Consider the following 144,179-nt stretch of genomic DNA (forward strand, 5'->3'; position numbering starts at 1 on the left):
GAAACCGGGACGAGAGTTTAAACTGCGTCTGTGAGCGAACGCCTTCGGTTATAAGAGGAAACGGCTACAGAGTGGGCGTCCCACCGGGACGTCATCGCTCATATGTGCTTTTATTTTATTTTATTTTTTAGAAACGTAGCGGTGCTTTTATATATATATATATATATATATATATATATATATATATATATAGTTCATCTGGAGACCCTCCCACCGCCGAACCCGTCGAACACAACATGATCATGGTTTGTCAAAAAATATCTTTAACACGGAAAAATGATAATTTACAAAATAAACGTGTTACATGCTTATGAATCCTCTTCTTCAAGTATAAAAATACAAAAAAAAGCTTGATTATATAAAACATAGATGATGCTTTTCTTATTATTTTTTTTACATGTTAATTAAGTCGATTTCTTCGAAAAACAAAAACTAGATGGTTTTATAATATACATACAATATCTATCTGTGAAGTGTTTCTTTTAAACCGTTTTAATGGCATTTCTGAGACGACTAACACATTCCAGAAAAGTATTAATTACACAGCGAAGCGTCTGCTCATGGTATTAATACACACTCGCAGCGTGAGTTGAACCATTCTACGCGTCTGCAAGCAAACATCGTGTTGCAGGATGACTGGAGTTAAAACATCGTCTGTGTCCCAAATCCACACTCGTGTTCGTTATTCAGTAACCCTCAAACAACTCGTTAGGCAGTGGAGTAAACTTCCTGGAAGTACGACACCAAATCTTCTGACTCCTTCGAGTATTACTTTGTGTTTTCGTGTGGAACTGGGACACAGATATTGTTAGAAGTGAACTGATTCACGTGAAAGTCGATGTATTTACCTCCACATGTACAAATCTGCATCTAGTGTGAATCCCGTGGGAGAAACGTGATCCTCTGAACTAATTATGGTTTGTTTAAATGACAAAATCTCACACTGTTCAAGGTCTAAACCGGGACCGAGTCCAGAATGCTCCGAGTACTCGCTCCTCACGTTACTAGTCCGGCTGAGACCTGAGAGGCAGACAGAGAATGAGGAAGCGAAGCGACAGAGAGACAGAGACAGACAGAGAGAGAGCGAGAGAGAGAGAATCTGGCTACAGACTAAAGATGTGTGGAAAAGCAGCGAAGGGAAACATCAGCGAAGTCTGATGGTGATTGGCCCGAAGCATGAGCAGCGTTTCTGCTGCAGCACAAGAAGAAGAAAAAGAAGAAGAAGAAGAAGAAGAAGAAGAAGAAGAAGAAGAAGAAAGCTTTTCAGCACTGCCCCAAAAAAGCAAGCAGAGGGAAGATTTAGGAGCAAAAAAAGGTCAAAAACAAGAAAAAAATTGGAAATGAAACAAGAAGCGGTGAAAGGGGAAAGAAAAAAAGACAAAAATCAAAATTTACAAACAGACAAATGTATTTCAAGTTTCTGTTAAATCTCTGTTAAATCTGATGAGTCCCCCCCTCCCCCCTTCACGCTGCACTACCACGACTCCAGCTCCAGTCTCCTGATTGGCCACCGGGGACGGCGGGTTTTTGGTGCATCGGCATGACGAGAGGAGACTAAGACAGAAACGATGCTGTGATCACAAACCATCCGGGATTTAAAACCTTCTTCTTCTTCTGTGGGACGCAGGGAGGACGAAACGAGGGGAGGAGGTATGTTATCCATGGAGAGGAGGAGAGGAAACGAGGGGAGGAGGTAAGTTATCAATGGAGAGGAGGAGAGGAAACGAGGGGAGGAGGTAAGTTATCCATGGAGAGGAGGAGAGGAAACGAGGGGAGGAGGTATGTTATCCATGGAGAGGAGGAGAGGAAACGAGGGGAGGAGGTATGTTATCCATGGAGAGGAGGAGAGGAAACGAGGGGAGGAGGTATGTTATCCATGGAGAGGAGGAGAGGAAACGAGGGGAGGAGGTAAGTTATCCATGGAGAGGAGGAGAGGAAACGAGGGGAGGAGGTATGTTATCCATGAGGATGAGGATGGGAAACAAGTGGGTGAGAGAAAAGGAGAGGAAACAAGGAGACAAGGAACAGAAAGAGGAAGAACAGATATGAGGAGGAAACAAGGAGATAAGGAGAGGAATGGGGAGAACAGGGGAGGAGACAAGGAGATGAGTAAAGGAAAAGTCAGCAGAAGAAATGAGATGAGGAAGAGTGAGACGAGGAGAGGAAACCAGCACAGGAAAGGTAGGATGAGATGAGCAAATTAAATTAGGAGAGAAGAGGGGAGGAAATAAGGAGATTAGGAAACAAGGAGAGGAGATGAAGAAAAGGGAGCGGGGAGGAAACAACCCAGTACGGCTGTTATGGAAACTGTGATGGGAGTTTACAGTTTTGGTAATACCATTTTTCTCTTTCTCCTCTAAATAATTTTTTTACATCTGTCTGATGGTTTGGCGGCTTATAATCTAAATATCCTTTAAAGCTGCTGTTGACAACATTAAAAGCATCCAGCCACTAGATGTCGCTCTCGCACTCCCCCTTCCGTTGCATTCACGTCACACACAGCTGTTGCTCGAATCCCATGCGCCCTCAACGGGTTGCCAGTTCTTTGCACAACCTGCGTTTTCATAGTCGAGTGGAGTGACTCTCAGACAGACTCAGTCATGTCAAGAGATGAATCTTTCGTGTATGAATTCATTTTACAACATGTAACAAACTCCTTTTGTCACTTTGCACTGTACCAAAATGAAACTCCTGTTTTCTCCACACTAACTGGCAACCCCAAAGACTCTTGACCCCTGACTACGCAGAGATACCACGTGATACCAACGTTGTTATTCTATTGGCTCACAAGCCTCACTAGAAGCCACAGCCAAACGTCAAACTTCTACACAGAGGTAAACAGAACATTCACTTTGGACCCGTCAACATCTTTTAAAATGATAAATTCACAATCAAAAACATTTTTTCACGAGAAGTGATACTTTGATGCTGCACCTTTCTAAAAGCTCTGTGGATGTATTATTTTTTTAAATGATTCGTTTAAATAAAAATGTTATCAATATGACCTTTACAGTAAAGTAACGCCTCTGTGAAAGCGACCAAAGAAGAATCACAGTGTGGGATGAAGATGAAGATGGATTCCTTGTGGCCTGCGGAGGATGAAGGCAGACTGTGACGCCGGGAATGAAAAAGCCTTTTCAGCTGAAAGCTTGTTTTGTCGGTAAGCGTGTTGGACCGGTGTAGAAGTGTGGAGGGAGGATGAAGCCTGACATCGGCTCCGGTTCAACAATGAGAGGAAGCAGTCGGCACGACGAGGTGCTGCTCGGAGCCTCGGGGGAGGGGGGACAAAAGGTCTAGCAGACAGGTTCCCAGACCTGGAAGTGGATTATAAAGTGTACGCCTCTTTTTGCTGCAGCAGAGATCCAACTTTTCCAGTAAACTTTTAATTAGACAGACCGGCATCTGGCCGCATGGCCGTGGACGCTCCTGCAGACGGATGCTGCAGCCAACAGCCTCAACAACGCTTTACCGTCCAAACACGCTGGTTAGCCCGCGGCGAGCGCTGCACCGCCTCCTGCTGGTCTTGAAACTGCGTCGCAGAGTTAAAGTGACTGAGACGGCAGAGAAGAATGAGTGAACCACATCGTTCTATTGATTCACTATAAATATGAGAAAACACGTACACTTTATAATAACCATTGCTAATAAATGGCGGATAATTAAACTTAAGTTGATGAATTCAATGAATTAGCATACTAATTATAAGTACTCCTATAATTTGTGTTATTTTTACTTGGTAGTTGTTACACACAGCATTGTTTATACTACATTAAGTATTTGGTAATGATATGCAAATGATTTGTAACTTTCAGAAATGACAAAACATCTATAAACATTAAATAGATTTTGTGAAATTGTTAAATACTTTGAAAAACATTTATAAACATTAATAAATACTTTGTCAAGCATGTATAATACTTATATACGTATATATAATGTCAATGACTGATACTTTCTGGTCCATCTATGTGATGTTTATAAACTTTTTAGAAATCATTCGGTTATCATTAACAAATATTTAAAGGTGCATAATACAAGATTGGGAGCATTTCAATTGCTTCTCACGGCTCTCAACATGGCGACGCCCGAGTTAGTGGCTAGCGGCGGCAACAGTACAAACTTCGCAAACATGCTGACGGAACTAGCGGTGTTAACCTGACGGGGAACAGGAGGGTGAGCGAAACGCGTCCACGACGACGCTGTCGGTCAGGAAGTCTTTATCGGCTTGAACCTCCGCTAGCTAGTGCAAAGCGGCGGCCGTGAGCTAACAAGTGCTAACATTCACTAAAAACACAAGCGGCCAGCTGGCTCTGTAAACAAAGAGAGGAGAAGCTCTGATAACAACACACACAGAGGGAGAGTGACTTCATTCTCAGCTCAGGTTGACGTTACTCCACTTTAACGTTTCATTAACTTTGTTTACTAAAATATTAATGATCTGAATGTCGTATATTTCTCCTTTAATATGGTAGATAAAAGTGTGTGCAACAATTAACTAATTGTTATCTCTTATCTGCTATGACAATATATATTTTATAAAATAATTATTTGGAATTACCGAAGTAATAAGAAAATAAAAAATACAATAAAAAAATAAATAAAATGATAGATGTAACCATCATACTTAATTATGATGGTTGTTTCTGTTCAATATTAACACCGTGTCAGCTCAGATCATGTAAACGTCAACTTTCAGCCTCTTTGGGTGATACATTTCTAAAAAACAGCTGAATGAGTCTAAAAGAAAAGGGGGTTGATATTCAGACCAGCACAGGGACCCACCCGGCCCCTAAACCATGACGGTCTCTGTGTGGAGGGAAGCTAGTCAAGTCAAAGACCACGTCCTGTCTGAGAAGTCCCGACCCGACACACGAGCCTCTAAATAAACTCAGAAATGATCCACTGCATGTTTAATGTGGTAAAGTCGTGAATTAATCAGATTCCTGAAAACTGCCCCGCATGCAGAGATGACGAAGACCGGCGTGAAGCCGTTCCCCCGGCTGTGAGCCACTGGCGGTTATCTATTTTCTTAAAGCCCCTTCTTTCTTTTTAAGGAGGACCGTGGAGGATGGGTCACGGCGGCTCCACTCAGCAGGTCGGGGGCAGCTTGGAGCGTCTGCAGGGGCAGATAAGACGAGTGGAGCTTCACATTTTAAAAAAAAGGGCCAAGTAGAGTTTAACCTCCAGGTCACGCATTCACACATTCACACTCGGGACACGTCGCTCGGCTGCTGGGGAGCCCGGAGCACGTGGACGTGTCGGGCATTAAGCCCATGACATTACACTTTATTTCTCCCGTCGTCTCGTATCGACGTTCTAGCAGTTTCTTCAGATCTCCAGAATACTGAATGAAGGAGCTGCTTCAGTTCATGATTTAATCGTTTTAGTGTTTGAGTCTGTGTGTGGACAGGAGGTCAGAAGCAAATTCAAATCACTAAAACGTCATGAGAACGAAGTACCTAAATGTGAAATGTATTTAGTTGTATTCATGTAAAGGCCTTTACACACCGTCAACATGAATGTTTTTACTTTTGCTCAGAAAGTGAAGTTTACGCGGCAAAGAAGTTGCATCATTTTTTTCTGAAGGGATGTTGATTTTTCTGAGCTTTCGCACTGCGAGTGAAGGCATCAACCAATCACTACTATAACATACAACTCATAGCTACGCAGGCAGCACACTTTATTACTCCAGATCCTTCTGTTCTTGCCTTTCACAATAAAAGCCCTAGACAAGTAACCAGAGGGACCATTTTTTCTGCTGAAAGGAAACTGAATAAAATATGGTCCGGCAGCTCCGACAGCAGTCAGATGCTGCTCCAAGTCAACAGGATCCTGGTTGTTGCTCTTCTGCCTGCACAAATCTATTTGAACCTTTATGTCGAACAAGTGTTGCAACTGTTGCAAAGTCCGGTCGCTGCCGGTGTGAATAGTTCGATGTGAAACGTGTGTGTAAAGGCCTCCAGTGTTAGCGTCCTAGTACATTCATGAGGTGAAATATTTTACTTTGACGACTAAATTCTCTGAATTTTTGAGCCGTGTTGAATTACACTCTTTGTGATTCCCAGAAGGTCGTAACAGAAGGTAACCTGATTCAGTCTCGACTGCTTGGCAGCTGCCGTCAAACACTCGAGGTGTTCAAGGTTTCATTTGGAATTTGAGCTACTTCATTTTTTGGACTGGAATTTTTAGATGTGAAACACCTCGAGTAAAAAACAAAATAAGGTTTCAAAGAGGGATATTCAAACATATTTTCAATGTCATTCATTCTGGGCTTTTCATTTCATAATTAGGTTTTACAGTTGCTTGCTTCGTAAATCTCCACTTCGTTTAACACACACATTCAACGCCACAAAAAGAACACCTTTCCTGGCAACCTCCCAGCTTGTGCTTCACTCTCATCATCTTGCATAATAAAGTCGTAGCATTAGAGCTGTTTAAAAAGGCAATTCTGAGCGAGCAAGCGCCATGGATCGGAGACGTACTGAAACGCCGTGCGGCTGCTAACCGCTAACCGCTAACCTGGAGCTCCACAGGGCGGGCGATCAAAGAGAGCAGCATGTGGTCGTAAACCTGGCGGGCGCAGTGAGAGACGACGTGGCTGAGATGAAACATTGTCACGTTGAGATGAATTCATTCCGTGGCATTACGATGGAGGGAGAAGCATGTGTGTGGAGAGCTCACTGTTGTTATAATAAAGCTAGTTCAGTCAGTCACAAGCACCACCAAGACCTTCCTCGGGAAAGCAAAACATCGACATACTCGTACGACAACAAAAACTTGATCTCTAAGCAGGCTAGGTTGGATCCGGTGACTCCAAACACACATGGAGAACCGGAGAAACTCCAGTCGATCGTCCCCCGTCTGGAGTTCCTCCGAAGCGGCGGCAGCGAGGAGAGTCAGGAGGCGGGCGAAGCGTCAGAGCTTTTAGAAGTGGAATACCTGCTGCTGGCCCTGGACTTTGGGGAAATCCTCTTTCTGCTTGCGGGTCTTGGGTCTCTCCAGGCTGCCTTGCTGGAGGTGTTTGAGCCGGGCGGCGACGGTGGGGCCCTTCATCGGCCCCGGAGAGTTACTGCTGTTCTGTGGGAGCCCAGAGAGGAGAATGTCTATCAGACGTGCCGGACCAGGTTTTACACATCATTAAGGATTATTTCAGGATGTTTAGACCCAAACACAACTACCAACAAGGATCAGTCAGCTAATTCATTTTCTTAAACTTATATGCAGCTCTTTTTTAGAAAATGGGTAAGAAATATTTTCTGGTCCTTTGTAAACATCGACAACATTTTGAAAATAAATCTTTAACCGTTAAAAGATATTTTAGGTTATAACATTCTTAAACACTCAAAGAGATTTTTTTTAAACTGATAACAGTTTAACAGTTTAATTTGGTTCTCTGTAAATTCTAGAGGTGAGAGATAGAAGTGATGGGAAATTTAAGGAGGAAACGCTCGTAACGTGCTTCCTGTCTTTTCAAAATAAACTTCCGTCTTCACAGGAAGTCAGGTTTAGGCAAAAAACTGCCATCACACTATCTTGACTACCCACTGATGTGACAAAATGTCAACTTTTAGTTTCACACGGGATGAACAGCGGTCTCCTTGGTTAAAGTCCTGTGTTTGTTTGACCCGTCCCTCCCTGTGTGGACCATCTCCATCTGCATCAGCTTCTGATGGTGGTCACATGCAAACGCTTGTACACTAAATGAGCATTTGACGCCTCGGCAGTGAGACGCCTCAGCAGTGAGACGCCTCAGCAGTGAGACGCCTCGGCAGTGAGACGCCTCAGCAGTGAGACGCCTCAGCAGTGAGACGCCTCAGCAGTGAGACGGGATGTTGTAACAGAGTTACAGAAACAGGTTTGCATGGATTGTTTGTAGAAATTCTATTTGTGAAAAGTGATGATTTCAGCTGAAAGGAAGCTAAACAGTTGCCTCTGAGTGATTATTGTCTTTTACGTCAATTTAATTTTTAAAAAAATAACAGAAAATATTGTTTTGATGACCAATATTGAAATCGACCGATATCTGCTAATGTTAATCACTGTCGGCAACAACTTTAAACATGACACAGTATCACAGCAAACAAAACATCACACTGTGCAGAGCAGAGGGAACTGTTAACAAGGTGAGGAAGAGAAGTTCAGCACAGCCTCTACTAGTGACATCACACTGTATTCATTTCATTATATAAAACTATCATGAAAATGTTCCTCGAACACTTCTGATCCCACGTCGATGACCAGATGGAACGGAGAAAGGAGTGATATCACTATCGAAAATCAAGTTAAAAAAATAAATACATTTTACCAAAATATTTCCTGTACTGCAGTAGATTGTATTTCGTAGTAGAATAGTTCTTTCTTTGACTAAGATGAAGAACTAAGATGAGAATGAAATGCCTAAACATTTAGTCAACTAAACCTAAAAGAAAAGAGTAACCGATTGACTCTTTCATACTGTGAGGTAAAATTACGTTTTTTGTCAATGGTTTTAGGGGTCTAAAATACGACCACAGCAGTACCTCGCTTTGCTCCTGTGAACGTTAAAAAAGAATATTTGTTTCTCTTCATCTTTGTGCTTTGTGTGTTTCTTTCCTACTGTAAAAGCAAGAAGTGTTCACTCTGACTTCTACTAACAGAGGTGTGACACGTGTTAGTAGTTAGAAAAGCTGGAGTCGAGAATAAAAAGGGGAAGAGGACAGTAGAGGAAGTAGAAGCAGTCCACGTGCAGCCGGAGGGATGTTTTTACCTTTCTGCCCAAGGACCCAAAGATGCATGGAGGCGTGGCCTGTGGTCGTTTATTACAATCTTTTACCGGCGTTTTCTGAAATATCTTTGGTCCGTGGTCGTCGTGTGAGAGATTGCGGCAGAGACACGTTATCACACCGAAACCACCAGCAGCACAGATCAGCAATATGAACCTAGAAATAATCAATAAATCTGCATCTTTACCTCCAGCTCAGCAATGATCTTCTCCTCGTCGTTGTCGTCTTGAATGGCCGACGCCGCGATGACAGGCGGGGTGGAGGCGGGCCGCGGGGTGTCACAGGGGGTCCGCCTCAGCTTCACCAGGGTTTTAGGGAGGTCGCCATCCTCTTCCATCTCGAAGGAAGAACAAAGACGTTAAAACGCCTTTGTTTTTTGTGGGTATCGGCTGCATCCTTATTGGCCGTCAAACAACCCCTCATTACTTCCAAACTGTTATTTTGACATAACTGATGTGTCTAGTTATTTATTATTGATTATAATCTGTATTATTAGATGATGAATTTGTTCTATAAAATGACTGAATCTTCAAGCATCTCCCACTTCAAAACCAAAACTATCCCTTTAAGTGGCTACACATTGGTTAGTAGTGTTATTTTTACTGTCTTTGTTTTTTTGCCTTTTTATTCAATATAGAGAGAACAGGGAGACCAAACAGTGCAAATGAATAAAACACATGCAAATACACTAAACACAAGCACATAGGACATAACACATGAAAACAGGCTCACAACCGAAACCAGGTAAGAAGTGACGCACACACCACATGACATCTGTTTGTGGTTTATAAAGGTACTGGTATGGTAGGTTTACTGGTTTCATGCGATACCAGTGGTTTCTAGCTTTCAGACTGACAGAGCTCATCACAGCTTCTTAAAGACAGGATGTCGGCCGGGGTTTCGGCGCGTCTCATATATCCAGACTTCAACTGATGATCGGCGAGAATTAACTGCCCAAACAAAACCTAATGTAACAAATGAACCACTTGACACTGTTCAACCAGAACCTCGCTGGAGAGGAATACCTTGATTCACACTGTTCTGAAAACAGACGAGAAATTCACTCAGCAAGTTTTCCCACAGAGAGTGAGATCAGGGAGATCAGGGAGATCGGGGAGATCAGGGAGGCTTTAGAGCAGCTGCAGCAGCATGTTTCTCACCTGAAAACTAAAACTGCCTCCAGCCAACAGGATTCTCAGCCCCTTGTACATGAGAGAGCATGTTTTTCTTAGCATGCTGGTCAGGATCCACCAGGAGTGTCTGAGTCCCTACATATGAGAGCACCGGCTTCTCTTATACAATATTTTGGCTTGGCTACGTGACACCTAGACAGATACACAGCTTTCAACCAGCAGCAGCAGGTTTCACTGCAAAATCTCACTAAAGTTAGACACAAAACAGCTATTTACAAAACCCCAAAAAAGGTCTGTCTGATTGCGGGTACAAACTGACAGCAATAGGAAGTGCATTGACCACAACAGAAAGAGGATGGTGCTGTTGTTGCCAAAGAGTCTCAGTGTAAGTTCTTCTCCCCAGTAGAGAGCATGTTCTGTCCAGAGCATCGTTGTTGACAAATCTTTTCCCAGGAAAGCAACCAGCGCTCTCTCCAAGAGTGGCTAAAACATCATACGTGCATTTGCATATTGGTGAGTTCATCACACATTCATCTGCATAAAGCTTGTGTCGGTTGCAGTGATGGAGAAACTGTGTACCTTTGGCAGAAGAGCTTTAGACTGAGTAACATTGGGAATTAATTCCAGTGTTATGTATTTTAATGTTTCTGTTTTTCCCCTGATGGTCTAAGTTGCTAAATGTGTCTCTCGTTGCCCTCTGACGCTTTTCCTTTTAATAGCGTTTTAATAATCTTAATGTTAAGTGATAAAGTCGAGGTTTGGACTAAACAAACAGTGTGAAGGTGTCAGGATGCCATTTATCACTAGTTTCATTAGTTTTACAAACCAAACAACCAGTCGATTAATGGAGTAAATAATCAGCAGATTAATCCATAAAGAAAATAATAGCTAATAGTAAAAAATGAGCTGCAGCTCAATCAACAACACCCGTAATATCCTGCTTTTATAGGAACGCTGAGTCATAATAATCCAATGATAGAATATATAATAGCAGAACGGTCACAGTTTTAATCATTTAACTACATTTGACTGATTATACTGACAAACCTTTACTGAAGGAACATTTTAAATTACTGGCAGCAGAGTATTTGTACTGCGTGGTATTAGTACTTCCCAGGAACCTAAAAACGCTCCTCTCACCTTCATGTTCTTGCTGGTGAGGATGACGTCGCCGGTGCGGTTGGTGGTGATGCCGTGTGCCGACGGGAAGCTCCGGCGAGGCGGAGGTGGAGGCGGAGACTTGGAGGGCTTCTCTGTGCGATACCGGGCCACGTTGAGATCCACTGCAAGCAGACGACAACCCTCCAGGAGTTAAAAACGTTATTATTACAAGATAAACGAGCTGCAGTGGAGACAGCTAAACCAGAGAACACCCACCCGACCCTCGATGTGAACCGGCCCCCTCCATGCTGTTCAGCTTCTGGGCAGCCAGCTGCACTTTGCCGGGCTGCTGGTCCCCGCTGGGTGTGGTGGTCCCGGCGGTGCCTGGGGCTGCAGGAGGAGTCGCCGTGGTGGAGGTTGTTGGGAGGGTCATCTGGGGCTTGGGGGGCACTGCAGGCTTGTTGATGTGCCTGGCAGCGAAGTCAAGGTCCGGGATGGCCTTCATCAGCTCGGCCTGGGTCTCCTCCAGCAGGCGATTGATGTCCTGGGCACTGAACTGGGTCAAGCTGGCACGCTTCTCCTCCCAGTCCCGCTCTGCCGCCTGAACACAGATGAAGACAAATGATGAGCTGCAGCGGCAAACTGGAAAAACCTCATTAAGACGCATTCATTCGTGTGGCGTGTTTTCTAAATATCACACGGAATAATAAAGCGACTGCTGCACGGAAATTAAGCTCCTTTAGATGTGAGTTCTAATGGAAAATGACATTTTCAATTATAAACAGAAGTCAGGTATGAAAATCAACATCCAATTACCAGTCTGACTTCAGCCGACACGGACTTGTCAGCCGGACGCCGACTCGGCAACTCGTCTAGGACCCGGTTCCTGAAGGTCATGGGAGGTTGGATGTCCTGCTCGGGGCCCGAGGTGTCGGCGTCGCCGACGGAGACGGGCATCCAGTTGGCGAGGCCGGCGCTGGTGCTCAGGTCAGCGAGGCTGAGAGGAGGACTGTTCAGGATGTCCAGGTCAGAACTGCGACTCACGTCCTCCGACCTCTTCTGTGATTTGCTGGAGACGTCGTCGGAGCCCTTCCAGCCTCCGTCCGTCACTTGTCTGTACATATAAGAGGGACACGAGAGACTACAATACACACAGGACAGCATGAAGGTCCTGGACTTTGTTAGAGGAGCAAAGTACAGGAAGTAAAAGACAAAATACACGCAGAAATTATGCTCTGTTAAAGTAATGGTTGCTATTCATGGTTGGATGAATCTCCTTAAAATGGATTCTGTTCAAAATGTCACAAAACCTCACAGCAAACAGTGCATTTAAGTTGGAATTACAATAATATTTATAATAATATTTAAGATTTTGCTTGATAGATGAACGGTTGTCAATTATATTTGTCAATTATCTTAGCTTTTAATAAAAGTTCTACAGCATCGGAGCTGCAACATAAATGTGGATCTTTATTTAAATGAAAAAGTTAAATGACAGAAGTGTTATTTTTATTTCGCCTTGAGGTTTTATGCTTTTATGCTTCTTCTCCTTCATATAAATCCATCATATTTATCTGAGAATATGGAGGTAAAAGTGTGGTTTTATATTACATTTCTTTGAGTGCATGGCATATGTTCTTTTATTAAAATTGCATATTTTATGGTGCAAGTAAACAAAAACATGTTTATGTTTCTCAAAGTCAGGAATCAGTTAAAATACACCAACATAAGTGAGTGTGAGGTCTGAATCTCCGGAGGGTGGAGCTGGTTTGGTGAGACAGGAAGGCATTATGGGAGCAAACGGAGGAGCGTTTGATATGCATACCTGCGCAGCGTGCTGAGCGCGTCAGTCATGGTGTTGCAGCGCTTTAGCAAGGCGTCCAGGCGGTGAGGCTCCTCTTTCAGGAACTTAACGGCCTCCACCTCCACCCTCAGCACCACCCTCATCTTACTCTGCAGGCTGGGGAATTGGTCTGGACGGGAGGGAGAGTCAGACAGGACGTGTTGGGTTAGAGCGAGCGAGGTGAGACAGGATGGCGTTTCCTGTCTGTTGGCGTTTGTGTGAACACTCCTCGGTCAGTTTCTAAAATGTTGAACTTGTAAAACTGCCACTCAAACAATAAACCAAAGCACGGCGTCTGGACGCTAACTCGGAGTGTTCATGGCACGTTAATATGAAGAGGAAGTACTCGTTAATATTCAAGACGGAGGGTGGAAGTACAAAGGTCAGAGGACAAGAGGCTAAACCAGAGACTTCATGAATATAAAGTCTTAGAAGATTCATAAATATTCATTGGCGACTTTGTATGACACTAATTTGACATACTGAACACGTAGTATTTCAGCAATGTGAGTACTTGAACTATGACCCAAAACTACAACTGCACTTAAGTAGATTTAAGAGTACAAGCTTTTTAATTTGGTAGTATTTAAACCAAAATACAGTAGATGTACGGGCCATAAAGCTGCTATGAGGAACTTTAAGTTTGTGTTGATTTTGGCGGTCCCTGTGGACAAAAGTCCCACCAGAGTCCCTTCAGAAAAACTTTTTAGTGCAGGAGGGTCTGACAGTCCCGTCCTGCTCAGTCCTGGTTCTGGTTCTCCCTTGCCTCCTTTTCCTCCAGGGGGCCCAGTAAGGGACCAGCAGAGCAGCAAGGTGAAGCTCTGCTCCACTTCTACCGGGTCTCCATCTCTCCATCTCCAGTCGGAGCTCCGACGGCAGGTTGGAGGTGGCAGAGGAGCCGGACCTGGGTCTGTCTGTCTGGACTGGTTTCTGCCGGAGGTCTAGCTGGATTCTGAGCTGAAGAAGTTTCTGGTGTAAAACTGCATGATTTGTCTAATTTCGCCAGAATCTGACCCGGTGGCACCAATGAGAAGTATTAATAAGGATAATAATAATAGTAATAACTCCATAGAAACAGCCAATCTGCTCGCTGATGGTCTTGTTTACGGATGAAGGTCATTTTCCTTAAAACATCTGCTTGCTGTAGATTTTTAATCAAACAAACAGGAGGCAATACTGCATTTGTTGGGGACTATTTTCAGCGGCGGATTAATTCACATTTAACGCTCTAGTGAGTATTTATGCCATCAGGTCGTTGTGCGTGTGGAATTAAATCAAAATAAACTACTGTGTGTTCATGGTGATGAAGGAAGATGTCAGCCAGTACAGTAGCAGCGAGGCTCGTTGGTGTGTTGTTAATGGAGGTCTATGGTTCAGGGGAATCATGGACATTAGTAGATTAACTGCTGGTCTGAGTGTTAATGGGATGTTGACAAAGCAAAGAAAGGAAACAAGCTTATGTGCAATGAGGCTGCATAGAAAGCTTACAGCCGAGAGCGACGCACACTGACTGGTGAGCAAAGCCACAGCCGCCGCAGCGATCTCCAAACACACGGGTCGTCATGACAACACTTACTTTTGAGCTCCGTGAGGGTCTCTCCCAGCATCCTCAGCTCTTTGCTCTTCTGCTCCACGTCCTGCTCCGTCACCAGGCCGTGATTCACCGACGAGTTCCTCTGGAGCTCCTCCACAGACTTCTCCAGGTCGCTGAGGAGATTCACATCACTCAGCGGCGTCCACAACAGGGGCGACTAAGACTGCTTCACCTGTTATGAGCGGCGCTCTGAACTCACTGCAGCTGCTGGATGAGCAGCTCCTCCTGGTTCAGGTACTTGAGTCGCTCCTCCTCCACCAGGAGGCGCTGTCTCTGGAGCGGGTCCTCCTGCGTGCGCATGGCGTCCAGCATCATGAGGCTCAGCTCCGACTCCGTCTGCCGCAGCAGGGACAAGACCGAGTCCTGGTTCTCCAGCTGGGACACCGAGACACGTGGATTATTTCAGGTGCTTAGAAACACACATCTGGAGTTGTAATTTTATTATGCAACAAACATAATTTCTTCTGTTATGCAGGTTGTAATGTTCTGAGAGGTGTTGATTAACCATAATAATAAAACTGTATTTGTGCAGCACTTTTCAGACAGAAGATGCAGCTCTAAAGGTCACTAATAAACTTCTTCAGATATAACAAAAGAGAGTGGAATGAAAGGCGACCGCCCCACAGTTCTGCCTCTCTAAGCTTCTGGGTACATTTGATGCCGCGGTGTTCAATGACCTGAGGCAGCAGCAGCGAGTAGTGAGAATAGAGACACGCTAAACCACTCAGAGTCTGGTAAACTATTGATAGAATTCACAACTAGAAGTGATCTCAGGTGTTTCTTCCTCGACCTTCCCAAACAAAGACGAGCTGAAACTCTCACAGCCGAGGCGGCAGCAGAAAGACAACAAACAACAACCTTTTCTATGGATGTCAGAATTTGATCCACAACAAAACAGACAAGGTGGTTTGTGTTTAGTCGAGCGGCAACCTCCGGGTCTGAAAAGTGAAGTCAACCCCGGAGTGCCTTAAACCTGTGTTCTCTCTACAGTCACAAACGCACAATTAAACTGCTGCTTTAGACCTCCTCATGCACACACACACACACACACACACACACACACCTGCATGTTGCGTAGCTGCGACAGCTGTTTGCGCAGGGCGTTGGTGTTCTGCTGCAGCCCTTGTAGGTGGAGCTGCATCTGCAGACGGGACACCGTCACGGGCTGGTTGCCCCCCGAGGGTGGAGGTGGCATCAGAGCCAAGGGAGCAGACGGTGTCAAAGCTGCCCGACAAAAAAAATAAATGAAAAGCCAGAATTTAAATTCATTGGATGTTCTCTTGGCTTGGATTCGGGTTCCTTTGGGGCGCAGCGGAACTAATAGAAGTTGTCCCGAAACACTGTTAGCAAATCAAAAAGGTTTAAAATGAATGTTTTGAAGAACTGCAGAGCATGAGAGAAACCTTCAGTCTTTAGTAGGCAAATCCCCAAAAGGTTGGTCTCTCATGACCTCAAATGTCCATCCAGTAGAAAAACTATTTGTCTGACTGGACGTGATGGTTGTTGCAGCAATTCAGGACAAGTTCTATCCGTGCTGCAGGTCAGGGGTGGAGATTACAGTCTGATGTGGACTTAACAATGATGAACAGCATGGGGAGGCTTCGGGGACACACAGGATCAGTGGTGAAAAGTTTCTCATTATGAGAGAAAGCCCACGTGTACGAGCGTCTCCAACTCAGATAATCCGTTGACATGACGATGAATGCTTTAATTAGGAGGGTTGAGTCACACGCATCATGCAGAACGGGACAAGGGAGAGAGTTGCATTTTAGGGCGGCTTTGTCGATGACGATAGCAATAATATCTCCCAACATGTCTGCACACGAGGTGAGTCCCAGAAACTGACCGGGAGATTTTAGTATGTTTGAACATAATTCCAGTTTTAGAGGAGAGTCTAACGGGCACCGTCATCGTCACCGAAGCTACATTCCGCTGCCTCGCCAGTTTAGTTTATGAATAAGAGGAATGTCCTGATTTTAAGTGCGAGACCACACAGATAACAGTCTGAGTGTATCTGAGGGAGAAAAAGCACTGAAAAACATCCACGTTTCATATTCTGGCAGACAGATAAGTATCATGTTCACAGGAGAACAGATAGAAACATAAAGTCAAAGGAGAAAGCTATAAAGCTTCACTGAATTCTAAAATATGTTCGACAAATAAAGATATTCCAAAGAAAGGTCCACTCTTAGTCGCAGCAGATTTAAAAAAAAACAACAAAAAAAACACCCAGGCTTATCTATAATTTAACATGAGTTCAAATATTTCCCATGCTAATGCACAACGAGATAACATTAATTTAATTCCCCTGGGATACTTCACAACTGATCGGTGGAACCGAACGCTTCATTTAAAATAACTAAAATTTCCCCCTGCTCAGCTTTCAAAACGTGCAGCTTTGCTCCAAAATTACTCACCGACAACAGAAAATAATCTGTTTTTATTTCAGAATGAATGCAACTCATATGGTTTCTTACTGGAGGAGACAGGGAAGGAGGGGAAGGTGAAGGACACCAGCTGAGAGGGAGGTAAACCCTTCAGGACGACGCACAGACAGGAAGCCAACAAGGATCAAAATAAAGAATAAAGGGTGGGGGGAAGAGGAGGAGGAGGAGGACCAGACACTTCAGGAATCCATAGCTACCTTTCTTTTTTTTAGTTCGTCCAGCTAAAACAGGAAGCATGAGCACCGGTTACACAGCAGCAAAACAAAAGCCGGGGAACACAATAGTATGAAGAAGCTTGCAGAGTCAGCCATTATGATCACATGTGAGGCACTTTTAAGAATTATGCAGAGAAAATGAAACAGTGGCAGCTCTGCGAGAGGAAGCAGAGGCAATTTATGTGGCTATCAAAACGGCGGCGAGGAGCAGTGACAGGCAGCAACAGGAAACAGTTTGTCTTGGTAGTGAGCACTTACTGTCAGTTCCTGAGCAGTCGCTGGCTGACTCCATCTTCTCCCTGCAAGAAGCAAGTGTTAAAAGGACTCACAGCCACAGAACACCATCGACGGATACTGAGGAGCTCCTGATAAACGGAGGGGAATGTGTGCAGCTTCATCTGGTGTGTTTGTGAGTCTGAAATCAGCCGTTAACTACGTGATTGTGGGAGAATGGAAAGTAAATTCAGATTTCTGACAGGAATCTTAATCATTTTGGGCAGCGGCTGTCTTGCTTAGCAGGAATTTATATGTGCAGCAAGTATTTTATGTGTTTTTTAAAGATGATTGATATATATATACATATATGCATATGTGCATGTGTGTGTGTGTGTCTTACGGGCTTTCTGGTTCAGGTGCTCTGCTCAGTACTCTCTGCAGCAGCCCGGTCAGGCTGGCTATCTGCTTCTCCATGGCCTCCATACGCTCCCTGGATTCACACACCAGAGATACACTGAATACACTAACATGATCAATACATAAAAACTCTCTCAGGTTCCTCCTTCGGCCCCCTTTTAAGTCCTATTTCCACTGTTGAATAATCACTGACAGTACAGAAAATCTGACATTTATGAATTTTCAGACGGATCAGTTTTAATGGATTTGCCACAATCAGTGACGGTAAATTCATACGTGCTTTCGCATCAGTGAACTTTGACCTTCAAGTTTGTATCTTTGACTGACAGCAAACTGCCTTGACAGTGTAGAGCTCTTAGAGAGCTGAAGAGGTTTGAGTTGAGTAAGCCTGAAAAATATATTTAAATATTTATAAATATATGAATAACCCTTAAAATCTTTGGAAAATATATGAAACATGTATGAAAAATATCAGAAAAATACGTGAAAATGTCCACAAAATGACAAAAAAATATGTGGAAAAATATGGGAAAATGTGTGTGTTAAGAAATATGTCCTACCTGGTCTCTGTTTCATTTCCCAGCAGAGGTGAGCCGAAGCCCCCGGCGCCGCCCCCCTCCCCTCCAGGACCGGCCATCAAGCAGAGCTGCTCCGAGGTGAGACCTAACCCTGATCCCTGGCCCCGGGCTTTGGGACTGTCCCCGAACACGGAGGAGCTCACAGAGTCCCTTCGCAAACTCTGCCTCCCCGGGGAGCCCCGACTGGGCATGGTGCCTGCGTAGGACTCCCTCATGTCGGGTATCTTCTGTGGGGAGGAAGGTGGGGGCACCCGCAGCCCCATGGCCAACATGGACGCAGCGTAGGCATCGTTATAAAGCGGCCCTCCTGGTCTGTAGAGAGCACCGCTTTCCATCAGCTCTCCTTGTAAAGCGGCCGCTGTGTAAGAGGTGAGCGACCGCATCGATCCGGCACCTCCTCCGCCTCCTCCTCCCCCACGCCGGTATAAGGAGCCGTAGGGGTCTGCCCTGGCTGGTAGAGGGGAGTGAGGACCTCCTGCCAGACTCAGCCGACTTGAGTCTGGGCCCATTGAGTAGGGGTCCGCGTAGATCCCCCCTCCCCCGCGCTCGTCGCCCCGCAGCAGCACCATGCTCCTGGACCCCCCCACTTCGTCGTCGGGCTTCACGTCCCTGCGCTCCAGGATGGCGCTGGAGGAGGCACAGAAGGCCTGCTGGGTGTGGTGGGGCTGGTGGAGCTGCTGCTGCTGCTGGTGGGGAGAGGAGTGGTGGGACTGGGAGTGCGGGTGCGGCAGGGAGTGGGTGTGGTGCGGCGGCCCGGCGTAGGAGGAGGGCCTGCCGCCGCTGTAGAGGAGGCGGGCGCGGGATGGCGACCCCTGAGGGGAGGCAGAGGAAGACGAATGCTGGGAAGACATGGGCGGGTTGCTGAGGCGGCGGTTGGGTGGAGAGTCCTGCGGTGCATACACCATCTCCCTCTAGGAATAAACAGATCAGACATCATCATTTCAAACTGAATGATTCCCTCTTTTGAATTCAGTGGGACAAGCAATATTTATTGTCGACAATGAGCTCATTTAAAGCTATTTCTAAACAGGGAGAATGGAGCTTTGCAACAGTGATGATCTAATACAGCGAAGAAGCTGCAGCCAGAATGGCCCACAAGGCTCCAATTTATCTTGATAACAGCTAGCTGTGAGGACACATAACTTAACAGGAAGATTAATTAATGAATTAACTGGGAAGGTTTTCGGTGGACTGAGTGTCCACAGCCACCTCTGCCTGCAAATAAGTTCACAATACGAGCAGGATGTGGTGCTAATATAGAAGTTGGCACTACAGACTACACATGGCTGTAATCTGGAGAAGTGGGGGATAAAAACTGTAATAAAGTCTGTTTGTCATCTTTTTCAGCTAGTCCGGAGATGACCACTTGTATGTTACGTGGATAAATGTATAATTACCTCTGCCATGTAATCTGATTTATCCTTGTAAACAAAAAGTTTCTTATTTTTATTAACAATTGGACAGGTAAGTCCTCAGGAGGCTTCCATGTTGTTCCACCATTTTGAAGACTATAACCACAGAGGAGGGACATGAACGCCTGAACGCGATTTCATTGAGATCCAGCGTGAATGAAAAGAGATCACATCAGCGAGAGACACTTCCCGCTGTCCCCCCTGGAGCTCCCGGAGAGCGACTTTCATGGAGTTTTTCATCCACCCGTGATGCATTAATCACACTTTAGTCACATTCGCTTATGTCTGTTGTGTGTCTAGATGTTAGCTGATGCTATAGGCTACGACATAGTAATGGAAGGCTACCAAAAACAAACCAGTATAAACATGGCAACATAAATCACTACCTTTTTGGAGCAGTAATTACACGTTTGTTTGAAATATCAACCTCATCACCTGAAAGAACTGGTGAAGTGGTGTTGGATGAAATGTTGTCAAAGCTTATTGGTACATAACGGCTACCGGAGTTGCAACAAAGCGATAGAGCACTATTCGTTTGAATGCAAAATACAATTTCACCACTAGATGGGAGTAATTCCTACACACTATCTCTTTAAAGCCTGATGTAAATACACTATTGGTAAATGTTTAATCTATTCATTCATTTGGACGTCGTCTTCTTTTGACCATAAAGACTTTGTCAGATTTATTATTTACATGTACATATGTCAAGTCAAGGTAATTTTATTTCTATAGCTAAATATCACAGATGTGCCTCAGGGGGCTTCGGAGTCTGTCGAGAGAACGCCATCCTCCGACCTTTTCAGTTCTCGGCTTGTAAAAGAGAAATTCCCCAAACAAAACCTGAAACGGGGAAGAAATGGAAGAAACCTCAGGAAGGGCAGCAGAGGAGTTATTCCTCTCCCAGAGCTGAATAGATGGCATGTGTACAGAATAAACAAACATAATCGTTTCCAGTATGGACAAATATCATAAAATTATATGTAGAGGCACATATGTGTCGCCATTTGGCTGCATTTTTAAAGTCAACGTTTTCTAATACTTGGCATCTGTCAGAAAATACTACTACTACAACCACCACTACTACTACCACTTTGGAGCAGGTGGTAAGACAACGACCTCATGTTCGATCCTTCTTCCTCCCTCAGAAGTGTATGAAGCTTCATAAAGAACTCTGATGACACTGTTCAATGTTCATATTCAGGTTCATACTTGCATTTTGGGTTTCACCCTCTGTCTGAAGTGTTTTTGGCGACTGTCTCTTTAAGACTACGGTTCACCTTTGCAAAGGTGTAAGTGGAGATACTCCGATATATTCTAATGAGCCTCGTGTGACATAGTGACAGGAGCCAAATCTGATTGGCTTGTTGAGTCACATGTTGGTAGTTGCTCCAGATGTAAGTGCACCAACATCGTTCATTACATATGTCCCCTTTAAAAAGAAATGGCCAAGCGACTAGTCTGTTCAAAACATTTTTTGATGCCGCAATAAACCGCCGCAGTTACACGTTACAGCTATTCATAAGATGCGGTTTCAAGATTGACGGGAAAGTCAACGGCAAATTGCACCCTTAAGTGCATTTTAAGTTGCACTTGATGGCATGCTGAAGGACTGAGCACGGAGGGATTATCTTTTGGCATCAATCCCAAAATGCCAGAGTGAAAAAGCAAAAACAACGTGGAGCGGAACGGAGGGTGTAAGTGTCGGAGGGCGCCGGCCAAGAGCGATGGCTACAGCAAGGAAGACAAGACTATAGTTTCTTGTGACGCACGGAGACGATGCAAATTGAAAAAACAATATTTCCACATAATAACCCTCAGGCCTCTCACAGCAACACCCTGTGGACAGCCTTGCAGCACACTAATGACTCCAGTGCCATCAGTTACTATCCTGTATCTTAGCAACAGCCTCGCATCCACACCATCCTTGAACCACTTGATTCCACCTCCGAGACCCCCTGAAGTCACAGGTCTATCTCAGGCTCGCCCCCCGTTAGGCTCGTCTCCCCACGTCGTACTACCGATCAATCTCATCATTGACCACAGTCTGTCCTCCAGACCCGGGACTGGGGATCGGACTCCCGTAATCCTGGTCATGCTTTTGTGGGCTGCAATCAGAGAATAATCTTGACTCTGCTGGCTGGTGTTCAATAAGCTCTCATACACACACACACACACACACACACACAGTCACTCACCTTGGTAATGCCACAGGCTGCAACATACCACACACACACACACAGACACACACACGTCGAGGTAAGCCTGCTGGTTTGATGAGGCTGTAAAATGCCAGGAAGGTCTCAGAGCTGAAGAGGACGACCGAGCTCATGGGAGAGACCAACAGTTGACCTCCAGAGCTTTAGTGGGCAGCTGCGAATCATGCAAATCACTATGCGGAAAAAGCAATCACACACACACACACACACACACACACACACACACACACACACACACACACACACACACACACACACACACACACACACACACACACACACACACACACACACACACACACACACACACACACAGGAGCATGTAAACAAAAGGCCCAAAGGGGTGTTTGATTGACGGCGGTCAGAAACACCCCACTCTCATCTCAGCTGCGCAGGAGTGAGAATTAATTTACTTCTCTGTAAAGTAACTGACTTTCTGTTTGAATTAAAGTGTTCTCATCTCCATAATCGCACTGTAATTAGACGGGAACTTAACACGAGGTCTCACACAGACTGAGTGACATCAGAGCGCCGCTTTATTTGCTTCAGCTGGAACCGAGTGCACACAGCATTAGTGATGATGCTTGTCGTTTGCCAGCAGCTGACTGATGAACTCAATTTAGGTCCTATTGTGGCTAATTAGAGCTCAGCAACTGAACAAGAAGGAAGGGTCATTCCATGTGAAAACAGCCAATATCGGGGTACCATGTATTTGACACCTTTGCTGAAAAGCTGTGAAAATATGCCTTATGTTACCAAACAAAGGATCAGGTCAATATCTCAAATGGTTTGCCCGTGGCGTCCATTTGAATTTCAAGTGCCACACCCCTTTTTGACTCATTGGAAGGCCCATAACTTCTGTTCTAATAGTGATAGAAGGCAGAAAATTGTTGAGTTAGTTCATTGTAGGCAGAATCAACATTCCTTACTGTTTAGGTGAGAGGTGGGTCACCAAAGTCCTAAAAAATGTTGACGGCATGTGTGATTTTTCACTTTTTGGGTGCCCCTAGCACCACGATTAATGATCATATTTATTCTAAACAGGATTATTTGTTATATTTGGGACCTTTGCTCTTGCCAAAATGAATTTGAAGGGTATGGTACCACTGGTGGGGGTTTTATGGGGGTCCAAAAACCCTTTCGGGCAGAGGTGACTCTTTTGGAACCCCATATTTGGACCCCAAATGACCACGTGGGCACTTGATGATCCTAATGGGATTCATACCAGATAAAGATACATATTTGTTCTTTCTTTTAATGAAATAAAACCTTTGACTATGAAGCTCCATCATATTAATTTTATTCTTCATAATGCACCATTTTGGACATTTTTTCCAGAAGTCTGGAATGTAGATCAGGGAGAATTTAGTGATGAGAATTGCAGAATTGTGTAGTACAAACCACAATGAACTAACACACCAATTTTCAGCATTCTATCACTAACAGAAATTATGGGCCTCCAAAAATGCCAACAAATGAAATGTGAAATTCAAAGTGTGTCAAAAAAGGGGCGTGGCACTTGAAATTCAAATGGACGCCACGGGCAAACCGTTTGAGATATTGACCTGAAACTTCAGATTCAGGTCTGAGAGGTGTCATGTACATGGGTGGCTGAGTTGGCATGGAATGACCCGGAAGTTACAGGTATAAAAAAGCATTGGTTTCCTGTGTGCGCTCCTCTCGTTTTTTAGACGCACGTAAAAGTTTAAATACTTTTATATTAAAGTCTTATATATTTCCTTCCTGCTTAGATCAGCTATTACCAACCAATAATGTGACATCCATCCATCAATCATTCAGAGCTGGAGAAGGTGGTGACCTCATCTTTTCAACCATCAAATCAACTTCCCATCTCCTGTTTCTCTCAGATACACGTCGGCGTACAGAAGACGGAGACTCTTGAAATGCCGTTTCAGCTCGACGTCATCCGAACGAGCTACACGTGAAACAATGAATAATGTTGTTTAACAGCTCTCACATTTCAAATCAGTGAAAAACACTAGCGCTGATCACACGTAGCACTAAAAAGCAGGAAGTGCACTCCATTTCCCATTCAGCAATAAATTCCACTACAACAATTACACCGAGTCCTCAGATGAACCGGACCGCAGTCCATCATCTCCGAACGCACTTCGTGTTATTTCACAGTCGGCCGGCAGCCAAGCCGATTCAGCGCCGGCGATGTGAAGGACTGGCGCTGGTCCAGGAACAGCAGCGCCGTAGTGAGTAAGGTCACGTGACTCAGACACAAACTAATGTCTGTAAAGACGCACAGGCGTAATATGGGCGTTACGGTGGGAGCAGATAGCGGCGTCGGGGTGAATAAATGGCGAAGCATATTATTATTATTCTGCAATGATTCGGTCAGATGCTGCTGGCCAGAAAGAGACGAATGTTTGCCTTGCTTCATAATCCATGAGTCATAAGTCAGTTGCACAGGGAATCAATAGGTAATGAAGGAAAAGGTGACACAGCATAATTTTCTCTTCATCAGTTTTGGCACAATAATCCAAATCTAACGCGGAAGAAAAGTCCCAAATTCGTCTCGTCTTGGGAGCTGATGGACTTTTCTACCTCGGAGATGGAAAAAGAAAAAACACATTTGCACCCACACAAAGATGGAGGACTAGAAGGACACCAGAACACTCACCCGCAGGTCTCCGTTAGCCAGGTGTGGGTGTTGTTGGTGTCCGGGGTAGGTGCCATAGATGGGCTCTTTGCAGTAGATCTTAATCACGCAGCGGTCCTGAACGTCCCGCGGGTCTTCAAGCTCATAGAAGACATTACGGGTCTCATCTTTTATCAGCAGAGCCGTGTTGGGAGACCTAGGAGGAACGAATTACACACTCAAAAGACACAAATAGTCCATGCCAAGATGATTTAATCAGCTATTACCTGCTAATAAATCAGTGAAGGACGGGAAAACTGCATGATACAGTCTCATGTTGGTAAATTTATGTGTCGCCAAGCAGCTTCAGAGCAGAAAACGTGATCTGAAATTATATTTATTAGCTCGGAACTGGATTCCAGTAAACATGAAACTGAATGTAATATTGTGAAATTGAAACTATATTTAACGCTGAAAACGCATTTTATTCTGCATTCAGTTCTAAAAAGTCAACTTCAGTTTACTGAGACGCACATTTGCAGGAGTATTCAGATTTAGCTGCTTCTATTCTCCGTCTGTTTACCAAACGTATGATTTCCATAAGTGTGTCTGCCGATGAGAGCGGCTCCACCTTGTGATTGAATTGATAAATCGTGACGTTTAAAAACCGAAGATCTCCCTGAGATGCAGGCGTACCTGAGCATGGCCATGGTGAGCCTCTGGGGGAACATGTGCACAATGAGGGCCCTCAGAGTATCCAGGCTGGTGAGCTCGTGGGTCAGGTGCACCCTGCGGGTCTCCTCCCCAAGCTGGAGGAACAAGATCCCTGCATTTATGGATGGGGAGGAGCAATGAGGGATATCCAGGAGGGGAGGAGGGGGGGTGATGAGGTTTAGAGTCAGGGATGGAAGTAGAGAGCGGAGGGACAGTTTTCACCCTAAATATACTGAGAACAAGCAGAACCCTGGTTTATTTTTAAGGTCCACACCTGCTGCTGATTGGCCAGCCTTTCACTCTCCACGTAACTACCCACAACAGCAGCTTGCAACAAACACCGTACGATAGATAAGTTAGCGTTGACCCAGAAAATTCATCAACATCAATATTTTAAATGTTGTTAGCCTGATTCCATCACATGAAATAATGACTTTTTAGTAACTTCTGCTACATTATTCCTCAAGTAGCTCTGAACATTTATTTATTTTGCATATTATACTGTATTTTATTATTTAACACGTGTCTTACATGTTATTTTTACTAATATATATATATATATATATAAAATATATATATATTCTTCTATTTGTTGTTGTTCTCGATCCAGATTTATATTTTCGGAATGAGAGAACACTTAGTTATTTGACCTTTTACACAGCTCATCTTTTATCAACGATCAGGTTTTTATCAGTTAACATTTTCATGTGAATTTAAGAACTGAAACTGGTTTCAACACCTCTCGAGTGTGGTGGCTCCACCTAGGGGTCAAACAACAATTTATCTTTTCTTTGCTGAACTGCAGCCTGATTAAATTAACCAGATTATTTATCGTTATCGTTGGTTAATAGTTATTCCTTATAAACTAGTTTTCTCTATTCTCTGGTTCTTGTTTCCAACAAATAGACCTGCAGTAGCGTTCCTCTACAACTGTCGTTCAAGAGATGTAGTTTATTTATTCAAAAACACAAGTTCAAATCAACACATAATTATCATGCTCGTATTAGCGGGACGCTGCATCAGCGATGTGCAGCTCCTCACCAGCGTGTCAAGTTACATTAAGAGTAGAAGGAGAAGATTAACTCGGTGTTAGATGCTGTTTCGGTGCTACATGGTACTTACAACATGTTCCATTAAAAGAAGAAGAAGAAGATATTTTTAGCTGTAAATTGCCTTAAACTGACATCAAAGGGAATTTTTTATCACCAGAGCGTCGACATCCCACTGGTAGTTTGAGAACTGTTTTGGAATAATGTGAAACTCTCAACTTGTGCTCCGTCAGCTGAGCTCTGTCAGTTGCATTTTACACACAAGAGAGATGGAAACTTCATCAAGAAGCAGATTTTGCTTCTTGCCAAATATTGTTAATCAACGACGGCCTGATGGCAATCTGATGGCATGCGGCTGTGTGAACCGTTTCATTTTAAACCAACGGCGGCCCGATGGTGGAGCTTGATAAGTCAGAGGATCAGAAGGATTCGAGGATGGCCATCCTTGTCTGGTGGACCAGTTTAAACCGCCTTCAATAGAACCACACCTGTAGCATCTACAAAAACTAGACGATATTTGTAGATAAGAAGAACAAGTTAAGACTGGCGTGTAACAGAATGAATATCAGGGTTTCCACCAGTACAATGTCAGCCTGACAGGTCTAAGCATCGGGGGATTTATTTAAACTTATTTTATAAGATGTTCTTCAGTTTAGGGACGGCTTATGATTTCTGAAAAGCCATTGAATTATAAAAAAATAAAAAAATAAATGGATTATGTGACTACTTCCTGAAGATTGGAAGAAACAAGCGATGTCTGTTGGTTAAAACGTGAACTCACAGATCGGTCTTCTTTACCCTCCTGCTTCCAACTATCACAAGTTACCTAGCAACCATAGCTAGCTAGCAAACTGTAAGTAACTGATATACCCGATCTGTTTTGTAGCTTTTTAAATACTCGATTTCACGACTCACGTAGGAATAAAGGAAGATATGAAACCTGCAGTGATGTTATAAGATAAATACGATGCTCACTAACTCCTTCCTCTGTTTGCTCATCTATTGAACAGAATATGACTGACTTCTAATGTAGCCGGTGTAACACATGGAGCTGTACATCACTGAGTGTGGGGGTTTTCTTAAGATGGTGGTCTGACCTGGCGCCCGCAGCTTTGCCTGGCTGGATGAGCGAGCCAGTGGCAGGCTCTGGCGAAGCCGGTTCATCCGGTTAAAGCCGATGGGCATATCAGGCTCCGACATGGTCTCCAGATTTTCCGCTGATGCAAAGGAAACCCTGCTGGCCTGGTCGGCGAGAGCCGGCTGTGTCGGGCTGAGTCGTGTCACGCGGGGCGTTCGAGTCTGCAAGACATGAGATAAGGAGTTAGGGGACGGGGGGAGAAACGGGTGAAGACAATGACGGATGATGCCATGATGACGATACAGTAATGGATGAGTTGAACACGCACTGAGACGAAGGAGCCTCTGGGAGTTAATGCAAAGGAACAAAACAATGGCCGTAAAAATGAACAGTTAACCTGAAGTAAAGCAGCCGTTACATCTTCATCCGCAGCAACAACATTCCACCCAGACTGCACTGCGTTTATGAGGACGGACAAAAACTATTCAACAATGCTTCAATTACATCTTGAATCGAGGACAGTGGAGGACGCAGGAACGAGGATTATAAACTGGGCAGGCAGCGGGATGTTTCTGAAGAACGTTTCTGCTCCGACCCCGAGCAGACGGACGCAAACAGACGTTTTCAAACAGAACCGAGCACTGAAGCAACAAAGCCGTAATCCAGATTACCGCCGATCTTTCACCTGTCCAATCTCAACCGGGAGCCCAAAAATAGTGAAGGACTTCTGATTACGGCACAGACCCGGAGCCGCTGCAGCAGGTTGGCTTTTAATGAATCCTCACTGACAGACATTTTCCAGCCCAAAGAATACAGTAATGAGCTCCCACAGTGCGCCGCCACGACGCCTCCGATCGCCTCATGCATCTGTGGTCTCTGCTAAACCCTCGCAATCGCCGGCACGGGCGCCCGTTTGATTTCTCGAGGCGAAAAAAACAAACAAGCCGAGAGCGTGCGGGCGTGTCGCTCGGCCACGCATGTGTGCGCAAACATGCGGGAGACGCTAACACGTCGCGTCAAAAGACATGAAGGATAAAACCCACATGCATGCACACAATCTGTGTCACCAAATTATCTCTGGGGGCTTTTTTCTCTTTTTTCCCTCCTTCTACACTTTTAAGAACCATATGCGAGCGCACACACACACACACACACACACACACACACACACACACACACACACACACACACACACACACACACACACACACACACACACACACACACACACACACACACACACACACACACACACACACACACACACAGCCTGACATAGATTTGGGTGTTTGGAGTTTGCTGCACACCTTTCTGGCTGCAAAACACACAAGAACGGAGCTGCTGAGGAGGAAGCAGCATGGGGGAATTATACGAGTTTGTGTATAAATAAAAGTATGAATAAAAAGAGAGCAGATAGAGGTGAAACATGGAGGAAAAAGGAAAATAAACACAGGGGAGAGTAAGAGGAGAGAAAGTCAAGCGGTACATTCTACAACTAGTTTTCTCTTAGATTTGCCGCAGAGGAACTTTTCTTCAGGTGGAAAGAAGGTAAGAAAGTGAGCACGGGTGTGTTATTTCCTCTGTTGGCAGTCAAAGTTTCCCACAGGACGTCTCAGTGGATTTCCTCCCCCTCTTCTTCCATCCTTGCCTCCCTCTCCCGGCAATCATCCATAACACTGTTGTCTTTTTTAAGAGATGAGTCCTCTAAAAGGAAAGGTTGATAAGAGTCACCGGAATCACACTTGTTCTACGATGTAATCCAGAAACAGAAAGAATGCTTGATTTTGTGAATCAAGTGTAAATGAATGAGCAAACGGAGTTGATGATGCTAAATCAGATATGGAAATAAAGTTCAAAGGGTTCTCAATGCTGAAGTATTATTCATGTAAAGGAATGAATAAATAGTATAATCTTGGCTCCTCTCCATTTGTATTACTATGTTTTATTTAAGTTATAAAAAGTGATTTATGCTTCGTTAATTCAGCGAGATTTTCTGGTTAAGGTAATTTACAACATTAAATATTCCGCGTTATAATCTGCATCATTTAAAAGTGTTCCTGACATACTGTTTTAAAGAGGCCGAACTAACGCCTTCAAAAATGGATAACTTTATCACCTTACTGATGCAGAGGCAACATAAACTCTCAAAGGTCCTAAATACCGAATTCCATTGCCTTCACACAGCTCTCATCATGTTGACGGCTGAGCCGGCGGCTTGCAGCTGAAGATGCTAACAGTGCAAACAACAGCAACGCTGACAGAGCTAACAGTGTTGGCTGCAAGCTAGCTAGAATCTAGGAAAAGCATACTTGATCGGCCCGGCTACGGCAACAAAGCACGGTGAGCTCAGATAACAACGCACACAGAGGGAGTGACATTCTCCACTTCGCTACATATTTACATAAACAATAGTTGCTTGTTGCTATATTAATGTGTTTGACGTGAACATCTGCAGGTGCTTAAAGTTGACTCATCAGTCGTCAGGTCACTTAGCAGACAGCAAAAAGGTCTCCGATGTTGAACCAGCGGCGACAAAACGTCTCCTCTGTAATCAACGCAGTCGGAGAAACGTCTGTTCATATTTTTCTTGCTCAAGGGATTTCTGTTTTTTTGTTTCCACGGCTTGAAATTCAACTAAGCGCTGAAGGAAGACAATGAAAAGAGGTTCATGATTTAACTGGTTCCACCTTCCTGTCTGACTGCGACGCATTCAAGAACCGAGCTGTCAAGTTTGCATTAATGAGCTTTTATGTGGGAGACGTTCGAGTCGATTCGTCACATTTCTTATATTGCTCTGCCAAATATTTTTTTTCTGTTTTACAGCCATATCATTATCATCTAAAATAAAACAACCTGAAAGACATATTACGTTTTAAAGATTTAATCTACTTACTTCATGCTTGTAATTTGAAATTATAACTTAAACTAACATCAGCTCGTCTGACATCATGATGTTTGCCTTAACGAGTCATTTAGCTTTTTTTCTTTTTGTCCTCCATAACAATTAACCAACAGCTGGCTGCACACCAGCCACGTCCCTCCACAACGGCAGCGAGCGCTGTATAATCCCGTCTGGCGAAGCTGCTGCTGCGGCGCCGCTGATAATCACAACAGCAACAACCTTGAGCCGACAAAGCTGCTCACGATCATTCTTAACGACGGTGAGAAACATCGGTGATGAGGGAGGCCACTTTACTGCATCAGGTGAGCTTTGTTATCATTGCAAACATCCGGCCGGGCTTCACGGACGCGTTATGTTGGAGAGTCTGATGAGGTGAGGAAATTAGAATGCAGAATTGTGGACCAATAAATCCATTAATAAAAAAGGTATCTGCAGCAGGTTTGATCATCGATGAGTCGTTTGCGTCTCTCATGAAGCAGAAACAACAGCTAATGCTTCTCGACTTTGAGGATTCGCTGCTTCTCTTTGGGTTTTTGTCTGAACAAAAAAAAGTCACTTAGCGCCACGAAAAATAGCACAAATTTCTGTAAAGTGCGGCCAGCGTCGTTTTGGTTTCCTTATAAACCAATTAGATTGTTCAGGCTTGGTGAAGAGGAGCGAATGTTTCGGCATCTGGTCAATTCTCTGGCAGGACACGCTGGTAATCTACCACAAGCGATATAAATGACAAATATGAGATAACCGGCCTCATTCTGATGAATAAATATGCATCCTCCCCTCTCTCCCTACTCTTTTCCCTGGAGCTTCAATCCCCCCTCCCCATCCCGATTCCCACAGGATCAAATTTAAAAATCACCACTTCATCTATTAGAAATAGCTGGCTGTCCGTTGCTGTTTGCGGTTGTGTCTCAACAGAGAGCGACAACAAGACACCAAGCAGACAGAGATCAGCACAGAAATCCTCACAGGAGATGAGGCGACGCTTGTAAACGTCACCTAAACACATTATTGGAGCAATCAAGATGATAAACTGACGTGACAATCAATAATAGTCGCATTTCTAACCACGTGCGATGCCACATGCTGCCAACTGTAAAGTCCAACAGATATATGATGTATTATAAACACTGTTATGTAAGTTAAACAGAACATCCACAGGATCTGAATTATTCCCAGCTGAGCCTCACCTCCACGATGAAACCAGCTCCGTCATTAATTAGCTCCTCTCCTCCTAATGGTCCACAGCTCTGTCTACTGGTCCAGCCGAAACCTGGAGATCCTTGACTCCACATTCAAGCACCGACCGGTGGGTCTGACCCAGATCTCCCACCAGCTCTCACACGGGGTCTTGATTGACGATGCACAGCTGTAATGCAGCTGCCAATCCCCCAGATTTCATGGGTGTTACTGCGGCGTAGCGTGGCATTTCTTTCCAGGGAGACAAGTCACTGACGGAGCATGTGAACAGTCAACAGACACGCAGGAATGGTAGGAGTCAGAGTCCCCCGGGAGGATTACTATACACCGGGTCCCACCAACGGGTCCCACCAACGGGTCCCACCATCGGGTCCCACCATCGGGTCTCATTTTGTGTCTCTTTGGATTGTTTTTTGTCTCTTTGTTTTTATTGTCTTTTTACTTTTTTTTGTAGTTCATTTTTGTCTTTTTTGGTCCTCTTGTGTCCTTTTGAAGTCCTTGTGTGATTTCTTTGATCATTTTGTGTCACATTGTAGTCTTTTATTTTTTCATTGTTATGTCTTTTTTTTTTTTCAACTTTTTGTATTTATTTTGTGTATTTTGGTCCTTCTGTGTCTCTTTGTGGTCATCTTCTCTCATTGTAGGTTGTTTTCCATGTCCTTACAGTCTTAGACTATACTATTTGTCTTGGTTGTATTTTCTCTCTGTAATTGTGTCTTTTTGGGCTGTTTGTGTGTCTGAATTTGTGTCTGTATTTTTTGGAGTATATTTTGCCATTTTGCATCCCCCTCATCTCTTTTTTGCAGGGACATTTTGCAGGTGAAGGCAAGGGGGGCACGGGACACTTTGGGCCCTGGGGCCTGTGTTCGCTAGGCCTGTTCAGTAATCCATCCGCGGTGATGTTGTATGAATTATTATTTACATTATTGACTGTCGACAGCACACGCGTCTTGACAACATCAGCCTGAGGGAGGAGCAGCAGGCGGAGCAGCACACGTTCACCGTTTCCACAGGCTTGATCTATTTGCCAAAGAGCAGCTGGAGGTTAATTGCCTTGCTCAAGGGCACTTGTTTCAAGCCAACCTCTTGTTCACTTCCCTGCCAGGTATTCCCCACTGAACTCAGCTCTGATCGGAGGATTTATAGACTCTGTGACATGATTAGAGGCTGGTTTGACCTTGACATTTCCAGACAGGATTTTTTACTGCATTAAGAAAGTCAACAGCCCTGCACAGAGGTGGTGTGTGGTAGTGTTCAGATAGTTTACTTAAGTCAAAAGTAGCAATACTACAGTGTTCAAATACTCTGCTACGAGTAAAGGTTATGCATTCAAAATCTTACTTAAGCAGAAAAGTGTTAGCATCAATAAAATCATATAACTGCATTATATTAAATGATGCATGGAAGTTTTCATCACTTTAACCTCCTAAACTCCACCGGGATGCCAGCTTCCTGAGACAACATTACGGTCTTTCACATAAACACAAACTGAACCAACCAGGGCAGCGGTAAACCAGCAACTCCTGTGTTCTGAGAGGTAAAATGACTGTTTCTGTTAATGGAGTCTGGTGGCCATGAAGAGAGCAGAGGTAATGGCTCTATTTCTCCATCTGAGAGGGCCGTCTGCCAGCAAGGTAAAGGGAAATACTAAATATAGCATACAGTATAGTAATGGCTCTGCTGCCCCCCCACCAAACATCCAAACCATCCCTCCACGTTAACAAGCCTTGCTACTTTCTCTCCCGCGTCCAGGTCCACAGTGTAAATATGGTTTCGCCTCCATATCACTTCAGATATTTGGCCTCCACTGAAAGATAATTGTCTTTCACATAAACTCTGGTGGGAACTTTTCATCCCCTTATTGCTTTCCAACAGCCGTATTAATGTGCAGCCTGCTAAGCAAACGTTGCAGCCTTGGCAGATGGCAGCGAAGTGTCAATAAGTGATTCTGGCCACGTGCCGGAAGCGCGCTGCCAGTCGGGGGAACGCCGCGGCGGTTGGACTCCAAAGCCTTTTAGCGGTGGAGAACACTCCCGCTATTCTCCGAGACAGATTGGGGAATAGCGATTTTCCACCGAGCATCATATCGACAGCGAGGCAGCACGAGGGCAACAAAAGAGGGTCATCTGAATGAGCTGGATTTGAGCTGGCTCACTGGGACATATATGGCGGGGAAGGCCGGGGCCACCTCTCTGTATAGAAATGGCTTGGGTCACATTTTGTATACGAGACGGGAGACACACAGACGAGCAGCTTGCAAAGCTCCCAGCCTCCCTGAAGTGACACAAATCCTTTAAAATGTTTTTTCCAAGGGTGTTTGCAGACGACTCGGTTTCTTATCGAACCGTTCTGTTTCAGCCTTGCGAGTAAAGGATCACATTGGAGATAAAATAGCTTTTTTTACAGTGCAGTTTGGAAGGTCACTGAAAAGCTAAGATGCTGATACATTAAAAAGTGATTTGAAGGACAGGAAATTCCCCAACAAGTCCAAAACCAGTATGTAGTCTGTCTCTGTCTACTGTGTCACTGGTCTTGACTGGAAACATCCATCATCACCTGCTTATCGTGTATCCCGGGCTGACATACAGACAGACAGGTAACAGGATTTTGTGAGACCGTGGTGAGGACCCAGGAAGTGGTGAGATCTGTAAAGCCACCTTCACCTTTGTGCTATTCCAAAACCGACCTTGAGCCAGTCATGGTATGGTATCATTAAAGTTTTTTTTTCCGATATCGAAAAACTTTGAAGAAAACGGCACTGTGTTTTACGTAAGTCGTGTTGTTGCCTTAGAAGCCGTGGCGAGCCTATCGAGAATGTGGCGGCTAATTCATGGGAAACACAGAACGACGGCTTCAAATGCCAAAAAAGATAGAAACTATGTGGACAAGTTCAATAAGACAAAAAAAAACACCACTTTGTATAAACGATTACGATACTTGATATTCACTCGTCAGCACCACGGAAGATGATAACAGGTCTCCTAGCAACACCGTTGCAATAGGAAACGCCCACTAAATGGGGTCTCGGGGTAAACACACTTCAGACAAATATGTCCCGAAACTTGTGAAAGCTAATAAAATATGTAGTACAGCCATTATTTACATTCTGCCAACACAAGAGCGGAGGTGTGTTGGTAATATGTATGCTAATGAGGCGTATAGTGTGTGTGCGGCATTACAGGACGCTGTGAGGACAAAGCAATCGTATTTCTTTAAATGAACTAGTTCCTCTTCTTTGTGGCAACTCGGCTGGTGAATAACACTGAACACTGTTTCCCCGTTACGTTAGCGAGGCCGATATTACTTCGGTCCGGACAGACAGAGCACGAGAGACGTTTTGCACAAGTGATGCTGCGAGCAGTGAAAAGGAGAGGAATTACTGCAGCATGCTGCTCCATTGTGTTGTCCTCGGTGACGGTGGCAGCAGCAGCAGACTGGCGTTTGAATCCGTGTTCACGGACACGCTGACGCCCCCCCTCCTGTGACAGCCAATGTGTAACATACTCACAGTTCACATGACCATTGCATGAGTGTTAACACAACTGCTAGTGTACGACGTGTTCATGCAGTGGGAGTGTCTCCCTCGGTGAGCAGGCAAACCAGTGAGACATCAAAGGGGGACCAGTGGGGGACTATTAAACACACACACAGGCCCAGCAGGGCGCTGCTGCAGGGGTTTCTATTGCATCAGAGGAGACGAGACACCCCCACTCCCCGAGAGGAAGGGGAGCAATAACACCAAACCTGTGTGAGCGACAAATAGGGGGAGACTGGGGGAGGAAAGCCAGCATGTGTGTTTGTCACGAGCTGAACAGACGAGTGAGCTGCTGCTGTACAGGAACACGGCAAACAAACAATATGTAAAATTATGCTAATTACAGACAATGTGATCCGATCATGATACACATTATAATACAAAATAAATAAATAAACAACACTGCTGGCATCAGTAGACATTTATCAAATCATCAAGCAAATCCCATCATCTTTTCTTGCTGTAAAACAAAATATGATGCGTGCTAACGATAGCTATTACCAACCAATTTCACATCCTTCCATCAATCTGCAACAATTAGCAATGAGGTAAGAAGTCATCGTGATGTCACCCACTGGTTCGTAGACGACACGCTTCATGATTCTAAGTCAACTTTACAAGACAAAGTCATCTTAGTAGCGAACTGCATTGGTAGCCACCTGTCAATCAAGTAGCCCCGCCCTAAAGCAGGGGTCTTCAAATAATATCTTAAGAGGAGCATAAATGAACCCTCTTCTGGGGTCCAGATCATTAAGAATGTACAAATAAAAGCTACTTTTGTAACGATACAAAATCACTAACACAAACTTGCAATGCTGGACAAGCATGAAACAAACATTTTGTCTTGGAATTAGCATTGTCCTTCATTCCTTCTGTGAGTCTTTTGGGTTGAACTTCTCTTGGGAACAACTTAAAGAGACGTCGGACCGCTGCGGGTTAAGTGTCTATGTTTTGTTTCATAATGGCATTTTTTAAATCGCCACTTTTGACGACGGCTAAGGGACCAGAGCAAATGAGACGCATCCGTCTCGTTGAGCTCGTTGCAGGAAGAATAAACACAATACTTTTCTGTCATATATCAACCATCCATCTGCTGGGCTGCAGTCATTCTGCCTGATTAAAAGTGTCTTATATGTTAAACTAGGCTGCTGATTTTATTTTATTTTCTGAGTGAGGACGCGCCAAACGCAGAGTCCCAGCTATAAAAGGGTTCGATGCACCCACACAATGCTTCGTTGTTACTTTGGTGTTTTCATGAGATGTGCTGACAGTAAGAAAACAGAACCATCAGCGAGTAAACGCAGTAAAATGGCTACAAAACATTCTATTTCATGCGATTCTAAAGCAGCAGCTTTTTTTTATTGTTCCATTTCAGGAAAATCCTTCAGCAGTGTTTATATATTTGCTGGATCAGCGATACGTAGGCAAAGAGCTTTTCAGAATATCAAGTAGTTTTATGGTTTAGACGCTGTAAGCTGCAGTAAGTGCTCAGTTTAGCATATTCATAACGGTACAATCTCCCGCAGGCTCCATCCGACTGAGGGGTCAAAAGGCTCAACGAGCATAATGTATTCAGGTACGTCTGAGGTGGAACCCAAAGTGCATTATAGCCTTTTGTTGGGCTTTACAGAGTCTTGTGTTAGTTTGTCAAGACGAGAGGGAAACGCTGACATTGGAATTATATGTTGTTTCGTTTTCTTTTCCAAACCAGTTAAAATGTTTCCTTTGGTCTCTCCCAAATTACAGAAACTCACATTTTCTAAATTACCTCCAAGGCTTCATCGCAGTGTAGATGGTTTCTCTCTACCTCAAAACAATCTGTCCAGAAACAATAGTCTCGTTCCCATGCAAGTATTTTATGCACATTTATGAAGAATAGCATTAGAAAAGCTGAACAGAAGCGATAATGTGTTCTCTATAGTGGTCGACTGATTAATCCGTTGGCCGATTAATGGCATTTTGAGATGATCGGCATCGGCCAATGCCTGCACTCACAAGGCTGATAAACAAAAGAAATGTCTGCATCCACCAGCTGCAAGCCCCGCTTAAGTGAGTCTGAAGTAAGGTCCTGCCCCAGCGGAGCGCACGGCTCGGCTCGCGGGGCCGGAGGCGAGCGCAGGGGCAGCAAGCGAAGGGGCAGCAAACACAGGGGGAGCAAACGCAGGGGGAGCAAACGCAGGGGCAGCAAACGCAGGGGCAGCAAACGCAGGGGCAGCAAACGCAGGGGGAGCAAACGCAGGGGCAGCAAACGCAGGGGCCGGCAGCATGATCAGCGGAGCGGATGCCATTTTTGTTATAAAAAGGACCGGTCCAGTTCCACGCACACCCCGTCTGAAGTGATGTCCTACCACTCATCTGTAATAGGTCTGTAGCGTCAGTTGGTCCCGCCCCATAGCCATTTTTTTTCTCATTTGTTATTATCAATTAATTATTTTTTCAAGGTTCTTTACAACGTGCACAGATGAGATGTAACGTAAAACATGATAACAAAAACATCACATCGGCACTATAGATCGGCCATCAGCCGCCCTGCTCTCTAAATATCAGCATCAGCCATTGAACAACCCATATCGGTCGACCACTAGTCCCCGATTGTCCAAAATGTATCTCACGCTCGGTTGAGATGGTTTGTGTCGACCTTCAACCACCAACGGCTCCACTTTCAGATCAACTTGTGCGTTTCTCGTATCACACTATTTACAGCGCTGCCTTGCCAGCGTTTGGTAAAAGTGTCTTGTTTTCACGGTGTGGGCACGCTCTCAGAGGCAAACCAGAGGTTCAAATTCTCCTGGAGGCAAAAGTGTATGTTTGTAACAGCGTGGGCTTTTTTAGCTTATGAAGACGACTAATCCAATCTCTTACATTTCCTTCCACTAGGTAAACGCTGTAATACAGTACAGATTACATTAATATTACCTGAAGAAATAAGGGAGCATGAATAATCTCTCACCACACAGCACTTCCACAGAGTCTCTACACTTGGGGCTGCTCACCAGCTAATCAAATAATAGCCTCATGTGACTGCCCCCCCCAAGGCCTGGAAGCAGCTCAAGTTACAAGCAGGCACATTAAGGACAATTTCACACATACAGTACGCTGCACTTCAAAAGTGCACAATACTTCACAGTGAACGCCAGTGTTAGGGAAGTTACTTCAAAAACATAATGCATTACGTAATACTTGTTACTGTCATTTCATAAAAATGTGTTACATTATAATATTACTGCATTTGAAATGTAAGGCATTACACTACTATTGCATTACTTTTTAAGTTACTCTCACCAAAATAACTAGAAATATGGATTTGGCATTCTAAATGTAGCCTATTACGCTCAATAAGCTCATTACACATCCAGTGGGAGGCGATGTGGTATCTGATTGAGCTAGGCTTCAGGCTAAAAACAGGAGAATAGAATAGCTGCATCGATGGCTCCCGAGAACACGGCTGGAAAGGAGGAAAAACTCGGACATGATTTCGGAGAGAAGGCTCCAAAGAGCCACAGTCCTTCTCCCGGTTCTGCTCCCGGTCAGGTTCCAGTCTCCCCCCTCCTCTACCACCACCCGGTTGACAAGCACCGTTATTGGTGAATAACGGTGCATTGTAACGGGCGTACTGTCATTTGTAGCAAGTAAAATATTACCCTTTTTTTTGGATGCCTTACATTCACATTACAGCAAACAGCAATGCATTAAAGCAATTACATTACTTTTGTAACGCGTTACTTCCAACAGTGGTGAACGCATCCAGGCACGACTCGATGACGAGGCAACTTGAAAAAGTCAGAGCGTCATCCGAGTTATCACGCACCACGTTTTATAGGGATCCAGCCAAAACCACAAACCAGGACCAGTCATTACAATTCATCCTCTGGGGTCTGTGAATGTCCGTACAAAATATCATGCTGATCAATCAAGGACATTTTGGGATATTTCACAGGACAAGTGAAAACGTGACACGCTGTTGGAGCTAAAAGAAAAGTCAGGGGAGTCATTAGAGTGCATACAACGTGGTGGTAATCTATCCGGAGGGTGCCTGTCCCTACAACCTTTTTCACAGCACACATTTGGACATGTCATTGCAGGGTAAACACACGGTAATTATTAACATTTATTATGGCCCTGTTCCATTTAGGCTGGCTGGCAGTGGTTGACACATAAAACAGAACATAAAACAACAATACATTAAGTATTGACCCCAAAGCAGTAACATGAATGTACTTTTTATTAAAAATGACCAACAGTCTGTCAGGCTATTATATCTTATTCATATCTGTACGGAAGTCAAGTAAGAAGTAAGAAAGAAAGTAAGTTCTGTAACTGCAACAGGGAACAGTAAAAGGACATGACACGATCTGAACTGAGCAGCACCCTGGGATAGAGAGACAACAACCTTCAATAGGTTAACAAATCCCATATGTTTGGCCATGTTTTAGTTCACTATAATAACTAGTCTCTCACAAGGACAGATCTCGTTGGGTGAAGAACCAAAGGCTGGCAAGACTTCACGCATCCATGAGAAAAGGCATATTTAAAAGATCGATCCTGGGATTTTATTCATCGATATCAGAACATTCAAATGAAGATAGATTTTAATCAGAAAACCGATTATTTAAACCCAGCCTAACTATCATTAATTTGATCAATCAATTACAGCTGTGTTTACCCTGCTATGCCGTGCACATTTTAAAAATGGATGCTGTGAAAATGTTTGATTTTTTAAATTTGCAATATCAATCGTAGTTTACAGGAAAAGAGGGATGCGTAACATACACGATACTATTCTGTACCCCCCCCCCCCCCCCCCCCCCCTTATATCTATCCTGTTGTAATCTCTAGAAGGAGTTCACTTCATAGTTAATCAAAGAAACCTGCTGATTAAAATGTTGGTGTTGTCTGGTCCTCCTGGCACACGCTCTCACTCTCCATCCACAACGCTCCGATAGGCTTAGTGTTTTTACAACAGCAGTGAAAAGAAAAACAACACCAGACCCATTTGAATGAGCGCAACCATCCCAGGAGTGGAAATGGGCCATGATGGGCTCCGTACTGCCTTTATAGACAGATCATTGTAGGAATCAGCAGCAGAAATCAGAGCTCTAACCAGCTGCTTCTCCCGATAAACAGGAACACACATTCACAGGGAAGGACAGACATATAACGTGCAACGTTCGGCTCAAGCACGCCAGTTAAGAGCCGCCAATCCATCTCCATCTGAAGACAAGAATTCAGTTTACTCGCCGAGACAGCAACGTCCCAGCATGCAGCACAAGAGTAGAGTAAAGCACAAAACGTGTGCACCGACATGTGACCAACGAATGAATGCAAACGGAGGAAAGGCAAGCGGGCATGCAGAGACACAATGAACAGTTATCCTATTAAAGAGACAAATCCACACAGAGGGACAGATTTACACTAAAACACAAACACAATGTTGGCACTGACCTTGAAGCTCCAGTAGTTTGGCTGTTGCTAGGGGGGGAGGGGGGGGGGGAGGGGGGATCACAAAGAGCCAAGGAGACAGAAAAAGGGACGGGGAGGGTGGAAGGAGGAAGAAAAAGAATACGAGTGTGAGACATTTTTTTCATGTGTTAAGCTGCAAAACACCGACACTAGAAAACATGGACGGCTGGGTAGATGACACAGCGGAGAGCAAACGCTCGGCTCCCGTGTGAGGACACGGAAGCGTGACTCACAACGTTGAAATGCTACATTACTTCTACGCGGTGGAATGCCCCAAAATGTCTCAAACTATTTGCCACTTAAATTGTAGAGTAGCAGAGAGAAAAAATGAACAAAAATTGCCTAATTTTCTTTTTTATACATTGGGCTTGGTGAGAAAATGACAGGCTAATTATTGTGATGATAGCCAGATTAACTTGCGTTGTCCTTCACTGCCATCATAATAGGACTTTAATTGCTTGTAATTGCTTCTCAGCAATTAATCAAATGTTTACAGGGACTTCACAGGCGCTAATGATGTGGCTCCTTGTTTCTACCCGGCGCTCTCCCGAGATGCAGAGTTGTCTGGCGCTGACCCAGCAACGGGATTAAAGCAATGCACGGACTGGATTAAGAAGCTGCCATTTTCACTTTATCAGGGAAGAGGCCGACATTCGGGTCAACGTCCCACTGACTGTTCGAGACGCGGCGGCTGAGGACGCATGTGTGCTCATCCATGACATTCAGTTGGCACATAATAATTAACATGTTCATCCACTAATGGTGACTTTAAGGTTTTATGTGTACTTCTGTTCTGGGACTCTTTCATGATTGGATTGGCACCATTGACTCACCAATCGCAGGAAAACTTTCAGACAATCTCGTACATCTGCTCTAGTTCCTAAATTAAAGGATGAGATAATGTTCTTTATTTCTGTTATTATATCTGTTATTTTTGTAAACAAATCCCATGAAAAAAAGGGAAATCCAGTTTGGTGTTACTCCATTAATCTCTCAATATGTTTGGACTTCTTCATCCTGTCTGCAGCTCTCAGCCCAACGTGCATTTATTCCATCTGAAGACAAACATAAATACTTTAAAAACTGGTCACAAATGTAAAGTTGTTTTTAAAAAAGGAGGCTCAGTAAGTTCCTAAAACAGCACTGATGGAGTCACTAACATCCTGAGATTGGGCGCATGTTTATGCTGCGGCCGGCAGCTGTTTACTTGTTGTGTTTTGTGTTTATTTATATGATTACAGTCATCAAACCGGAGAAAGAAGCATGGAGGTTGGATGAAGTGCAGCGGACCTTGAGATGATCACCGCCCACAGCCGATCACCAGATCACCGGCCACCGAAAGCAGAGTGGAGCGCCCCGGGAGGAGAGGCAGGAAGCTAAGCTAACCCAGCGAGGGCCTAAGGCTGATCCACTACCCAGCATGCTCTTGTCTGGTGCAGGAAAACGAGATGGATGAAATAAAACTGCGGGCTAACCCGGCAACGGGAGGTCACTGACTGTGAGTTAGTCCCACATCTTTACAGAGACCATGGTGGACTCTGTTCACATCACTTATGCTTGGTGCTCAGACATAAAACTGGGTCCTAATCCAGCTTCCGTCTTCTGAAGACCCAATGTTTCCCGGCTGCTGAGACGTGGCCGACCCGTCTCAAAGACTGCTTCACATGCAGCAGCCCAAAAAAGTGGCCTCTTTTTCCTGATTCACAGGATCCAACTGATGGATCCTTTATGGCCCAAATTGTCCCAAGATTCAGTGCGTGCTGGTGACGAATAGATATTAATCAATGCGGCGTTTACGAGCGGATCAGCAGCAGGAGATCCTGAAATATATCATGAAGCATATCCTCCATCAGATAAAACTAATATATGTATATTGTATATGTATGTAGTTAGATCTATTTTAATCAGATAAATACATCTTTGCCTTTTATGGTCAGGTTTCCCTGATGATGATGTTATGATGTCAGCCATATTATCTGACCAGAGAATTGTTTTTGTTGTTGCTGGTTACCTTCCTCCTGACGTCTACAAAATGTTTTTACATGCCGATGATGGTTACATTTACTTGCTTACATTTATTCACCACGCTGGCGATTTTAGTACTGAATATAATTGATATTAACTGTTTCCACGCCGGTCGGCTTCCATTACAGCCGTGATATCGCCGGGTTAATGTCTCAACCACAAACATCATCCCGACACCGTCTAATCTGTGGCGTTTCATTAACGGCCGTCATTCAGCATTTGGAGAATGTTTCTTCTACCTTTATGTCTTTCCACCATGTTCTCGTCTGCTAAACAAACTCTTAAAAAAGCTCACTACTGCAAACAGTTTTTCACCTTCGGAGCTTCATGAATAACCTTTATCGCTGCCAGGATCTCATCTTAGCTTTAAGAAGAAATTCCTCTCTTATTTGCTGGGGACCCACTTTTTTAAAATGACAAACCATCGCCACCCAGTTCACAACAGGCCATTTCGAAGAGTTAGTGGTCACACGTGTGTGTTATGGATACATTCATTGTGGTCTTTTAATGGGATTTGTTGAGAATAAAAAAACAGAATATCATCAGACTAATTTTCCTGATGATTTTGCATCCATTAGTTATGCTTAGTTATCTGCATTAATCATCAATCATCTGCTCATAACCTCTTGTGTTTTGAAGGGACCCTTCAGCGGCGCCCTGAAGCCGTTGAGACATCCATTTCCAGAAACTCTCAATCATCATCAGCAGGAACTGGACAAGCTTAGTGCTGCAGGATACATTACGATTATATTACATTCTTTGAGTTTCAACTGAATGAAAAATCCCATTCCTAGCTTGAGCAATTGATGTGATGAATCAGATCCAAACACAAAGTCTTTCTCATTGCAGACTCATTCTGAAGCCATGACATGAAAGAAAAAGGTAGAAAAGGCAGAACAGATGGTTGCGCTCTTAAGAAAAATGACCTTGTGTGGCGTGTTTTTTTCTGTACAATAACTAATATCAGATACATGGCTTTTTTCCAATGTTTGTTATTCAGTAAAACATAAAAAAAAAAAAAAAGTTTGTCATTGCAATACATTTCCTGGTTTATTTCTGACCATCTTCACTGTCAACTTTGATGCAGATGCCTCATAACAAGTATAATGTTTACCATGTTAATCATCTCAGCTTAGCTGGTTAGCATGTTAACATTATCATATAAGCACTAAACTAATTACACCAGAGGCTGATGGGAATGAGAATTTCCACTGGTTTGCTTGCTAATTCCACCATGATTTGATGCTACGCTGGTTACAGAAAATAAGTTCAACAGCTGACCATCTCCTCATCTCTCTCATAGTTTAGCCTATTAGCCACGTTTCTTTGCCTGCTGCAGCGGCCATGATAGTCGAGGAGGTTAGCAGAAGGATAACATTTTAGGATCATTTTCTCTCCAGCTTCTGATCACAGAGTATCATCTCAAATTTATGCAATATATTTCTGGCATCCAGACTAGATGTCGACTCAAGTTCAGTGTGTGACTTCCTATCACTACTCTGAGGTATCCATGTTCGCCTCCAGTCTTTCCTTTGTTTTGCCTCCAGCTAACACTGTGACCTCATCATGACATCGGCTGTAAAAGGGTCTATTATAACTTCATGATCTAGTTCAAGAGGTTTTCTATCAAAAGGTCTGTATTCATTCAAGTTTTCTGCCAGAAGAGAAGCGGCAACAGTTATCCTAAAACCTCCCAATGAATCACAAAAACACTCCTGGGAGAGGATGGCATGTTTGGATCTGGCTGCTCTTATTTGTGCCACGATGTCCACTTCTACACGTATTATTGTCGTCCTCAGGTTTTTAAATGGAGGCAAGGACAAATCTTGCAAACTGTTGATTGCAGAGTGGAGTTGCTAAACATGAGGTGTCTCTCTACAGTGCTCGGATGAATGCAGGCATCTGTGAGGAGTTTGAGTGAGTCAGCAGTAATCAAATGATTTATAGAGCTCCTCGTCTGATGCTTTCGTTTGGCGAGTTCATGTCGAACACTGCGCTTTAGGTTGGCGCCGATGTTGGTGCTGCTGGTAGTAATGAAATACCATAATAATGCAATCCGTTCATTCATTTTCTCTAGCCATTTAAACTGAAGAGGCGACCCGCCGAATTGACAACACGCCCACGTCACATGCACGCCGTCTATAAACCAGTCAATAAGTACAGGAGACGCAGCCCACGTAGGTGATAACGACGGGTCATAAAACGCTCTTTAGTGCGCCTGCAAACGTGCAATATGAAACCAAAGCTTAACGGATCAAACGTATAACAATCTATACTAAATCTAAAATATATATAATAAATTGCATCACATATGCTGTGAGAGCTCTTGAAATGAACGTATTCCCTGAATAATTAAACTACGATGTAGGTGGAGCTTGAATCCTGTTTGAGCAGCTGCTCTGGGAGCTGCCTGGATCCCTGATCACATTCTCTCCTGAACTCTCGGTTGCAACTTTTGAAATCCATCTCGCTTCATTTTGAAAATTGAGTTGAAGGAAAAGAGGGTTTGAGAAAAGAGGACCAAACAGGCCTGTGGGCTGCTGTGACCCAGATTTCAGAGCTCCGTGTGGTTTGTCGGCCGCAGTCCAAGCCCACTGACCAAAACGGCACGATCATACCTGATTGGATGCCTGTTTAACCAAACACTTACTGTCTAATTGGCCACAATATGCTTCCTAAACGGCGTTTAAGCCTCTCTGTCCTTAAATTCCTGTCGTTTTCCCCTCCCCCCATATCCTGCAGAATAAAGTGCTCGACTCTAGCTACTTAAAAATACATTGGAAACTTGCATTTAAAGAATCTACTTGACGGCGGTGACCACATGTCACGTAGCACAGAGAGTATACCAGACATTAAAAGTCAAACTGAAATTAAAGATGCCTTTTCAGCCCTTTTAGATCACATCCCTGTTGGTATTGTGCACCTATTTAACAAAACATGTTGAAAAAATTACCTCCCAAAAGAATCTGTTTCGTGTTTGTATATCAAAATCCGATATTGTTTTCTTCCTGGAAAAGAAAATATGAGCTGTGCTTACAACAGCTGGTACCAATCAATTTCAACCAATAGTAAGACATCCATCCATCAACCAATCAGAGCAAGAGAAGGTTGTGAGCTAATCTTTTCAAAGATCAAATCAATGTTTTGCCCCGCCTTCTATCCTACTTTCCACCAAATGGAAGATGGAGACTTCATCTTTACTTTTAAGTCTTGTGTCTTGAGACCACGTTTGGTGCATTTTTCTATAGTGTTAAACTTAAAACATGTCCACGTGGGTAAACTTCAAAAAGCATGGGTGCATCTCCAACCAACGCTTCTGAAAAGTAAAGCCAATGCTGAAGTGCCTGAAGTACCACAGCCTGAATAAAAGGTGGGCGTAGTCATTGTGACATCACCGAGTGCTTTGTGGCATTTGGGATGTTTGCAGTTAGTGAAGGAAATGACCATATTTGGACTGTGGAGGACCGATGGGTGGATCTGATGAACACAAGCAGCAGAGCAGCAACCTTACTGGATCTGGATCCATCTGGATTCTGGTGTGAAGCTGCTAACAAAGTTAGCTTCATGATTCAAGGTCAACTTTACAGTTAAGTGTTAAAGTCGTCTTAGTAGCTAACTGCATTGTTAGCGTGGTAACGACCTGTCAATCAGCAGGTAGCCCCGCCCCTAAAGCATCCCCTGCTTCCTGGTCTGGTGGACTCTAAATGGACCATAATGTACTAAAGGAACATCATGTTGGATTGAAGAAGACGTGAAAACTAGAGATTGAGACCATAAACTCATGTTTACAATGTTTACTGAGATAATACATCAAGAGGTGTAGAGTCATTATCTCATAGACTTCTTTACAATCAGAGAGGAGTCGCCCCCTGATGGCTGGCAGAGAGAGTGCATGTTTTCAGGCCCCTCAGCGTTGGATTCACTTCTCAGAAATGGAGGTTGCCAAGATGGGAACAGGTAAACGGAAAAAAAGCCATAAAATTTAAACTAATATTTCAAATTTTGCGATTCCCTGCATAGAGGTTGCATTTATTTGTATTTGGTCCGCTTTAATTTGTGCATTTAAACTGAACAGACCATAGCTTGTGGAAGCACCCTGAATTAACTATGGTGTGAGACAGCAAGTCCTCATTAAAAATATCCTGTCATATAATATCACGGGACAAACACTACAGTTCACATAGGAGTAAGCTGATGAGGGTCATCAGTGCAGCCATAAACTAATCACATCCCCCGTTTCCCAAGAGCTAAACTCTGCTCGGTGCCATAGGAACTGGCAACAAATAACAACATGATAACAATTAATTCCACAGGGAAAATAGTTGAGAGGCTCCTTTTTTTGGTTAAACTTTAGATTTATACTATCAGTGTTGTTATGTCTACAGTATTCAAGAGGATTTCCAATGTTGGAAAGTTGCATTCTATTCTAGTAGTACAGTATATTAATATTTGAATGTCCCGTAGCTGCACGTTTGCAGAACTAACATCATCAATAAATTAACACCATCATGTTCTACATCCACTTGCCGTCAGAAATGTTCAAAATCACTTCAAGGCACAAGTTGTGACTGAACTCTTCACCTCATGTAATCAAACGTATCCTTGTAAAATGGATGATGTCTTAAGCCAACGTCGTCGTCCACCTCCAGCTCACTTCGTGGTTTTTAACTTTGAAGGACCTCCACACAGCGGCTTCATAATTACAAGTTGACAACCGGGAAAGAGGCACACATTTTATCTCCCTCGTCACAGAACGCTTGCTTGACGGAAACAAACTGCTCATAATTGTGAAGAAGTCGAGCACCCGTTGTGTTATAATCCCCTCCAATATATCTCGTCATTTGCAGAGCTGAGCGCCGCGTAATCACCAGCTCGCTTGATTTATTCACCTTAAAATTGGAAATGGCCAAATCTGCCCGCCGAGTCACTCCACAAAATAATTTAATGCACCAACAAGCAGACATTTTTTTGTGGAGCATAAAACCTGTCTCATTGAACACCAACAGGCCCCCTATGCACCGTGACTCAGTGATTACCGCCGGCAATATTTCTCAATCACTTGAGCTGAAATCCCAAAGTGCACATATGCACGGAGACAGACAGTGCTTAAGAGAAAGAGAGAGAGGAGGGACGAGCGGGGAGACATGCGTGCCTGACCTGCATGCCAAGTAGCCATCTTTGTACCCACCCTCTTATTTTTTTCCCTCCCTCTTCAGCCCAAACACACATGTGCATACACATACGTGGACACGCATGTCACTGCGGCAGCGCGGACACACCTGGTCAACACCTGCCTGCTTCACAACACACCTCCCTAAAAACACACACACTAAACAGACAGGGAGGGGAGGACGCTCACCTGTCACAGACACACACACACATGCCACAACATACATTGAGAAGATGCACATGCACACACACGCTCCTGTACTTCACATCACTTCATGCAGCGACACAAGCAGTCACGGCAGCACGGCGGAGGAGCGGCGGAACGTCTCCGCTGAGGATGCAAAGACGGGGTCAGAGAGTTACCGTCGCTAGTTAACGAGCAGGTCGGCCGCCTGGCACATCCTCCCTCTTCCTCCTCCCCACCTCTCCATCTTTATTTTTTTTCCTCCTCCTCACTGCGGCTCTGTGTCTTTCCCGTGCCCCTGGCTCTGCCAGAGTCCCCACTCGCTGGTACCCGTAGTAGCGCCTCAGAGGTAGTTAGCATCTCCTCCTCCCTCTCCCCCTCTCTCTCTCTGCGTCCGTCGCCCTCTCTCGTCTCTCCTCTCTGACACAAACGCTCTAAAAAAATAAGCCCTCCCTCTTTTTCCTCGGCTGTGTCTCCCGGTCGCTCGTCTCCTGCTGCCGTTACCTCTCACTCAGTAAAGAGTGTGCCTCCTTCCGAAGCCCAGGCATGGCCAACCATATGATATCACCCAGCTGCCTTATATGGGAAAACGGTGGGTTGCCATGACGACAGCAGACTCCACCTGTTTCTCCATCTCTCTCTCTCTCTCTCTCTCTCTCTCTCTCTCTCTCTCTCTCTGTCAGTCCACCTTTTTCACCGGAGATAGATGTGTGGTTTGGGTAAACAGACACTGAACATGAAAGAGCAAAGAGTGGGTGGAGAGGAAGGAGGAGATGATGAGAGCAGACGGAGACGTGACGGACCGAAGCCGACGGAGGAGAAGGAGAGAGCCCACTTAAAGGAATAGCTCCACATTTCTGGGGGGATATACTTGCTTTCTTTCCAAGAGAGATTGTCGATCACACGTGACTAGGTTTAGGTTAGCTTAGCATAAAACCTGGAAGCAGGGGGAACAGCTAGCCTGGTTAGGTGAATAAACACCCCTCCTAACACCTCTCGTGTTGTGTGAGAGTTGAGATATTTTAATGCAAGCTAGAAATTTGCGTGAGTCGACGAAAGCCCATCAGCGCTGAGATTTTCCTACCGTCATCCTGACGAATTAACTTCTGTCTCTGGCGGCGACGTCATGTAACGCCATGACGCAGGCCGGTGGTTGGTTCAGACAACGGAGTCCAACCAGGACAGGTTTGACCTGCATCACTGTGGCGGTCCAGACACAATACAAGCGAGTTTTAAAAAGAAACATCCATACCCAACTGAGAGATCTCTCCTAACCTTCCTGCCACCAGAGGAAGAAACAACCCAGACACACTGTGCACACAGTGCAGATTCAGAGATGTTGGTACTGTAGTTTGGAGGCGAACCCTTCATCCAGCTAGGTCAACCATCTGCATCTCAAAATCTGCCAGCGGGTGTGAAAAGCAGTTTTTCTGTCCTTGAACACATCACGTGTGATGAACGTTTCCAATATTACTAACACCCGTGGCCACTAATGTTTCTTTTTCCAATTTTGGTTAATTATTAAAGAAGTTCAACTTGTTTTTTTTGTTTGATTTATGATATTGAGTGTTGGTGCACAGAGACATTTTTGAGCTCCCTAGACATGACTGTACTGTTTCCACAGAGCTGCAGGACTCCTACAGTTAAAAACGAGGCCACAGTGAGTAAAATGTGACAGGAGCAAAAAAAAACAAAAAACTGAAATTGCTTGAGGTTCAGAGAGTTAACCCTGTCCTGACTTCAGCTCTGTACTTAACGCACTTGACACGAAGCTGACATCAATCTTCCAAACTCGCTCTCAGACAGAAAGAAAAACAAAAAGCAAACTCCTTGAAGCCACGGAGGCAGAGGAGCTGCGGCGGGCGGTTTCTGTTTGGACCATCTGTCTCAGGTATCACATCAGAGCCGCGGTGATTGATGGCACAATGAAAGGGAGAGGGATGCAGCCACGAGTGTAATATTCTCACTTTAACCCTTTTCTCCGTATTCTAATCGCTGAATCTTTCGGATGACAACCACTTTAAAGCGAGGCCGTTATTGGCCCCGGCACGCCGTTTCATAAAAATGCCTCCGCTGTGCACGCGTCCAAAGCCCCCGGAGGCGTCTCGCCACATAATGCGCCTGTGTGGGTTGCCGAGCCCACTGATGTGCAGTTATTATCTCCCATGAAGAAAATGTTCACATGTGGAAGCAGGAAGCACTCAGGAGAGCTCATGCCCCCCCCAAGGCTGCACTCTCGCAGATTTGTTGCTGTACAGAAATCTGATTTCCTCATTCAAGAGGTGCAGCTGCTCAGGAGACAACAGTAAAACATTTACATAATAGACCCGATTTTACAAAGATAATAACTCTTTCATAAAACATGGACACTCAAAGCTCTGGCTCCAAATTTTATGCTTAATTTCAGAGAAATTTGTTGATAGATTTTTCACATCTCCTGCATGTTTCCATTTAAAGTGTTGCTCTGGTTTTGAATTGATTTCTGAAATATACTACTTTTATGCTAATATATTCACGAGGACATGAAAAGAATACATTACGTCGAGCCCATTTTCTGTATAATCGTATCCTTTGTGCCAATCCTATAACTGAGAGTTAGGTTGGACAGTAAAGAAGGGTAAAGGTGTTGTTGCATGAGTTTGACCGCAGAATCATTAGTGCTGGACTCGGAGACGGGCGGGGCTTACCTCCATGTCGACACTGACATGGTCTCATCCATCATGACCGAAAGAACCAGAATTGTTAACCTGAATTTGCTACCAGTGGACATTTACAGCCAAAACATTTGGTCCATAAACTACCATCGGAACCGCAGACTGTGTAGAAGAAGTGGACGTAGTCGTCATCATCATGTATTACTGTTTTTTGTTTGTATGTATGTTTTATCATTTTGTTTTGTGTCTATGGGACCCCCTGGAAAATTAGATGCTGCATCTTTACAATCAATTCCTAAATCTTGGCGTTTATGGACTGCGGTTTTGAGGCCTCAGATTTGGCATTTTGGTCATCGATGTCAGCAAATTAAAGCAAACATCACATTTTGACAACTATTTTGCTGCTGGATAGAAAATAAAACTCCCATGATTCTCCTGTTCATGACTAATGGAGTGTTAGTGGACCCGGGACAACCTGTCAAGAGTGGGAGGGGCCTTTGGTGATGTTAGCCACCCACCCGTCTAGAAACACAGCTCTTGTCTCATCAACCTGCTTTGTGGATCTAGCCTCTTAATTTATCTTAATTCAGCTAAATGGATGCATTCAACTTAAAAACGTACAAAATTTAGGTAAAATCCTGTATTTAAAAAAGAAAAAGAGTATTGCAATGCAGGCTTTAATCCAACCTCATCATCTTGTATGCAACTTAATTGTGCGAGTGGAATATTATATGTAGTATAAAAATAAGGACCCCCCTGGGTGCTGTTAACATGACACCCCTGGGTGCACTGTGGAGGTACCTGTCGTCCTGGAGTGGCCGAGCCCTGCGACATGCCGCCGGGGCTGTTGGAGAACTTGTTCTTCTGGAGGTCCATGAGGGCGTCTCGCTGGCGTTCGATGTCCGCCTTGTGGATGCTGTTCAGGGCCTCCAGGCTCTTGGCTGCCACCGAGTTGTGGCGGCGGTCCAGTGAGGACGACGTGAACCCCCCGTTGGTGTTGTCGGGGAACCGCCGGGCCCCGCGGCCGCCGCCACCAGCCAAGGTGTGGTAATCCCGCGGGAACTCGGCATCACCGGCAGAGATCATGGGACCCTTTCTCTTTTCTCGACCTGTTTGTCAGCACGGGGGGAGAGAAAGTGAAGGAGCTGTGAGACAGCTACACTTGTTTCTGGTGACGCTGTTACATCATCTGATAAAATATTGGTAGGAAATACAGCATACATAGATTTTTTGAAACGGTAGCAGTGGAGCATTTTGGGATTCAAATTAATGTGCAGACTTGAACCTTAAGTGACTCAATCAACATCAGCTTTAACAGAGATAACAACATAGATTTCACCATGAAACTTCCCCAGCTGATCATTTACATCACAGCAATAATCTGATAAATCTTTTGCTTTTGTACTGCGTTCTGAAATGTTATGTTAAAATATGCAAATCTTATTAAAGATGTGCTAATTTACATACATTTTCAGAACAGAAATCTGAACATTGGATCAAACTTCAAAAGGAGTCAAAGAGGGAATTACAGAGGTAATTTGGATTTCTCTTTGTATCACATTAAAGTCATCAGTAAAAGTAAAATATTTGTGTATCAATCAGGCAATGAATGATATATGAACAAACCACTCTGTAAAAACATTCACACACTTTCATTTTAATTTAAGTAAATGTCAAAAGTGTAAAGCTTCTAACTGTCTGGATGGCTGAGACCAAATGTTATTACGGCTGCTGTAAGACGGTTTCTACGGCTGAATATCAATATCTTTTGTATGTAATATAAATCAGGTAAAAGACTCGAAATAAACTGATGAACACTATTTAAATTCACATTGTTTGATAATTATCTTTCTGATATTTGAGCTGATTTCAAAACAAATTCTCAGATGCTGGAGTGTCCCTGAAAGCATCCAAGACGTGACAATAGCACTTGCTTGCAGCTGCAGTACCTCATAACACAATTATTTAAAAAAAATACAACAGCCACAAATTGTTAATTTTGACGCATCACAACCTCATCAGTCGATCTAAAGTATCTGCAACTTAATATTCATAGATAAGTGAAACAAAAGCAGACTAAAAACAGTCAGTAATAATGTAAAACAGTATATCGGCAGCAGCCGTCAGCGTGGATAAGCGCATGTCTTTAAATAGCTCATTACACTGTAAGTAACATGACTGCACACTGAGCAGCGTAAACACACAGTAGTTAATAGGTTAGACCTTGAGGCGCATCAAGTGAGCAGCAGCGAGTCTCATTTTGTCCTTGAGCAGGAAAAAACAAGAGACCTACACAGAAAACAGTCTTATTGTTTTAAAATACACAAGCCCGAAACACAAACACACCTCCAGCAAAAAAGCCCTCGTGAAAACAGCTGCAACATCTGTCTGCTTCAGCAACTGTCCTGGGAGCCCCGAGGCATGGAGAGGAAAAAGTGTTGTGCTGCTATTATATGACAGCAGAATGTCTCACACTTGTGTCCAAACCGGTGAAGGAGAAGTGACATGAATGGAGGGGACGTCCTCGATTTAGTGCCCTCTTGTGACCAGTGAGACACAAAGCACGGGGTGAAGGTGAGCAGTTACACTTGAGGCAATAATATACAACAGTACTCACTTTGTCAAACAGACTTTAGTGTGTATATTGTGGTTATGACATAACAAACAGAGGTTAAGCCACGCCCCCTTCTGGTGGACCAACATGGGACCTTATTTTGTTAACGGCAAGAGAGAAACTGTGGTGTGAATCACACAAAACACAACTTTACATATAAACAGCAGTCAGAGTGTGCAAATATGTAATTAGAAAGACGACGATTTACTGTAACTGTAATATGGTTTTCTATAGTGTTAAACTTACAATATGTCCACGTGGGTAAACTTTCTTGGGTTCTGAAAAGTGAAGCCAAAGCTGAAGTGCCTTAAGTACATAGATGGTATACAAGAAGTGGACGTTTGGTTGTGGACTACTACCATCTATAAGCTTGTTAAATAGGATTTATCAAATGTTTAAAAACACACATACAGTACACATAAATTATACGATGACAAACAGACTTTCTGGATGTGTACAATTATCTTTTAACTTGACAAACATCGTATGTGTAAGTCATGGTACAATTCAAACAGCGTCAAAAAAGGAGTAGTCTCAACCACGGGGGCCACGGGAATGGGCGGGGCTTAGACTCAACATGCTCTGTGGGGTTTTAAGGAAACGTCACTTAAACCAAGTTGGGGGGAAAAATGTATAAGTTTATGTTTGGATCACAGATTGAATTGAAAGGAAGGATTTATGTCCTAAAATATTACAAGTTTGGGGACTGGGAAAGCTTATTTAATCGATAAAGCAAGTGATATCTCCTGTGTTGATAACTTCATGTGTTCATCTGAACGTCGAGGTGGTGATACTTTCCCTCAACAACGGTAACCAGGGTGTAAATGATGTTTCCCACTGTAAAAACTGTGAGCACAGAGTACAACAAGCTCCATTCTTGTTCCTGTAGATTGCTGTTGTTTTTTTTCTTATATAAATGCTGAGTTTAAATTACACAACCTGCAGAGTCTCTATACAGTATTGATCCGGGCTGTAAGGTCCTCTTATCTGCCTGCTGGGCAACAAATGGTGCACTGAAGCAAGAACTTGAACTTAATTACGTTGCAGTTAAGAAACTATATGAAACAGCAGAGGACATGGACTGAAAGTACAAGTTAAAATGTATTACAAAGCATTTTTACAACCAATTATCTAGTGACAAACTTAAATTGCATGTTCACGAACATTTGTACTTAAGTACTGTACTCAAGTACATTTTAAGGTGAGTATTTCCATTTCATGCTACTTTACTTTTACTCCACTTTATCTCAGAAGGAAATATTATTCTTTTCCGCACAAGATTCATTTTACACCTTTAGTTACTGAGTTGATTTGGATATTTAATACAAATCAATGAATAAAGTATGATTCGTAAAGTATGATGTGTTTTTTGATAGGTTAAATTATCGAGCAGTATATAAAGTAATTCAAATGAACTCCACCTTAATAAGAAGTATATTTTGATGATAATCATGTTGTACTTTTCTATTTAGGTTATTTTTACACTGTAGTATTGTTACGTTTACTCAAAAGTAACAAACTAAAGAACTAGAATAACACTTCCGCTATTGAATTTATGTGTATTTATTTATTTTAAAAAAAGCACACAACACAATGAAATCAGTTCTTCTTTAAACAAAACCATAAAGTGGAGTGGAGCATTGTCCCCACCATACCCGCTGCACAGTAAGCCTCGATTGAGAGAGTTTCATTTCCTTTCATTCCTGGGAACCTTAAATGTCTCTCCTCGGGGGATTCAGCCCAACAACGGCAATATTTGTGGCTGTGAAGGAGACTGTTTGACTTCCCATGGTTTCCATGGTTGGCCAAAGACAAGAACAGAGCATCGAGATGAGAGCTTGTCACTTTAATTTATGTGAAGCCTTGAGAGGAAGCCCTACCGTGAGGTGGTGGGGGGTGTATGCACGATGTATGTATGTGGGACAAAGAGATGCTATATTTTACCATGAGAATCCCTGCTGGTGATCTGCTGCAAAAACCTGCAGCCTTTACTGTCTCTTAAAAAGCTGTAACTGGTGTTACAGCGACGATACAAGAACATCTGTCCGACATGTTAGGGGAAATTATCCAGAGCAGTCGTCTCTAAACGCATCATTTATATTCATAGAAAATACATGTCACAGCTGGAAGCTGCCCACTACGCCCAGCACTCACTTGCTGCCTAATGACATCGCACTCACTGGGATTTGATGAATTATTACCTTTTTTTATCATTATAACACAGATTTGCTTTTTGGGATTAGAGATTTCCCCCCCATTATACACCTGAAATATTGCTCACATATATATCTATAAATACACTTTCAATTATGGTGTTATTTTTACGTGCATATTATTGTATTTATTTGGGCCTGCAATGTCTCGTCTATGCTGCGTATTCACCGAGGCACAGTGAGGCCTACACCAGCACATATTACTTAAATCACGACGTTACTCATCCATGTGTGAACAGCTGTATTTTTTCTTTAACTCCACCATGTTATTAGTGCTCCTGGTGCTAGTTAATGGGCTGCCACCTCCTCGCAGCTTGCCCTCGGCTCCACCTCTGTTATTACGGCTCCAGTCCGGCTGACGAAGTGCCCTTTAATTGGCTTTACTGTGGGCTCATTGTTGAATATTTAACTGTTGTCGCCATCAGGATGTTGTAATATCTTAGCTTCCCTCACATGCACATAGGCACTGTTTGATACGTTAATACTTGGCTGCAAACCAACAGGCGGAAATATTACCAGACTTGAGGCTATTGTTTTAGTTATTATATATAATATATCATTTTAACATAACCTGTTGTTAGTGTGAGTAACATTACATCCTGGTACCGAATACACAGGCATCAACAATGAATAAATGCAACTTTCTTGTACAATTATATTTAACTTAACATCATATAACATCATTAAATTAACATTTTTTGCCATTATCTGCTGTACACATTTTCCCACTGGAATGGGCGGGACTTAGCCATCGACCATCTACTGACGCATTTCATATCTCAGAACAAAACGTTAAAATCTCCTAAGCGTGCGTGACACACACACATTATTTCAGGCATGTAAAAAAAAAAAACATGCCATTCCAAGCCAGTGATTGTCATTGTGCCAGTGATACTATAAATTCAACTCACCGGGACGCATTCCAAAAAGCTGCTCAAGCCCACGTCCAAACATTTCTCATTACAAGGCAGTAAGTGTGTGTGTGTGTGTGTGTGTGTGTTGTTGGTACAACCTTGGCCACTGTTGGCCGCGGTCTGACAGAGGCCATTTGTTAGTTTTATGGTTTCATCGGACTGAGGTCTAATAATTTGTACTCGTCTGCGCGCTTCACTCAAATTTATTTCTGATTATTTTCCTGCCGAGTGTTTGAGCTGTGGTTTGTTGTTGCGAGCCTGCAGAAGCAGACTACACCCTGCTGATGGATGTATACACGGTGCATATATACGGTGCTGCACCGTATACTCTGTATATAAATATACACACCTGTCTATAGTGGTGCTTGCATTAATCATGAGACACAAGCTGCAGTCTGACGCTCCCACACACATCTCAGCAAGTTGTCAACATGCATCGGCTGCACGGATAAATTCATGTAAATTTACTGCATGTATTGCTGCAACTATGCAGAGTTGATTAATCGATCGTTCAATCAACGCCCTTAATCAATTCGTCCTTAAAGTCACGGATGAAGCAGCTCTTCCCGATGGGGGGATTTGCTGTTTTATATCATTTTGTAAATCACATTGTAAACTGAAATGTCTTTGGGGCTGTTAGCTAGAGCACATGGGTGTTTTCACTATTTTCTGACATTTCATGAACTAAATTATTGAACAATTAATCAAGAATCAAGAATAAAAATAGGTTTTAGCTTTAAGCGAATCGTGTTGAACAATAAATTATCCATTAATAACCACAGAAACTAGAGATGACGGCCTGGTTACATTTTGTGGCACAATCAATTCATGCCAATAGAACAGTTCATAAATATGCAGATATTGTCCAAATTTGATGACCTTTGACTCACATGTGTTGTGTAACAGAAAGCTGAATGGTTTAAAATTGAAGAAGAGCGGCTCCCCAAGAAGCAACCTGACTGGATCTGGATCCATCTGGAATCTGGTTTGAAGCTGCTAACAAAGTTAGCTTCATGATTCAAGGTCTTTAACTTCACAGCTAAGTGTTAAAGTCATTGGTAGCGTGGTATCGACCTGTCAATCAGCCCCGCTGAGAGGTAGGTTTAGGTAGCCCCGCCCCTAAAGCATCCCCTGCTTTCTGGTCTGTTTGACTCTAAATGGACCATAATGTACTAAATGAACATCATGCTGGATTGAAGAAGACTTGAAACTAGAGATTGAGACCATAAACTCATGTTTACAATGTTTACTGAGATAATACATCAAGAGAGAAGTAGGCTCATTTTCTCATAGACTTCTACACGATCAGAGAGGAGTCGCCCCCTGGTGGCCAGCAGAGAGAATGCAGGTTTAAGGCACTTCAGTTTTGGCTTCACTTTTTAGAAGCGGAGGTTTCCGCCTGGTTTTATACCGCTGAGAGCAGTGGATGCTACAAATATGTCATTTGAATACTGTTAAATAATGGAAAGTTCATCCCGTGCTGTCCTCCGTTGACCACTTGTTTCTCCATCTTCTTTCCCAGTGACTCATTCATTTATTCATGTATTCATCTTTTTCATAATCCCAATCTTATTCCAAGTTCTAGCCAGTGGCGTCCTTCCACCGGCTGCATCTGAGCTCACGTCTAACGCGGTCTTCCCCCTCTCTCTCTCTCTCCATCAGAAAATCCTCTGTTCAGCAGAGACCATTAATTACAGAGGAAGGCGCTGTGGCAGGAATGAGTGAAAGAAAAAATCCACAAATTATAATATCCAGCTCTCCAGGGCACTCGAAAATTAAAATAAAACCCAAACAAGATCTGAATGCGAACGCCGTGCCGGCTATATTTGGAACAAGGTCTGCCTTCGCTGAATACAAAATTTTCTCCAAACTGTTGCCGGCAGGGAGGCAGCAGATTCAGGATCATAGTGAACCAGAGAGCTGGTGGAAACCTTACAATCACCCGTATGAAGCCCCGACTGTGCCTTCCCTTTAGGTAACGCGTACATTAGACCTCATTTAACTGAGTTACTGTTCTCAGAGCTGTGCCACTTAATTACAGTCATTATTAGAAGTAGTAGTATTCCTGCTGTGGGGGAACAATATGTACCACGTTACCAAGGATGTAGAAGCTTCAACGTCTTTCTTGTAACCGTCAGTTCAAAGTTCACTTCTGAGAGTGCTTCGTAATTCATTTTCAGCTGGAAGGTTGATGAAGAATAAAAAAAACTTAGGGCGACTCTTAAAATACCTGAGGGGCTTTTCTGAAATATTATGATGCAAGAACCTGTTCAGAGAAGCCACCAGCAAAATCACCAACACAGCTCACCCAGACCCGCCTCCTCGACCTTGACCTTGAAGGACACTTGACCCTCGTCTCGGTAATGCTGTGATAAATTAAAGGTTGAGGGGAGAGAAACCCAGAAAAAACCCATGACCATACGAGAAAAAAAAGTCAGTGCCATCTAGTGGACTGAAAAAGCATTTGTTATCCAAAGATTCAATTTTGTATTTGCAAAAGATTTTGTTGCTTTGTCCACACTTTTGGAACCGGTTCGAGGCTGAAAAAATACCTGGATTTGTGAACAAATCCTTCATCCCTCTTCAGTTATCAGCAGCCGCACCAGGACAGATTTTTTGGATTAAAGAACTGATTCAGCTTCTTTAAAAACACAACCACTCCCTGCCAAAGAGTCTCCCAGACAAACTGGTTATCCTCAAGATAAACATCACTGCACCGAGGAAACTTAATGTCCTCTGCTCTGCTGGGAAGGCCTGCCCAGTTCATCGCTCTGCCCTCTCCTCTTCCTCTCTCCTCCCACGCCTCCATGTCCTCCTCTCCCTCCCTCCCTCCCTCCCTCCCTCTCTCTCTACCCACAGAGGATAATGTGTTTAACAACCATAGGTCTCACCATGTCGCATCACATGAATTTCAATAGAGGGCTAATTACGGGAAAAGAAATATTCAACTTGGCGGCGGTTGAAGAGCGATGCCTGGAGCCGACGCGGCGTTAGCTTGAATGACGGGGGAGCGATCCAGATGGCAAAACGTGTGAAAGCGCGTCTTCTCGTGCGACGGCGTGACTCGGTGACGACTGGACACGTGCAATTGAACAGTGAAATAACCTTTGTGACAATACTGAGTTTTGATGGCGTTTTCCACATCCTCTGTCACATAAGTGAAGCAGAGAGCATCTTTCAGTCTTTGAGGTCGCTCATCTCTGAAAGCCGCTAACAATGACAAAGTGAGAGCAAAGCTGAGAAGCATGAAGGAGGGAGAAAACTGTTAACTCTGCCTTTTTTTCTCTAAATGAAATTCAGTTTAAACCCTGGCAGTGTTTGGTAACAGAGGAGCTCCAACAGTAAACCAGCCAGCAGTCTCATGATCACGAAGCACAACAAGATCTCAGGGTAAAACAGAGAGCCTTTGAATTTAAATAGGTAAGCTTCCCCTATTAGCTCGCCAACATTACCCCATTGGCACAAGGCACAGCTGAGGTTGTTAGTTTTACAGTTATTTGATCACAAACCAATGTAATGACCACAATGAAAGTTTGAGTTGAAAGTAGGGCATCTCCTAAGTAATTCATCCAGGCACCAATCCAGAGAGACACTTCCTCGTTTACAAAGGCCGGTGGCCGACCACCCGATCGACGCGGACGCCACGATATGTTTCAGCATTGACACCGCGATGTGCACATGCACTGTAGGACGTGCAATGCTCTACAGAGCAGGCAAATGATTGATGAAAACATTTAAATTGAGAATGGATAAGCGATGTGATCGGTACTGGTCAAACTATTTAGACTAGAACGATTATTAGTCGGAGCACTTTTAACAATAACTCGTTACTACAATTCGTTAATTCAACAAAGCCAACAGAAAATAAAACGAGGCATTTAAGACTCAGCACAACACAAAAATCACTGACCATCCCTTCACTTCTACGTATCCCTCCCTAATCACGGAAAATCAAACATCTGGCACATAAGGTGACTGTATCAGTGCATTCTTTTCCATTTTTAGTGGCTTTTCATATCGTTAACGTCCAAAACCTGCAGCTCCATTAGTACCGTCGGCCTTCAGCCCGTCTCGCAACACGAGAGCTTTACTTCTCCTCCGCGGCAGTAAATAACGTTGTATTATTTACACAGCTGTCACACTGCATAAGTGTCACAACACCTCTCACTATTTACAGATAAACGGGAAGGGAGAGTGAGGAAATAGAGAGCTGGTAGTTGAAGTTTCCCTGTGTGTGTTCACTTAAATGCTGAGGACTGATGAACGGAGGGCTTTAATACAGAAAGGTACATTTTTAGCACAAATAATCCCACGTGATGCATCTGTGTGACATTTATCCACCGCTGATGCTGTTACACGGTCAGTAAACACTGACATTCATCACTTGCGTCAACATTAGCCCGGCGCATGTGACGACTCTCTTTTGGGTGTCATCCCTGGAAAATCTGCGTCAGCCGAGGTCACGCGTTACGCAGAGGAAACGAACCAGTCTGCAGATTCCCAGACACCGCTGGGGGTAGATCTTAAATGTGATGATCCGTCTTCAAAGAGAATAATAATTTGGGACACGCCTTCGCGATGAGAAGCAGGGACATCTGAGACTGCTCCCTGTACTGGATCTAGACTGCATGCCTTTTTTCCCCCCTCTTTAAAACATCACACATCAGCTCATCCGGGTCCAACTATCAAACTGCGGGTGCATCAATATACCAGCACTCGTGATGCGGTGAGAGGCTGCATGATGAGGGTGCTCCATGGCTGAGTGCAGATATGTAATGGCGTTATCCGGCTGCCACCCTCCATCACAGATGCATGATGGAGTTCAGCCCCCGAACACTGGACAGCCTACATAAACACACGCCTCTTTTCCCAGCTTGCACCACTAAATCGCCACAGCAATGCTCCGGCGTGCCCTCCCACCCCCTCGCCACAGTGACGGGACAAAAGCCTGGTCCGAGGCCAGACATCAATTGTGACCGGGAGAGGAAGCCGAGGTAATTAGAAAGTGATATTTTGGGCCTGTGCGAGCCGGGACGTGTCCTGAAGGTGAGTAATCGGTATCATTGAGTGAACAGTGGGACAGGATGAGTCAGGGATCGAGATCTATTAGTGGCCACTAATCAGCGCCTCACGCTGGGCTCGGGAGGCCGCTGGCTGGATGGCTGCTGGCTCCGCTGTGTGCCGTGACACAAATCCCCGGGAAGCCAATACTGAACCATCTGTAAATGTTTGCGTCTCAGGTTTTGTGGTGGGCGATCAAAACGCAGTGGAGGAAAGTACATCTGCTCTTCTGTACTCTGAACTTAACAAGTTTTTTTTTTCCAGCTACTTCATCCTTCTACTCCCAAGTGGACGTTTTAGTGAACTACATGTTGGGCTTCATATCCTGATAACAATATACTGATGTGTGAATTAAATGTAATGAATATTTTGTCATCATAAAGAAGATTTTATATGCTTTCACATGTTTCTCTCTGTTTTACACTGATCCAATAGCTTTGCTTTAGTAAAACAAAAGGTGAGAATATAAAGTACCGCCTACTAAGGGCAGTTATACTAATTATTATGATACTATCATATCACAAAACTGAAGTATCACACTAAGATCATATTGTGACTTAAGTCCCCATGCAATATTATTGCAATACTTAAATCACGATGCTTGAGATCAATAACTGTGAAATGTTAATATGTGATTATAAACATTTTTGCAATGTACTGAGGATAGCAACCTTACCTTCACCTGCAAATGATTAGTTTGTCAATATGTTTTATATTACGATTCAAGAATAACAATAATAATTTAATAAGATCAAGTTTCACTTTTAATTATCTCACTTCTCAAATCCTTTTTATTGCATTATAATGTTTGTCAGTCGAGCAGAGAGATTGACCAACACTGTTTGTTTTGACCAACTTCCTGCCAATCCTGCTGACTTTACCCTATTAACACATGAATGCATCAATAACTATAATACAATCAAACATAGATTAATGCGCGGAGGGACATTTTGCAAAACTTTGACTTTTACTAAATATTTTGTACTGTTAATTAAAATGTGTGCATTTACACTGTAGTACTGCTACTTTTACTTCAGTGAAAGATGTGTGTACTCCTTCCGTCACCGTGCCTTCTTTATTGTGTTTCATTTGATCTGACTGACCGTCACACTTCTCAAATCCTCAAAAAGAAGAACTCTTCGCTGTTAAAATATGCAACACAAAAGCTTTGAGCTGCAACTAGGGCAACCCTGAGTCTTTGAAATCTGACGAGCATGATTCATTTATAAAATAAATACTGGGACACAACGTCAGTCTCTCGGTGTTTATAAATACCAATGATGGCGCCAAATTATCGCTGTTGCAAAGACGAAATGAAATATGAGATTTGATTTAAGTATTTACGTAGAGGTTTTATGAGGAGATATATTTTGTTTGGATTCAGAGAAAGTACCGGACACACGAGAGGTGAATTGTTATTGCAACCTGGTCTGTACGTCTACAAAACACTTAAGATGTATGGTAACGTATAGCGGAAATTAATTTAATTTAAAAAAGCATGAACGTCCCACTTCATAAACAGTTATACCAAATAACAAACCCCCAGTGTGAACGACAGTCGGACACCGTTTGAGTAGAAAGAGATACCAGGGGGCAGACGACTTGGACCCTGCTTCGGACCTAGTCAGGAACTTGATGAGCAGCTTCTAAACCCTGGACCTGAACGGGTTCAGGGAGAGATGGGACGGAACACCGGTTGCAGAAGGGACATCAAACCTCCTGCCAGACTGGACGGAGGAAGAGGACGAACCTCGTGACTCTTTTTCAGGAGTGGAATTTGCCACAAATTCCGGGGCGGCTGTACAAAATCCCCACTCGCTTCCCAAACAACCGGCTTGTGATCGTGCTGCTACAGCTCTCCCCACCCAGAACGCACTCACGTGACTATGCCACGGAACGCACAGCTGATGACTATCAGCTGATTCCGGATGCCATATAACTCGCCTGCGTGCGTCATTAGCACGCCACAGCTCGCATCCGGATCGTAGGCCCGAGAATACAACACGTCTCCTATCTCCTGGCCAGCAAACTCTACCGGCGTGCGTCGTTAGCACGCCACCGTTTGCCTCTGGATCGCTTGCCCGAGAATATCAACACGTCTCCTATCTCCTGGCCGGCAACTCTACCCGTGTGCGTCCTTGGATCGCCACCATTTGCCTCCGGATCGCTGGCTCGAGAATACAACACGTCTCCTATCTCCTGGCCGGCAAACGTAACCCGTGTGCGTCATCAAAACGTGAGTGTGGTCCCCCTCTTCCCCGGCCTTGGATCTTGGCCGTAGCCGACTTTCTCCGGCGTCTGCATGTGCTGGGACGTAGGCATTGTTGAGGAGGAAGCAGCGACCGGAGTATTTAAATATGCAGTATATTGTTTACTCTTAGTAATAACTGATGTTAATGTTTGTTATGTTAATGGTGCCATGGTATTTATGTAACATGATTATGGAGTGCTTTATCTTTATGAATTTAGACTCTTTTGTTGTTCCAGCACACAAACACACACCCCTGTACTACCCTGACTCTGGAAGAAGAGCAAAAAAAAGGAAAGAACTATCAATAAAAAACCCGTATGTGGCTCAAAATGGAACCTCTGCCTTTGTCCTCTGTCCAACTCCCAACCATCTGACCGTAGTTAGCCTGTCCACAGACTTTCTCCACCTGACCCAGCGCCTCACCTCAGCTAGAGTGTCCCACTCTTTTTTTCAATACATTTTTTAAGTATATTGAATGAAGTTATTAAGATAATTAAGCATGTCTTAGAAAAATCCTGGCCCTTGACTTACCAGCTATAAGATTAACTATAAATGTATATTTTTAAGCAGATGATGTTCCGAATCAAAATAATTCACTGGAACTGGTCTTTTCCCAGCATGCCGTACAAAAATAGGCTTTGCCTGCAGATGGTGTGCTAGCATGACTTGCAGATTAGCCTCTTCCTTACTGGCAGCGTGTTATATCAACGGTCATGTAAGTCAACTAGTGTGTGTGTGTGTGTGTGGGGGGGGGGACAATTAACGAGACCGATGTTGCTCTGAGGAAACGTGAAGCAGGAGGGAATTCCACTCAGCTGAGGAGGCCGTTTCAAAGGACTGTGCTTCGGTCTGTTCCTGCCTCTGCCTGCCTGTCTGTTTGTATATGCATAATTCAGAATTTCAAAGCTCCCAAGTTCCCTAGCTGATAATGAAATCCCACCACCACGAGTGCCAACCGCTTATACAAATAATACACAAATCCAGAAATAACCGTGAGCCCCTGATATCCCAAAAACTCATTCCGACACTTAGCGGGAACGTTTTTCCACCTGCCATTGAAAACCTTTCATCTGTCAACCCACATGAAGCGCCAGAGAGAGCATATAAACCCAGGCACTGTGACCCAGCGGATATGGAGTGCAGTGGCGGCTGCTGACTCCCAAAAAAATCCTGGGGAGGAAAACCAAGACATGGAATCATGTTGTTTAATTTACTTAGTTTGCACCTCCATTTTACATGTGAGCTCACTGATGCTGATATATGAGCTCTGATGTCTCATGTTTATCCTATACATCATTTAACCTGGAAAGCTGTTTAATACCATCAATATTATTATTATTAAAGTTAATAATCTTATCTCTACTCTCTTATGATCAATGAGAAATGAAGCAGTAAAACGAGGCGTACAAGGGTGATTAAAACAATCCCTTCGGGCTCTGGACTGGAACGAACCTGCTGAGTAATGTGCCACTAGCAGCCTAGTAAACTGCTTCCTGTGCAGCAGACCGCCGGGCTGCCGCACCACGCACCACTGCCGACCCACAATTCCATGCAGTGTGGCGGCCCGACGCAGGACTGATCCCAGTAAGGGCTTCAAACTGCTGCATCGGTCCTTCAATGCGGGAAGGAGCTAACTGTGGCTACGTAGCTAGCTACTGCTCAATAATAAAGGGAAACGTAAATCTAAAAAAGTACGATCAGACTCTGTTTTATAGGCCTAAATAAATGCTGATCACATCTTCTTCATGTTTTTAGATCAAAATGAAAATATTTATTTTCCTTCCTGGGAAATCAAAATATGACACGTGGTTACATCAGTTAGAACCAACCAATTTCAACCAATAATATCATGACATCCATCCATCCATAAATCAATCTGAAACATTTAGCAGCAAAGAGATGGTCGGTAGCTAATCTTGAACTACTAATCGGATTTCTCCCAACGTTATGTCCCGCCTCCCATCAATCCTGTTCCACTGGAAAGTGGTCACCATACGGATGATAGAGACTCTGTAAATGTCGACATTTAATTTACACGTTAGAATTTATTTTGTAATACGCTAATGTATGATGTATTGATGGCCGATGTCTTCTTCTTCCAGTACCACGTACAGTGGTTGGGATTTGAAGATATTTAGTAATCACGATGTCAATATCGTACTCTGGTTGTTGATTGGCCAATCCCAGATGCATGAAAAAACTGGATTACATTACCTTTAGGTGTCATTGGCGGTTCATTTTTTTTCCTTAAAAGAGAGAAAAACATTTAATAAATGATACTAAGATTTGCTGATGGTTTATTTCAAACAACTACTTATTTTATAATTTTGACTTCCTCTTTCCTCCCAGAGTAGAGGAGGACCAGCCTCCTCATCTGGTGAAATGTCTCTCCAGCACATTTTCCTGAAATGTGTCCATGACTCTCAGATATCAGCGACACGAGGAAACAACTTCCCACCGTTTTCACACATGAATAGTAAACCGCTCTCACTTCACCATCCAAACCCACAGAACCATTCAGCTCAGAGGCTTTCCAGCTCCTTCCAGCTCCAACTAACGGAGGCGGACTGCAGTCCACCTCGGTCTCTGCTTGTTATCCCTGATCTCCCCCGTACTGTTCCCGTCCCCCGTCTCCCCTTAGCCTGGCATGTGAGGCTGACAGCTCCGTGGGCTCGGAGCCAGAACTGATACTGAAGTCTGTTGTAGGTCAGCCTCCTTCTGGGAGAGAGGGCCAAACACACAATCACAATACGCTTTACAAGAGGCCGTGACCCCGGTGTCTCACAGGGTCGTGTTCTTGCAGCGCTGTGGGTGTCACATGTCTCCCTCGTATCTCCCCCCCTGACTCCCGCCTTTATATACATGGTATAAGAAAGCAAACTCAGGAGAGGCACTGCTGGGAAATCAAACACGCAATCACAACAAGGTTAACAACAGGCCGTGACCTGGTGGCTCATAGGGTCGTGTCCTTGCAGCACCGTGGGTGTCACGTTTTAAAACTTGAAGCACTCGGAGCGACTAGCAAAAAAAGGCAGAGCAAGCGGGTAAAACGCTGGGTGTGTCACTTTTTTCTTGGCAGACGCATACGCCTTCTCCTCATTGTCTGTCTGAGGTGGATTTTCTTCAAAACTTTCTGAAACTGATTCACCTAAGTCCTGGGAATCAACGATCTCTACATTCTGCAGAACTTATACACAAATCACAAATACTTAGTTCGCATTTTGTTCCGTAGAAAAGTAATGAAGCCCTACGGATGGTTTCTCAGCAGCTGCAGGTTTACTAACAAGATCCCACTGATGCAATTGATAACCTTCCCTCCAGAAAAATAGTTTTTTTCCCTCAATGTTATAGGCTTGCTGGTGCTGCATTTCAATGGAGGCAAGAGGCATTATAATGAAGATATCTGACAGTTTTAGAAAGAATCAAACAACAGCTTTTTGGCAGGACTATGATGCAAACTAGAGTGGTGATTTAATCATAAAGACTTACGTAATAAAACACCCTACGCAGAATAATATGGCAGTTGTTTTAAAGGCTCAATCGGAACGCTCGGATGTGCTTCTTGTCTTCAAGCTGTTTATCAGACAGCCTCAGACTCTTTGGTGAGAGCCGGATCAAAGAAATCAGAAGGAAAACGTCAGCAATGACTCAGATGCAATTCGGAGCTGATTTTTTTGCTTTTTCCTCTGCGGGGCCGGCACAACTTCACTCCAACAGATCCCAGAAAGGAGGAAGGCCCCTGCAGTCTCCAGATGTACAAACTGATATCAAACCAGCATCAAAGTGATTTCTGAAGACCCAAATTCTGAGTCACCAGATCTTCCAGAAAGAACGTGGTACATCCACTTCAGTGGGAGAGATGTCACTCTCACGAGGTTTTGGTGTACAAACTTGACACACCTCAAATAAAACAAGAATACACTTTTCCCTCAGATGAAGCCTGAGAGTGTTTGTTACTATCAGATCAATTTCCACCTGCACGCTGCTCCTGTGACAAATTAATAATCAGCTTGCACATCCATTTGCATTCCAACCAATTGCAGCAGGTCCCCTGAGCGTGTTCAGCACATATGATTATTAATGTGGCCCTAGAGAGAGAGAGGGGGGTGTATGAAGAGTTGGAGGGAGGAGGGGGAGGTAAATGTGGCTTTTAAGCACACGTTTGGATAAAGAAGTCTTTGTGGACACCGTCCCACATACTCCTTCCCACGTGAAGGTCAACCCAGGTTAGCTGGCCGCCTGCCGCACACTTTTCTTTGCCCTACATGAAAACACTGCTTAGTTTGGCTTTTGTCTTCTCTGTCCTTTCATCCCTCCCCTCCTCCTCCTCTCTGGCTCTTCTCCCTCTCCGCTATCTTTTTTTTTTTTTTGGTTCTCTTGGGGCTATGCAAAAGAAGCCGGATAAGCTTGGTGCATTCAGCCTCCTGCAAGAGACTTCTGCAGAGAGAGAGTGAGTGGCTGGATGACTACACAGCGACAACCCCAAAAAAGAAAAACTGCCACTGCATAATGTGAGCAGAAAAGCAATGAATGGAGCGTACCTGGCTCGTGGTCCTGTGCAGGCTGGTGTCCCCCTCTGGCCGAGATTCTACATGACACTGGTGTGTTTTCTGCACGTGTGTGTGTGTGTGTGTGTGTGTGTGTGTGGAGGGAAGAGAGAGTGCAGCGTAGAGGATTGGAGGCAGAGTACTCAGTGTGTGCTAAGACAGAGCCAGTGCATCTCCCTCCCTCTCTCTCCCTCTCTCTCTCTCTCTCTGCGAGTATAATCCTTTCCTCAGTCTACGGGGACGAGCTGCAAATGAACCAGCTCCATGTCTCCCTCTCTCCCTCCACTTCTGTATCTCGGCTTTGCACACAGCAGAATAACCCTCCCCATGCCTCCACCTTGCAGAAGATAAGCCAGAATTTCAGAGAGCAGCCTTGCCCCTTAAACACAACTCCATCACCCTCCTTTTTCCCCTCCACTGAAGGTCTTTACACCACCGCCGTGGCCGCGCTCGTCTGTGTCGCAGTGACTCCTCGGCGTGCGAATACGCCGCCGCTCCAGCTGTGCCAACTTGCACGTTTATTGTTTACACGAGCACTTAGGACGCGATAATACCTCAGCGTCGCCGCTGCGTCAACGGCCCTTTCGAGTCGCCGCTTGTTCGTCCAAATGCTTCAGATGCAATCTGAAGTTTGGCATGCTGGTTACTGGCAACACTTTGAGATGCACTATGCAAATGTTGTTAGTGACTCAGACTATCCTTTATTCCATCTGGAAAAGTCTGGCAATATTTTAGCACAGGCTGTGTGCTGCATGTTTGATTCTCCAGACTTCTCACATTACAGGTCCGTAGCTTATAATCAATACAAATCTGCTGTTCTTCAATGTTAAGAGAGTTTGTTCACCTTCATTAGATAAAGACACTTCTCTACACACAGTGTTAACGAGCTTCCCTAACTGATTCTGGTTGTATCTGCTGAGATTTAGAGAAAGTATGCAGACACCAACGTCCACGCTTTTAGTCGACGGCTGCTGTTCATGGTCAGTCTTAAGGTGCGTTCAGTAAGTGTTTCTCGCACGAGTTTGACCGCAGGATCATTCATGCTAGACGCACCGGGGAGGAGGCGGGGCTTTCCTCCATGTTGACACCAACAAGGTTTCCTCCATCATGGCTGAAATAACCACTATTGCTGCATTGTACATGACATCATCCAGAGGCGATGATGGGGGATTTCACCAAGCTGTATTCAACTGGGAATTACGTAACACTTCAAAAATGCATACATCTTTGAAGAAACCGTGAGCTGACATAAACTTATACATCTTAACCCACATGAAGTAAGAGTTTGTCTTTGCAGTGTTATTTTAGTCAATGATGACAATAACTGTTGGTAGCAGCCCTGTACGATATCACACACAATGATATACAGAAAAATCACGGGCCAAACGGGAGTAAATGTGTAAAATTCATCCAGCTACACTGCAAGAAAATCAGTTTCTCTACCAGAAAACCTGTGTGACATACAAAAATGTATTTCTTTCAAAATAACTATGCAATACTAGCTTTTGACATAATAGTAATGTATTGCTGTGCCCAAATATTCCAAAAAGTATTTCTGTATCTGTTGCTCTTAAATTTGATTTGAGCCCAACGTGATGCTTCCAGGTTGCTTGAAATAAAAATATATGAAATGTTCTATCATGGAGTACAAAACCCAGAAAACATCCAGAGCAACAATGAATTGATTATTAAAATTAATTTGTGAGCAGACTAATTTGCCATTGACCTCCATTGTACCTGAGGCTGCAAAAATGTACAAATCTGAAGCTCATGACCTCAGGCGTTGTTAGAAATCCAGCGGGATGATATTTGTTCCTGGTGCCTCATCAGAACGCCACGCCGGGTGGAATTAGCCTCCACATCACTACATGTGCTCCAGATAAACAGCTTGGCCCGTGTTCACGTCATTCACTTTCACTGCGAGAGCAAATCAGCAGCGTGCGCAACAAATTGGTTGTGAAGTTAAGATGTTTATTTCCTCCAGCCCGGCTCACATATCCACATTGTGACAGCTATATCCATCTGTGCTGCGTCTGCGACGTGTGCACGTTAGGACCAATTTCCTCGTCCTCGGTGCCCACTCAAACGCTCCCGCTTCCTAATTTAGACCGAACGCTTTCTCCCCACCCACGCACTCGGCCTATACGATACGACGCCACAGCGCTCCTGAACACGTCAAACCAGTCGCCTCCGCCGCGATGGCTGCTGGGTGGAAATTCAGCGGATTATGAGCACGTCAAAATTGGCAGAATGTTTCAGCTTCACACCGATCACTGCACATTTACCCCCACCAGTCAATTATCAAGATAGATAGCTCTCACAGCATAATAGCCCGCAACCGGACCCATTTACTGCTTAGTGGATGGGGAGGGATGAAGAGGGATGGAGAGGGAAGGGGGCGGTGGTGGAAGTGAGCATTAGAGATGTTGTGATAGGAAGAAAATGCTAGGTTCAGCACAGCTAAAATCAGATTGGGTAGATGGTGATAGAAGAAGGGGGGAGAGGGGGGGCAGCCTGTGTTGTTGCAGACTGATGCAGGGTAGAGGTCTGGGTGGCAGAAATATGGAGGGAGAGGCACACTTGTCATCCCAATGAAATCATCCTCCATGGCTGCTGAGGAAAGCTGCAGAGATGAGATCCTACCGCCTGTGTGTGTGTGTGTGTGTGTGTGTGTGTGTGCAAGACATGAAGCGAGACGAACGGAAAAGTACAACCCAAAAATACTGTTTGCAGATTATATCTCGCTTGCTCATTACAGGCATCTTTTTCTCACACACACACACACACACACACACACACACACACACACACACACACACACACACACACAGACAGATTTATCTGCCTCTTAAACGTGCTTCCTGCTTCTCTCAGCTCCACAAACAACGCGAGATGACTCTCGCCATCACGTCAATATTCACTCCACTGATGCGTGGATCGACCGAGCGTTACTGTGAAATCTGTACTACTCCATTGTGTTTACCGTTTGATTTGAGCGTCCGAATCAATAGTAGTGACCTCTAAATATCACACAAATTAAGGGTCCGGGACACAATTATTTCAATAATTGATGTAATTCAATTTAAATTTGCAAACTAACTAAAGGTCTCAAATAAGCATGGTGGGGTAAAAAGGACAGTATTTCCCTCAAGTAGCATTAAAAGCAAATACTACAGTACAATTCTGAGGTGCTTGTACTGTGCTTGAGTAAACGTACTTGTAGTTACTTAGTAATTCCACAACTGATGGAGAGACGGGAGATGACTAATCCTTCAGAGGAAACAACAACAGTAAAGAAATGTTAACAAGATGACTGTCGTTTGTACTTAAAGAAGGCCAACAACAACAATGACGAAACAGCAAACACCACACACCTGCTTTATGACCCGCAGCGTCGTCATCTAATAAAGCAAGTGAATGCTTCCACTCTCACACCAGCAGTTAAACCACTGGAACAAATAAATAACAGATAAACTGCAGTGTTACGATCTGCTTCCTGCAGAGTTACAACCTCACACTAGGCTTGGGCGGGATTACGGTAATACCGTATACTGCCGGTGTTTAAAAATAGCAGCGGTATCAGTTTCAATACCGTCATGAAAAAATGCAATGCACTTATGTAGGAGATAGCCTAACAATTAAATATTAAATAAGTCATTTGATGCCTAAACTTGATTCTCTGTCCAGTAGCACTTACTGTATGTGTGGTTGAATTTTCAGTTTAACTTAAATAGTTGAACATGTTTTAGCCTACATTTGGAGACTTTCAATAAAGTTTGTGAACGTGACGTCATCACGTGACAGCGCGGAGGGGGGAGAGACGCACCGGGAGAGAGAAGGGGAGAAAGATGGCAGGTCGCGCACCGGGTGACTTGGTGTCAAAAAAGAACACTACTTCTGCAGTTTGGGAGTATTTCGGGTTCCAGGCAAACGAGAAAGGAGAGCCGGTAAATACTGATGAGGCATTTTGTAAATTGTGCAACAAAAAGGTGACCGCGAGAGATGCAAACACCTCTAACCTAAGGACGCATCTCCGAGTCAACCACCCACTCACTGCTGCGAGGATGAATTTGGCTCCTAGTTCACTCAGTGCAACAGTTTCAAGGCCTCCCACTGACACCGATGCAGGACCAACAACAACAAAGTCCACCTCCAGTTACACGCAGCCGACGATAATGGGGGCCTTCGCCAAAACACAAAAGTACAAAAGGGACAGTCTCCGTTGGAAAACCTGCACTGATGCTGTGACAAAATACTTGGCGAAGGAAATGGTCGCTTTCCACACGGTGGAAAAAAAGTCCTTTAAGGACATGGTAAAGGTCCTAGATGCCCAGTACGAGCTGCCCGGACGGAAACATTTCTCACAAACAGCGATCCCAAGTTTGTACATTAAAGTTAGAGACGAGGTTCAGGTGTTGCTGTCAGGGGCAGATAGTTATTCCTTAACAACTGACATGTGGTCGTCAGTTAATATGACACCATATATGTCCCTGACTGTCCACATAATTACACCTGAGTGGAAACTTGAATCCAAATGCCTCCAAACAACGTATTTTCCTGAGAGTCATACGGCGGAGAATCTTGCTGCTGCGCTCAAAGCTGCACTTCAGGACTGGCAACTTGACGAGAAAAAACTTTCATCCATAACCACTGACAACGCCGCCAACATTTCTGCTGCAATCAGGTCCCTGCAGTGGCCGTGGCTTAACTGCTTCGGTCACAATCTGAACCTGGCTGTCACAAATGCATTGAATGACCATAGGCAAAAAACTGAGCGCACCCTCGGACTATGCCGCAGTATTGTCGGGGCCTTTTCACACAGCTGGCACCGTAAAAGTGAACTCCACAAGAAGCAAGTGGAGTTGGGACTCCCAGAGCATAGTCTCATAACGGTAAGCATAAATTTATATCTGAATATCTGAATCTGTTAACGTGAGATAACGTAACTAACAATATAATGGAATAATAGTTAGTTTATTTATACATGTATTGGTTTATTCATTTCATTCACTCACTTATTCGTTAATTAATTAATTAATTAATTAATTTATTTATTTATTTATTTATTTATTTATTCATCCGTCGGCAGGACTGCGCAACTCGCTGGGGCTCCAAACTGGCAATGGTGGAGCGCATCCTCGAGCAGGAACAAGCTATCAAGCTCGTCCTGTCTGATGACAGAAGAAGTAAACTGTCCCTGCACTGGCAGGACACGGACGTCTTGAAGGCTGTGCACGACGCACTGAAACCTGTCGGTGACTTCACGGATATTTTGTCAGGGGAGAATTATGTGACCAGTTCCTCCATCCTCCCCATACTCCAGCTCTGCGGGGACAATGTGTTGGCTGTGTCAGTAAACGACCTCGAACTGACAAAGTCAATAAAAACTGCTATTCTAAAAAAGCTGGAGGCGAAGTATGAAACCGATTCGGTGCGCAAATTAATGCGAAAGTGCACTTTCATGGACCCCCGTTACCGCGGAGGATATGAGACTGATGACAGAGCACAGGCTGAAATCAAGGCTGAATTACAGGCTGAGATGGTGAGCTTGGAGGGGCAAGCAGCACCAGCAGCAGTGGCCATCAGAATTGAAGAGGAAGAGGCACAACCCGAACCCCCACGTAAAAGGATGTCTCTGGGAACCCTCCTCCGAAAACGACCCGCTGCAGCGGCAGGTCCAGTCGGCACCGCAGAGGAGCGAGCCGGCGCTGAACTAACAGCCTACTGTTTGGAGCCTGTCATCCAGGGAGACGAGGACCCACTCCTCTGGTGGAAACATGCTGGCAGTCGTCTTCCCCAGATGTCGCGACTGGCCCGAAAATATCTGTGTGTCTGTGCCACAAGCTCGCCATCAGAGCGGGTTTTCAGCACCGCAGGTAAAGTGGTCGGTCCACAACGTGCCCTGTTAAAGCCAGAAAAAGTCAATATGCTGGTTTTTCTGGCGAAAAATCTTGAGTAGATTTGCTGCTACACAGTTCCTATTCGTACTTTTATTGTCATTGTTTTGTTTTTCGTTAAAAAAAAATATTTGAAAGAAGACTGGACTGTGTTGAAATAATTTGTTGACTGTTATGGGCCTATTTGCACTTTTTTAAAAGTTGCTCTTTGTTGTTTAAAGTTGTTGATTTAATTTAATTGATTTGTGCGCGAAAACTGTTCTGGGTGTTTATGTTAATTTATGCTGTTTGACTGTTGTATTTGCACTTTTTTTATAAGCTGCATTTGTTGTTAATAAAAGTTGTTAATATTATGCATGTTATGTTGTTATTATTCAGTAATAGTGTTTGGTATTCAGTTTCTGAACGGTGAAGGCACAAGCCAACAGTTTTGTAACGCCACCTGAGGCTTACGTCATCATTTTTAATTAGTCACGGTAATACCGTATACCGGGGTAAAATGTGGAGGAAGTTTGACGGTATCAAAATTTGGATACCGCCCAAGCCTACCTCACACTGATTTTTAACACGTAATGATGACGGTAATGACTTGCCAAACAGGAGGGATGTAAGTGGAATAACCTGACTGATATGAATTTATCCTGAAAATGTGTTCTTTATTTTTGTGTAATTTATCATTTAAAGACATTTCTCTTTCGCATCTATGACGGCTGCAACTAAATACTTTCAGAAATGTATCAGATTTTTTTCTTGATTCATCAGTCATTAATTTGGGCTCTAAAATGTCAGAAAACTATCATTTTTTAACTAATCAAATAAATAATTGTTATGTCCAACCAAAGATATTTGGTTTACTTTGACAAAGAATCAAATCCTTACATGTAAGACGCTGCAACCAGGAACCTTTGATTGACTTACTGATTGATTATTCTGTTGACTTGGTCATTTTAAGTTCAAAGGAATATGCAGAAATACTGAACTGATTTCTATCCTGATACATCCTAATATCTGTATCAGTAAATATGTATGTCTATATTTCCCAGCCCTACTATAATAACACAATAGCTGCCTCCCTTCAGGTAGCCCATTACTCCACGAGACAGAAGCTATTCATTTCAGAGATGTGATCCGGGGTTTCAGACGGGCCGTTCTGTATAATCAGCAAATGAGTAGCTTGTTAAACATCATTCACTGGATTTCAGCCGTCAGTGATGTGGAGCCGTTTGCTTTCAGAAGACACATGTCAGACCAAACACGGCGGTTTGGTTTCCAAGACGACAAAGAGCAAGAGGGAGAACAGAGCCGTCACGTAGCACATGTGGAGATACAACTGACATGCACACGACACGTACAGGAAAACATGATGCACGCTAACGCACATGATGCACGCTAACGCACATGATGCACGCTAACGCACATGACGCAGGTGCTGACATTATACAGCCGTGAGTTTCTGCATTCTTTGCAAAGTACAGTTGAGGCTGATGGGAATGTCAGACTTAAGTCCCGCCCCTTCTGGCATTCCCCAAGGGACCTTATGTCTCGAAAAACTAGCAAGAGACAAATACTTTTTGATCCTCTTCGCATTTTACATCATGTATGACATGTTTGTCAATTTAAAAGATCATTTTGCAAGTAAAGAAAGCTTGTCAAGGTATCATTTCATTTTGAGTTTTGTGTAGTGCAATGTACATCACCAACACGGCCGTTAGCTTGGATTGCTAGCGAGCTAGCTAATTTAGCGACGTTCAATCACTAACGTTATCTCAGCTGATGGGTTTTTATCCGGCGGCTGTTTTTATTTGCATCACATCATGTGTGTCATTCATAGTATAAAAGTATTTGTCCCTCACCTTTGACTACTGCACATATATGTTTTCTGAAGTGAGGTCCCATATAAACACCAGAAGGGGGCGGGACTTATCCTCTGTAGGATTCATCCTTCCAGTAGTTCTCCGTCTGGATCAAAGTGGGCCGACGGAGCAACACTGCCATCTTTAGAGCCACGTCACTACCAACATGACTAAAATGCAATTTGGCAGCAGCCTGAGATCTTGTGTTTCCTGACCTTCGGAGGGAAACCTCTCACTTTGCTGCAGTGATGCAGAAGTGTTCGCCGCTGTGAGTCACACCAGAGGAGGTGATGATACAAGAGGAGGCAGTGACACACTGCTGCCAACCCGGTGTGAAGTTACTCCTTAACGCTGCGTTGTGTTTTCACAAATCACGTTCCAGTTACGGTGTTTCACACAAACTTATCAGGCCACAAATCTAGAATTGATGCCTCGTCTACAATCAATTTCTTTGCAATTTCTTTGCAATTTCTTTGCGATTTAGGTGACAAACTGGAGTCCCCATCCATGCCATTTTCTACAGTGATTGGAGCAAATGAGACTTGATGTCCCTGGTGATGTCGGAGCAGTTCTGGCGACGCATACAGCATGTACACGGGTAATATGTGGAACAATGTGTGCTGCTGCTGCGCCTGCTGTGCCCGCAGCACAAACCAATCTCACGCCGATAACTCATGACATGATGCATTTCTCGAACAACAACAAATAAACAAATAATAAACACACAGAGAGGTAGGTTCTTCATCGTTCAGCTACAGGAATACACCGGTGATGGTGCCCATTCCTTCGCGCTCTATGTGCCCCCGATGTGCGACAGTAACGCCATCTGATAGTCTGTTCTCTACCAGAGATGTCACCGAAATAGAAATCCCTCACCAAGGACAAAACGTCACGGCTGTGAGACGGAAAAAATCTGGAGATTAATATCTGAAATTCAGTCTTTGAGGGAAAGTTGTCAGTTTAGACTCTGAAAGGATTTCCCACTGCACTAGAAACGCCTAAGAAAGACCTTGAAGTGCACACACACACACACACACACACACACACACACACACACACACACACACAGTGTAAATGCCGTTCCTACGGTTTCTTGAAAGCTATGACAGAGGCCGTTAGAGAAATGTCTTCTGTGCTTTTATGGAGCAGCAGACATCCAGCCAGACTTCTCTTACACCAAACAAGCTCACTAGAAGATGTGAGAGCATGTCTGCAAAAAAAAGGACCTGCTTCAGAGGAATCTTTAAACAGTGAATTCCTGCAGACGTTCCCTCAGGATTCTGGTGTGAAGCTGCTAATACAGTTAGCTTCATGATTCAAGGTCAACTTTACAGCTAAGTGTTAAAGTCGTCTTAGTAGCTAACTGCATTGGTAGTGTGGTAACGACCTGTCAATCAGCAGGTAGCCCCGCCCCTAAAGCATCCCCTGCTTCCTGGTCTGTTTGACTCTTAATGGACCATAATGTACTAAATGGACGTCATGCTGGATTGAAGAAGACTTTAAACTAGAGATTGAGACCATGAACTCATGTTTACAATGTTTACTGAGACAATAAATCAAGAGAGAAGTAGGATCCATCTAATTGGATGCAAGTTTAAGCTGTTTATAGTGAATTTCTATTATCGGGATACTCGTAAATAGGGTTGCACGGTATACCGGTACTAATTTGGTACCGGGGTACTGAGGCATTTAAAACGGTACTATATTGCATTTGGACGGGACCGGTACTTGCAGCGCCGCCGGCAGCGCCCGCAACAGCGCGGCGAACTCGCCACGTGACGTCACCGCATTGTAACTACAGCTGAGAGGACAAGGAGCGAGCCGCAGCTTTGGGAGATAAAAAGAAAAAGCAAGCAAGACGGAGGAAACAGCTAGGAAGTTAGCGAGCAGCGTGGACTGGAGCAACAAACGGAGCAAAGCTTGGAGAGCGCGCGAGAGCGAGAGCGAGAGAGCGCGAGAGAGCGAAGCACGGAGAGGAGAATGGCTGCTGCAACCGTCACCACGCCACAACTTGCGGACAAACCAGCGCCGCGACGTGCGATATAGCCGTACTTTAGCTAAAAACAAATGTGCAAGGCGAGGCAGTTAACGCCGATGCGCCGCTGTGTAAACGGTGTTTAATAAACATGCATGGCTAATGGCGGAAACACCTCCGACTAGCCAAACACTTAAAGGAACAAGCACCCAGACCTGCACACTGAGCTCAGGGAACGACAGGTAATTTACTCAGGAAGAAAAGCCACATTCAGTGCTAAAAGCAAGCGCCACCCCCCTTCACTCTTAACAAAAGTAGCTCTGGAAGAAAAAAAATAGAGCTGGTATATTTATATTATTATATTTTATATTATATTATTGTATTTATATTTTCACATTTTTAAAATTGTGTGCATTAGAAAAGCTTGTCTTTGTGGTATTTTATTTTATTTGCTGATTAATATGTTATTGTTCTAAGATTTTCTATTAAAATAAAGTCAGTAATGACATTTTTTACGTTCACTTTTTATTTGAAAAAGTATCGAAAAGTATCGAAAAGTACCGAAACACATGTTGGTACCGGTACCGGTTCCAACATGTTGGTATCGTGACAACACTACTCGTAAATATCGTCACGAGTGATTTGAAAAAGATGTCTAGCTCGCTATCATGGTAGAGAAGTTAAAAATAGAACCTGATTAAAAAAAAATACAGGATACAAAAATACATTTTTAAATTATTTATCCTTTATTGATGCAGGTCTCCCTGCCTTAAATATATTTAATCATAATATTTAAGACTGTTTCTCACTGAAAAAGATGTTCGGTAAGAAAAGTTTTATCTGTGCTGCTATAAATTATTTTGGCCAATATAATCGTGACATTACATTTTCATATGGCCCCACACCTGGTCACCACTGCTCTGATCTACTACGGAGCCGATGATAAAGACTCCGTGTGTGCAGATCATTGGAAATGTAAAAAGTGATGCAAACGTCGTCTGGAGTCCTGCCCGTCTCTGGATATTCAGAGGAGATTAAACGAGCCCTCATTAGCAGAACTGAGGTCATTATCAGCATTTTATGTCCAGCAACTGTCGATTGGAGGAGAAAATGGGAACGGCTGCTACCGAGTAAAAATGTGACGCAGTGGCTTGCAATTAATCTGATTCACAAGAGAAAAGCAGCGTCTCTTCCTTTCTATGCTTATTCCCTCAGTTCTGCTACCACTTGTACACAGCTTCAGGAGTCTGGAGTACAGAAATACTGATGACTAAAGCATAAAAGGCCTCTTTTATATTAACTTACATGTCAGATGAGTTTTTCTTCCCTCCTTCAGGCATATTGCATATCATTTGTCTTAATACAGATTTGCCTCATACAGTCACCCGGCTATTTTTTAAGAAAAGAAAAGCTTTCTTCCAAGTTCGCTGTCAAACAACTCCTGGCCCTCGTTGTTCGTTGGAATCCGCAAGAAGATGTATGAGTTTATGGGAAAAGATCAGCATTTAATTGGCTTTTTATCTCCTAAAAATGACGTTCCCGTACAACAAATGTCACTGTGAATGAAATTTCAACGGAAACATATTTTGTGGTGGATTGCATATCACAAACAAGTTGCAATTGAGTCTTAAGGAAAACCATGTGGGGTGAGATCTGGGTGGTACCCTGGACTTTCACCCAGGAAACTGCTGTCCGTGTCCTGTTTGAACCAATTACTTTTGTTGCTAAAAACCAAACAAGTAGTTTTATTCCCAATTTTGGCAGAGACAGCGTTGCACGTTTTAGAGGAAGGAGACCTTTGGGCCACGTACGACCTGCTGTATGTTGGCAGCTTCTAAGAAATGCACTCGAGGGCCAAAACAGGTCACGTCAGTAGAATATTTCAGTGCATTGAAAGATGCGTGGGATGTGTGGAGGTCTTTTTAACCAGACACAACATGCAAAAACAGCTCGTCGTGACATCCAAGTCACCGGTGAAACGTTTTGAACTTTTAGATCAGCTTTCTTTGCTGACAGATGATTCTCTGAATATATTAAACAACACCCGCAGACAGCCTGCCGAAATGATCCAGGGTCAGCTCCAGAGAGCGCTAAATTAACTGACATTTATTGTTAATAACTCTCTGCCACGGCGCTTCGTTGTTATCTGTGAAAGGGAAGGCCAAGATTGTCTCATTACACAGTAAAACTATTCTTTATCTGCTGATGTCGGCTGAGGCTGCAGCCCTTAAAGTCCTCCAACAACATGACAACGATAAAAACAAGTGCATCTTATATGAAACAAGTTTCTAGGTTTCGTGTTTGAGCAGCCGTTAAGAGGATGCATTGCATGAAGGGCAGTGTGCAGAGTACAGACTTGTCGTCTCTACTGCAGGGTTCAGACTATGAGGTCATTTTTCAACTGAAGCATCGACATTTCCTTACACATTCTACCGAGATGATTGGAGTCGAATGCTGCCTTTGTGTCTCGACACAAATTTCTGAATAACGTTATTTTGACTTATAAAAAGAATCCATAAGGAAGTCAACATCAAGGATGAAACGGCAACAGAGTATCTAAATGTCAGGGTGCGGAGCAGCTCTCTCAGGAGAAAACACATCCCTGAGTCAATATTATAGTCGGCTCGCCATCACCTGGCGGCTCCGCAGCATCAATCAGCCCTCTGATGTCGACGCTTCCTCTCTCGCTGCCCTTCATCTCTTCCTCCCGCTCGCCGTCTGCCTTCCATCTCCTTCCAGATGTCAACAAGTTTGATCAAGCTGACGTGGGAAATCTGCCGTTTGGCTGCTGCTCCTCGGCTCTGACAGACTGATCCTCTACTGTGTCTCGTCTCTTTAGCTCCACAGTCACTTCTGAATCCAGCGCTCTTGATCTGCTCCAGCAGCACCACCAGCACCACCACCCGCCCACTCAAATACTCCTGGGGAGCTGGGGAGGGCTCCGGCATGTCATCGAGGTGACATGCCTCACGCAGTCGTGCAGCACAAAGAGATAAGTTTGAGTACTCTGCGTTTCAAAACGCTCCGTTTGGATTTAAATCCCCTCAGCGATTTCCGAGTGAGACGGCATGCGGGATGTGACAAGCCTCACATCGAACCATGTTGAATTTTAATATAGCCTCTATTTTTCTCCCCCAACAATCTTATCTCACAATGAGTTCAAGAGTCTTTTGGAGCTCTGACACAGATTTGTGCAGCGTGTTGGAGGGTATCATGTAAATCAATAGATTTAAGATTAAGTGAAACCTCCATGCACTCTGCCAGTCTTCGCTCAGTTACGTCTGCAGTATCACTGGTTTATGCCTCTCATGAGATAAGTGTGTGTAATAAACACCTGGTGGTCATTGATAACCCCCAACTGTTGTTAAAGTAAGTGTTTCTGGACATATTTCATCCACTGCACAATAAAATGTTTTAACCTATTTGTTAAGTTGTGACTATCACATAATGTATGAAATTAATTAATGAATTATATGGGTCCTAAACAGCAACAAAAAAACAAAAAACATTGTGTGCACACCAAACTGTGCATGAAAATATAGAACAAAGTAAAGCGGTGAATATCAACAAACACACGTTTGTTATTATAATAGGACATTTAGCAGAAGAGCTTAAACCTCTTTTCATTATGCAGATGCAGATTATTGTCTATTAAAAAAATAATAATGTTAAATGATTATTTTTCAATATTGAGATCACAAATAATTGATTTTAGGGACTAACTATTTAAACACTTGCTGTGGCACATTCCTGCTAATGTACAGATCAAACAAGTCAAAACTTCAAATAAAGGTTGTTATAATATATATTAAATTACTCTTTTATTCTGGACTGCAGCCGCAACGTTCCGTAAACAGTGAAGCCAAAACATTGGTGTCGCCCCCTGGTGGCTGTTTAGTATGAGTGGAACAGTTAAAAAACATCAATATCGTAGAATTCATTTCATTGTAGGAAGCCAAAATTGTGACAACAAATAATATCCGACGCAGCCACAAGCGTACGTCATAAAGCACGAGACCGCCAAGAACAAACGAAATTATTAGTTACAACATATAAAAAAAAAGGTCATTCTCATTTAACATAAAATGCCTGGACTCAACGAGGGTCCCATAAACCTGTAATGTGAAAAGTTAATTGTATTTGCTTTGTTACATTGTGCCTTTATCATTTTTAACCCCCTAAAAAGGGAAAAATATGATTTCATTAAACTGTGTGAAATCTTTATGATGTTGAGTCATTGTTGTACCTCAGCTACAAAACACTGCAGAAAGCCTCCTATATACTACACCAGGTCAAACACACACGGAGGGAGAAAAGATTAGGGAGATCACCCTTTGCTCTGTGACTCAAATGTAATCATATAAAATCACTAAATGTTTCCACTTCCGGAGAATAGGATCTTTGAGTTCAATGTTCACGATTGCTAATTCGTTTTTGTCATCACAGCTGGCCGCTTGTCTTCCGAACAGAGATCACGGCTTCTATATTTTTAAACTGCCGCATTAACATCCAGTAAATCGCCTCTCTCTTTCCATCTCTCTGGCCAGCAGCCGCCTCTGGAAATCCTTCAATAGCCCTCTTTCATGCTGCCCCAGATGCCAACCACAGAGAGCCAGAGCATCAACCGTCTCCCATCCGCACAGGCAGTAAACAAGAGATGCTGCCAGACGCAACCGACAACCCTGAAACCTCCCAGTCCCGTCAACATCCGCACTCAAAAACACACTTAAAACCCCATCATCTCATAATCAAAGCCAATTCAAAAGAAAACAAAAAACTTCAACTCATGTTTTATATTCAAAACACTGCAGTGCTCTAAGACGTACTCTAACTCTGTAAAGTGATGCATTGTTCAGAAACACGCAGGCAAGGGAGAAAGCAGAGGTAAACAGCGCTAGTTTCCCAGCACCCCCGGCACGTCAGAGAAGGGCACTCAAGTTAGAAATACCTGCAACTACAGAACGGACGGAGAGAGATGAGACATGCCTGGGAAGGAGGAATTGCCCATTCTCCGCCTCGATGCACCTGTTCACTTGTCCTCTTATCGCGCCGTCACTTTCTCTCTTATCTTCCGTACGACCTGGTCTTCCTCTCCCATCCACTCTTCTGTTCCCGCTGCGTCCCTCGTCCCACTTTTATCCCTATCGCCTCTGCGCGTCCATGCCTCGGCTGCGCGTCAAGCTCGGACGGGGGAAGCTCCGTGTGTGATGAGAGCAAGCTGGAGTGCAGAGGCGCTCCCAACCATGTCTTAGCATGGCCACTGAATAAACTCATGTTTTATGGATGCAGAGCCCTCCCCACTCAGCCTCTCTTAAAGGGCCTGCATCCCAGACCCAGGATTCCTTTGATCTGAGCGCCGTCATTAGACGCATTGGATTTTAATCAGGCGTCTGTGGGAATACACTGTGGCGTGCATCAGTATGTGGGCTTGACACCCCCCCCCCAGCTGAGGAGAGGAGGCAACTGACGGGGATGAAAAGGAATCGGGAAAGAAAAAGAAAAAAAAAAATGCAGATGTTTCAGTGACACTTTTCAGCAGACAAACTAACAGCGGCGATGAATTATGAATGGCAGCAAGTGTGGGATAGCAAACACTGCATGGCGTAGTGTGAACGCCACTGTGTGTGCAGCTGATCTCAGACTGTGTGTGTGTGTGTGTGTGTGTGTGTGGGTGGGTGTGTGTGTGTGTGTGTGTGTCCCTGCTACAAAGGATATTGTAAAAGTAAATCCTGCAGTAGCACCAGCTGTAACTCAATCCAGAGTTGAAGGCCATGAATAAATGACTGCGTGTTCAGGGTCAGAAGGGCCGTATGTCATGCAGAGTACGACACCTGATAATAGGATCTGAGGTGAGGGAGGGGGAGGAGGGGGAGGCGGGGGGTAAGGAAATGTTTGGCGGCAGCACAACGGCGTCAAAGCGACCCTGATCTCCACAAACTCACTCGCTAAAATAAACAGATGAATTATGTCACGGCTATAAAAGTGGACCGGACGCCGCACACGAGTCCACACAGCCGCGTTTTGCTGCTCATTGGCCTGAATCGACTCGCTGGTAAATAAAACATTGTGATAAATTAAAGATGACGCTGGCCGGGCCTCGAGAGCGTGGCTGCTCGTAAAACGCCTTCTCTTTGCAACACGCACAAACATAACATGCCACAGGTGTGTAGCTGACGTAGGCCTGGCCGTGGTTTCTCTCACCTGGAATCTCAGCAAGGATCGAGACGCGTGGAGGCGACGTCCTCGACGCATTTCCACACAGGTGGTGAGGTAATTAACACACTCAGCGAGAGACAGATCGCACCCTGAAGGGAGAGAAGAGAGGGGGGTGTAATAAGGGGGGGTAATTAGGCCTGCAACTGATGACTATTTAGTAATCAAATACATTTTATGATTATTACTTTGTTTCGATTATTAAATCACAAAATATAAAAGTGTCAAAAAACAAAACATCCCCGTCTTCTTGTGCAGCTTTTATTAGGGCCCGAGCGCCGACAACGTCGGGCAGCGAAGCCCTATTGAAACTGTATCGTTTTTTCTTTTTTTTTCACGACTTGTGTTGCCTTTTTGGAGGCCTTATCATATTCAGAAGTTGAAAAAAAATTCTGAGCCCATGGGGACTGGCGAAAATCGCAACATTTCAGAGGTCTTGTAAAAAAAAATTGCTCTCTAGCGCCACCTAGCGACGTTTAGTCCACACAACGCACACCGTAACTCCGATTAATACAAAATTTGGTACACATGTGCAGGCAAGTGTCCTCTACAAAACTGCCATTGGGACTACTAAAGTCAGCCTACCGAAATTTTCCGCCATTTTGAATTTTGTGAAAAACACATTTTTGCTCATTTTTCCTAAACCGTAGATCCGATTCCCACCAAAATTGCTGTGGATCATCATCGAATCTGTCCACAGGACAACTATAAGTCGTGTACTCCACAAATCTGGCCTTTATGGAAGAGTAGCAAGAAGAAAGCCATTGTTGAAAATCAGACATAAGAAGTCCCGTTTGCAATTTGCCACAAGCCATGTTGGGGACACAGCAAACATGTGGAAGAAGGTGCTCTGGTCAGATGAGACCAAAGTTGAACTTTTTGGCCTGAATACAAAGCGCTATGTGTGGCGGAAAAGTAACACTGCTCATCACCCTGAACACACCATCCCCACTGTGAAACATGGTGGTGGCAGCCTCATGCTGTGGGGATGCTTTTCTTCAGCAGGGCCAGGGTAGCTGGTCAGAGTTGATGGGAGGATGGATGGAGCTAAATACAGGGCAATCCTGGAAGAAAACCTGTTGGAGGCTGCAAAAGACTTGAGACTGGGAAGGAGATTCACCTTCCAGCAAGACAATGACCCTAAACATACAGCCAGAGCTACAATGGAATGGTTTAAAACAAAGAATATTCATGTGTTAGAATGGCCCGGTCAAAGTCCAGACCTAAATCCCATTGAGCATCTGTAGCAAGACTTGAAAGTTTCTGTTCACAAAGGCTCTCCATCCAATCTGGCTGAGCTTGAGCTATTTTGCAAAGAAGAATGGGCAAAAATGTCAGTCTCTAGATGTGCAAAGCTGGTAGAGACATACCCCAAAAGACTTGCAGCTGTAATTGCAGCGAAAGGTGGCTCTACAAAGTATTGACACAGGGGGGCTGAATACAAATGCACACCACACTTTTCAGATTTTTATTTGCTTAAATTTTTGTAAACCATGTATCATTTTCGTTCCACTTCACAATTATGTGTTACTTTGTGTTGGTCTATCACATAAAATCTCAATAAAATATATTTAAGTTTGTGGTTGTAGAGTGACAAAATGTGAAAAAGTTCAAGGGGTATGAATACTTTTTCAAGGCACTGTATCTCACTGGAACATATCCTGAAAGTTTTATTAAAATTGACCACTCGAGGGCGCTACAGTAAATCAGCCATTTTTGGCCATTTTAGCCAATTATAGGGTTTGTATTCTACACCGTTGTTTCGATTGCTGCCAAACTTGCTGAGACTGTTCTAGAGGCCAAAATCATCGAAAGGTCTTACATAAGTCAAAGGGCGTGGCCAGGACTGCGTCCTAAACATGGACGAATTTCATGCTTTGACCACAAAAATCTAAACTGTTATAACTTCAATGTACATTGTCTGATATGATCAAAACTTCACATTTGTCAAGAGTCCAACCATAAACACATCTCCACTGCAATATTGACTCATATTCAGAGCGCCACCTAGTGGCTATAGAAAGTGTTAAGTTTTATACTTCAACGAACTCTTCCTAGCAGCTTTATCAGAATCGCCTCAAACTTGGTCATCATGTACTCAAGTCTTCAATGATGAAAAGTCATCAAAAGGGGTGCAGTCGAATAGTCAAAAAATAAGGTCCTAACAACTGTTATTCAATATCAAACTTTGGAGACTTTTCTACTGTAATGTAAAATCTTTAGGCTCAAATTAAGATTATTATTTGATTTGGTTGTGTAATTTATATACTTAAAGTATGACAAAAAGTACAGTCTTCAATATTATGCTATGTTTGTTCATGGTTCAAGACATTAAAAGCTGCTTTCAGCATGTTTAACTCACATTCAATGACTTATTGCCTCTGTAACTTAAACTGCACTACATTTTAATGTTTTCGTAAGGCTAAATTTATCAGTAGCATTAAGTCACATGTTAGTCTTTGGTAAATGGTAAAAAAACAAATGAATTGCCCTCCTGTGATGTTTACTAGTAGGCTGTTAGGACATGCAGTACCAAAAACGGCCACAAAAACCCCACCAATATCAGGATTTTAAAAAAATCTCTGCGACAAAATGAGGCAGAACACCCTCACATTTTTTTAATATGATTTTAACAAGAATTTGATCTTTCAAAAAAAGTAAGTTTGGACCTGATACTTTTTTGGAATATGACTCTGAAGTTGGGCAAAGATGTGTTTACTTCCATTTTTGAGCCTTAATATCTGTGAAACTAATCATCTAAGAGAGACCATATTTTGTAGAATGTTTAAGCTAACACCAGAGATAGAGGCAGAAGTGATAGAAGTCTTTTATCTGCAAAAATGGGAGCTCAGCCACTCTTCAAATGTACTACTTTATTTCAACAAGCCACATTTTAAGTACCTACCATACTAGGTTATCATTGAGCTACACCCCCGATATTCCAAGTCTGGAGGCTATTAGTAACAGATATACACTGTAGAAATTTTGAAGGCCGCAGGTGAGATAGTTTTCCAGATATTGCTGTTTAAAAATGGCTTTTCAGAGTATGATGCCAAAAACCGTCTAAACTACCCTTCATTCAATGATGTTTCATGAGAAAACTATTGACAGTAGAGACCTAATATTTTGGATTTGTCCTAGTAACAAGTGTGTCTTTGTACTTGAAATTTGATGAAATGACACGGAATGACCCTTATAACTTCAGTGTCCATCGTCTGATCTGGTTCAAACTTCTCACGTTTGATGAGAGTCCCACCCTGAACCCGTCTGCACTGCAATATTGACTCACAATCAGAGCACCACCTATTGGTCGACATGAAATGTCACGTTTTTACACTTGAATAAGGTCCCAGTGTCATGGAACTTTGCACCCCAGTCAAGCATGACAACTTCAATCGTCTGATAAGGTGATCGACGTGACGATTCAGACAAAGGACGACCGGCTGCGTGGCCGGGGACGACCGGCGACATGGCAGTGGCCAGGGACGACCCGCCCCGTGGTGGTGGCCAGGCCAGGCGGCCCGACACTGAAGGCGGTCGTAGCACTAACCGAGTTGCGTGTATGCGAGGGCCCGTGCATCACTGCTAGCAGTTTAAATTTTTACTAATTCTTCCATTTTTATGATTAATGGTCTTTTTATTTCACGATCTACCGTTTTTTCCTAGAGTCTTTATCATGGTTGTCTATTTGCGTACTGAGCTAGCTCATTTATATAATATACATATAATTTGTGTTCTAGTTTGATCAGATATTGCTCCAGTAAGTTTCTGTGTAGAATTTAAGGATTCACTTTTGACTCTCTCTGACCGACAACATAAAATAACGTTATAATGTACTCCAGTGTCTCTGACCTAATTTCAGCTAATTAGCTTTAGCTTACGGACAAACGGACAATTACAACGTAGTCGGGCGTTATCAAAATCAAGTGTTAGCTTGAACACAGTTTTATCAAGGACCAGGCTACATTGGTCCATCTCATAATTGAGAGGAAGTAGACATTTCTCTTTTATTCCTCTCTGTTACGTTGATCATAAATTGTCAGCTGTAGCGTTATCGTAAGTTTCTGCCTCCAACACGTCAAACATTCACTCCTCCAAAGAGATGTTACCACAGTGCATCATCATCAGAGACATGGGACGATGTGAAAACTTCATGTCACCATTATCCAAAATCAGCCAGAATAATTACAATTATTGATATTATCCCGATAATAAAATATACTTATTATATTTAAAACTCTTTAAAGAGCACTTAAATGAATTGTTATTCTTTTCTATTTGTGAGAAAATATTTTATTGTGTCATAGAGGAATTGATGATGTGAAAAACAATCAAATCTTAAATAAAATGATCATGAAGTCTCTGTATAAATAAAAGATTAAATCGTATTTTTGTATCCAGTATTTTTTTAATCCGGTTCCATTTCCACTTCTCTACCACAATATCGAGCTAGAATGCTTTTTATAGTCACTCATGATGGTAGTTACGACTATCCAGATAACAGAAACTCACAACGATCCACAATCCTATATCAGCACAGAGAAATTCATTGCCCACTTATTGTTCTAATCTTTAAGTAACATCAGGCTTTTTTATATTTTAACCTCATGAACGCTGGATTGAAACATCAACAACAACCACCACAAAGGACAGCTGTGAAGGAAAACCTTGTCAGGTACGAGGAGGCCAGAGAGGCGACTGGTGGACGGGCTGACTGACGGACTGACAGACTGACTGACTGACAGACAGAGCAAAGAAACAGAGGGAAGAAGCTGGAAGGAATAAATACAGAGCTGGGACATAAAAGACAGGCAGAAAGAGATGACAGGAAAATTACAGATTCAAGGATCCCTGGTTGACCGGCGACAGCGCGTGCTGCTCTCTTTCCTGCGTCTGGCCAGGGGAGCTGAATAATGAATCCCCGACGGCACCGGCACATACAGTAACACCACATACATCACACACAGCAGCAATTACCAGACAGAGAGGAGAGGACAGCTGGAGAGGACCGCAAAAAAAAAGAGACTGATGTGGCGTTCCTGGAAATTGCCTGATGTCAAGAAGAGGAACGCAAATTCAAGTTGGGTGAAAGGCAGGGAGACGTGTACGGACTCTCTGAGGGCAAGTGATAATATGGCGGCACCAGTTGACTTTTCCCCACATAAGGTCAAACCAGAAGTAGTGGAGTCCCGTTACAGACAGGTCCTGCTCGTCTAAAGGTCTCTTGTGCATCAGAGCCCCTCATCGGTGGTAAACCAATAATTACATCGTGGATATGAGCAGCGAAGAGGAAGTGGGGATGAAGACAACGGGGCCATCTGGCCAGCATTTCCCATTAATTACCTAGACGTGGCGGCCGGCCAAAACCTACTTTGTCCCTCTACAGTTTTATAATGAACCGAAAATATTTTTACACATCTCAACGGGGGTAGCTGGCAGTCTCTCCATGGGCATTTCCTTCACAGCAGTGTGCAGCGACCGGCTCGGCTGTGTCGGCTCTACAGCAACCACATCACTGCAAACATGGAGGCTCTTCTGCCTCTGCCAACGCATCACAACGTTGTTTTAAATGTTTTCATACATGGCATCATGTTATTTATTCCCACAGTCATTGAACGCCCCTAACCTGTGCCTCCGTTGCCTGCACCAGCAGTCAGTCCTGAGCCGGTTTAATAATGGTTACGAGCCGGGTCGCTGGTCTCACGTTAACGGGTCATTAACATGGAGAACTCACTCCATGGTGAGTCATGGGTGATTTGGGAGATGGGAGCTGCAGCGTTTTGGGGGGAAACGGAGGATGAAAAAGGACCAGGAAACGTTTCTGAGGATGAGACGAGGAGAGCACTTCAAAAAGAAAATCAAAGATGCTTCAGAGTTATTGCATTCACAATTGAATATATTTAATTACATGAACAACAGCAACAGAAGCCTTTATCTGCTGGAAAACAACATGAAGCCGGACGGAATTACGAACACCTCGTCATCGAAAGGCATTTAAAATCATATATCATCACGTCAATCTGTAAACATATTGAACATGTAACGTCTGTCCTTAATTCTTCCTGTAGAGGATCAAAGAGTCGACCGGAGTCTTTAAGGGAGCCGCTGTTAGTCTGGATTCTGCCAATAAGTGGCTGGAAACGTTGTTTGTTTGACATCGGGTTCGTTTTTTTAAATTGAGTCGTTCTATTTTCATCTTTCACAACAAGCAGGCAGATGTTTGCAAGAATGTGAATCACGTTACTGAAAGTAGGTCAGGTTAACACCGTGTTGTTTTAATGAAGTTCCAGACCGAGGGGATGGGTTTTTAAAATGACTCTGCTGGACAGAAGTTTTTTCCATAATGATTCAGGAAAAACAAAGAAGAGACAACAGAGCATTTGCGTCGCCCTCAGCTGTAGACTTTGAAAGCCTGAGGACTTGACTTGGTTGACCACTATATACTGAAAAACACTGTTGTGAATGTAGTTTTAACTGTCACAAACAATCATTTACATAACCAGGATGCAACGTCTCCATAACCTAACGTACACTTTCAGCTGCCGGCACCAGAATAAATTGGATCAAACTCTGAATTCGGATGAGAAATGATGCTTTCTTTATGGAATTAATGAGTCGACACACAATAGTCTTTCCTCCTCTGCAGAATATCACAGCCTGCAGCCCAGAAAACACATTGATCACTTATTTATGAGCTCCTTCCTGATTTTATTTCTTAAAAAGTGCTCCTTTTCACTTCTGTTAAAAATACAAGTTAATTATTAATGTTAATTATTAGAAATAATACATTTTTTATGCTACCTGCACATTATGTCTGTGTGTGCACTCGACTAATTAAGTTATGAATCTTTAAGGGCTTTGGATTATTTTATTTTTTTAGTGTGATGTTACTTTCTATGAATCTATTCATGGCTCCAGTGTTAACAAAAATCTGCCAAGTGCCACTAAACATTTTCATGCCTGAATTTTAACAGGTGTGTTTGTGTGTGTGTGTGTGTGTGTGTGTGTGTGTGTGTGTGTGTGTGTGTGTGTGTGTGTGTGTGTCACGGTGCATTTAATAGCATGAGACAACTTTAAACACTTCTCTACCTTGATCAGCATCACCGGCGTCCTTTCGGTGCCCACGTTAACCAATTGGCCTGTTCACACAAGACGTGCCGTGGCCTTCAGCGACAGCTTCGGCGTCTGGTCCGTTTTCTCCATGTGCCGTCGGTGAATCTGGCAAGAAAATACACTGATAATCAGAGCTCATCTATTGCCGCTCAATGGCTCTCAACATGCTAATGGCTGAGCAGGTGGGTTGCAGCTACCAGATACCAGTTGTGATCACCGTATGAACGCAGTACAGAGCCGGCGCGGCAACAGACACAGAGGGAGAGCATAAGCATGGGACGATATGAAGATTTCATGTCACGATTATCCTGCCAAAATGCCGATGTTATCCTGATAATCATCAAAATATGCTTGAAACTAAAATGGACTAAAACACACTGGAATCACTTTACATTTAGTTAAGAAAAATATTTTACTGCATCACAGATAAGACAACTTCTTTTAGTGAAAAACTACTAAGATTTTAAATAACATGATCGTGAGTAATATATGGTTGCATAAATAATAGGATTTTTCACTTCTCTACCATGACAGCATTTATTTATATTTACGATTATCCCAATAAAAGTAAACTCACCATGATCACGTAAGTTAATTAAATAAATCCTTACGCATTTAAACCAGCAATATAGCGTCTGCTTTTCAGCATCCATACCACAACTTCTTTAGAAATTGCTTTATTATATTATTTTTTTTACTACGGCTTTGAATTAATGTCACGATTCATGAAGGTCCATTGATCCATTCTCTATGCTATAATCAAACCTATCCCAGCATGCATTATGTTAAGGCTATTCTTTAACTCCCCATTTCACCAGGCTGATTCAGGGCTGACACAAACGTGTCTCCACTTCACCTCAGAGCTACGTGTCTTTTTACTGAGAAAGGAAACCACGGCAACAAGGTGAGATCACAGCAGCTGGTAACAGAAAGGAGCATGGTCACGATACACGCCTGTACAAGAATCTATTCATCAAATAAACGGCCACCAGAGGAGAGTTCAAGTAGGATCATCCACTCTCCTAGCAGAGAGTGAATGATGCTGTGAAAAGGGAGAAAAGGCTGAAGAAGCTGAACAATCCCAGAAAACTCATCTCCACAGCAAACAAAGATGGAGGCGGGGGAGAGGCCGCAATATTCAGAGAGAAAAAACTCAGAAACTAAAAAATATGAGAAACTAAAATGATATGATATAATTTGATAAGGTCATCCACTGCTGTAGTGACACACTGCAAGTGAGGGTTTTTTCCCACAATTTTATAACTTCATTACCTCAGTGAATATTCTAGTATCGAAAATTATTTTTCTTGGAATATTGTGATTATTGAAGATAATTGAAAATAATAAAATACAGGATGCACAAAATATATTTTATTTATTGATCTTTTATTTACGCAGGATACCTTATGATTTCTGATCAATTATTTAAGATTTGATTGTTTTTAACCCTAAAAATGGTCTTGTCTGTGGATGGTATGTGATTCTGTATTTTTAACAGTGCAACAAGTATGAGCTCTTGCTTGTGTGCATCGTTTTAATGTGTAATATATGTTCACTTATGATATGCATCGTTTTGTCCATAACAAACACCAATAACGTCCGCCATTTTTCCAATTCCTCCCGACTACGCACTTGAACTCGACATTTCAAGTGGGAAGTAGGATCTTCTGACCAGCACTTGAAGGAAGCATAATCAATCCGCGTTCATAAAGATGTTTAAGTATATCAATAGCTTTACTTAACCGACCAACAACCAAGCTTTAACAAACAGATGCACACAGAAGCCATAGTAGCTAACTGAGCTGTTAGCAACATACACAGTAGCAGCGCTAACTCACCGTTAGCTTGTTAGCTTGTTAGCTTGTTAGCTCGCTCATTCTGAAGACACAGAAACAACCACAACAACAACAAAACACTTCCCTTGAGTCGGAAACATTTCGCTCCACTTTCCTCATCCTCTCTGTCCTCTCTCAAACGCCTCTTTTTAACGTTTAAAACCGGGGCCATTTTCCTCCCGAACACTTTAGCTTGTGCGCAGCAGCTAACGCACTGAAGCGGTTATGGTCAGAGGAAGAACTTCGGAGCGTTCGGTTCGTACCACCGTCACCTGACGGCCTCGGGGGGGCGGTGAAGAAAGATATAATAAATATGCTTTTATTACAGTAGAGTAAGATATTAATATCTCAATACATAACTATTTAAAGTTTATTTCAAGCTTTCTCTCTATGCTGACTATTTTATATAAAAGAATAACATTTGCCTCTGAGACGTAGCAGAGTAAATGTTTAAAAAGCATAAATAGAGAAAACGATCCGAGCATCATCAGAGAACTAAGTTTAATCTGCAGTATATTTGCTCAGTTCAGACGGCCAAAATTGTGCTGCACATTTACGAGTCTTTGACGCTTTGACCCATATTGCTTCTGTCTGCTTTCTTTTCACCCTCTTCATTTACCTGACCATCCAGACCCCCCCAAAAAATGTGTTGCCATGGCAACCCCTCCCCAGAGAAGGGCTGCAATAGAGAAGAAGGGTTCCTCCTGCACACTGGTATTAAACGAGACACACACACACACACACACGCACACACACACGCGTAGAGGGTAGGTCAGAGGAGACATCAGCTCTTTAGCCTCTGAAGCCACAGTGCCGAGTCGAGTATCTGAGATGAGTGCAGACTGCCAGGACTCACAATAACCTCCAGGCTGCCTTTCATGTTGCTCCACCAATCAGCTCCCCAGGACTCAGGCCAGGTTTTTTTTAAGTCTAGTTTCAGGCTGATAATGGTTTTATAATCATCTCACTTAAATCAGGCACCCTTTCTCCTTCAAGATGACATTCTGTTACCACCAAAGTGTTTTCTAGAGGTGAAATGTAATGAAACTACGTGTACTTATACTTACTTTGAGTGTTTCCATTTTATTCACGCTGCTTTATACTTCTACTCCCCTTCACAGGCAAATATTTATACACTTGTATGTCCACATTTATCTGACAGCAGATCCTTTGTGTAAGTAAAAACAGCTATACCAGTGTAGAAACACTACATCACTAGTAAAAGCAACTATACCAGTGTATAAATACTACGTAAGGCAGCTATACCACAGTCTATCAATACTACGTCACAAGTAAAAGCAGCTATACCAGTGTATAAATACTACGTCACTAGTAAAAGCAGCTATACCACAGTCTATCAATACTACGTCACAAGTAAAAGCAGCTATACCAGTGTATAAATACTACGTCACTAGTAAAAGCAGCTATACCACAGTCTATCAATACTACGTCACAAGTAAAAGCAGCTATACCAGTGTATAAATACTACGTCACTAGTAAAAGCAGCTATACCACAGTCTATCAATACTACGTCACTAGTAAAAGCAGCTATACCAGTGTATAAATACTACGTCACTAGTAAAAGCAGCTATACCAGTGTATAAATACTACGTCACTAGTAAAAGCAGCTATACCAGTGTATAAATACTACGTCACTAGTAAAAGCAGCTATACCAGTGTAGAAACACTACATCACTAGTAAAAGCAACTATACCAGTGTATAAATACTACGTAAGGCAGCTATACCACAGTCTATCAATACTACGTCACAAGTAAAAGCAGCTATACCAGTGTATAAATACTACGTCACTAGTAAAAGCAGCTATACCACAGTCTATCAATACTACGTCACAAGTAAAAGCAGCTATACCAGTGTATAAATACTACGTCACTAGTAAAAGCAGCTAAACCACAGTCTATCAATACTACGTCACTAGTAAAAGCAGCTATACCAGTGTATAAATACTACGTCACTAGTAAAAGCAGCTATACCAGTGTATAAATACTACGTCACTAGTAAAAGCAGCTATACCAGTGTATAAATAATACGTCACTAGTAAAAGCAGCTATACCACAGTGTATAAATACTACGTCACTAGTAAAAGCAGCTATACCAGTGTATAAATACTACGTCACAAGTAAAAGCAGCTATACCAGTGTATAAATACTACGTCACTAGTAAAAGCAGCTATACCACAGTGTATCAATAATACGTCACTAGTAAAAGCAGCTATACCAGTGTATAAATACTACGTCACTAGTAAAAGCAGCTATACCAGTGTATAAATACTACGTCACTAGTAAAAGCAGCTATACCACAGTGTATCAATACTACGTCACTAGAAAAGCAGCTATACCACAGTGTATCAATACTACGTCACAAGTAAAAGCAGCTATACCAGTGTATAAATACTACGTCACTAGTAAAAGCAGCTATACCAGTGTATAAATACTACGTCACTAGTAAAAGCAGCTATACCACAGTGTATAAATACTACGTCACTAGTAAAAGCAGCTATACCACAGTGTATAAATACTACGTTGCTAGTAAAAGCAGCTACACCACAGTGTATAAATACTACGTCACAAGTAAAAGCAGCTATACCAGTGTATAAATACTACGTCACTAGTAAAAGCAGCTATACCAGTGTATAAATACTACGTCACTAGTAAAAGCAGCTATACCAGTGTATAAATAATACGTCACTAGTAAAAGCAGCTATGCAGTGTATAAATACTACGTTGCTAGTAAAAGCAGCTATACCAGTGTATAAATACTACGTCACTAGTAAAAGCAGCTATACCAGTGTATAAATACTACGTCACTAGTAAAAGCAGCTATACCACAGTGTATAAATACTACGTTGCTAGTAAAAGCAGCTATACCAGTGTATAAATACTACGTCACTAGTAAAAGCAGCTATACCAGTGTATAAATACTATGTCATAAGTAAAAGCAGCTATACCAGTGTATAAATACTATGTCAAGTACAATTAGTAATATCATCCATCCATCCATTGTCTTTCCCTTCTCCAGGGCAGGCTCAGGATGATTTCCCAGAAGTCCCCTCTCTCTAGCAGGCTTTCCAGGTCCTCCCGGGGAACCCTGAGGCGTCCCAGGCCAGACGAGATATATCGGTCCAGCGAGGTCTGGGTCTACCCTCGTTGGACGTGCATGGAAGACCTTCCAAAGGGATCCGGGGTCCTGATCAGATGCCAGAAACACCTTGGCTGGCCCCGTTCAATCCGCCTGGATCTGAGATCTTGTGAACATTGGTCAGGGTGTGAAGGTCCTTCATTCCATTCATCATAACAATGGACATTTAAGAAAATCTGTTTAATATCAAATTATTTATTCAACATATAAAAATGAAGAGAGCACAAAATATCCAAAGAAAACAAAATAAAACTAACTAACATACCCTATTTGATTTTTTAAAAATGTACATTTATGGATCTTCGTGGTAAAAAGCAAACAGCAAGTGCAAATATTCAAAGTAAAAGAAAATATTTATACAACCACAAATAACAAAAAAAAAAAGGGTTAATAGCTAGATTTTACAAGAAGTTACCCGGTATTAAATATGGTATTTGGTAAAACTCATTTATAATTGGACACACTACATGATGTTTGGAACATTTGTCTGTAAGACATTTGCATTGCATCACTTATTATTATATTTTAGCTTTTTATTCCCTTGAAATCAGGAATATTTGTGTACAGGCCTGTAAAATAAATTGTTAACAAAAAAGTCTTAACTTAACTTTTCCCAGAGCTTTAACCACTTCATATGGTCTTCCCCGTTATAAAACCTCTTTATGTTAATATATTTGGCTGCTCACACATCAGAAGAACATGCTGCTCCCCTTCACCATCGTTGTGCAAATCCAGCAATGAGAGTTACTGTTATTAGTTTGTTCAAATCAAAATCTGACATTCATTTTAAGGCACAAATAAAAGTGAAAGTACAAAAATACAAATTTAAGTGCTACATGATTGCAACCTGGGGCATTTTCTGACAATGTTAATATCAAAATATGCTAATTTCTTACATTACACAGCTCTGTGGAGCACTGACTCAGAGCGCCCTCTGGTGGTCCTATTCGCTGTTTTTCAGTGAGGTCTGGTGAAGCCACAATCGAATGCTCCCATCACGTCCTCCACCTCTCGTCGTGGCTTAATGGATGTGGATCAAAGTGCACTAAAGAGTCCGTCCGACGTGGCTGATTAAGCCGTCGCCATGCGGGACGGCAGCTCATTAATTACAAATAAAAAAAACCGACTGCTCTCTGGAGCTGCACACGTAGTCGAAATAATTAGGAATACTAAAGAGAGCAGGAGGGGTGGACTATATGCTGCAACACGTCCCAGGAGTCCACATCTAACAACCCTGATAACATTATCACACAGACGGCTCTGCTCTGCCAGTCACCTCAGTGCTCTTTATCAAACTGGGGTAGAGGATATCAAAACCACCTGATGCTCCTGGTTCTGGGCCGACAGGAGGATGGAGGAGCAACATGGTGGAGGTCTCCACCTGTGAAGGCTTCAGAGCGCTACACAGACACAGGGGTGTTTGAGGCAGACGGGGAGGATGCCCTTGTTGATTTGGTGGAACTCCACCAGCTGCAGGAGGTCTATGAAGAGAGTCAGGCCGTCGTCCATGGTGAAGTACTTCCTGCCGGCCTCTTCACACTGCAGACACAACGAGGACAATCACAGTTAGCGTGCGTGATATGTGTTTGATGACAGGGTGGAGGTTTCTCCGGGGAGAACGAAGGGAACTCACGGGGATCACCAGGTAATGTTTGGTCTTCAGCTTGTAACACAGCGAGAGGACGAAGCACTGAGCGTGCTGCTGGCTCTCACGGATCAGGAACATCCTGCAACCGGAACCACAGAAGCACACTCTAACCCATATATATATATATATATATATATATATATATATATATATGGGAAACCAGTATGAACCCATAATGCAGTGTGGTTGTGTTTCCCGAGACGAGGCTGGACTCACCCGTCCACCAGGCCCTGCTTCTCTATCAGTCTCTGCGTTTCCTTCCTGGACACGCCGCCATGAAACCACGGCTGGGACTTGTGGATGGCTGCAAACAAACATAAAGACTGTGAGCATGACGACGTTCTCGTCTCTACTTTACGTCTCCTCTTTCCTCAGTCCATAAATTAGCATAATGAGTGTCCTTGAATGGAAACGAGGATGTAAAAACGGAGAAATGAGACTAGCCCACTTGGGAACCCGGTCTCCTCTCATGTGGACTTACAGGTTGGTCTGGCGCCAGAGTTCAAGTTGGGCAGACTGCACCTCAGGGCTTCTCTCCTCTGCATCAGCCAAGAGAAGCAAAAACAACAATGTCAGACATTTTACCTTCCTTTTTATCACAACACGGATCTTATCGCTGACTGAAGCTCAAGCTAGTTTTCCGTCTCTTATAGCGGACGTCAGACCCGTACTGGACTTCAAAGGGCCCACAGCATGCAGCTTTATCGGCTCTGGCACTTCACGGCTTAAAAAAAGAAACAGGTCGGGTTGAAAAACGCTATTCTCGAACCATGTAAAGCGATTATGATTTTTCAGGTATCTGACAACTTTTTACTTTCACTCCCTACATTTTAAAACAAACATTTGTACTTTCTATCCTCACATTTACACAAGAGGCTTGTAACTTTAGTTTTAATGCATTTGAGGGGAATTACGGATTACTTTTTATTATTATTTTTGACATGAGATTCAGTTAACTGGAAGAAGAAATGTCCGCCATAGGGATATGATTTACTCTCTACTCTGAGTACATTCCAGAGCCAGTACTTTTCCACTTTTACTTGAGTAAATAAGTTGGATCAGTACTTCTACTTTCACCAGTCTTTTTGAACACAAACTTCTACTCGAGTAGAGATCTCTCGACTAGACGGACGCCTGGCCAGGCACGATTACTGCCTCCATCGCTCTTTTCATTGCTCAGCCTCCGTTCTCCCTCCCAGCTCTGCAGCCATGCCTCCCCCTCCCCCATCCCCTCCCCCGTCCTCACCCTCCAGGCTTGCCCCTCCTCCCTCTCTGCGCTCTGGGCCTCCGTCGGGTTCTGGATGACCCGTCCGCCGGCTTTCCCCGAGAAGTCCATGGCCACCAGGCTGGCCTCGGACTTGGACTGCTCACACAGAGAAGCAGACAGCAGAAACGTGAGACGACACTACAGAATGATTCCTCCTCCACATCACATCATGTGACACGTGTGATGATCTCACTTTGCCGTCTGTGAGTTTGGCTCCTTCCAGGTTTCGCGGTGCCAACTTCGATAACTGGTAGTTGCACTGAAGCTGCTTCCCATACTGACAAACACAAACACAAATAAAGAAGTTAGAGAACATTTTACAACATCGAAATAAACTGCTCAGTAAATACAGCGAATTAGAATAAAAGAAGAGGACTGAACACCTTGAACAGTCTGAAAGCGGACGTCCAACACGTTCGAGTCTGCTCGTTCTCGGCACACAGGATCTTCAGGTCCTGAGTCCTGATGGGATTTCTGGAAGGCTGCACAGACACACGCACAAAGTACAATGGTTAATATTAAACAGGGATGAAACCGTCATCTCGTAGTAGTAGTTTAGTGTGTACTGTATTAGATTCATGACGAAATTGACAGAAAGGATTCAGAGAAAATGTCACAATTACAAATCGGCGTGCTACTTCAGCACCACGGACAGCGAGGTGGATTCATCAACACACATAATGTCTCAATCCAGCGTCCGAGAGAGAGAGAGAGAGAGAGAGACAGAGAGAGAGAGAGAGCGAGAGAGAGAGAGAGAGCAAGAGAGAGAGAGAGAGAGAGTGAGAGAGAGAGAGACAGAGAGAGAGAGAGAGAGAGAGTGAGAGAGAGACAGAGAGAGACAGAGAGAGAGAAGGAAGCGTCACCTTGATGCAGAAGGTGAAGTCTGCAGGCGCTCCGTACAGTTTACGGCTGTTCACCACAGTGTACACGTTCAAATCATCCAGATCAGCCACGTACTGCAGGTGTCGAGGCTCCTGGTCCCACACACACAAAACACACACACACACATACCGGTACATGTGAGATGTTAACTGGGTGAGCACAGACCAGAAACTTGTTTATTTATCTGGGATCAACAAGATATTGTTTCTAGGTCTAAAGATAAACACTCATTGTTTTGCAACTATGAGTTAAGTGAGTTATTATCTTATAAAAACCAAAAGATCAATATTAGTCTGTTTGCCAGTGATAACGGGCTGACGATAGATGGACTAAAACTCTATAGCAGATCTTTACAATGATTAAAAACTGGACATGCTATGGAGAAATATGTTGTTTATCATTTGTATTAAAAGCAAGTATCTCAATGTTCTCGTGTGGTATTTGAGCTTTGACTGTTTGAACTGGACTGTTTTATTCTGTGAACAGCTGGATGCTTTGTGTAGCACCGTTAAAAAACACACATCAATTTTGTAAATAGATGCAGATAATCTCTTCACCCAGATAATCTGTAGATATTTAATCATTTTTGTTTTTGTATGAAAGAAGTTTGTAAAATAGTGGCGTCTTGTAATCCCATGTGAGATGGGCCAAATGTTTGACATGAGACGGAAATCAAATACATAAATGAGTAAATGATTCATTTGTAGATTTAAAGTCTGGTTAGTGTTTAGTTCTGTTTTATCATGCAGAAGTTAGACTGGACCTGCTGACCTTGGAGGAGCCTTTGGTGGAGCAATAGAGTCCGGAGCGGCGGAGGAAAAAGTAGACCTTCTTCCAGGCTTTACGACTGGACTCTTTGACCTGCAGGAAACCCTGAATCTCTGGACACGTCCCAGACCTCAGCAGGTTCTGATGAACACAAAGGTTTCATTATTCTTATTTAAAATTACAGGGAATCCTAAATAGAGGAACCAAATGTCATCTCCTGTGTCTGTGGTCCTCCAGAGGTCTAGATAGTAGCTCACATTAGTCCAGAGACTAGACCAGACTATGTGGAGCAGCAGTAGTGGTGATTTCAGCCGTGATGGATGAAACCTGGTTGGTGTGTACCTGAATGAGCTCTGATGATGTCATCCCCTTGCTGACGTCGGCGCTGTCGGAGATCATGGACTCTGGGAAGAAGAGCTGTGAGAGAGCGGGGAGAAGGTCGTCATTAAAAATCCTCATTTACAGTCTGCACTGCCATCACTCGGACAAAGTTAGCCTAGTGTGCACAACACCAACAGGCGTACAATTCTGTGAGTGAGTGTGGAGCTAAACTATACATTAATCAGCTGATTCATCCAACGGCAGAAATAAGTCGATGGTGGAAACAAAAGCCAACCATTCTCTTGTTCAAGCCTCCAATAAAAGGTTTCTTGTGTACTCTCTTTCAGAAAACTTACCGTCAATAATTTGGATCATTTATTTTTTTTTATTGTTTAATCAAGCAAAGTGCTCACTCACAACAGTGTGAGGAAATATTGAATATATTTTGGTCTTTAATAGACTGACAATAAATCAAGAATCATGAAACTAATCAGCAGATTAATCAAAATTCCAAATGAACATTTCATGATTATAATCAATTCCAGCATATTCCTAACCACAAACACACAAGCATCTTTAAACTCTCTCTGCTGGAACGCTGACATTCGTTGCGGCTCTGAATGACTCCTATTTGCACGAGGCGGTCGTGTCACGCGGTGGAAGTCGACGGCAGCGAATCCACAGTCAAATGCAGCGCTGTGCCGTCTGGAGGCAGTGTGGCCTCGCGCTCCAGACACAGGAGGGTTCATCGAAATCAATGTGAACCGTCAGCTTCCTTTAAGAGGTTTAACAGGCGACATGTGATGTTCTGAAATACCTGAAGGTGTTAAGTCTACGTGTCTGCGCCAGCATGCAACCTGCCAATCATTGAGGTTTTTTCACAGTTATGTTAAAAGAAGGGATGGAACCACATTCTGTCTCTTGTCGTTTGATGCTCTGTGAACAGTCTGAACAGCTGATGTGAGCGTTAACCTCGAAGCATTCATGTGGTAGTAGCCTAAAACGCTGTGCAAAGACACACCCAAAGTAAACTGGAAGCTGTTCCTGGAGCATGTGGAGGAGCACATGCACGCTTTTGTTCTTTTTTGAGTAGGGTCCTAGAAGCAGACATAATAAGTCATACATTCACCTGCAACATTAGAAACGTTCCACCGTGTGATCCAAAACACGCCAACGAGCCGTCAGATTCAGCACTTTACCAGAAAACATTCAGCTAAAACAGATCCTCATCGTTGTCCGTGAAGTTTGCAGGAAGTGATGTAACGTAGCCCCGGTGCATTTCATGTGGAGCGAGCACCAGACTCCATTTAAAAGAAACAGCCTTTTATGTTTGATTGTTTGTCAACAAACAGTCATCAACCAGCTTTAAAAGTATTGTTTCTCTTAAAAGGGACTGATGTGAAATATATGGAAAATCAACTGATAAATATGAATTGAAACTTTAAGTGTTACATTTCAGAAGAGAGTTTGGTGGAGTGTTTATTCTAAAATCTCTTGTCACTCACAATGACAGACTGTTTAAATCATCAACTGTCGATTCTATTAAACATGAATGTTACACAATAAACTATTTTTCATATAGTAGAGAAAAGAGATGCAGTCATTTATAGAAAGATTGTTGGTCTATTGATTAGGTTTTCATTTATAAAAAGTACCCTTGTGGTATCAGTATAGTATACATAGATGTGTACTTCACACGTTACCATTGGTTTCCTGAAGAACTCGTACTTGGCGTAGTTTTTGCAGAAAACGAACCTCGTGTCGCCTTTGAGTGACCAGGTCGCCTGAACCTCCAGCACGACCTCATGGTCCTCTAGAACCCTCTCTGAGGAGACAGAAGGACATTTCGTCAGCCTATTTGTTAATGCTATCGAAGGTGAAGGTTTCTGTGTATCCGTACCCAGGCCCAGGGTGGGATGGAGCTCCAGGAGAGCCCAGTTCTCCTGGTCGCTGCAGTGAGCCGTCTGGACCAACATGTGACACACGTCTCTGGCTGTAGCTGCCCGAGAAACCCACACTGACCTGCTGTGGCTGTCCTCGCCGTACACCTTTATCAGCTGATGGAAGGCATATTAAACACAACAATGTCAAAACAATAATATTAATGTCTAATGCCATTTTTTTTATACAATTTATTGTCTGCATTTTTGGTGAAAAAGCCCTGTAACATGCTTACATGCAGTAATGCTCTTTCTGTGTCGTAGTTTTTAATCATTCGTTAACGTAGCAGAGCTGCTAATGCTAACCCAAAATTTCTTCTTGATGGTTCACATTTCACTGACTTGCCTTTGCTGTTTCTGGCCAACAACACATCAGCTGGTTTACTATGATTCAAATGCAATAAATGGATCAAAAGGTCATCAAAGTTCAGCTTACAAGATGATGATCATGAAAATGCTCAGTTTCTGAACGGAGCCTGGATTGATGGGTGCTAGGCTACGCTAACATTGTCTCATCAACACACAAAGTAACGTCATCCAGGCAGGATTACTTCATGAAAGCATCAAAAGCAAAAGCAAAAGTATAAAGTAAAGTAGAAGTACCACAGCATGTAATTTAATTCCCCCACTCGTAGTTTGTTTCTTTAACAATATTCTCATGTGATTCTACATTATAATCTATATAAATATAAAGGGTGCTGTGAATTTAGGCAATTTTAAAAGAACTGGCGCCAAACAGGTTTAATGTGAGTAACTGAATACACGAGGACGAGTCACAGCTGGCGTTGGCGCTGCATCGTCACGGGCAGACTCGAGACAAGGAGCCAAAATGTGACGCCAAGAACCTGTCAACCTGCAGCCCTGCAAGTCGGTCTGTGTTTAATGGGCCACTTACAAGAGACAGCCCTTCTAATCCTCCCTTATTTTAGAGGTGAAGTGAAATTACAACACTCTCATACTCCCATCTTTCCCACATTCTCCCCGTTTGCTCTCTGTGTCCATTTAAGAAAAGCATCAGATGTAAAGCGCGAGGCCGTCGGCGTCTCCGAGGTGAACTGGGTGGAGGTTATGCTCTGGTCAGGATGTTTCTCACAGCATGCCACTGTCTGACACGACGTCTGGATGCACCATCGAAAGAAAACAAACCTGCCCGACCAGAAACCTGCAGCCGTCAGTCAGCAAGCCCCGACTGGTTGGGCGAGTGCCGACGTCAGTCAGGACAAATAATGGGTGAGTATCAAGAGGGAGGGGGAAGCTTACGGGGGGGGCATTCCTTCAGAGGAAACTTCACAGTTCAATATCCGGTCAGTCCACTTTGAGTTATTATTAAAGAGCAGGGCAGGTGGAAGGGACTGAAAAGCTGTATTTAACCTGCCGATCCACAGCCAACTGATGTTAGAGCTCACAGTGCCTGAGCTTCACTTCTAAAATAAAGAATAGAGGTTAATGGCGGAACAGCTGCTTCTCTTTAAACTAGTTTGATAATTAATTAATGATTTCTGACACAAATCATCATCATCACCACAGAAGCAGCTGTTCCGTGACGCAAATCATCATGTTAACAAGCTGAGTATCTTTGGGACTCAATAACCCAAGATCTTAAACAGATCGCCTCAACTTCGTCTGAGAGACAAATATTTCATGTTAAAGAGAAAAACTTAAAGGGCCAGTGTGTCGCAACTCAAGGGATCTATTAGGAGAAATGCCATGTAATATTCATAACTACGAGGTAGCCCCGCTCACTAAAGATACGTATGTAGTCAACGGCAAGAGTCACATCGTTTTCTGATGTTTTTCTGTGTATGAACTGTGCCATGAATTACACACATGAAGTTTGTCAATGTGAAATATCATTTTACACGCCATGAAAGCCTCAGAATGGACGAAAAACACAGGATATTGTTTTGATTTTTGCTTGATTGCACGTGATGTGAGAAGACGTCGAGTTTCATGAAAGCAATCATTGACTAAAATGTATTATTATCACTGTTATTGTTATTGTACAAGTGCCTACTGTTGGCAGGAGAACGCGTGACGCTGCTGTAATTACAGACGTGTTTATTCTGGCAGTGTTTGTGAGTCATAATAAGGCAGCGTGGTCATGGCAACACCGGCTTTCCTGTCAGTCCCAGTCATAACCGAACTCTCCCTGCACTATTAGCTACAGGTTGAGACGCATTTAGAGGATTGGGGTGCTGATTGCACCTGTCAGACCCTACAGTTCAGGCAGGTGTGATGGGATTAACACAGCAGGTGTGATGTGTCTTGAAGGATAAAGCTGGCGTTGTTCTATGTTTTTCTTACCGCCAAGAAATCACACGAAACGTGTTCATCCGTCTTTCTGTCTTCCGTCTCTCTTAGCCCAGAAACCCATCAGTCCATTAATGTCCTAAAACTGCGGGCCACTGCTTTTAAAGGGAGGATTTAGCACTTTTGTTGGGGACTATTTTGGGTGGCAGATTAATCCACATTTAGCTACATGGACAACACCTGTAATAGAATGAATTAATTGTTGGTTTTGGTGTTTTCATTGGATTTGTTGGGTGTAAGAATAATGCAGAATATTGCCAGATGTAAGTTTGAATTCTGACCATCTAACTAAATATTTCACGGGTACTTGAGTCGGCAAATCCAGCATTCAGTTTGGTAAATGGTCTGTTATTTAATAATGAAACTAAAATGGAGAAGTGCCTTCAGACTCGACGATGACAAAGTCTGTTCCGTTGACAGATTAAACTAAATATTCAAACTAATTAAGACAAACACGGACAGCAACAGATTTCCAGAGCAGCTTTGAACTTACGTGTTTGTTAGTGGACGGCGGTGGAAGTGAACTCATGAGCACTGGAGACTTGGAGGGGCTGCACAGCTCAGGAAAGGGGTTGGGTATCGATGGGGCGGAAAATGAATCGACGCCTTTCGCCCTGGAAAAATGTTACAGAAATTAACGAAAAGAACAGAAATAAAGGTCAAGAGCAGCCAAAAGTATCTAAACAATCAATTTGAAATGACATGTCATTAATGGTTGGTATTCTATGTTTCTTACTTTTAACAAAAGTAATTTAAAGACCAAGGTCTTGTGTAAGGTCTCATGCAACTATGAGCTATAGACACACACACACACGGTACACACACAAGGTGTACACACACACTGCCACAAACACTCACTAGAGCACCAAATGTAGATTAATCCGCTGCTGAAAGTAGTCCCAAACGTATTCACTATGTCCTCATTTGCGTGACAAAAAAAAAACTACAGTGAGAAGCTGTTTTAGGAAATGTCTCGTCATTGGCTCACTTCAAAATTCATTGCATATTTAAAAAAAAAGAGTAAAATTAAAAATAACTGAAGTAAACCAAACAAAAAAACTTTGACAGGAAACGTTTATTTATGGCTTTTTTGAGGGATTTATTTGTTGACAATAAGAAACCAATCTTGGGAGTTATATCTGTTTGTCACAATCAGATTCTTGCACAATTAAAAAGAAGAAGAAGAAAAAACTTCTGAACTTTAAACCGACGGCAACAAAACGTCCCTTATCTGGCCTTGCCTTGGCTAAATACAGCATTTCATCACGTCATCAGAAAAACAAGCCAGTTTCTAGATAACGAAGAGTAATTAACACACTATCTTCTTTTAACATTTTATTTTTAGTAAGAAAACACTGATTTCTTTGTCTTCGGGGCAGAAGTGGAAGAGCCAGCCAGCCAGCCAGACAGACAGACAGACAGACAGACAGACAGACAGACAGACAGACAGACAGACAGACAGACAGACAGACAGACAGACACACACACACACACACACACACACACACACACACACACACACGCGCGCGCGCGCGCGCGCGCGGCGAATCAGTTTTATTACTGCGAGTATCGAGTCGTGTTCTTTACACATCAGCATGACGTTGAGTCACTGACTTGAGTCAACATCCGCCTCGAGGCGACTACTGAACCGTGCCTGCTGTAAGCTCGTGCCCGGATGATTTACGGCGTTCCCGTCGGTCGTACCTGTTTACGGTGATGAGGATGGGCTGGGAGCGCCGTACGGACGGAGGATCGGCGACCAGAGGGGCCAGAGTCAGCGTGGAGCTCCCCAACAACACATCGGCTCCCCCGGACGTCTCCATCCTCTCCGAGGCCTCGAACACTTCTGTCCAGGGACCGGCCACCTCCATCATGTCACCTGACAGGAAGAACGGACAACGAGTTTCAGCCTCGGACCCCCAGACGACCTGGTCCTGATGAGAAACCATCAGTGACCCAATACAGGGAATGAGTCCTGGAATAACTAAGTACAAGTACTGTGCTCAAGTACAAACCCAAGGTACTTCTACCTAGCGAAAGATAAATATTGTACTTTTACTCCACTACATTTGTCAAGTTACTTTTCAGATTAGTTTTCCATCCACTCCTCCTTCCGTCCAGTGAAAACCATGTATCTCGAAACGTACGCGTTTATGTGTTGGGAGATTCTCCCGTGTGATACTTTATATTATGCTAAACTGCATACACTACATTTCACATTATATCCCATACAGTATTCTATTTCATTAGTTAGTGTGTTATGCTGTTACATGTGTATTACAATTCTACATGAATACAAACACTAAATATCAATACTTTCATTATTTCATCAGACAAAAACTCAATTATGTGACAAAATCTTAATATCAAACTAAACTACATTTAGTGTAAACGAAGAACAGCACCAAATAAACTTCAATATTAATATTTATTCAACTAGTTTGTCTGGGTGCATCTTTACAATTATTTTTTTCCCTTTTGAATAAGAGAAAAAACATATTCTCATATTCAGACGTCACACAGCAGGAGATGTTGTCGTCATGTGTAGGAATTCAGTCCTGTAATATTTCTGTGGCTTGACGTCACCGAGGTCTATCCTCGGAAAGTGTGACTCAACTGTGTTGTTTTTCTGGTAGCAAAGTCTGTTATTGTGATGCAGCTATTATTAAATTATTAATATAATTGCAGTAATCAGCTACAGTACAGAACAGTGTGTATTAAGACTGAAGCAGCAACAACACAAACACAGATAATGCAGATAATCAGCTGCTGATCGTAAAGATTTGCTACGAAAATTATACTGAACACATCAGATATGCAGCATATTGATGGTTGACTTAATAATAATTATAATAATGAGATATACTGTATATATTATATATATATATAGTTTATATCAACCAGCCCTACTTCAGATGCCACCTAATACTATTTACTAACACAGTTTACGGAAGGTTTTGTTGTCTTGTTATTGTCATGCTGCATGCAGGTAACAGAGACACATTGTCTCCGAACACAAAAGGCCTGAACGCAGTAGTTAGTTAGTGGTTTAGAAACCTCTCTTTCTCTGTGTGTGTGTGTGTGTGTGTGTGTGTGTGTGTGTGTAAACACGTGTACATTTGCACAAAGGCGTCGGTGCAAATCGGCTTAATCCAACCTACAACCTGTTTCCCCGAGCGACCAGACGGTAATAAAACGTGGAATGTCCACAATGTTTCGGCTGCAAGAGTTATTTTCATGATTATTATCTGTTGATCGTATTCACACACTTTAAAGTGATTTTCTCCCACACAGCAGTCCTACTTTCCACAAACAGTCATCAGCAGTGATTTCTGTCTGATTGCTGCCTGACAAAGACTGAATCTAAGACCTACAGTTACCCAATTATGGCTGCAAACAGTGATTGTTTTCATTTTTGATCAATCGATTAAGCATTTAGTCTATAAAATGTAAGAAGATTTGTGAAAAATGACAATCTCTTCAACTAGCTTGTTTTGTTTGCTCCAGCAGCTCCAAAAAAAGTGTGTTTATTGTCACACAAGACAATGAAAACCAACAAATCAGCACTATCTGGCTGCTGTATGAGTAAATATTTCTGCTTGACTAACTGATTTAAATGATTAACACATTGCTAACAATGCATTTTACTCGTTTCAGCCACTTAACTGCCTGATTCCCACTATTTATCTGACTTGGTTTCGAGTTACCTATAACAAACGTATGTGTGTATATGGATCACCTGAGACCTAATATTACGTTATAATAATATATATATATATATATTTTTTTTTACATAAGACTAAGAAAACCCCCACTGAGACGAACCTGTTGGCTGTAATAAACCTGGAAATTTTGTATTTGTATTGTGTAGATTTAACAAGTCCACCTTAAACCCTTAAAGCTTACGTGTTAAATGATTGTTATTCTTCTGGCACGTTTTGTCTCGTCTATCTGTGAACAGAAGGAGGAACAGACTATCTCCTTGTTGTTCTAAAAAGCCTTAAATCTAAGCCAACACAGGTGTAGTCACAACACCAAGACCCTCTTACGGAAATTAAAGAAAATGACTCCCCTTTCCGTTTTAACGAACCATCTACATTAAGCCACTTTTATTACATTGACATTAACACAAAGACAACTTCGGCTAAGTTCGGCTACATCATTCATTTAAATTAACGTTATATTGGCGGTTAACAGCAGCCTGCACCTGTTTGAGCTAGCTTGTAAGCATCCACGAAAGACAAACCAGATCTTACCTGTAAACTTCGTGTGGTCAGTCAGCGCGTTTCAGCTGTCGACCATGTTGTTATTCCCCCCCACCCCCAAAATGTGACGCTCCGCGAGCTTTTCTTAAGTGTGGCAAACAAAAATAGATGGCGTGCCACTACAGCGCCAACAACATTACCCGAGTGAGAGAGACGGAGGGAGGGCGGGTCTATCCGTCAGGTGTGCACCGTAAACCCCGCCTCCTCTCGCGCTCCGCAGCCATCAGGAGCCGTTTCGAGGTTAACGCGGTCAACGATGCGTTTACGACTTCCGGGTTCATGTTCTTTTCATGTACTTCTCTTTGGACAGAATGCAAAGTACATTTACTCCACTTGAAGGTACTCGAGTAGTTCCATGTTCTGCTACTTTAGACCTCCACTCAAATACAATTCAGAGGCAAATAGTGTACTTTTTTCTTTTACTACTTTTTTCTTTTTTATATTTTTGAAATCTATTTAATAACTTTAATTATTAGCCTACCCATTATTATATATATATATATTAATAAATTATATTATTTATTGGAAATTCACAATACACACAGCAGTGGTATATACAGTTATATACACATACAATATATATAATAAAATAAAATGAGCCCACATAATACAAGAATATACTATGTATTATTCTGAAAAGGTCTTTTCTGCATTATAAGTACATTTGGTATTTTCCTAATACTTTAACTTCGTAATATTTTGACATGTAACCGAGTATTTTTAATGGTACTGAACAATTAAAAAGAGTGATAATCTGCAGTGGAGGAAGTACTCAGATAAAAGTACAATAAAAAAATACCACAATGTCTCTTTGGTGGAACCGCTAACAACACGTTGACATCTTAAACCTTTAATTATAACTACTTTGAACTGTATTCTATGATATAGTCATGTCGTCAAGTAGCCGGTAATTATTTGTGTCATATAAATGTATTGCAGTAATAAAGATTTCCCTCTGGAATGAATTAGCAACATAAAGTATCATAATATATATCACTTAATACAGTACTTGTGTAAATACAGTCAGTTGCTTTCTCAGCTGATCATTAGATGATAAATCAATCAACAGCAAAATTAACCAGCTTCTATTTTGCTAATTTCTTTCCAGCAATAATGTAAAAACATTCTCTTGTCCCAGTTCCTCAGATGGGATTTGTTTTATATATTAACTAACAAAAGAATAGATATAGTAATAAACAATGAAAACAATCTAGTTGCAGCATTATTTGGTAGCTGCTTGTCGCCATCTAGTGGTTGAATCTGATAAACTGGAGAACAACTTGTGTTTTTCCTTTTACTTGACACTTTATGTTTCTCTCTGACCAGAGTAAAGTTCAACCTGGGTTAAAGATTTACACTTTTATTGAGGTAATTATTATAATATTACTCTGTTATTCTAACCCAGAGGAAATATTTCAGGATAATATTTTTTGGCGGGAGTGGGATCGTGCCAACTCATGCATTCAGTCATTTAACACCACAAATACAAAATTAAATGAACTAATTAACTCTGAAAATTAAAAGATCTTCAGTACATTTACTCAAGTACTGTATCCAAATACAATTTTGAAGTAGTTCTACATCTCAGACTAAATATTTTACTTTCTACTTTACATTTAACAATCAATTACTTCACATGCTATTAAAAATAAAGATAATCAACACATACATTACAATGTATTATTATAGATTAAATTGAGCTAATTTAAGTGAACACATTGATTTGTCAACAACTAAAATCCAATAATATATTTCATTCTGCATAATGAGCATTTTTACTTTTGGTACTTTCAAGTATATTTTGATGGGAATACTTGTAGAACTACTTTAACTTAAGTAAAACATCCGAGTACAGAGGTAAATATAGTACTTTTTACTCCATTTCATTTATTTACTTTACAGATTTCGTATTTCTCAATTTTTACCTATTTTCTACTTCGATGTTTTATAAAACTGTAAATTTGTTTGGTTTTGGACTATTAGAAACCAAATAATGAAAGTAATCATTAGCTGGGTGCAGCTGAGGCAGATTGAAAATGTCATTAGTATTTGAGAGATTAAAAATCACACTCGAAGCTGAAGAAAATTCTCTCGGCACAAAGCGTTGGATCAAATCATGTTTATTAATGTGTTCAGGAAATCCCCAGAGAAACAGTTTACGGGGGGAACGTACAGATTTACAATCAGTCTCGACAGAAGTGCCAGCTTAACCCCCGCAGTCCGACACTGAGAACGCCTGCTGAATCTCCCGACCAGTTAACTGCACGCCCAGACCCCTCTTAACAAGTCGACCAAGTCCATCCAGCTCGCCGACGAGCTACCGACAGAATACTCGTTTGCATTTTCAGCCATGAAGTATGCAGCGCTATAATGTATAACAGGCTGTCAACGGCCAGACACGTGAACCAGGTCTCCTTCCTTCATGTCGTGTCTGGACCGTTCACAGTTAAAGAGCCTTCATATTTGGTGCCAATCCTTCATCCCAACCAGTAAAAACTAGACAGCCGGATGCTTTCAGATCTAAAAAAAAAAAAAAGGAAAACTGCCAAACCGTTGATGAGAGAAAAAAATAACCTCCTCGGGCCCTCCAGGATACACTACTTTCACATACAGGATTTGTCATACTGCTCAAATGCATTTGGTTCAGCAGTCAAAGTACAAATAGAAATGCTAACACTAGTTACAGAAAAGAAAAAAAAACCGACACGTAACATCTTTTAAAAGGAATAAGATGTGAAGCTCGTGAATGTATCAGGACACCTTCTGTCAGTTAACCGGCTCAAGTTAGTGAAATGCCCAACACCTTGTTTTTGACCTGCATGACATAAGAACACTGTCACAATTATTCATCGTACTGATGGTCAACTCCAAAATCTAATTTCATCCAGGGGAATTAAATGCTAACTACCCAAATTGCATAATTTCTCTCAAATCCTAATTTAATGTCATTTTTTATTGTTTGCTTGCTTTGTGCTTCACAGACTCACGTGCTGGAGGGGAAGGGGGGGGAGAAAGGTAGTGTTCATTGGAGAACCATTGCTAAGAATAATCTGTTATATCCCAATATAATAATAAAACAAACAGCATGATTTTCAAATGACACCAGAATGATCGAGGATGGGCGGTTTGTTTGTTTTTTTACCGTTTTTTTTCCTTTCTGTTTTTTGATTTGCTTCGACCTGATACAGGTTAAGATGCAATTTACTGAATCTCTTACTGGTGGGTTTTGAGGTTTCAAAATCAAAAATGAGGTTAAAATGAACATTTAGCATTCAGTCTACATCAGGTGAACATTTCTAGTTAACATAGATATACACTACAGGGAGCGGGAGGAGAGCTTGCACCCTTGCTCTTTCTTTGCCGTATGAAAACCATGCTTCCCGTGGAGAGTAAGGGTGGGGAGACGGGGGCCGTGCAAGACTTGGAGTGGGGGAGGGGGTGGGGGGCTGAGTGGGGCAGAGGCTGAGTTTGGTGGATGGAGAAAGGGGCTTGAAAACCAGACTGCTGATTCCACAGGTGGTGTGTAAAAGGCACGCCAGGGTTACTCCCAATCCCAGCCAACATACACAGAGACGCCTTCACACACGCACACACTCACTGAACACACAAGGTATACACACACACACACACACACACACACACACACACACACACACAGGCCCACACACACACGCACGCACGCACACACACACGCACACACACACACAAGCAGCACAGGCAGGAGCCCCAAGAGTACTGACAAGGGCAGAAAGCAGGAGGAGGGGAATGAAGGTAGTTCTTGAAAGAAAGAGCTGGGGTTGAAAATTGTGGGTTAGATGGGAGCAAAGGGGGCCTGGATCCGGTGCTGCCGCTGTGTTGAAACAGAAAAAAATAAACAACAAACAAAAATCAAAACTGGTGGAATGGATCATTTCTGGTTCTTCAGCTGGTTGGAGAGCCAGTCTAGGCCTTCATACAAGCCGTCCCCGCTGGTGGCGCAGGTGGCCTGGATGTACCAGCTGCGTTGGCGGAGGGCGTGCAAGCCCAGCTTGTCTGTGATCTCTGCAGCATTCATAGCATTGGGGAGATCCTGGGAGAAGAAGAAGACAAAGACCGTTGGGACGCAGGTTACAAACTCAGATACCTCAGCGATTTAAGACGGTCGACTCTCACGGTCAGTTTTATAAATTTCACAAACGTGACCTCACCTGTTTATTTGCAAAAACGAGCAGCACGGCGTCTCTGAGCTCGTCCTCGGCGAGCATTCTGGACAACTCCTCCCTCGCCTCGTTCACTCTCTCTCTGTCATTGCTGTCCACCACAAAGATGAGCCCTGCGCACAACAATACCGTTCATCGTCGAGACCGATATACGCACACATCCGTCATTTTGATAAAAACACAGACATTTTGCAATTAAATCATTTATCTTTTGGTTCCAGAGCATTTTTGTTGAGGCAGATCAAAAGGTGTGACTTTGTTCCCGTGATAATTTGTTCTGTACAAATTGTTCCCACTGCTTAATAAGTCTCTTTGACTCAAAAAAAGGAAGCCTGATATTGTGCAGCCTCAAAACTCTGTGGTTTTAACTTGGCGATTAACATAATTAATAACCCCAAAACATCTGACGACTTGGACTTATTCCTATAAATGATTTAAAACGCAGCATTTTTAGGAAGCAGACACGTTATGCTTTTACAGTGACTCATAATAAATCAAACTACAAGGCTGCAGTTCCCATTCGTGTGGGTCTGCGTTAATAAAACGTGAAGGATGTGAGTGGATGAAGTCAATCTAACATTTGTATGCTTCCTGATTTGTGAGGCAGCACGGTAAATGTTCCATGTACACAGCATCATTACAGGCCCTTTGCCATGTGCAAAACACGATCAAACATAGGGCATCAATGAGGTCTAATACCAAAGTGTTTTCCTGTGTTATATTATTTTTAAGGTTTTAACTGTCTAGAATACCAGAGAATACAAAAAGACTTGCTGCTACTTTGAGCCTTTCAGGGACAGATTGGTGTTTTTTTGGTGAATACAACACTGCTTTAAAAAGGACTACGCGTCCTTGGATCTGCAGGCAGTTTTGTATGCTTTCAATCATTTTTAATGGAGGCATTTAGGCATTACTTTTCTCATAGTATAGATTTTTTTTTTGACCCATAAAAAAAAAAAGAACAACAAAGCAACATCTACTTGTGAACCCCCTCACAGTATATTATGGTCTTAGTATGAATTTGCACTTCAACCAAGTGATTGTTCTACCATAAATAATTTTATTTGAATGATTTTCTCCCCGTCTCATCCCTTTGAGCATCTAAGATCCCCAAGATTTATCTCGGGACCTTGTAAGCGGTCCTGATTCCCCATGCGGGAAAACCTGAAAGCGATACTTCCCGTTAACAAGTCAATGCATAGACATGCTGGGACCCAGGCATCAGCATCTTTAACAGTATAATGATATATAATATTATATATGCCAAAGAACGACATGCCGTTTCTGGAATACTCTCGGGCCTTTGTTTTATTAATGATGCTGCATCTAACACACAGTATGGAGTAGAGGAGTCACACAATAAGCCCTTTGAGAATTGAACAATGGCATCTGAGTCATTGGTTGACTAATTTTAAGATGATCTTTTATGCAACAATGAGGCCACCTATAGGCAGTAATGCTCACTGACTCTGCTGCATGCTAAAACAACCCCCCTCCTCCTCACCTTGAGTGTTCTGGAAGTAGTGGCGCCACAGCGGCCTGATTTTGTCCTGACCGCCCACATCCCACACTGTGAAGCTGATGTTCTTGTATTCTACAGTTTCAACATTAAAACCTGGACAGAAAGAGGAGAAGTCATCATCAACTGGTTAAACACGCCAGCCATCAATAAGCTTGATGTCAAAACCATACAGATTAACATGTTAATCATATAAATTAAATTAAAATCAAGTTAATTTAAACCAGAGTGTTTATCAATCCATACTTTTGAGCTGATTGTTTGATTGGATAGTTCCTGATTTATGGAACAATAAGAGCACACATTTAGTAAGGCATCACAAGATGTCTAAAATAGCTATCTAGCTATCTAAAATGTGGATATTGTATTGACCCTAGAATCAAAACAATTCAGAAAAATCACACAGCCCTGTACGCAACAAGGTGTAAAACACAAAAAAGACAAAGAGAGAAAATGGATTAAAACAGTCAAGTCCATACCAATGGTGGGAATGGTGGTGACTATCTCTCCAAGCTTCAGTTTATATAGGATGGTTGTTTTTCCAGCAGCATCAAGCCCAACCATAAGAATCCTCATCTCTTTTTTGCCAAACAGGCCTTTGAATAAGGATGCAAATACATTCCCCATGGTGACGAAGCTGTTAGAGTAGAGAAGGAAACAGTGTTACAAGGGCAACGTGTTAAATACCAAGAGGAAAGAAGGAAACAAAACTGTATCATCAGGATAACAACCAGTGAAACTGGTATACTGGTGGCAAATATATTTTTTCATTATTATATGTAATGGCACAAATAAATTAACAAGTATTTCCATTTTAATGCCACTTTATACTTCTACTCCACTACATTTTTTTTTACTCCAATATATCAATTTGATAACATGTATTAGCAGTAGTAACTTTGCTGATTCTGACCATTAAATAAAAACATATGAATAAACACTACATTGTGACTATATATTAAAAAGGCACCTGCAGAAGATTAGGCAATTAAAATAAGTAAATTAAAAAAGATTGGATTTAGCACCTCCAACATCAAGGTTATGGACATAAATGCCTGAGTATTTATATTGATGCTAATACTTTTGTACTTGAACATATGTAAGAATTTGAATGTCGACGATCTACTTGTAAGGTAGTATTTTAACACTTAGTATTGTTACTTCTACTCGAGTAAACGTGTGAATACTTCGACCACTGCAGGCTGATGACAGCAGTATGTTTTTTTTGGTCGAGTAAAAAGGCTAATTTTCGCCGAACCAAAAAGGAGGGCCCGATGAACGACGGGATCGCATATGAGATGTTTACTTAAGCTAATGGTTAACGTCAACGTTATTTCCTATAGCGACAGTCCAGTCAGTCAACAACATCAACCATTACATGTAACGTTTCCCCGCATTAGCTCATCAACATTGTCGTTAACGTCGCATTCGATTCCCCCCAAATAATCTCACAAATTAAAAGCTAAAAAAAAAAAATCGTTTATCGAGGAGCAGCTACATTGCTAACCCGGATAAACCGAACGGCTAGTTGATCACCAGATAAGAGAGGCCTGTTCCAGCTGGCAAACTCTATCCCTACGTCCACTAGCGGCAGGGATAATGTTACTGTATGTGTGAGCCGTCACAAGACGCTATCTGGCTAACAACACTCCCCGACCTTAGCGAAAAGGCCCGACAATCCAGCTACGTCCGTGTGGGCAAAATGTAAAAGTAAACGTGTGGGGGGAGTTGTCGATTATTTGAGGAAAAAATAATAGCCGATGATAAGTAGCATTAGCTGGTTACTAAAACGCGAAAGAAAATCGCCGCTAGCTTTACTAAGGGCGGATGCTTCGGCTTGTTAGCATATTTTAGCTCGCGGCTAACAGCAGCGGCACAATTCCGCAGACGTTTACGGTCGAAGGGACAGCGGCGTTTAAACTCACGGCAACACACTACCGATGTATCTAACGGCAAGACGTTTAGAAAACCGCTGGGCGAATTTTGAGTGCGGCGTTTTGTCAAACCGACGGTGACACCTCCTCGATCCGTCCGTTTGACTTAACAGGAACTGCCTTTACCGAGCGTTGGCTAACAGTGAGCTAACGTTAGCTAAATGCCGCGTCACAGTAACGAGAGAACACAGTGACGTCAGGTTAAAACGCCGAAAAAAGCGAGCGGTTCGCGCGGAGTAACATGCCGTTCGCACATTGTGACATTTTTTAGGACAGAAACGGCGCGTTTGTGCGGATTATTACCTTTAGAAAGACAGCTTCTCGATCTTTCCGTTATCTTTCACTGTCACTCCAAAATGGCGTCTTGCGCAACCAGGGAGACACCGGCGTACGGATACTTCCCACTACCGAACACGCTCCAATCACAGTGCAAATGGTGTAACTAATAACCCGCCCCCTGTTGTCCCGCTGACCAATCACAGCACCGGCAGGTCCCTGTGCGCATCCGCGGTGTGCACATTGCACAAAATGTCGAGGAAGTGAACCGCACACAAGTTTATTCAAGTTTCGGCCACAAGACCCAAGATTCAGTTTATGGCCCCACATTGTATGAATCCGGATTTGGCATCGCTAAATTACATCACACACACACACACACACACACACACACACACACACACACACACACACACACACACACACACACAGCCTACAAACATATACGTAGCCTATAATATAGGCTACATATGTGTGTGTGTGTGTGTGTGTGTGTGTGATGTAATTTAGCGATGCAAAATCCGGATTCATACTGTTTGCGAAACAGGAAGTTAGCATCACCTGGGTTCCCTCGACATAATGTTCTACAATCCTAAATGATATATGTTCACATTGTCCATAATGTAATTCTATTATTTTGGTTTATTCTGTACACATGACATTTAATTGGAATCGAGGGGTTCTGCTACAACATCACACTGACGTGAATGGGTTTACATTTACCTTGAGCGTTGGTGTCAGACCCTGTGACAAGGCGCTCTGATTGGACGCCCTGTTACTGCATCTCTTTTACAGAACGTAAAGCCCCTCAAGGGAAACTTGTGATTTGTGATATTGGGCTGTGTAATGAAAAGTGACTTGACTTAAATGTGACATTGATTCTTCTAACTTTTAATGCACAATGTACTGTTCAGCTGGCCGTCTCCAGGCCGTAATCCACCCCCTTTTATGCTTTGTGTTGACAGTTTGCAGCTTCTGAGCTACTGAACACCTGCTGAAAGTCAACAAAGATCCCTTTCAGACCAACCAGGTGGCCTCAAGCCACCGTGTCCTGTAGATATGATTCTTGGTGTGTTTTTGTTTCAGCCTAGAAGGATTTTAATCCTCACATTAATAAAATAAAAACATCATGTTCAAGACTGGGAGAAGTAATAGTAAGAGTAAAACTTTGTAGTTGGGCCTAGTTAAAAGGTGGTGGGCCATGTTTAAATATTTACTCTGGGAGGAGCCGCTCCAGTGAACCTGTTCCCTCCACATTCCTCAAACATCATTTAAGGATTAAAAAACACAGAATTGTAGAAATACTAAGGTTATTAGTCCAAAATCCTCCCACAAAACATGTAGACAAGACACAAAAAATCCGTCTTAATTTTAAAAATAGTTTTTGATATTTTAAGCATTTTTTTTAACAGCAAATTTCTTTAAATGTTATTTTCCATGAAGGTGTTAATGCTGCATCAGTAATAGGAATGAAGCGTATGTGGAGAACTATAGATTTATCTATTTACATATTAAGCAGGCCAAAAATAATAGAAAAACAATAAAACACCCTCCGGTTTCCTAAAAGGAAAACCCAGACATGACCGCAGTGTTCTCTCTGGTAGCTGTAATGATCTATTACTTCTCAATGAAAACCTCGACCACGTTTATGTGAACGTCTGAGAGATGACGAGTCAGAATCATGTGATCTGATATCATGTGAAATCCTGGGTGGAGTCACGTGAGCTTTTCTTTGTGCTAGTTTCTTTATTAGTGTTGTAAATAGCTCTGATGCAGCATTAGAGGCGTTTTCATCAGCTGGCGTGTCTTGAACGTTTTCCTGCTGCTCTCCTCCCCGCGTGGCTGCAGCCGGAGGACGAAGGAGGCAATGACGAGAAAACAGGCAGAGGTGGCAGAAGAGAGCAGCTTCTTTGCTTTGGAGGTCATTTTTTATTATTAAGATATAAAATGTCTTGAGGGCTTACGTGGCATCATGACAGTCATCGTTTTCAGCCGCTTCGCTCATTCTGAATTTCCAGATTACAGAAAGAAACAAAGACATGAACTGAACAGTTTGATCTCCCCAAACATCCAGGCGTAGAGGGCAAGATAGAAAATATAGAAAAATCATCTTTACAAATAGAAAACCAGCTCTAAAATCACATCTTATTGATGAAATTCACAAATCTACGTATACTTTATATTCATACCACCAGTCACATCTGCAGCACATCTGCACATGGCTTAAAAATAGTGCAAACAACAAAAAAGTAACAAAAGATAGTCCGTCTCATTCTCGGAGCTCCAGCTTGCCATCTCTGACTCTCCACCTCCAGTGCTGACATCTGTCAGGAGCAGCAACACAGCGAAGCCACAGACAAGACTCCCTGATCTCCTGCTCAAAGGAGACCGTCTTCCGGTCCAGGGTCTCCAAGGTGAAGGCTTTCCCCGCGACCTGAGACCGATAGATGACAGCTTGGTTTGGATGGGTATCAAACCGCTGACAGAAATGTGTCTGATCGAAAAAAGGTCAGACTCATAATAAAACTCTTTGATCAGATTTATATCCAAATGTTGTCGGTTCTTTAAAATAATTGCATTCACATTTCAGCCAGATTTTAACGTGACAACTGTTAGCTTCTTTCTAGTTTCGTAGAAAAACAAATAATCGTGAACAGAACTCGAAATTAAGAAAACTAAATTGACTCTGTACAACTTTGAGATACTTGTACTTTGCTTGCATATTTGTATTTCATGCAGTTTTATACTTCTACTCCACTACATTTCAGGCAAATATTGTACTTTTTTATTGCACAGTACATTTATTTGTCTGTCATAGTTATTTGTAACTAATACTAAAGTTTAATACCCTGCAACATTCTGCTACTTATCAGGTGATTTTGGTCTAGAAAGAAGACAAAATAGTTAAGTTTTCATATTTAATTGACTGTTTAAGACCTGCAGATCCCCTGTTAATAGCAGAGCTGGGCCTCTGAACTAAATCTATAATCGAAATGAGGCAAGAGCTGGGTGGTTGCCTGGAATCCGTGTCTTACCTGATCGCTAATTCCAATAGCAACATGGCCGACTTTGACCTGCCGGCGTTCCCGGATCCGCAGACACTCGCCCTGGACGTTCTCGATCCAGACGTCGACACCTAGAGCAGCGAGTCACAACTGAACACAGAGGTCGACCAGCGTACGACAAAGTGAGACGGCCTCGCTAGCTTACCTTCGAAGCACTGCGAGGACGGCTGATTGGCTGAGGCCGACCACTCCAAGTGTCCATCCGTCTGGCTGTTGCAGGAGGAGAAGACTCCAGAGCTCAGATCATCAGAGGAATGATCGGAGTCCTGAAAAATGGAGGGAAAGTTCGGTTTTTCAGGGTAAGGAATCCCCCCCAAATAGTCACAAGTACGCATTTTCCATTTCTGCCAGTCAGGATGACAGTATGCATCAAAACTAAGTTTAGACAACAAAATCACTTAGTTGGGTTTATGAAAAACTTAAGCTTAAAATAAATATGAGAACTAAGGTTTAGGCATAAAAATAGTTAGATTTACGAAACAAACTTAACGTTAGATTTAGGAAACACAATTAACGTTAGATTTAGGAAACAAAATTAATGTTAATGTTAAACTGTCACAAAAGTGTTGCATCACATTTGGGACACGCTGTCTTAAACACTAGTCTCCTGGGTGAAAGTCCTGTGTTTGTTTGACCCACCCACCATAATTAGTCTTCCGTAACATTTCCACGAATCACTAGATTTCAGTTGCATTACTATTTCAACTAAAGACACATACCTTCTCTGAGGCATCCATCTGCGCTGTGTCTGAGCAGCTGAAACAGGACGGAGGGTCATCTCGAGGTTCAGGAGACGGTGTTTGGATTTTGGTTCTGATAGTGACATCTAGTGAGGGACAAGAGATTAGCAGTTTCTGTTAGCAGCATGTCTTCCATACCACCAAAGGACAAGACCAGTGATCTTCAGATTTGGGTGTCTTTACTACAACGTTTTCTGTTTGAAGGGATCAATATGTGGAATTTCTGACCCAAAGACGGCAAAAACTTGAAGGAGTTGTGGATAAACAAACAGGCAGTGTGGACTGGTGGAATGAATCCAGAACCTGGTGCGTACATTACCCACATTGCAAATTCACCATCAACAGTGAATCTGGGACTCGTGTGTGTTATGCTAGTAGTGGCTAATATAGCCTGCAGCCGAGATGAGCAGCGAGATACAGAGGTCTTACTTGTTTCTCACTCCACACCCCTGGATTTCTTTTGATTTTCACACATTTTCACACCTAACAGATGTGAACTCAAGTGACATCACTTGAGGACATTTAGCAAGGATTCACACAGCTCCCTATGGAGACACAAATACTTTTTTTATGTGTAACATCAGTATCCCTTTAGAAAACTGGAAAAGAAGAGTGCACTGCAGTTGGTGATTCGTCGTCATGACGAAGAGTTTGTCTGACTCACCGTCTCGGAGGTATTTCAGCTCTGGCTGGGATCCCCAGGAATTGTCATTCGTCTGTTGGCCCTTTTGCAGCAAAGGGTAAATGCCTCGGAGAGCACGGAGATACTCTGTGGACATGGAGGAGTCCCACTCTTCTTCCTCCTCTTCATTGCCTTCCTCTTCCCAGTCCCCCTCGTAGGCCCTGTCACTTTTCAGCCACTTTTCTTGAACGTGTTTCTCCTCTGCCATGTATATATCGACCTCTGAATCAGAAAAGGCTTCCCAGTCTTTTCCGTCTACGATGTAATCATCCTGCAGTGATTTTGGGCGGGACTCCCATTCCTTCGTTACAGAGTCTGTCTCCACTTCAGAGTCTTGGTCTGATTCACCATATCGCCAGTCAGTGCTGTCCTCGTCCACTGCTGTAGTCCTCCAGGGGCTCACCCAGGCCATCGGGGCTGCTGGTTTAGTCGGGTTGATCCTAGGTGACAAAGAGCAGTGTGCGTCCTCATTCTGGCTCTTGTCACCATGCAGCTTCTCAGAGGCGCTGTTGACGGACCAGGGACTCAAACCTCCAACTGCAGAGCAAATTCAAGAGTCCTAAGTGATGCCAATTATGTCATAAAAACAGTAAGGTACTCAAGACTGTTGTCATACTTAAAAAAAAGATAATTCTGTGTTTTTATTGATCGAAACTGGATTTGGAGTGCCTCAGGGCTGAATCCTAGGTTTTACGCTATTTTCCCTGTATGTACTTCCTCTTGGGGATATTATTTACTGCCATCTCCTATAATTATTTTGCTGAGACATGCAGCGATATCTGCAAGACTTAGAACAAATTTAAGAGATCAGATCACAGTAGACATATTTTAGCATCTTTATATTGGTTTCTCTTCTAACGTTTAAAGGATTGCATGACCAGATACCTTTGATATTCAATATAGTCGATGTATATATTTGATATAATACCATACATCTTGTTTTTTTTTATTCTGTTGTGTTTTCTTGTTCTGGTTCTTTCGTCTGTTGTATGTCATTATTGTTTTCTATGTAAATCATTTGGTTATTTTATTCCAGTACTGCTTGATATTGTTACCTCCGCTAAGTCCTTCTTTTTGTCAGGAGGATGATGGAAAAACTACTGCCTCAACTTGTTGGAGGGCTGAAGCATTGGCTGAGGAAGAACCCATTAAAATTTGGAGTGGATCATTTTGATAAATATTTGCGAGAGAGACCATTTGGCCTTGGCAGAGGTCTGTGCTCTCTCAGTGCTCTTCTACTAATTTGTGTTGATGTTGTAAGGCACTTAATCTGTGTTTGTAAATGTGAATAAATTACAAATTGATTTCTTGAACATGTAACACGCCAACCTGCTCTGAGGGCCTTGGTGGTTTTCCTCTGGAGCTCCTTTGCCGACGCCCGTCTGTCAGGATCTTTCTGGAGTCCGGCCCTGAACACTTTGGCCGTGAAGTTGTTGCAGTTGGACGGCACCTCCCAAAGAGGAGGAGGCTCATTGACAATCTGTGAAACGCGAGAGGAAATGTGAGAAAACCTCAATGCAGTTCTTTTCACATGAGGGGCAAAACATCACACCTCAAACAAAGCTGACGAGACCCTCACATGGAGACACAGCGGATGGGAGTAGTAGCGAATCCACGGGTGCCGTCCGTTGAGCATGTGCAGTAGCATGCAACAGCTGCTCCACACGTCCACCTTGGCACACAGTCGATCCCCTCGCGCCACCTCGGGGGCCATGTGGGTCTCGGTGCCGGGGAAGGCGGCTCCTATGTCAACAAACGCAGCAGTCATTTTAATCCCTCCCTCTTTAGCTCTTAATTAATTTGTCTTGCTCCTGTTGGTTGTATACCTTTTGACATGGCTTACATTTTCCTAAGTCTGGAGGTTTTTTCTGTGTATTTATACTATGTTGAGATAAATATCACACACACACACACACACACACACACACACACACACACACACACACACACACACACACACACACACACACACACACACAAACACACATTCTCTGCTCAGGAAGACATTAATCCGCTATATCTAGAAGTTGTCTGCTGCAGTGATAATGCCCCGAATGTCAAAAAGAGAAACTTTGCGTAAGTGCATGAAAAATGCGACAAATTATTTATTTTTTTGTAAATAAATAGTAAGTAATAAAACACAGTATTGGTCAATTCAACATACTCAAGGATTTTGATGCTGTAGCCTCACTTGGCCTGGTATGACTTACAGACCAACATTAGCTTACAGTGGCTAATGTTAGCACATTTAAAGGTGCTAAATTTGGTTTTCGGGACACAGCCACAAACAACTATTAGCTATGTAAAGTTATAGTGGAGTAATGTCTACCTGAGCAGAGAAGGTAAGGCACTCTCCCTCTGTGTGTGTTGTTATCAGAGCTGAGGTATTTATTTAAAGGGCCAGTGTGACGTTTTTCGGGGGATCTGTGAGGACAAATGGGATACACTATTCATAACTATGTGTTTATTAGTGTATAATAACCTGAAACTCAGCATTCTTGTGTTTTCATTGGCTTAGAATGAGCCCTCATATCTACATAGGGAGCAGGTCCTCTTCACTGGGGTCCAGCTTTTTGCACGAAACTACAAAACTATGCGGATGTACTTTTGGCCACAAGGTCATTTTAAGGCTAACCAGAATGTTGCAGTTCATTTGTGCTTCCAGCCACAATTTGTTGCTGTCATTTTAGACTTTACTCACCCCTGAATGCGTTAGTGCTCCATCCATTGTCATCTAAAGTCTCTGAGAGACCAAAGTCACAGAGGAATGTGTCTCTGCAGTCTGCAGACAGCAGCACATTGTCAACTGGAATAAAATCAACACGCGGGATTTAGTGGGACAGCTTGTTTTCATTTGGTGCCTATTATGAAACAGTTGAGTGAGAAATCAGGAGGCTGTCGGAGGCTGTCAGAGTGATGGGTTCACGGGGGGTCAAAGCCATCTGGAGCTCCTGAACAGCCGCTTGGAGGCAGTATAAAGTAACATATTCTTCTGCATGCAGATCTGATATGATAAGAATGATTGAGTAGATGTTTGTTGGCTGAGTGAGGGCGATGGAGGAGCCTAATTTGAGCGAACCCTTTCCTCTTCAATCCTCTCAGCAGGGATTACTGAGGGTTTAGGGGTAAAGTGTCAGTTTGAGATTAGGTACCAACACTGGGGATCCGATCTGACAGTAGAACCATCAGCTAGAGGCTTCACCCTCCCTGCACTGCTGATAATATCAAATCTACCACTCTGGGTATTCACATTCAGATCCTTCAAAAGCCCTGTTTTATAACGTACAGAAGTTGTCACTGCTGTTCAGGGTAGTTGAAAGGGCAAGCAGGATTATTCAACCTGATCTCAATCTGCAAAGTAATTATTGTCAGAAGTACAAGTATGTGCCTCTGACATTAACTTCAGAGTATAAAATACAAATATTCAAGGTGAAGTACCTTAAAACAGCACTTAAATCTTTTCCTACAGTTAAACAGTTTCCTACCCAGCAGACTCAGATCAACACTATCATTCATTTTGATTTGTGTTTCTGGAAACACCTATAAGTCTAAGATTGTCTCTTTTAGCTCTGTTTTTGGTCTCCACCAACTCCTGAGGGAAATATCCGTGTTTTAGCAGCTAAATGCTCCTCTATGTTCACTAGATAGTGGCTAACTGAGCAGTTGGTGTATAATACATTAAGAGACTTAAAGCAAAAAAACAAAACCAACGTTCATATTACACATTTGACCCATTGCTCATATGAAAATATTGATTAGTGCAGGTTAAAGCAGTAAAGAAGTATTCAAAGGATTTATTTGAGTTAAAGTAATAATACATAACTATTGAAATACTCAAATACTCAAATAAAAGTCCTCAATATATAACTGATATTTTAAAAATGAAATATTCATATGATGTTATTAATACACACACATGATAATATCGTGTAAAATCTTAATCTGAAAATAAAAATGGTAAATGTATAAATGTACTGGAGTACAAAACATATTAACATAAAAATAGAGGTACCTAACAACTGTACTTGAATAAATAGGTTCTGTACAAATAAACAACCAGACCAATGAAGAACATTTTACCTTTAACATCCAGGTGAAGGACCTTTCTCTGGTGCAGGTGCTCTAGTGCCCCCAGTGACTGATGCAGGTAGTGCAGGGCCAAGTCCTCAGGGAGGGCGTCCATCTCTTTGAGAAGCTGGGCCAAACATGCTGAAGAGGTTCGGACAAAATCTTTAGTTGCAATTCATTCATTGGGCAATGCAGGGTTAAGTATTTGTGTTGTTTATTGAAAGTTTACCCGGCTTCAAGTCCATGAAGAGCACGATGTTGAGTCCCTCCCTCACGGCGCCGAAGAGCTCGACAACACGAGGGGAGTTGAGAGCGCTCCACGTGCTCACCTCCTCGCCGCTGAAGTGACTCAGAGGAATCTGGGAACAACGAAGTGCTTCAATCACTTTTTCACCCCGTTGTCATTTCAGTGTGGAGGAGTGGGAGACTTTGGGCGGTGCACATCTCCATGTCTTTGTTATGGGATGACTCACTCTTTCTTGGCTTACCCTCTTGGCAGCACATTTGAAGCCGGTCCTTTTGTCCCGGACACAGAAGACGTCACCATAAGAGCCGTTCTGGAGGTGGTGAAGGACGCAGTACTCCTCTCCCTCCCTGTACTGGCAGCAGCTGGGCTGAAGTTGCTGAAGGATACAGAAGTAGAGAGTAAATTAAAGATGGGCTGAGGGATTGAGGGGTGAATCAGAAAGCCTGTTGCACTTTGAGCACATCCAAATCTGTGACGTCACGACAGCTGTTTCCTGTTTGTATATTAGTGTAGTACTTAAAGGATAAGTAAGTGATTCTATACATTGTGTTATATTACTTGAAATCCTCGCAACATACCGATAGCAATCAATAAATGAAAGTCATCTATGGTCGTGGCAGGACTGTAAAAATCACATCCAATTAAAAAAGTGGAGAAAATAATTGGACGGCCTGCCTATCTGTTAATGCTTACTTCCTGATTGCTGCACACCAATCTGGAGCACACGTTTGGCATTCTGGGGGAGCGGCTTTGAACAGATGTCTGAACGAAGGGGGCGGGACTTTTTTTGGTTCGGTGAGATGTTCAAAGTCAAAGTCTCTGTGGCTTTTCCCCACTTACCTACTCTGCCTTTAAGTGCAATGTGGAGGTACTTTTACTTTAATTAAACAGTTGGTCAAATGATGATGTACGATGTAAAAGAGGTTTTTCATAGCGACAAGAATCACCTGACTCTTAAACTACGAAGCATTCAACCATCTTTGAGCTCTTTGTTTCGGTTTTACAGTTTGTAACTTCACTGTTTTGGTTCGCTCTCACTGATCTCGTCTGCTATGTTTCCAGCAGCAGCAGCAGCAGCAGCTGTTATTCCAAAATAAAAGGTGATAAACCTGTCGTCCATTACCTGCTCAGCAGCAAACAGCAGACAGACACAGTTAGAGACTGGTGGAGCATTTAGCATCTAAAGAGACAGATACTAACCTCCGCAGCTGGTGGAGACCAAAAACAGAGCTAATACAGCGAGATTATTGGACTTATATTTGACATACATGCTACATTGTCTCCTGGAAAACACGCTTAAATATTCTGAATTGTTTTGCCAATTACGTTGTGCTGGCGAATGTATTCGCTGGGTGCCTGGATTTGGGCTGCACGATATTGGGCTGCGATATATATGTTACCATAGAAAAAAAAACTTCATACCAAATAAAGAGGTTATATAGATAGTAATGGTGATGGGACGGCAAAAAAAATCAAGCCCACACATTGTGGGGAACAAGACACATGTTTTTAACATTGTATTACTGGCAAATGTATTACTATGACAGTGAGGGATTCATTTTTTTATATTATTTTATGCTACATTCTACTACATTTTACACTTTTTATGCCAAAACTGGATGGATTCTGTGAAATGTAGCATTTCTGGAGCTTTAGCCATATTAGTGAGGATATCTCGAGTCCTGCTGCTTCGATTTTGACCTGTTTATTATTTTTCTCTTGAGAGTCCCCAAAGCACTCTGTGGAAGTGTAATACTAAACCCCTTCAAAATATTTTTTTAACTCGTTGCTGTGGCGTCACTGATTGTGGTGTTGATAAAAGTGCATGGCCTCTGTGTTGGCATCTTACATGATGAAATATGAGTCCTTCATTGACAGACACGCTGGCCTTCCAGTCGTTCAGAGTATGTTCAACAAAATCTCTCAAGAAAGGTAAAGCGAAGAGCTTCGGCAGCCGCGTCACTCTGCCTCTTAGTCCGTCCAAAACCGTGTCAATGTCGTTCATGTCATCCGAACCAACGACACTCTGAGATGAATTCCCAGAGCTGGGTGTGGCGCTGGAGTCCGAAACTCCCAGCAGGCTTCGAACGCACCCTGTAGAGTCCGACTCCCACTCGGCATGAGAGGAGGAGGCAAATCCAGACACCTGCATCAGGTCAAAGGTTAGATTTGACATTCTGGCGTCAACTCCAAAACCCCCTGGTGCCTGTGTGCCGTCGTCTGCGGCGCAGGACGAGTCCGACTCGCTTTCCTGTGTGTAAATACATTCAGAGTCCTGCTCGAGCCCGCAATCCGAGTCCGAGCCTCCCCTGTCGTCTGACCTGCACTGGTCCTCCGACGGCAACGCGTCCTCGAGTCCTCTGACGCACACGTCAGCATCACCGTCGTGGTCGCAGTAGTCGGTGAACTGAGGAGGAGGCGGTATGATCTCAACAGATGATGACATCAACCCTCCCGATTTCAGCCAGTCGATCTCCTGCACCCACAGGCCCTGGATGATGGGAGGTTGGTCCCCGTCCCCCTGCGTCTCTCTTCTGGTTCTCCGCCGGTGTTTTCTGTGGCGGTGGTGCAGCAGGAGCTTGGCCGCCACATCAAAGTCCTCGTCCTCCGTGTCACTCAGGAGGGAAGTTTCCACGCTGAGAGACCTGAAATTAGAGGATATGAGTCAGGGTCAGGTTACTTACGGTTTAAGGATGAAAGCCCTTTCAAGATGGCTACCCTTTGGTGAGTGAGACGAATCTGTAAGTAGTCTTAAAATTCATGGACTTGGATTGGACTTTAGCTTGAGAAAACGTGATAGATGAGTCCTTTTCTAATCCTACACACAGGACCTTTAAAACGTTTCTCACAGCTGTATGACTTAGTTTGACTGTGGACTGTATTTGCGAGGTACCTGGTCATTTTGAGCAGCTGAGATCTTGAGTAAGGACACTGTGTGTTGGTCGGACTGAACTCCTGAAAGTCTTCACCTGGGACAGGGAAATGTTTAGTCGATAAGTTCCAGAAACGTATAAAGTATTCAAAAGTATAAATACATTCAGCCAAAACAGGGATGGAGAGAAAGTGTGCAAGTTTTTGGGAAAAAAATGAGCTTTGCTGATGCAGAATTGCATGCAGCAATGATGCAGTAGACGAGACACTTAGCATAGCTTAGCACAAAGACTGGAAACGGAGGGGAACAGCTAGCCTGACTCTGTCCAAACAAAATCCTCTTACCAGTGCCATAATGCTCATTAATCATTTATATTTTGCTCTCAAAGAGGCAAATGGACCTGCATTTATATAGCGCTTTTCTAGCTAACTAGCTACTCAAGGTGCTTCACATACTACATTCAGTCATTTTTACCCTTTCACACACGCATTCATACACTGATGGCATAGGAGCCGCCTGCACATCAGGATCTAACACCGATGGCGCAGCATCGGGGGCAATAGGGGGTTCAGTATCTTGCCCAAGGATACTTCGGCATGCAGACTAGAGGAGCCGGGATTCGAACGGCCAATCTTCTGATTGAAGGACGACTCGCTCTACCTCTGAGCAACAGCCGCCCCAGGCAACCAGGGGAGTGCTTATTAATAATTTTTTTCTGAGAAATTCTAATAATAGAAACTAGAAAAACCTTGGATCCTACATGTCCCACAATGCAACTCAATAGTGTCTCCTTATTACCCTCCCCTTGTTTATCATCATTTACTGTTTCTACGACGGCATATTAGGGCCATTATAGATTTAAAAATATATAATTACAGAGCCAGGGGAGGGAGATTATCTATCTGAGAAAAAACGCAAAGATTTAAGGTGTAATTATTGTTAATTTATTTATAAATTTAGAAATGTGTGAGTTTTTTTTTTTGTAGATTTGCCACCTGCGAATATTCAAGTTTTTATTTTCATTTATGAATTTAATCTTGGTCATCTTTGTGTTGCACGCTGTACTATATTTTACTTTTAGCATATCATGCTTAAAGTACAGATTTTTACCCAAATCCTGCTAAAAAACATCACACATTCATTTTTCTTGTAGATAACACCAGTGGACATCAGCCCTGTTAGTCCCAATGTTAATCAACCCCAATCCTCATCGTGATCACTGAATGCAACATTCATCGATCGACATACTCTCTGCCTGAGCCACTATGGAGACACAGGGATTCTCCTTGGCCTCGTGGTTTCCGTCGGCGACCACATGTTTGGCAGTGCCGCGCTGCATCACCCGGCTCAGATGAGGGCCGATGGCCTGGACCAGCGAGTCCTTCTCCTCCTCACATCCTCGGCTCTGGTCCTCTTTGCCAAGGAAAGAGAGTTCAGATCCTCCGGTCACGATGACGAACGGCGTGTCGGAGTTAAACATCGGGGGTATGGCCATTTCTCCGTCACTGTGAAAGGATAAACAACACATCAGTACATGCAAACATACAGTATGCAAACAAACTTCATGATAATCATCTAAAATCTGGGGATGTTTGTGAATGTGTAAACTCATCATGGTGAAATCCATTCCTGGAGATACACTTTATTGCCAAAAGTATTCACTCCCATCCAAATAATATAAATCAGGTGTTCCAATCACTTCATGACCACAGGAGTATAAAAGCAGCACCTATGCATGCAGACTGTTTCTACAAACGTGTGAAAGAATGGGTCGCTCTCAGGATCTCAGTGAATTCCAGCGTGGTACTGTGATAGGATGCCACCTGTGCAACAAGTCTAGTCGGGAAATGTCCTCACTCCTAAATATTCCACAGTCATCTGTCAGTGGGATTAGAACAAAGTGGAAGTGATTGGGAACGACAGCAACTCAACAAGAAGTGGTAGACCACGTAAAATGACAGAGTGGGGTCAGCGGATGCTGAGGCACATAGGTCACAGAGGTCACCAACTTTCTGCAGAGTTAATCGCTGCAGACCTCCAAACTTCATGTGGCCTTCAGATTAGATCAAGAAAAGCATAGAGAGCTTCATGGAATGGGTTTCCATGGCGATCAGCTGCATCCAAGCCATACTTCAGCAAGTGCAATGCAAAGCGTCGGATGCAGTGGTGTAAAGCACGCCACCACTGGACTCTAGAGCAGTGGAGACGTTCTCTGGAGGGACCAATCACGCTTCTCCATCTGGCAATCTGATGGAGAGTCTGGGTTTGGCGGTTGCCAGGACAATGGTACTTGTCTGACTGCATTGTGCCACGTGTAACGTTTGATGGAGGGGGATTATGGTGTGGGGTGTTTTTCAGGAGCTGGGCTTGGCCCCTTAGTTCCAGTGAAAGGAACTCTGAATGCTTCAGCAAACCAAGAGATGTTGGACAATTCCATGCTCCCAACTTTGTGGGACAGTTTGGGGATGACCCCTTCCTGTTCCAACATGACTGTGCACCAGTGTACAAAGCAAGGTCCATAAAGACATGGAGGAGAGAGTTTGGTGTGGATGAACTTGACTGGCCGGCACAGAGTCCTGACCTCGACCCGATAGAACACCTTTGGGATGAATTAGAGTGGAGACTGAGAGCCAGGCCTTCCCTCCAACATCAGTGTGTGACCTCACAAATACGCTTCTGGAAGAATGGTCAAAAAGTCCCATAAAAACACTCCTAACCTTGTGGAAAGTCTTCCAGAAGAGTTGAAGCTGTTTTAGCTGCAAAGGGTGGACAGATGTCATATTAAACCCTATGGATTACGAATGGGACGTCATATGAACCCCTGGTGATCACATCTCGATCACACACCGAGACACGTCGCCTGTATGGAAGACCATTTGTGCAATTAATGTCGTTATGTGCGTGAATGGCCTTCCATACCGTTGAAACACACGGCTCCAGCCCCCCAACCCTGAGTACAGGATAAACGGTAGATGATGCATGGATATATTTTTTTTTCATGGCCTTCGTTTCTCTCCTCCACACGTTTGACGCGTCTCAGTGTGATCGGGGCATTCGTATAAACTTTGACCTGCTGGTGGTGCTAGACGAAAAGTCAGGGCGTCGCTATAAGGTCATCGTCCTCTGAAGACCAAGAACGTTTCTAGATAATGTTAAGACAATCCATCCAATTCATTGTTGCCATGAAGAATATTTCACTCCTGGTGGGTTTGGAGTGTTAACTGATCACATCGGGGGCGTTTCCACCATGATGGAAAGGCAGAAGAGCACATTTGTAACGGGCGCTCCTTTTGAACGCGGTGGCATTTGCGTAGGCCGGGCGTGAATGAACAGACACCAGCAGTGATCCTGGCAAGGTGAGTATAAATAGCATGCAGAGCTCTGGCACGCAGGACAGCGGCGGCATGCCTTCCACCGCGGCGGCCAGCTGTCCGAGTCTCTCTTCCTCAAACGCTCGCCATGTTGACAGCGAATCCTGGAGGGGATCAAAACACACACAAGCTTCCCACGCACACAAAGAGGGTCCTGAAGGCCTCATGTCCAGAACCGGGGGGGCGACATGTTGGATCTTTGACCAGCACTTCTGTTGCATAATGTCACGGACGTACGTGTGTTTGCTTTGAACTACGAGTAAAGTTATAGATACAAATGAAATAATATATCAAACCAATAAAAAAACTATAAGATTACATAACGAAAATATGAAAGGATAAGATAAAGATAAAACAGATAAAACAAAGAAATGTTAAGCGAAGAAGAGACAACGTAAGAAAAGTTAAGGTAAAGATAAAATAAAGATAAAACAAGAAGAATAGACAATATAAAATATCATAAAGGTAAGATAAAATAACATAATTAGATCAAAGAAAATAAAATGAGATAAGATCAAGATAGAATTAAGAGTCATGTCATGAGGAAAGAAAAAAAGATAAGTAGAAAAAGTCAAAGAAATATGTATTAATGTGGAATACAAAACTAAAATACAATCATATTTTTTTAAAACTCTACAAGATAATTTAGAGACATAAATGACCAGTGGTAAAAGTTCAAGCTGTGCTAAAAACTCATAAATCAATCTTTCGTAACGATGGCGGCCTTTTCCCATGGTGCACCACTCACTCCACTTCCTGGCTGCTCGCCTCCCTCTGTGACCCAAACGCCTCCCATTAACCAGAAAGTCAGAGCGGCGGCGAGGTTTTTAAAAAGTTCCCAGACGACGGAGCTCATTACCTCGGTCAGTGGCTCCTCTTCTCTTCCTCTTTGGTGTCTCTGCTTCAGGTGAGACGTCTGCAGAAGAAGAAGAAGAGGAGGAGGAAGAAAAGTGTCCTGACCGTCTGTTCGTCCTGTGTGTTCATGTCCAAGTGTAACCAACCGGCTCTCTCTCCCCCGCAGCCTCCGCTGATTGGTCGACCAGTGTGTGAGTTACGAGTTCTTACACCTCAGTCACCCTCCTCGACCCCCAACACCCCCCCACCCCTCCTCTCGCCCCCCAACACCCCCCCCTCCCTCCTCTCGCCCCCCAACACCCCCCCCTCTCGCCCCCCAACACCCACCCACCCCTCCTCTCGCCCCCCAACACCCCCCCCTCCCTCCCCCACAGACAACACTCTGGATGGCCTCCTCGACGCCCTCTGTGACCCTCGAGCTCCGTTCCTTTTCTTTGTGCAGTGTTGGAAGTATATTTATTTAAAAGCAAGTATTTGAGGTACTTGTACTTCCTTTTCGTGCCATTGTCCACTTATACGTCGTTTATCCGCAGCCTTTAGTTAGTTTAGTTTCTAAAGTATGACGTTTAGTGGTACATTAAATGACCCCCGAGTTGAACTTGTTTTTTTTTTCTTCCTCTGATTATTTGTTTTCTCTTTTCATTAAGTTTTATATTATTTTGTGACCCTGCTGCTAAAAGTCTTGTGTCTTTGTATTCTCACTCACTTGTGTTGTCAGCACTTTATTGCACTTCATTGCACAACAAAAATGAATTGAATAAACAACCAAACCGTCTGTACAATTGAAATAACAACCGGCAGCTATTTAGTCATATTTTTTCATGGATTATTGACTCACATCATTAGTAAATAATAATTATTATTATCATATAGGATACTTGTGTTTTCATTATTAAAGGATTGACTACAAAGAATGACTCAAAATTACCTTTTTTTACTTTATGGATGATGGAGAGAACCACAGAAAATGGTATTTTATACGTATTTAAATTAATTCATTCAAGGTACAATAAAGTTGCTCTATATTAATAAGTGCATTCAAATATATTGTGATGAGTTTAATGAAAATCTAATGTACTTAGAATTGTGTAGTAGTAGTATAACAGTGTGGTAGAGTGTATACAAAGAGTAATACATAGAGACGACTGGAATCTATACATTCCTGTGGGAATTAATTAAATACCGGTGTAGGGAGTGATTGTGTGTGTGTGTGCGTATGTGTGTGTGTGTGTGTGTGTGTATGCGTGTCCTGTCCTCCCTGCCTGGCAACATGTGACTGCGTGGGACAGCGACTGACCAACAGGGAGGACGTTTGCTTGCACGTCAAAGAGTTTTTGTCACTCTGGTCTCTCTGCTGTTGGCGGGTCAAGTCTGCTAAACATAGACGTGAAAAGCCAGCGAGTTAAAATGAGTTGCTTCAGCTCTCATTGATTAGAAAGCCATCCATCAATAAACAGTTAGATTGATTGATAAGTTAACTGATGAGGACGCACTAAAACCAATCTTATTCTGTCTCTCTGTTTGGTAGAATTAAGTTCAACGTGTTGGGAAACGTGGCCACTCATCAAATATGTAGCAAACAGCCGGTTAGCGTAGCTTAGCATAATAAATGGAAGTAGGGGGAAGAGTTAGCCGTCGTTCAAATGTGTCGCCTCTAGTGAAATCGCAAACATTTATTTTAAAGCACGGATAATTAACACTAAATATAACAGGATTATCGGTGCTCTTTAGAGGCGCTGCAGTTTTGTTACCTTCATGCAGAGCCAGGCTAGCTGTTCCCCCCCATTTCCAGTCTTTATGCTAAGCTAAGTTAGCGTCCACCCTCTCCTCAGGATCAGGAGATGGAGGACGAGGGAGAACACCACATTATAAAAACACAAGGACATTTTAATAAAAACCCAAACACTTCTTAACTTTCCCTTCCTTAACTTTTATCGTTTAAGGACAGATTTTAAGGCAGAGAGCTGTATTTGCTCAGCTGTAAATCAAGTATTTTAAAGTGAAATCTGGTTGCTCTCTACTAAAGTTGCACAAAGACAGCAGTCTGTGTTACAGGGCTCCACATAAGTCCCCGTCCTGGAGGTCCTCAACAATGAGGCCTCACAGCAGCGAAGCATCTGACCTGGTTTAGAGCCCACAAGCAGCATGTGTTGCTCTCTTTGTCTCCAAGTCAAGCAGAGGAGCTGCCATGTTCATGTCTGACCACCAGGAGGCTCATGATTGAAATAAAGCTGGACAGCAAAGTGGGACACAGTTGTGTCTCCACCCACTGCCTTCTTTTTATTTGTATCAGGTCGTCATGACAACATCCCGATGACGAGGCGGGGGAGGAAAGAGGATATGGAAGGATAAGGCCAGAGGAAGTGTGAGCGTCTGCACATCCTGCCAACTGATCAAACTTCAAGGATGACCTCACTGGACGCAATTATCACATCAACCAAACTGAAAGTATGAAGTTCTTTATTTCCCCTCCTCTTCCTCCTCGGAGTAAAATCTGCCTCGAAAGGCTGCAAACATTTCAAAAGTCACGCAAGAAAAACAAAAGTATCTAAAAGTAGCAATGACAACATGATGGGGATGGCGAGCACGTTTAGCAATTTTATTTTCCAAATCAGGGTTCAATCTTTATTCACAAAAAAGTGGATTTAAAATCCTCCGTGAGAGAATTCTCCCATTAAAAATGATTCAAGAGTCACATTCATACAATATCGTTACTGTTTGGAAACTTCAAAAGTCTCTCCAAAAGCTGAATATACTGAAAGTGCTGCAAAGACAGGAAAGGAAAAAGGAAAAGTACTGACATTTCTTCTTCTTCTTTTTCTTCTGCGTTTACAGAAACGGAGATCGACCGAAGCTGCTCCAAGTGTGAAATCACAGAAGGCACAAGTCATTCCTCGTCTCATTGTGCCTCAATTAAGTGTGTAGCAAAAAAAAACAACATATTCATATCTATGACATCAATCTTCACCGCTTCTCAAATATAAAGATGACATTAAAAGGAATATGATCAATCATTCGCCCCATGATCCCTTGAATTCTTAGAGACTTAGTGTTTTCTCTCAAGTCCTGAATTGAAGTAAACGGAGGCGGCGATTAACGAGGACACCAAAACATCCGATAAACTCTCACACAACTCTTTATTTCCTTCACTAAAGCCTCAATATTTAAAACACTGCAGAGTTAAATATGAAGGTTTTAGTGAAGATGTGTTGGTTGAGTTTCAAGGACGAGTTGAGACAAATTAACACATTGAACAAGAAAAAACGGAGTTTCATCATCGACACATTGATTTCAGAAAAGTGAGCGTGGTCACAAACTTTTGTTGAAATGACAAAACAAGTTGAAGCAAATAAGAGTCTGTCACGTCTTCAAAGTCTCCTCCATGACCGCCCACAACAACACTGAGTGCAAAAACGGGAAGGAAGTGCCCCCCGCGGACGTCGTGGGATTACAGTCCACGTTGGACAAAGTCTTTTTTTCTGTCCCGGATCAAAGTGTCCCAGGTCAGCCGGGGGTTCAGGGTGCAGCCGCCGGCCTTCAGGTCACACGAGTATCCGGCAGGACAGCAGTGCTTGGAGTCGGCGCAGCAGACCGCCTGGAGGAGGAGAGGTACATCAGTGGAGGAGCGTTCACAGGTGGAGGTCTCCGACACACCGGCTGTAATGATCTATCAACTAGACTCATTCGTATAGAAATAATCAAATAGTCTTCATCTCTTTGCATTCTGACAAGATGGACTATGTAGAGGGCTAGCTAGAGGACTATGTAGAGGGCTAGCTAGAGGGCTAGGCAGAGGGCTAGGCAGAGGGCTAGGCAGAGGGCTAGCTAGAGGACTATGTAGAGGGCTATGTAGAGGGCTAGCTAGAGGACTATGCAGAGGGCTAGGCAGAGGGCTAGGCAGAGGGCTAGGCAGAGGGCTAGCTAGAGGACTATGTAGAGGGCTAGCTAGAGGACTATGTAGAGGGCTAGGCAGAGGGCTAGGCAGAGGGCTATGTAGAGGGCTAGCTAGAGGACTATGTAGAGGGCTAGCTAGAGGACTATGTAGAGGGCTAGCTAGAGGACTATGTAGAGGGCTAGCTAGAGGACTATGTAGAGGACTAGCTAGAGGGCTAGGCAGAGGGCTAGGCAGAGGGCTAGGCAGAGGGCTAGCTAGAGGACTATGTAGAGGGCTAGCTAGAGGACTATGTAGAGGGCTAGCTAGAGGACTATGTAGAGGGCTAGCTAGAGACTATGTAGAGGGCTAGCTAGAGGGCTAGGCAGAGGGCTAGCTAGAGGACTATGTAGAGGACTATGTAGAGGGCTATGTAGAGGGCTAGCTAGAGGACTATGTAGAGGGCTATGTAGAGGGCTAGCTAGAGGACTATGCAGAGGGCTAGGCAGAGGGCTATGTAGAGGGCTAGCTAGAGGGCTAGCTAGAGGACTATGTAGAGGGCTATGTACATAATATTTAGACTTGATAATAAAGTGGACGGCGAGCTTGGTTTCTTTGGATTACGTCTCAGTGTTCATTGGTCACATGACCCACATTCCTGACAATGGAGCCTCGTTAATATCGACCTATTAAGAGCTCATGTGAGTGGAGTGTGTGAGCGTACCCGGGGGGAGGGGCAGCAGGCCCACTCTGTGGCCGACACCTTACAGCACGTTTCCTGCGTGGGGCAGCGGAACTCCCCCACGGCGCCGCACGGTGCGTCCTCACTGACCGCGGCGTCCCTGACCTCGGACCGTACCACTTTGCTCTGAGGGAGGGTGAGGACGAGCACGTCGTGGCTCTTCTTCTCGCATGTTCCCGTCTGCATGTTGCAGCTGTAGCCCTGAGGACAGCAGTGCTCGTGGTCCGCACAGCAAACGGCCTGTATGAACAAATCATATTTTAAATTAACAAACTGGTTTTTCTTGGTAGAAAATCAAAGAAATTATTTATCCATCACATTTGAGTACCATTTATATTTATTTTTAGTTCTTGGAAAATAAGATTCAATACCACTAATAAAAGTAAAAGCAGGGCCACTAAATTGTGTCCTTTGTAACATAATATAAAAATATCTATTTATATAACAGTTGGGTCTCTACTATTCATTTTAAATTTTTTGTAATTTTTATTTAAATATAACAGAACATTCCCCAACATGGAACCCAAGAGAAAATAAATAATAATAAAAATAACAAATAATTTTATATGTACACATACAGTATATATATACACACATAAGAAATTTGAAATACTACTGACGTGTAGTTTATTCCTAACTGTGTCGGGTGGAATAGAGACTTTATGGTCCGTGTTTATTTTTGAATTTTGAAGCTTCCTCGCCGTTATTGAAACGACCTAGTATGAAATGAGGGACGCATGGCGTCGGGGTCGTACAGACCTTGACCAGCGGGCAGCAGCCCCACTCGCCCGTCTGCAGCTTGCAGCAGGTCGTGCCTGAAGCGCAGCTGCTCTTGTCGTCACACTTGACGTCCGTTACGGTGCCCGGCTCGGTCCGGGCGCTCAGCTTGGTGAACCAGGGTATGACGACATGGGGGCCCCGGGAGCAGGAGGAGCGGTGGGGTTCACACGTGTGGCCGCTGGGGCAGCAGTGGTTCCCGTCGTCACAGCAGACCGCCTGAACAACAGCGAACTCTCAATCAATCTCATGGGAAATCAGCTTGGCGAGCGGCCGCTTTGAAATGATGGCGTACCTTGGGCAGAGGGCAGCAGCCCCACTGGTGGCTCTTGTCCATGAAGCAGCAGGTCGTGTCTTTGGGGCAGCTGGTTTGGGCGTTGCACATGTTCCTGTCCGGCCGAGTTGGACTGGAAACGGCCTCCGTCTGCAGCGCCGGGATCTTCTTCAGCCAGGGCAGGCTGAGGCGGCCGGGCTGGTCGCAGGTCTGCTCGGCAATGTTGCATTTGTAGTCTTTGGGGCAGCAGTGCTCGTGGTCGTTGCAGCACACGGCCTACAAGCAAGGAGACCAAGTGGCTCTTTAATGCCTGAAATTCTCAGCTCAACAGATGACATTAAAAACATTCCCACTCTTCTTTTATGGAAAAGAAAACCTCCCGTTGTGATCATTCATTTTGCTGGATTCAGATTTCTTATGCGTTTTGCACACAATTGCAGCAATAAAGCATCTGAATCCGTCACAGCTTTAAAAAAAACTTTTATGGTTTGTTTTTTTCCGGTTTAATATCTTCCACCTGGGGAAAAGAACCACAGATGTGTGTCCGCAAATCACCAACACTGTGGCTACCAAAAGAAAAACACGATGTGATGGTTTGGCTGTTTTGAAGTTTGGAGGAAAGCAATGTGTTGCTTGGGATGTCAGATTTCAGATCACTAATTATCAGAGTTTTGCAATATGAGGAACTGAAGCTGTTGTCTCTGCTCTCTTCAAAGCCACCAGACTCCATTGAAAGAAATAGTAATTTTACCTCACAGAGCTCAGGGAGTTACTGATCCTGCTGCCTCCATCGTTTGTCTGTTGGTGTTGTGTGACTGTGTGTGGCGATATAAAGGGCTTCGCTTGTGCTGAGCTTCACTAGAACAAACATAACATTCCAAACTGAGGAGCGGCTGAAACTGACCTGAGGTAAGGGGCAGCAGGCCCACTGTCCAGAGTCCTTCCGACAGCAGGTGGTTCCTCCCGGACACATCGTCTGCTTGTCACATTTCTCCACCTCCACCTGTGATGTCAGAGCCGCCACCTTCTCCACCCAGCGGAGGGAAGGCAGGACGCCCGCCGGGTCGTCACAGCTGTCGGCCTCCACGTTGCAGACGGTTCCTTGAGGGCAGCAGTGGAGGTGGTCGTCGCAGCACACGGCCTGACGGGAACACATGTTAGAGATCTCAACCGTTTCTAAATACCACAATATTTACTTTTTATGCATCTTTCATCATAATCTGGTTTTATCAATAAAGTGCTCCAGAAACTGTGGAGGTGTTATGCTGCTGTTAACCATCCCTGGGGTCCTAGATTACCTGAGGCAGAGGACAGCAGGCCCAGTCTCCACCTTCCTCCTTGCAGCAGGTGGACTTATCGGGGCACGACGTCTTGTCGTCACATGGGAACCATTTCCCCACCTCCACCTGTGACGTCAGAGCCGCCACCTTCTCCACCCAGCGGAGGGAAGGCAGGACGCCCGCCGGGTCGTCGCAGGTGTCGGCCTCCAAGTTGCAGACGGTTCCTTGAGGGCAGCAGTGGAGGTGGTCTTCACAGCACACGGCCTGACGGGAACACATGTTAGAGATCTCAACCGTTTCTAAATACCACAATATTTACTTTTCATGCATGTAAACACAGCTGGTGTGTAGCTGGAAATATGTATATTATATTATTATATTATATACATTATTTTCATGTTTTTTCCCCCCCTCGATCATTTCCCTCAAAGTTATTGCAATTTTGCACTAAAAGCTGTAGTCTACGATTTTTCACTTGAGCCAAACCTTAGCCAATAGTAGTCATTCGGTCCGCATGGCTACTATTGTGGCGAGCGACCGCCGAGTAGTTTGGGATCGGGGACGTTCTGCAGTCGGGGTGAGAGAGAAATCCAACCGGCTCCGGCTGCATTTACACCGATAATGTTTCATCATTCATGGCCGTAATAAACACTACTGCTTTGTGCATGTTGTGGAAGTCCCGGACACACCGGCAAACTAAACGGCGTCCTGCCTGAGTTCATACCCTGAGGGGATGTTCCCATTCATTGTCTATGTAAGAAGCCGTGTAATGCCGTCGCAGCGCGGCGAGTTTCGAGAGACGGCGCCGCCCGCAAACTCTCGAAAATCTTTTTTTTTTTTTTTTGTTTAAAAAGGCATAGACGCCTTTTATTAGCAGTGGATAGATCGGAAACATGAGGAGAGAGAGGGGATGTGACATGCAGCAAAGGACCTCCGGCCGGGATTCGAACCGGGGTCGGCTGCGTATGTACGTTCGTACATGGCATGCGCTCTAACCACTCCGCCAACTGCGCGCCAACTCTCGAAAATCTTAAACCGAGCGTTGTCGATCTAAAATAAAGACAGATTCAGCAACTGCATAGCTTATTTCTCACCTAAAATGTTTTCAGGAACACATTTCGCTGAACTATTGTCGTAAAATAAGAGGGAGGTGGGAGGCTGCGAGGGGAGAACGATACAAGCTTGGAGGAGCACAGAGGGGAGGGGTGTGTGTGTGTGTGTGTGTGGGGATTTTTTTTTCAAACCTTTCAAATCGTAGACTACAGCTTTAAGTTCTTAATTAATGAGAAAATAAATCAGCTCTTTGCATTTGTCAGTATATAAGAATAGGCTATAAGCCATATATAGAAAAGGCTATCAAATATTTCATATTTATTTATTTCTATTAATACATATATTATCAAGGCATGAAGTGACGTGTATCAGGATCGATTTTATAATATAATAAAGTGTTAAAATGTTACATTTTCAGTAATGTAAATAAGGGATTATTTTATTAATCATAACCTGGTTTTATCAATAAAGCGTTCCAGAATCTGTGGAGGTGTAATGCTGCCGTTAACCATCCCTGGGGTCCTAGATTACCTGAGGCAGAGGACAGCAGGCCCAGTCTCCACCTTCCGTCTTGCAGCAGGTGGACTTATCGGGGCACGACTTCTTCTCGTCACACTTCAACAATGTTGCCGCCTCCACCTGTGACGTCAGAGCCGCCACCTTCTCCACCCAGCGGAGGGAAGGCAGGACGCCCGCCGGGTCGTCACAGGTGTCGGCCTCTATGTTGCAGACGGTTCCTTGAGGGCAGCAGTGGAGGTGGTCGTCGCAGCACACGGCCTGACGGGAACACATGTTAGAGATCTCAAGCGTTTCTAAATACCACAATATTTACTTTTCATGCATGTAAACACAGCTTGTGTGTAGCTGGAAATGTGTATATTATTTTCATGTTTTTCCCCCTCGATCATTTCCCTCAAAGTTATTGCAATTTTGCACTTAAGTTCTAGATGATTGAGCAAATAAATCAGCTCTTCGTATTTGTCAGTATAGAAACAATTTAACATGTGCTTCCTTTCATATTTTCGATTTATTTATTGAATAAATATTGGTGTCTAGCTGGAAATATTTCTATCATTTATTAATTTTTCCCCCCTCAATAATTTCCCTTAAAATTAAAAATGTTCACTGAAGTTCTTATTTAATGAGAAAATAATGAGCTCGTTGCATTTGTCAGTATATAAGAATAGGCTATAACCCATATATAGAAAAGGCTATAAAATATTTCATATTTATTCATTTCTATTAATTTATACATATATTATCAATAGAGGTGTAACGATTCATTCGATTAATTGATGGTCAGTCCTATAGATTCTACTAAGTCGATCTGCTACAATAAATAAATAGAATGAATCGTTTTGGCTTCACCAATAATCGATATAAATGCATTTAATCGGATTAATCGTGATTCTTACTTATGATTAATGTTTTAATACATTTAAGACACTCTCTCCCCTGCCAGCATGTAGTCTATTGAAAATGTTAAAAATAACTGAGCAATGCTTAATTACATTTATGTATTCAGCATAAAATATTATGCAGGACTACTTTTTTATAGAATAAATATGTTATTTTTTTTCACCTTTCAGAAGAATACAGATAGTCTCAGAGAGTTTATTTAATGGATATAGAATTTTGGTTACAAGTTACTGAATCGAATCGTTACAAAAAAAAAAAGAAATCGTCCTTGAATCAAAAACTATTGTTTCGTTAATCGAAGTGAAGCCAAAGATTTACACCCCTAATTATCAAGGCATGAAGTGACGTGTATCAGGATTGATTTTATAATAATAGAATTTTAAAATGTTACATTTTCAGTAATGTAAGTAAGGGATTATTTTATTAATCATAACCTGGTTTTATCAATAAAGCGTTCCAGAAACTGTGGAGGTGTTATGCTGCCGTTAACCATCCCTGGGGTCCTAGATTACCTGAGGCAGAGGACAGCAGGCCCAGTCTCCACCTTCCTCCTTGCAGCAGGTGGACTTATCGGGGCACGACGTCTTGTCGTCACATGGGAACCATTTCGCCACCACCACCTGTGACGTCAGAGCCGCCACCTTCTCCACCCAGCGGAGGGAAGGCAGGACGCCCGCCGGGTCGTCGCAGGTGTCAGCCTCTATGTTGCAGACGGTTCCTTGAGGGCAGCAGTGGAGGTGGTCTTCACAGCACACGGCCTGATGGGAACACATGTTAGAGATCTCAACAGTTTCAAACTCATAATTAAATGAGAAAATAAAATCAGCTGCCTTTGCATTTGTCAGTATACAAAAATAGGCTTTAACATTTGCTTGTTTCATGTTTATTATTTCCTAGTCATTTATAGAGATAAAAGGTATGAAGTGACTTGAATCATGATCGATTTTATAATATAATAAAGTGTTAAAATGTTACATTTTCAGTAATGTAAGTAAGGGATTATTTTCTTCATCATAATCTGGTTTTATCAATAAAGTGCTCCAGAAACTGTGGAGGTGTTATGCTGCTGTTAACCATCCCTGGGGTCCTAGATTACCTGAGGCAGAGGACAGCAGGCCCAGTCTCCACCTTCCTCCTTGCAGCAGGTGGACTTATCGGGGCACGACGTCTTGTCGTCACATGGGAACCATTTCGCCACCACCACCTGTGACGTCAGAGCCGCCACCTTCTCCACCCAGCGGAGGGAAGGCAGGACGCCCGCCGGGTCGTCGCAGGTGTCGGCCTTCACGTTGCAGACGGTTCCTTGAGGGCAGCAGTGGAGGTGGTCTTCACAGCACACGGCCTGATGGGAACACATGTTAGAGATCTCAAGCGTTTCT

At 43.2% G+C, this 144,179-nt stretch overlaps 5 protein-coding genes and 1 long non-coding RNA gene across 15 annotated transcripts in view; 1 reads left to right on the forward strand and 5 right to left on the reverse strand.

Moving 5' to 3' along the window:
• Window positions 1-229: 229 nt before the first annotated feature.
• srcin1b (SRC kinase signaling inhibitor 1b) lies at window positions 230-68,180 on the reverse strand. Of its 8 annotated transcripts, XM_084040679.1 has the most exons (21): window positions 68,107-68,180; window positions 51,314-51,621; window positions 40,463-40,489; window positions 27,406-27,607; window positions 25,242-25,371; window positions 24,588-24,762; window positions 18,289-19,217; window positions 17,712-17,801; window positions 17,354-17,394; window positions 17,078-17,101; window positions 15,497-15,657; window positions 14,633-14,808; window positions 14,416-14,546; window positions 12,822-12,969; window positions 11,813-12,137; window positions 11,273-11,597; window positions 11,036-11,178; window positions 8,950-9,099; window positions 8,747-8,830; window positions 6,940-7,077; window positions 230-1,269 (listed from the first exon to the last, which is right to left on the reverse strand). In XM_084040679.1, exons 2-21 carry the CDS (start codon window positions 51,596-51,598, stop codon window positions 1,264-1,266), a joined length of 3,690 nt encoding a protein of 1,229 aa, XP_083896805.1. In that variant the 5' UTR covers window positions 51,599-51,621; window positions 68,107-68,180; the 3' UTR covers window positions 230-1,263. The 8 variants fall into 8 exon arrangements, with proteins under 8 accessions (XP_083896805.1, XP_083896808.1, XP_083896804.1 ...); XM_084040682.1 differs by lacking the exon at window positions 230-1,269 and having other exon boundaries at window positions 6,086-7,077; window positions 11,813-12,110; window positions 68,107-68,179; XM_084040678.1 differs by lacking the exon at window positions 230-1,269 and having other exon boundaries at window positions 6,086-7,077; window positions 68,107-68,179.
• A 28,136-nt stretch (window positions 68,181-96,316) lies between these two features.
• grb7 (growth factor receptor bound protein 7) lies at window positions 96,317-109,685 on the reverse strand. 2 transcript variants are annotated; one of them, XM_084040156.1, is made up of 15 exons: window positions 109,548-109,685; window positions 106,996-107,170; window positions 105,785-105,905; window positions 102,942-103,098; window positions 102,745-102,866; window positions 101,063-101,137; window positions 100,724-100,861; window positions 99,934-100,044; window positions 99,454-99,552; window positions 99,264-99,347; window positions 99,050-99,166; window positions 98,285-98,342; window positions 98,020-98,107; window positions 97,789-97,882; window positions 96,317-97,694 (listed from the first exon to the last, which is right to left on the reverse strand). In XM_084040156.1, exons 2-15 carry the CDS (start codon window positions 107,163-107,165, stop codon window positions 97,548-97,550), a joined length of 1,581 nt encoding a protein of 526 aa, XP_083896282.1. In that variant the 5' UTR covers window positions 107,166-107,170; window positions 109,548-109,685; the 3' UTR covers window positions 96,317-97,547. The 2 variants fall into 2 exon arrangements, with proteins under 2 accessions (XP_083896282.1, XP_083896283.1); XM_084040157.1 differs by having other exon boundaries at window positions 106,996-107,225; window positions 109,548-109,670.
• Window positions 109,686-111,660: 1,975 nt separating this feature from the next.
• arf2b (ARF GTPase 2b) lies at window positions 111,661-115,905 on the reverse strand. The gene is made up of 4 exons (XM_084039505.1): window positions 115,754-115,905; window positions 115,260-115,370; window positions 113,744-113,868; window positions 111,661-113,625 (listed from the first exon to the last, which is right to left on the reverse strand). The coding sequence occupies exons 1-4, from the start codon at window positions 115,899-115,901 to the stop codon at window positions 113,464-113,466; spliced, it is 546 nt and encodes a 181-aa protein (XP_083895631.1). The 5' UTR covers window positions 115,902-115,905; the 3' UTR covers window positions 111,661-113,463.
• A 3,147-nt stretch (window positions 115,906-119,052) lies between these two features.
• On the reverse strand, window positions 119,053-133,528 carry map3k14b (mitogen-activated protein kinase kinase kinase 14b). 2 transcript variants are annotated; one of them, XM_084039781.1, is made up of 15 exons: window positions 133,389-133,528; window positions 130,407-130,663; window positions 129,180-129,255; window positions 128,136-128,931; window positions 126,528-126,662; window positions 126,269-126,398; window positions 126,052-126,180; window positions 124,673-124,777; window positions 123,551-123,714; window positions 123,301-123,451; window positions 121,954-122,508; window positions 121,269-121,375; window positions 120,695-120,815; window positions 120,520-120,620; window positions 119,053-119,918 (listed from the first exon to the last, which is right to left on the reverse strand). In XM_084039781.1, exons 2-15 carry the CDS (start codon window positions 130,651-130,653, stop codon window positions 119,754-119,756), a joined length of 2,982 nt encoding a protein of 993 aa, XP_083895907.1. In that variant the 5' UTR covers window positions 130,654-130,663; window positions 133,389-133,528; the 3' UTR covers window positions 119,053-119,753. The 2 variants fall into 2 exon arrangements, with proteins under 2 accessions (XP_083895907.1, XP_083895908.1); XM_084039782.1 differs by lacking the exon at window positions 124,673-124,777.
• LOC311032769 lies at window positions 133,450-136,322 on the forward strand. The gene is made up of 2 exons (XR_014599212.1): window positions 133,450-133,575; window positions 135,678-136,322. It is a non-coding gene; the product is annotated as an uncharacterized lncRNA (long non-coding RNA).
• grnb (granulin b) overlaps window positions 135,828-144,179 on the reverse strand; it is a 19,252-nt gene continuing 10,900 nt past the window's right edge. The window contains exons 15-23 of the mRNA XM_084039780.1: window positions 143,897-144,142; window positions 143,313-143,558; window positions 141,913-142,158; window positions 140,347-140,592; window positions 139,953-140,189; window positions 139,070-139,324; window positions 138,757-138,993; window positions 137,980-138,237; window positions 135,828-136,979 (exon numbers count right to left, since the gene is read on the reverse strand). Of these exons, the coding sequence (XP_083895906.1) occupies window positions 136,833-136,979; window positions 137,980-138,237; window positions 138,757-138,993; window positions 139,070-139,324; window positions 139,953-140,189; window positions 140,347-140,592; window positions 141,913-142,158; window positions 143,313-143,558; window positions 143,897-144,142 (2,118 nt within the window). The 3' untranslated portion in view covers window positions 135,828-136,832. The remainder of the gene's footprint in view (window positions 136,980-137,979; window positions 138,238-138,756; window positions 138,994-139,069; window positions 139,325-139,952; window positions 140,190-140,346; window positions 140,593-141,912; window positions 142,159-143,312; window positions 143,559-143,896; window positions 144,143-144,179) is intronic.

The sequence above is a fragment of the Eutrigla gurnardus genome (genome assembly GCF_963514095.1).
Source record: "Eutrigla gurnardus genome assembly, chromosome: 22".
Lineage (NCBI taxonomy): Eukaryota > Metazoa > Chordata > Actinopteri > Perciformes > Triglidae > Eutrigla > Eutrigla gurnardus.

Bases quoted from the DNA above. Each gene is read 5' to 3' on its own strand.
- grb7 (XM_084040156.1), bottom strand. From the start codon at position 107,165: ATGATGGAGGTGGCCGGTCCCTGGACAGAAGTGTTCGAGGCCTCGGAG. The intron at 102,867-102,941 runs GTACGGATACAC...CTGTCTCCTCAG, and splicing joins CCATCCCACCCTGGGCCTGG to AGAGGGTTCTAGAGGACCAT. The intron at 99,553-99,933 runs GTGACGCTTCCT...GTGTCTGTGCAG, and splicing joins ACTTCACCTTCTGCATCAAG to CCTTCCAGAAATCCCATCAG.
- srcin1b (XM_084040678.1), bottom strand. From the start codon at position 51,598: ATGATCTCTGCCGGTGATGCCGAGTTCCCGCGGGATTACCACACCTTG. The intron at 14,547-14,632 runs GTGAGTTCAGAG...GAATCTCCTCAG, and splicing joins CTGCTCATCCAGCAGCTGCA to CGACCTGGAGAAGTCTGTGG. The intron at 11,179-11,272 runs GTGGGTGTTCTC...GTCTGCTTGCAG, and splicing joins CGGTTCACATCGAGGGTCGG to TGGATCTCAACGTGGCCCGG.
- arf2b (XM_084039505.1), bottom strand. From the start codon at position 115,901: ATGGGGAATGTATTTGCATCCTTATTCAAAGGCCTGTTTGGCAAAAAA. The intron at 115,371-115,753 runs GTATGGACTTGA...CTTTCTGTCCAG, and splicing joins CACCACCATTCCCACCATTG to GTTTTAATGTTGAAACTGTA. The intron at 113,626-113,743 runs GTGAGGTCACGT...TTCTTCTCCCAG, and splicing joins TCGTTTTTGCAAATAAACAG to GATCTCCCCAATGCTATGAA.
- map3k14b (XM_084039781.1), bottom strand. From the start codon at position 130,653: ATGGCCATACCCCCGATGTTTAACTCCGACACGCCGTTCGTCATCGTG. The intron at 123,452-123,550 runs GTGAGGGTCTCG...CGCGTTTCACAG, and splicing joins CCCATCCGCTGTGTCTCCAT to ATTGTCAATGAGCCTCCTCC. The intron at 120,621-120,694 runs GTAAGCTAGCGA...TCGCTGCTCTAG, and splicing joins GTCCTCGCAGTGCTTCGAAG to GTGTCGACGTCTGGATCGAG.